Raw genomic sequence first — 128,793 nt, 5'->3', positions numbered from 1 at the left:
ATAAAAAAAAAATTCTTTTTTTTATTTTTTTTATTTTTTTTTATTTTTTTATTTTTTTTTTGTTTGTTTATTTAATTTTAAACCAAGGGTATTAGAGATATTTTACTCTTTAATGAATGTCATTTTTGTGACTTTCTCTTTCTAATGCTATTTTTAAGACATAAACTTCAAAAAATGCTATTATTGACAATTGCCCTATATATTATATGGTCATAGTGCGTAATTTTATTTATGGACATTTGATATCCCCAAATTTTGGTCGGTCCACGTCCCTCACATTACATTCAAAGAGTTTTATTGGGACTATTATTCCATGTGCACATGCTGCTTTGACGCTATTGACTTTGACAGCCCATATCGAAATTAGATGATCTAATGACCAAAAAGTCTATACATATTATAGATAAGTAGTAGATAACCGATGAAAATGGGATACCTATGCGAGTATAATTATTATGTAGATTCAAATAGCATAGACAAATATATTTGTTTGTATATAGATTGTACAATATAATGATTGATCTCAGACAACTCAAACACGAATATGATGGGCTTAGGTAACAGAACTCACCATACAAAAAGACATTTTTCTAGAGATACAAATGGTATGCTTTACGCGTTAGAGAATTCAAAAACACGTTCATAGTACTTGCCTTCATATCTTTAGGCAAAGCATAATTTTCTTGGAAATTTAATATTGCAATCTGGACATTATATATCAAATTTCTACGGTTATAGGAATCATACAAATTATAAAAAGCGCGTCACAATAAGAAGCTGTTCTTTAAGTTAATTTATTTCCTTTTTTGGTAATCTTTAAGTTAATTTATTCAGGATCTCATCTCAATCATTTTGGCAATTGCATACTTGAATAATATATGGACACCCTTGGATCATGTCCTATGAACACGTCAGGATCTGAATCATCGGGTGCGCAAGGCAAAACACTTGTGCATGTGACTTATTTAAAGAAGTCTATGATTCATAATCATGTTTAAGAACGTCTTGCTTCGCTTCAAAGATTCCTATTTTTTAATATAAGTTTAGTTTCTTTCAGTTTCAATTCATGTGATTAGGAACTCCAAACCAACAAACGACTTCGGTTCTCATTAGAAATAATCCAAAAAGGTAAGATACCCTTTGCGGTTGTTTTTTCATGTATTCCGTGATGAATCACCAATGGCATGCATGAGTGGTTATCACCGATCATGTTCCGACTCATTCACAATCCGAATATATTTTTCTTTCTTTCTTTCTTTCTACTTTACTTTGAAAAAGGAAACGGACTAAATTGGAGGATTATTAGAATAGAATAAAGCAAATCAGGTGCTAAAACGTGTTCTTGTGGGAAAATTGAGACGCCAAAGCATAACCTTGGAACAGTCTTGCGCCGGAAGTCCCTTCAACTTTGTATCGTCTTCCAAAACCACTTGCTTCACATATTTAATCGAATCCTATGCATAATAAAAAAAAATTAGTATAACAAAATGTTCATAAGCTATAATCAAAATAGTTGTTACTGTATACATACCGAGACAAATGAGAAATTAATTAAGTCATCCTATGTGTTTTATAGTCTAATGATTAATGGAGTCAATTGGTTTGAATTGCTTAGCTATAAAACAATTATATGACATGTGCTTATTTACCAACCCATGGACTTTCAAATTATCTTCAAGTTGTATTCATTATTTTCCTCAAGCAAATGTTATAGAAAATATGTTAAACAGACAAAATTACTTTGAAGCTCAAGTTAATTACCTGTTTGGTTCCTTCAACAGAAGAAGGACGACCCCATCTCTCAGGGTCCCAAAGTATGGAACTATTGAAAGCAAAGCTTGATATATGAACCGGAGGCTTTGTCTCTGTCTCGTTATTAATTTTTCTCAAATGCCACCCCAATACTTGTGAAGATTCACAAACCGGCCCCTCTACTATCACTCGTTTCCTATTAGCCGATAGCAACGCCATTGGCCACGTCCCGAATACCCTGCCATAGTGAATAGTTAAAAACAATTTATCATTTTTATCATTTGATAATTAAAACTAGTGTAGTTAGACGTAACACTTCATTTAATATACATACTCGATATCTCTAATCTCGTCGAAAAAATCAAGATCATAGATGTTGTTGAGCCCTGCGAAATGAACTATCCCGCTTAATTTGTGATGCTCAATGTGTCTCAACGCTAGGTTTCTCTGATGATCAAGCTCCGCTTCCAAGCTCGTGAAGTTCTCCTTGAAGACTATACGTCTATACATTAAACCAGTCTTTCTTAACATCGTAGATGAAGAGTTTACGTCAGCTTCCGAGTGTTTCTCCACGACTATCCACAATAAAGGAGGCGGGACTAGCCTCAACGTATTGGCCATTCTCCTTAGAAGAACGTTTTTGTAGCGATCTTTGGTCATTACTGGAGTTACAACAATCACTAGACCTCTTGGTGTAACTTCCTCTTCTGTCTCGGAGAGTAATCTGTTTTCTGGTTCAGCTTCTTGTGACTTCGAAGGACTAGGAGCTTGGACTTGGGAACTGACCAAGGCTTTATCAGCGAGGGAATTGGGTGTATAGGTAGAGTTTTCAGAAGGGTGGGGAGGAATCTGAGATTTGGAGGTAGTAGAGGGAGTGGTTTCAAAATTAGAGAAAAGAGAGGCCTTACCAGCAGGAGCAAAGCCAGTGAAGAAACCCATTACAAAACATAGAGAGAAATGGATCACAGCTTTCTTCCATACTTGAGTCTTCTTCTTTGATCTCTCCAGAGACCCCATCAGGACCCAACCTTCCGTCTAAGAAAGAGTGTTTCTTGAGTGATTTTTCCTTTCTTTTTTTTTTGGGAAGAACAATGTTTGAAGAGTATGATTTATAAGATTATTATGACAATTGTAGAGTTCTTGTCTTTATATTTTTGGTGTGTGATTGAAACCTGTGAGCTACGGTGATAGTATTTTGATGTTTATGATTGCTTGTGTTGGTTGTGTTCTGCAACAACCAGTTGTTGGGATTGGAACTCATTAGCTGAAACGTGTTTGGGAAATAAAAGAAAATCATTGCTAGTAGCAAATATATTAAAATATAAACTTTGCTTAGTAATGAATCTTAATGCTACTAACTCTTATTGTAGTGTTTGCGATGAGTATTGTTAATTATCAAAATAGGAACTTGTCATTTTGTAAGATAAATTTTGGCGGTTTGATATATGGAGCAGTTGAATAAGAAATGGGATTACACAAACTTATCAACCATTTTCGTTTACTTGAGAGACAACTTGTCTTTGACCTCACATATAGTGGTTCTTAACTAGATTACATCATTTTGTATGTGGTCTCTTGCATTATATTGTGTATAAGACCCGCATGCCTTGGGCCAATCTTGGTGTGCCTTAGTTTTAAAATGTTGTGATGGGCCAAGACGATAATACTTTATATTCTAAAGTAACAATCTTCTTTCATTTTGAATTTTGTTTTAGCATTATTTTATACTCTTTAAGGAGTGAGAAGTGATGAAATTCAAAAATTTGTAAGGAGCAGTCCAACGTCACAGAGTTTTTATAGTTCAGTTGCATAGCAGACCACTTTGATAATAAGCATGTCATAACACGTTCTTTAGCCAAAAAAAAATTAAAAATAATTTGGGGAGTTATATCATGACATTCAAATACTTAATGAAAATATGCCATTACTGGGTGAGCAAGTTGTCTGCAGTCATTGAAGGACAAATACATTCCCAGGTTTCTTCTCATTTTGAAATTTTCACAATCAGCAAATAATTGTGGTTATATATAATGTACCATGTTTTTATATGTGGTGTTGTCAGCGTAATTAAGAGTAACACAGTTACACAAAGAAGAGAAAAAAGAATGAACATAGAATTGAAAGCGAGAGTAAATGTTTACTCTACTCGAAACAAATGAGATCATTTACACTACTTTTAGTTGTATTCATCAGCTGAAAGTTAGCTGAAATATTTTTCAACCTGATTGGTAAATGACTATCCGTGCTCTTCATTACTTAAAAAGAGTGTCAGGACATTGATTTTGAACTAAAAGCAAGATGTCCCGAAAAGTGAATCCAACAAGAGATCTTAACAAGCAACTCGAGAGCATACAGACAAAAAGTACAACATCTTATTGTAAGAAAAGGGTTAACCGTGCAGAACCATCGATCTTGTATAGAAGATCTTGACCGTCAACTTTCCCGAACCAAACGTGTGAACATAAAAATATTATTAAAAAATATACGAGCTTCGATCTGAATCATATAGGGACCAGAGAAGAGAAAAACATAAAAAAGAGTGAGAGCTTAAAAAAAAAAACTAGTCAACAAGAAGATGAGTTTTTCTTCGAGACCCGTTTCGAGTCCGGGTCGAACCGAAAACCCGGCTCTACTTATGCGGTTTTTACGGACCAGCGCCGGAAGCAGAAGCAGACACCGCTCCCGTTCTCGTCCCCGTTCAAGAAGACCTATATTTTTCCGGCGAAAAAACGCGACGGAGACGCAAGAACCGTCTTCACCTAAAGTCACATGCATGGGCCAAGTAAGGATAAAACGCTCCAAGAAACCCAAACCCGGAACTAGCCGGGTCAACGGAGGTCACTTGCATGGCGGTGCAACGGAGAGCCGCCGGAGCCGTCGACGGTGTGGATGGGTCAAGAACGCGTTCTCCGGGAAACTGAAACCGACTTGCTTCAGCCCCGCTTGGCGCAAGTGGAAGTCGTTTACTAATGTTAGTTTCTCGAGAAAGTCAGAGAAGAGATCAAGCTCGTCGAGGAGCGAGCCTATCTTTAGCCGGTCAACGGTGGAGCCAGAAGAAACGGAGGAGAAACGAAAGAAAGAACGTAAACAAGAAGAGGATGAAGCAGATTCAGATAAGTCATTCCCAGCTACACCGCCGAGAAACGCTTTCTTACTAACTCGATGCAGATCTGCACCGTATAGATCTCCTTCATTAGGTGATAACTTCTTGGAAGAAGAGACAAAGGAATCTCACTTCCAACGACATGGTAATGACGTCATTGCATCGCCGGAAAATGTGTCGGATTCTAGTGTTACGGAAGAAGCGAAACGCTGCGTTTTGGGGACGCCACGACGACGGTGTATGGTACTCACGCGCTGTAAGTCGGAGCCTGCGAGGCTCGGAGAGAAACTCGTACCGGAGAACCGAAGGTTAGGCTATACGTAATAATGGGTTTTACATTTTTTTTTTATTTCTTGTATTTTCTTGAGAAAGTTAAATGGATACGAATACTATATTCTTTGTTGAGTTTTTTTTACTTTGGAAAAATTTCGCTGAAGTTCAGGGCATTAAAAGTTTTGTTTACCCTAGAGAATCTTGTGGTTCCCCTGCAGGCGATGTAATATTTTTCTAGTGTCCTATTTATGACATGTAACTAAACAAATAATTTCGTTCGTACAATTATATAGAATTATTTTTGTGTGATGATTATAGTTTTGTATTTTTATAGAATCCTAGATCTCTATGAGCATCTTTATATTTTTCCATACATGGTGTAATACATTAGTGAAATACAAAACCGGGATATTCCAAACCTCCAAAGACATGGCCCAAAACAGGAAAAGCTTAAAGACTAACTTAGAAACAAACCGATTTACTTCAGACTGGATAAAGAGTAGCAAATATTGAGTAACTCACAATAAAAGTCTAAAACAATAACGAAGACATAGACGCAATCCTTGCATAATCTATTAACAAAAAGAGAGATGGAAAACATCTTATTATATTGTTCTATATCTACGGTCTTCTAGAGAGAGTGAGCTACAAGAAAGTAAATTAATTCAATCCAATAACCAATATATGGATGTGTAACAACCAACAACTACATCAACGAGCCATCAAGAGGCGCAGACATAAAATGCAGCTGGACAGTGATACAAGCTCAGGACTATCACAAGTTTTGTAGGATCTCAAACGCAAAAGCAAGGGTGGCTAAAAGTTTGAGCTACTCAAACTAAATCAGCCCAGTGAATTTACCAAAAAAATAATCAGCCCAGTGATTTTTGGGATAATATGAGATGAAGAGTGGATCAATGTGTACCATACAAATTGTGTGATACTTGTAGTAAACACAAGCTTATTGAACTAATAAGGTATACATGTCCCAAACTAAGTAAAGAGAGGACACGTTTTATTTCATGGTGAATAAGAAGGTACATAGGGGGAGGGGATTTAATAGATTACAACTTCTTAAAACTTAGAAAGCATAAAACTCGGCTTAAGAGAAAATACAAAAGAGAGAAGATTTTGGAATTAGGGCTGGTACTTCGGATATTCGGTTCGGGTTCGGATAAGATCCGATCGGATCCGGGTTTTTCGGATAAATGAATTCTATATCCAATGGGTACTTAGTAAATTTCGATTCGGGTTTCGGATCGGGTACTACCGGTTTCGGATCGGTTCTGGGTACCCGTTTCTTATGTGAATTATATAAATATTTGCAAAATAAGAATTATATACGAGTTTTTATTTATTTATTTTATTTTTTAAGAAAAAGTAAATAGAAATTGTATATATATTAGTAATATGTATTAAATACAATGAAGTTGAACTAGTCTAGTGGTATTACAGTTGTCGCTTTGCCTATCCAACCCGGGTTCAACCCTCAGAAGATACAAATCTATGTTTTTAAGCATAGAATTCGGGTTACCCGAAACCGAACGGATACCCATGGATAATTAACACTAATACGCATCGGATAAATTGCTTAGGACCGAGACCGAACCGGTCCATTTCGGGTCGGTTCCGGTTCGGGTATTCGGTTATGGATAAAAATCCCAGGCTTATTTGGAATTAATCAAGATAGAGTTTATGATGAAAATAATTCAAATGACTCTACGTTTCTTACCTCAGGACTTTACTGGCTTGGTTCAAGAAAAGGAAAACGTGATTATCTCACCTTGACCAGAAGTGTGTGGAATTGGATTTGTCTTGATAAAAGGGACCAGAAGATTTGTTTCTTTGAGATTTGATCAGCAAGGTGGGTGGTTCCAGTTAATTCAATCACTGGGACAATATCATATTAGTTTTGAAAGGAAACCATGTGAACATCATATTAGTTTTGAAAGAAAATCCCTCAAATAATGAAGAGTAAGTGGCTGTTGAAGATGATCTTACACCCTTATTTTGGTCTTGAGCTGCATTTGGATAATCGACTTGTAGATTAAAGAACTTTAGCGGCTTTTAATTATATTTTAAATCGCTCCAAACTTGTGTGTCCCTCTTTCTTTCTTTTTTTTTCATTTTGTTATTTTAGAAGATGACCTTTGTATATTTAAGAAAAAGCCACATTGTATGAACCATTACAAAGTATAATTGCTTATAGAAATAGCGAATGGGAATGTCAACATAAAAAGTGTTCACTTTCATGTACATTAAACTAGCGTCATCCAACTGGAGATTGTTACGTTCAGTTCGTTTGATATGTCTTACTCCTTTTCATACCATAGAGGCTAACGGGAATCAAATGAAACCTATACGTTCATCAAGTGTTGAACCATTTGTTGATTTTATCTGAAATTGTATTACTTCTAACATTTTATTTTTAAAAATGTTGATGGTAGTAAAAAGTTAAACAAGGCAAAAACAATTTGATTTCATTGATTGTTTTTCCCGAGTACACGAACATTCACATATCCCACAATAAAGCCAGAAATTAGGAAAGACAAAAGGAATAAAACAGAGCATAGATTTTAAAACCAAAGTTGCCAAATTTGTACATACATAATAACAATCATTTTGTAATTGCTATTTTGTTTTGTGTGGCTACATTCAAACGTTAGCCGCACTTCTGAAGGACCCGAGGGACTTGGAACCAGAGGCCCTTAGGACGAATTGGTGATAAAATGCAGCTATGGCAGCTCCGATGAATGGTCCCACCCAGAAAATCCACTGTAATCAAATGAGACCAAAAATATTCAGTACTATTATCCCATTACAAAAAATATAACAATAGTTTGATTAGAACATACGTGGTCATCCCACGGCTTGGACTCGTTGTAGATAACCGCGGCTCCAAAACTCCTGGCCGGGTTAATACCGGTTCCAGTGATTGGAATAGTGGCCAAGTGTACCATGAACACGGCAAATCCAATTGGGAGTGGCGCCAACACCTTTTATTTCATAATTCATAACCACAAGTTAATTAGTTAAATGTTCACTTAACTATATCTTGTAACTGGAAGATGATTAATACTTACGGGAACGTGGGAGTCTCTTGCGTTTCTTTTAGGATCTGTGGCGGAGAAAACAGTGTAGACCAGGACGAATGTTCCAATGATCTCTGCAGCGAGTCCAGTCCCTGTGCTGTATCCATCGGCTAGAGAGTTCGCTCCTCCACCGTAACGTACGTAGTAAGCGCTTTGGAAGGCTTTGACGAAACCAACTCCACAAATCGCACCCAAACACTGAGCCACCATGTATAGCACTGCTCTAACCAGTGATACCTTCCTTGCCAAGAACAAGCCGAACGTCACCGCAGGGTTTATGTGACCACCTTCATAAAGTTTTGGGGTCAATATCAAATAAACAAGAAACCAAAGACTACTGTTATATTAAAAATCTGAACCGATATGAACCGGACCGGTTCATTATATTAATACCTGAGATACCGGCGGTGCAGTAGACAAGGATGAAGATCATGCCACCGAAGGCCCATGAGATGCCGAGGATTCCGACGCCTCCGCACTCATCACCACCGGCCTTAGTGTCGGATGAAATTTTGTAGCCGATGACAGTCAAAACAGTGACATACAAGAAGAGGAGAGTGGCTACGAACTCGGCTATGACGGCTCTGTACAACGACCACTTTGTCAGCTCCTCCGCATCGAAAAACGGAGTTGGCGGCGGATCTTCGTAGTCCCTCGTCGCGAATCCCTCTGCTCCTTCCACTTCTTTCGCCATTTAATTTTTTTAATATATCAAGAAAATGTGTTTTTGGTTATTGTTCCTGTTTTGTGATTGTGGAGGGATGAAGGAAAGTTGTTTATATAGAGTGAGTTCATAAATGCTCTTATTAATTTTGTATATACATGTTAATAATTGTAAGCTGTACGTAATATATTACAAATAATGTTTTCCTTGGTAGGTTAATGGTTATCCTTTTATTCGTTTCACTAAAATGAATATAGAAGTGTATGTGACGATTATGATTATTTTTTGTGGAAACTACCTTCTACTAATTAATCACCTTGCAAGCTGTCATGATATAACCAATCTAATCATTGCTTCGTAATTAACAATACAGTATTGCGTAATATATTCCATTGTATGCATTTGTTATCATAATTCCGATTTTCATCATATATTTAAGCATATTCATCTCCAATTCATATTTTACTTCAAAATAAAATGGTAAATGGAGTAATGAACAAAAAATAAAAGTATCACTCTTTTTTAAATTAAATTGTAGATCCATATGTTATCTTTTCGTCTAAATTAGAATTTGTCATATCAAAATGATTGTAGTTAAATATGTTTGTTAACCAAGTTATAACTGGAGTTTATTTTTGGCTTTAATTAGTGTTATAATCTTATAAACTTAATCTGAATTTACTTGAGATTTGGATAACGTAAAAGAATGGTTGTAAGAACAGGGACCTCTTAATTCTTAAATTTATGATAGATAATGGAGTTTTATGGTTAAATTAACTTAGCCTCGCCGCCCCACACCTAAACGTAGCTTTCATTTGGACCGACGCTAATATACTATATGCGGCTATATTTTCTTTCCTCTTGTCCATATGTCATGAGCCTTGTCCTCCTCCTAGAATAATATAGTCTGTCACTCTTTTGTGCATAAAAACAGTATATAAATCTTATCAAATTGCAGACTTTAACAAAGTTTTTGAACATTTGGTTTTAATTAGGGTGTCATAATGTTATAAGTTGAAAACTTTTAGATAGCTAGATAAGATTGATTAAGGGTGAGACTTGTTATATGTATATTCTAAGTTTCTAACATCTTTCAATTGCTACTTCAATCTTGTATCTACAATACTCTCTTGAAAAAAGCTAAATAGCCACAGATAAAGCATAATTTTTTTTTTTTAAAAGCATAAATTATTACATATATGTTTAACCTAGCCCTACCATTACAATAAATAATTATTACATGGACAGGATAGAAGGTACGGCGTCGTTTTAGTGGTTCTGTTTCCACTAAGGTCGAAATCTAATGGAACTGGGGTAGGTGACGTGGAAGGTGGGGTTCACTGAGCATGAGAAACCGTCCAAAAGCTCCGACAAATACATCGGCACCGTCCGATTAACTCCAACTTAGTCCAGCCGTCGGTTCCACTCAACCACTCTTGTCGTGCCACGTAGTGTGACCCACAAGCCGTCAATAATCATTTCCTATCACTCTCCCTCTATCCTCAATTCCAATTGCAATTTTCTTACGTCCATAATTATAGGCATATGTAATATATGTATTGCCGTAAGAAAATGAATTAGAGAAATATTTTAGGATATCACAATTTTTTGTTCAAAAAAAAAAAGGATAGCATAAGTTTTTTGTTTATCAGAAATATAATATACAGTGAGCAAAATGTTGAAAATAAGTTTCAGAAAAAAAGTAAAAGACACTTATAGAGTTAACTAATTTATATTTAAAATTTAGATTGGGAATGAGTTTATGATTAAAAAATATATAATCAAAATTTTAAATAATAATTTTATTAATATTTAAAAAAAAAACAAAAGTATTCTTTTGATCAGAAAACATTTTTTTGATTTTTTGAGAGATTCGCCCAAAAAATTATACAGTTCACAAATTATTTATTGAATATGAAATTAAAATACATAAACGTGAACACAGACAAAAGGAATGTGGCGTATTGTGGTGTTCGTGGCTGTTGTTTTGCCATGTTGCATAACCTTATCGTTTTAGCGACGTCCCTCTGCTTTTATTGGACGAAGTAATATACATTTGCTGACAATGAATCCACGATAACAAAAAATACACTGATTTACGCATATGTGAATGCATATAGTGAATGCATCATAGTCATAATTAACTGATGTAGTGTAACTAGTGTTCTATGACAAAATTTACACTAGTTCGTTTTATGTTTATATTCTGCAGCTTATTGCACAAATAGAGTTTAGGTTCAAAGTACATGTTTATGCTTTTATAACACAAAAATGATTCAAGATTAAGTCTCATTTCATTATAAAAGAAAATTTTCGCTTGTGATATATTTACCACGAGAAAGGTGCAAGAGTAGTCCAGAATGTGCTAGAAACTGTAGGAACACACACGAATATTGTGATGCGATGGAGACAAACACTCTATTTTTTTTTTAATATTCGACAAATACTTTTTCATGCTTAAAAATGATATTATGAATATTTGTCAACAACTTTATAGTAGCAATGCAATTATGAATGTTGGTACAGCTTACAGATCAGCTATATATACTATAATAATATGCATTTTTTAATTTATATATCGCTATTGTTTATGTTCACCACTCTTGTAAATTGCTCACGTTTTATTGGTTATTGCTTGGTTTGTCAACGGTCGCATTTTAACCATATGACGTGACTATGGGACGTTGATATATCAGTAGCAATAATGGAGCTATTTGGAAATGTTACCCTATGAGAAAGATATAATTTTTCGACCGAAAAAGAGAAAGATATAATTTATTTCCTGTTTTTAGTGTTGACTAAAGGTTAAACAAACTAATATGTTACATGCAAATATAGAATTAGCTAGTAGAAGTTTGTGCACTCTATGGGCTCAAATCACAATTCGTTTTATGTGAATACTGATGACTATATCTAGAAAGATTATTACTATTTTCTTCATTAAATAGTCAAGGTCAATTTTGCTACCAAAAATGCATCCAATAAAAAGAAATTACCAAATTTTATTTCCTTACAAAAAAATCATCTAAATAACATTTGAAATGTGTTGATAAAAAAGTGTCGGACATACGCACAGTAGCACAAACCAAGAGCTAACTCTATATAAAGAACCATTTGCTCTAGCTTATTCTCACAACCGGAAGCAAAAGTAAAAACAGTTCCTAAGAAGAAACATCCATTACATATAATAATATTACATGGCTAAAGACATGGAAGGAGCAGAGGGATTCGCGGCGAGGGACTACGAAGATCCGCCGCCAACACCGTTCTTCGATGCGGAGGAGCTGACCAAGTGGTCTTTGTACAGAGCCGTCATAGCCGAGTTCGTAGCCACTCTCCTCTTCTTGTATGTCACTGTTTTGACTGTCATCGGCTACAAGATTTCGTCCGACACTAAGGCCGGAGGCGACGAGTGCGGAGGCGTCGGAATCCTTGGCATCTCATGGGCCTTCGGCGGCATGATCTTCATCCTTGTCTACTGCACCGCCGGTATCTCAGGTATTAATATAACAAACCGGTCCGGTTAATATCGGTTCAGATCTGTTAAAAATAAACGTGCTCTTTGGCTTCTTGTTTATTTGAAATTGACCCCAAAACTTTGTGAAGGTGGTCACATAAACCCTGCGGTGACGTTCGGCTTGTTCTTGGCAAGGAAGGTATCGTTGGTTAGAGCGGTGCTATACATGGTGGCTCAGTGTTTGGGTGCGATTTGTGGAGTTGGTTTCGTCAAAGCCTTCCAAAGCTCTTACTACGTCCGTTACGGTGGAGGAGCAAACTCTCTAGCCGATGGATACAGCACAGGGACTGGACTCGCTGCAGAGATCATTGGAACATTCGTCCTGGTCTACACTGTTTTCTCCGCCACTGACCCCAAAAGAAACGCACGAGACTCCCACGTTCCCGTAAGTATTAATCATCAGTTACTTCCAGTTACAAGATATAGTTAAGTGAACATTTAACTAATTAATTTGTGGTTATGATTTATGAAATAAAAGGTGTTGGCGCCACTCCCAATTGGATTTGCCGTGTTCATGGTACACTTGGCCACTATTCCAATCACCGGAACCGGTATTAACCCGGCCAGGAGTTTCGGAGCTGCGGTGATCTACAACGAGTCCAAGCCGTGGGATGACCACGTATGTCTCTTAATATAAAAACTAATTAAACTTATTTAGTGGGAATATATAACTGAATATTTTTGGTCTGATTTAATTACAGTGGATATTCTGGGTGGGACCATTCATCGGAGCTGCCATAGCTGCATTTTATCACCAATTCGTTCTAAGGGCCTCTGGTTCCAAATCCCTCGGATCCTTCAGAAGTGCAGCCAACGTTTGAGTTTAGCCACACAAAACAAAATAAAAAAAGTGGTTACTGTTATGTATAAATTGGGCACGTGATTTTAAAATGTGTCCTCTTATGTCTTTTCTTTTCATCTGCTTCTATTTGTGTGAATTCCAATTATTGAAGTTTTAGTGTTTTGCGTGTTTTCATCATGGCAATGTCAGTGAGTTTGTTTATTGAGAAAAAGCCGACCACATTGTTTCGCTTATTTGATCTCATCCTCCTCTAAACAATGTCTAAATTGTAACGTTCAATCCTCATCTGATATCTCGACTAACCAGTAAGAAATGAATCTACAATTTAAAACCCGACAATTGTAACGAATATGATACGATAAGACAAGAAAAGAACAGAACCTAACCACTGTCTTAATTTAAGACCATTACTCGGGAGGCTAAATGAGCACAATTTGGGTAATGTAGATAAAGTTGCAGTGACACAAGAAAGGCACTGCCTTCGTTTTTTCTATTTTTTCTCATTTCTAATACTTGTTTATTCAAAACTACATCATAGTTTGCTCAAGGTTCATTAGACATGTACAAGACTCATCAAGAAATGGAGACGAATCAACACCCAATAACCTTATGCATAATCTTGAATAAAAAAGGTTAAATATCATTTGGTGAACATTTACTCAACTAAGGCAAATTGAGATTCCTAGGTAGCAAAGCATTGCATAAAGCTCCACCATTTCATTTTTAAAATGGTCATGAAAAAGTAGCGAAGCATTGCATAAGCCTGTGATTAAATAAACGCGGCAAAATAACAGAAACGTTTTTCAACTGAAACATAACTAAAATATCAAAAACCAAAAAAAAAAATGAAATCTTTAAATCCCCTTTTTAGTAATTCTCAGGAATCTCAACTCCACCTTCTTGAATTTCTTGGCGGTTTCTTTCGCGATCTTCTTGGGAGAGAACTCGCTGCTCCGGTTACGCGGAGGTACACGTCCACGATCTCGCTCGGGTCCAACTTCTCGAATTTCTTGGCGGTTTCTTGCGCGATGTCTTCTCCGATCTTCTTGGGAGCAAGAGAACTCGCTGCTCCGGTTACGCGGAGGTACACCTCCACGATCTGGCTCGGGTCAAGCTTTGGCGGCATTGCTGTTTTGCGGAGGTTAATGAGATTTCTTCTTCTCGATCGAGGATGCGCTTTGAAGATGTGTTTTTGAAGGAGGTTGAAGACGAAGTTAAGGTTTATGAAAATGAGGGAAAATGACGAATTCACCCTTGGATGCATTTGGGCCTGATAAGAGTGATCTATATGGGCTTTTAGTCAGAAGCTGTACAAATTATATCATCGGTTTTGTTTTGGTTTAGTTTGTTGTTTTACCGGTTTGATAGAACCGTTTTTAAATTGTTTGGGAGTTTGGGTATCTACGGATTGTGTTACGGTATGTATATGTTTGAATTGTTTTGGATAAGTTTATAACTTTATCTAAGATCTATTTTCATTCTAACTCATTTCAAATTTCGTTAATAATATCTGATGATATAATTTTAGTTTTTTTTATTTTTTTGTCGACAACATTACAGACTCATCAAAATAAGCATGAAAATAAATATTTGACTAGGTTTCAAATACATATTTCTAATACTAATTCAGATTTTCGAATCCAAATTTTATCGTTCGGTGGAAGAAGAGTTCATGCAAAACACTACTTTTCTCTATAGCGGTTGATTTTTGGGGCCTTTCTTGTACATATCAAAGAATTATCTGAAAATGGAAACACTGTTGCATTCAATCAAAAGCTAGAATCATTAAATAAGATGTCATTCCCTTACCAAGAATCCAAACAATCTTTACAAAAAGATTAAATGCTTTGGCTAACGATGTAGTTCTCTGGTATGCTAAGCTCGTATGGTTCTTTTTCTACGGTTGGGTGAAACACAGCTGAGATTGATTGCTATCAATTCATAGCTCCTCTTGGCGACTGATGGGTCCTTTGACATAGGCATTTCTCACGTCATGTGTTGGTCAATTTGGATTTGGGCTGCGGTTTTGATTCTTCAGGTATGAATAAGAATATATCTTTTGTTTTTGCTTACTTTTAATTGAAAGTCATCTTGGTTAAAAAAAATTGTTGTCTGCAGAGCTCACAAGATGCTTGTCTTGCTGGAGGAGCTTTGTATTTGTTGTCTCAATGTTAGTAAAATGATCACCCGATTGATTTTCTCACTGTCTTTACGCAGGTAAGTGACAATCAGTTGATCATGCATCTAATAATCTATATTATCTGAAATATCACAGATGCAATTGACTTAATTTTTTCTTGTGCATGACTTTGATGGCCAAACTTCTAATCATGATGGATGAAATTAAAGATCTTGTAGGACCATCTGTCTGGTATTGTATCATCTTCTACGTTTACTTTCAGAGAGGTTTGTTACTTATTAGTCATTGAACCTTAATGTGCTTGAAATGTAACTTAAAACTTAATGTGGTTGTTCAATTATTTTTCAGGAAATGAGGAATGTGAAAGAAGCTATGGAAGAAAATAATGCAAAAAGGAAGGAAGATCAAAACGAAGGAAGATGAAGAATAGATTAGAAATGCAAAGGAGGATGGAGGATCGAGCATTGGCGCTAAACTAAACTTTATCATTCTCTTGTGTAATCAGGTTTTATGTGTTACTGTCCCAAGTTTACTCTTATTTTGGCTTACAAGTTTGACATTAAAAGCTCCATCTAGAAAGTATCTTGTTTGTAACACATCAACTTTTGCGTTTGTGCAATTAAGTATTAACTGGATGGTTTGTTTCTGGGAAGTTTGATGTTACTATAGAGCTGCCTTTCTTGGACAAAAAAAATTCAGACATTTCTTATGGCTATTTTGATGTGTTATATATTCTTGTGGCTCATTAGTTTAAATGCTTGTGGCTCATTAGGTTTTTTGTCTCTTGGATTAGGAAAATACAACTCATTTCTTCTTCTTTTTCATCCTCTTTATTTTCTCTATTTCAAATCCCATTATTCTTTTCCTTTGATTTATTTTCTTCTGTAGCTTCTTTCGAGTTCCTCTTTTACTGAAAAATCATTGAACAATGAGTTTTGAGTTTTAGTCTCAAGCATATTAAACAATAAGGTTTAATGACAAATTAAATAACCTCTTCCATAGTAAATGTAGAAGATGATAAAAGAGCAGACGGATGGTCATACAACATCTCTAATTTCATCCATGATGATTAGCCGTTCAACCATCAGAATTCTGCATAAAAAAATATCAACTTGCATCTGTGATATTTCAGAGGATATCGCTTACTAGATGCATGACTAACTGACTGTCACTTACCTGCATACAGATTGTGGGAAAATCATTTTGGTGATCTTCCTTAGTACCGACGAGACAACAATTACAAATACCAAAGCTCCTTCAGCAAGCGAAGCATTTCCTGAGCCCCATAAACAATAATTTTGTTTAAACAATTGACTTTCAATTGAGGTTAAGCAAAAACTAAGATAATATTTCTATTAAATGAAAAAAAAAAGAATCAAAGCCGCAGCCAAAATCAAATTGGACCAAGACATAAAAAAGATATATGTCAATGTCACTGGAGTCATCATTCGCTGATAGGAGCTGTGTATTGATATCACACAATCCCAGCTGTATTCCAGTCAATTCCAAACACCAAATGCAGCTTGTGCTGCATGGTGATATATATGAGCTTTGCATACGAGAGAATTACATCAGCCGCCAAGTAAATTAAATGTAACTTACAAAAGTGTGGTTTCCATCATTAAATCCAACAGCTTCTGTAATAGCTTCAAACCAACCGAGTATATATGGAGAAATGACAACAGTTAGACCAATATGAGAAAGAAAAAAACTTGTAAAAAAAAAGGGTTAGAGATTAGATAATGAGAAACAATAAAAGAAACACAAATACATTTATCATGGATGAGTATATGAGCAATGCCGAATAACTCAATTCATTTGGTTGACGCTTCACTACCGCGTACATAAACAAATCAATTATCAAAGCAGATTTTAGCCAAAATGCTCACTTATAACAAGAAAAGATATATTAACGTGGTAGAGTACAAGCTAGTGATAATAACACCAAATACATAGCAACAGATGTAAAGAATAGTGAAAGGCAAAACCTGATCTTCTACTTTACACTTGCAGAGTGAATTGGTCATTGGATGAGTCATTTCGATATGTTTTATAACTTAATCTAACATTTGCTTTTCATCAAAATTCGGATTTGGTTAATAATAATTTATTTTTAAATAAGTATAAAACTGAACGTTTGAGATATTTATTTTAATTTCAATTACTTATTTCAGATATTAAATTAGATTTTCAAATAAAAAGTTTATGAGTTTTTGGGATTTTCGATATCCATTTGGACTTGGTCAGTTTCTGCATTCTATGAGTCCTTAGACCATCTCCAATGGCTTACTCTATTTTTTTACTCTAAAATAGAGTTTGAATTTACTCCAATAGTACTCTATTTTAGAGTAGAAAATAGAGTGATGAACAAAAAAAAAATTACTCTATATTTGGAGTAAACCTATTTTTCACTCTATTACAGAGTGAGAAATAGAGTACTATTGGAGCATTTTTTACTCTAAACTCTATTTTAGAGTGAAAAATAGAATGGGGTTGGAGATGCTCTTTAACTTGTTGGCTCTATGACTGTTAATAACGGTTGTACCTTTAGTTTCATGGAAAATTGCTACGGATTACGGAAGGTTTTAGTTCACCCGTTGATCACGAAGCATCAGTGCAAAACTTGCGGTTGATTTGTTTTTGAGCGTTGCTTGTTCTTGTACAGATCAAAGAGATTTGGGAATGGAAACATCTTTTCTCTCAATCAAAAGCTAGATTGACAATCCTTATGAAGATTAAATGCTGGTGGATCATTAGTTCTTTGTCTCTTGGGTTAGGACAATGCGGGCGTTGCTCATGCAGATAAAGACGTTAAAGCAAGAGCTAGAAGCTTCATGGTTCAAGACAGGTTCCTCTTTAGGTTAACTGTCGTGATAAACATCCTCCGACTGCTGTCAAGATATTTAAGAAAATCTTGATCTTTTTTCATTCTGATGTATTATAAATAACAACAGTTGTCTTATATCAAAAAGTTGGACCAATTACGCAATGCATGTTTCTTTAATACTATAATTTCCTCAATGTAATAATATATGCTTCAAAACATTGGCTGATTGAGATTCGTAGGATAGTTATACTCCACCCTTTATTTACATTATACTAGGAAAGATAGATCAATAGATTAGATTCCTCTGAACTTTATCTTTGTATGCTAATTAGAAGCTTGCCAAGGACCAGAAGTTGAGAATAAAGGAAGGAGACACCGCAAACCAGCTGATGAAGGCCATTGCTACGGCGGTCTCGAACCTTGTGCAATGGTTGACGTTACATTTATTAAGATCGTTGATGAGTACGGTTATGCCAGCAGACGCAGATGCAGCTGCAAATGTAAGTGTGGATGTGATCTGCAACAACAAAACAATGTTGAGATGAAAAAAGACAGTCAAGTCACTTTGCTGCCTCGTAGTAACTAACTTAAAAGAGACAAGCTCCAACAAGGTACTTACTCCATCTCCAACAGTGAAACATTGAACAATCAAGTGATTCCGAAGGCTTCTTTTGACAAGAAGAGCATAAGCATCGATGATAAAGAGAGACAAGCTCCACAGGCTTTGCAAGCTAACCGCAAGAACCAAGCAACTGTCACACATGAGAGTTGTTTTGGTCAGATTCTAATTCTCTTAAACCAAATTGCTTAAACATATTTGAGCAAAAACATTTCTAAACCCTAATTTATCAAAGGTTGATCAAGAGATCACTGAAGGTCCCTAACTTTTTTTCAGAATCTCAAATCAGACTTGGGGGAGGGAGGTTCTAGAGTATCGATACCAAAAAGCGGTGGCGGAGCGGTAGTCGGAGGTGGTGATCATGACGGAGACGGAGATGAGAGCGGGGACGAATTGAGAGAGGCGGAGGATGAGGCCGCCGGTGGTTCCGGGCATGCCCTGAACATCCTTCATCCTCGCTGGCGGTCTATCGTTAGCGGGAGGAGCTACCGGAACCGAATCCACCGGGTGAACCGCCGGTCGGCTCACGTTCATCATACGCTGAGGCAAAATTTTCGGACCCTATAAAGGCAAGACACTGATACTTGACTAGTTCTGTCTGAAACTGGAATAAATTTGGTGGACTTATCAAAGTTAAATACATTCACTCTTTTTTGGTCAAAAGAAAATACATTTATGTGGTATATAAATGTATTTCATATAGTAAAACTTTAATAAATACATTTTTATACTACTTCTTTATATATAAAGAAGGGTTTGAATCCCTCCTAGGATGTCCACATGGGATGACAGGTCAGAAAATCGCTTCATGTGGTGTTGACACCTGTCCCTCTCACCAAAACGCACCATATCATTTTCTCTTGTGTCTGATGGGCTTCGATTGTGGGCTTTCAATGCAATGCGTGAAAGTGTATGTGCGGGACAAAAGGATCCCGTCTTCTTCCCGATGAAATGGCTATTACTAAATCTAGGTTTGATCTTCATCATCTCAGCTTCTTCAATCTCAGACGAGCCGGCAATGGAGTTTCAGGACGTTGTGGGAGACGAATATTCTGGAGGAATCTCTTGCTCGAGATTTCTTCGTGTCGGTTCTTCTCCTCCGAAACGTTACGAGATGCAATGATTCGTCGCCGTCAACAACCATCTTTATTTCTTCCACTCACAATCATGATGATTTAACCATTTAATGCTTCTTATCTCTCTTCCAGATTGCGGATCTCAACCTATAAAAAGGTTAGTCTTCAACCCTTTAGTATCATCCTCACAATTCTTAATATTTCTAGAAATTTATTTTCCAGTATAATGGCTAACCCATCAATCATTCTCTCTGATTTCCAGGCTTGCTGCTGTTCTTCAACTGTCAAGGTCTCTGATTTTGGGAAGCTAGCGCGGTGGAGAGCTGACGGTGTGGACGTGCTCCTGCTAAGGTGATTCTGTTCTTAAACTTCATGCTCATCTTAGTTTAAAATTAACGCAGGCGTTTATACTCATAACAGACAGACTTTTGTTTCCACATCTTTAACGAGCCTATTAGAGATATAATTACGAATCCGTTTGTCGATTACGTTTCTTTTCTTATATGTGTTTGATCATCTTAGTTTAAAACTAAAGTTGTCGTCTAGGAGGAGCATGATCTTCGTGGTTTAAAAACAGCGTTCAATCTCAGAATTTTTTATCGAAATTTTATTTTCACTCTTTGGGAGATAATTTAGTCCCATATATGTTCAGACTTCTCTCTCAAATTGCTTGAACTTATGATCATGAGAGCTTAGGTTTGTTGTTCGCTGCCATTCATGTGGTACAGTTGGTTGTTCAGTCATGGAGAGTTAATAGCAACTGTTTATGGCAGAGAATCTCACACAGATGGAGATACATAACGGCGCATCCACCTCTTTCTGGTTTGATGTATGGGATGTATGGTACCCATTAGGAAAATTAATCAACTTAACGGGATTAAGAGGATGTATCGATCTTGGGCTACACATACAAGTGACTGGAATATGCAGTGCAGTCTTATCGCTGCAGAAGAAACAAAGGAGAGCATCTAATTATGATTGAAAAGGAGCTAATGACACTGAGACAGAGAGCGCTCTCTCTGCAACCGGATGTGAGACTATGGAAAGGTGCAGATTTCAACACAAAATAGACTTCGCTGCAGATTAGATCGCAGGGTCACGTCTAGACTGGACAAGGTGTATGCTAGATGGTTCAAGGAACAAGACTGTCCTTTTCCTCATTACCAAATCTTTTTCGGTCTCACTTGCTCTTCTTCTTCTCCTACGATTAGCTGTGCTTCCGTTTCAACTTCCTCTCTTTAGATTCTCTCCATACGTATGCTGATTGAGCTTTCTAATCTTCACAGCATTTTTTTAACTGCGTATGTGAAATCCTTGCGGTTTTTAAGTCAATGAAAAGATCATCTTGATGCTCTGTTATACTTTAATGTTTATATTTAATTTTTGCTGCATTATATGAAACATATTACACGATAAATCCCTTAGATAGATCTATCGAAGAGACTTTATACAGCAGCTCTAAAATAGTTTACTTAAACCAAACTTTGTATATAAATCCTAATATTTTATTCGTATACCAAATATTAAAACATATATTGGTATCTTTTATCTAACATAATGTCAAGAAGGTGCCACATCAATGATATGGACAATCAATAAGCAAGCTATTACTATAAACATATGAAGAAATTTATAAACTTCATCTGATAGGAGATGATATTGTCAAAATAACTCAGGCATTGCTTTGCTTTAGTTTTTTGTCTAAAGAAACAATAACATCAAAAAAAAAAACAGTAAGAATGAATCTAGATGGAAATCAAGAAAGCAAATGAGACAACTGCTTCAGTTTTTACCTCAACTATAGCTTCTGTTTTAACCTTCAACTATAGCGAGAAACAATAAAGAAATATAAAAGCTAGAAGACATCATTATAAGGTCTAAGCCAACCGAGTGCGAGGATAAGTTACAAACGTTATTTATACCAATTTTTTTATTTTTTGACAACGCAACTATACCAATATTTTAATTGTAACTTGCATGAGACTTTAGAAACTCACAAATAACTACGTACCATAAAACGTATATATAAATAAGTTTGAGCGTTTGGGTATTCATTAGTGTTCGGTCTGGTCTGGATCTCGGGTCCGGTTCGGATATATATATTTGTGTTTCAGAGAAAATTTTCAATCCTATTCAGATATTTATAAATTTCGGTTCAGATTTACTTCAGTACGGTTTTCAGATAATCCGTTTAAATAATTTTAAAAGTTTTAAAATTCAAATATACTTAAAATTTCTCAAAATTCAACTGTACTTAAAACAAATATTTTGTATCATTTTTTAATAAGTGTCTCAAACTGATATCATTTGTTTTTTCTTATCCTATTTAATGATGTAGAATGATCGTTTTGTAGTATATCATATATATCTCTTGCAAATACAAATCTAAAACAAAAACTACAAAATTTTACAAAAAATAATAACCTAAATCAAAAATAAAGTATAATCAAAAAATTATATGTGCATAAAAAGTAACAATAGTTTCATAATATGTATTTATATATCTTAAAATATTTTAAGTTAGAATGAATAAGTTATTTCTTTTACATCGTGAAATCATTAGTTTTTAAAAATGTATAAATAAAGAATTTTTTTTAAAAAACTTTATAAAAATTAGATAAGTATATAATTTCTAAAATAAGTTGTTGTAAAAGTTATGACCCTTAATACTATTTTTAGTTAAAAATAAATTCACACTTCAAAGAAAAATTATACTTTTACTTGCCCGCCCGTAGGGCGGGTTTCCCCTAGTTTATAATAAACTATTGGAATTATTAGCTTAAGATTCATTATAAATTTTCACTAATTTACATAATTATTAATAAAATTACATTTTGGGAATCAAATCTCAAATTTTCGGATGTAAACATATTAATACACTTTTAACTAAATCATCAGACTGAAAAAATTCCACTAGTAAACTCGTTAAGTTTGAAATAAAATCATATTTTGTTTTTTTTCTGTACTGTTTTCCTCTGTTTATGTGTGCCTTTCTCGTAGTATTTACTATTTAGAACTGAGTATACAAAATAAAATATCTGAGACGAAAGTGGGAGACTATTTTTTGTTTGGTTACAGAAGAGAGTTGGTGGTTGTCCAAAAAAAAAAAAAACAGAAGAGAGTTGGTGATCATACAGAATCAAAAGACATTTAGTTTGGAGTTAAAAAGACAACAACTAATAATAATTTACACAAAATAATTCCTCCGTAGTGGAAATATTTTTTTACTTTGCCCCAACTAATCAGAATCTATTCCTTCCCTTTTTAGTAAGATTGAAATCTTGAAAATCTCCCACATTTTCATTATCTATATATAAAATATTTAAAATAGTTATATAGATATATTAGATCTTGATCTTGGTCATTCTTCAATCCGTTATGTCTCCCAACAAAGCTTAGACGCAACACTTTCATGGCAAGGTGCGTATTCCTGCAACAAAAACAATAATGTGTATGAGATTATGCAAAATTTGAGGATTCATCTTTATTTTTATAATTTACCTCTAGCTTTTTCACAAGCTCTTTAGCAGTAGGAGCAGAGACTATGATCTCACGAGCAGTCGTGCTGATGAATCCTTCTTCAACGGCTTTATCGATGAATGATAGCAGAGAGTTGTAGTATCCATCAACATTGAGCAAACCCACCTACAGAACATTTTGTTTCTTTTAATAACGATTTTGGGTTCTTGAATTTTCATTTTAAAATTTGAATATTTATTTAAAAATCTAAGAGGGTTACCGGCTTTTCGTGTATTCCAAGCTGAGCCCAAGTTATGACCTCAAGCAACTCTTCAAGGGTTCCATAGCCACCTGCAATTTTCACACAAAACCTTAGCTTTGTTTTTTAAAAGAGCTGATTAATCCGTTACTATGATATGGTCAAGTCAATAAATGTGTCATGTACAAGAGAAAGCCAAATAATAGACTCTTCTCCATCTCTGTTACAGTGTGTACAATGGTATGAATATGATTGCAAAAGCAGGATCTTGAAACAACTTGACTTTCCATTAATGATTTCAGATTCAGTGTGGTAAAAAATAAGCTATTTGTGGGACTGTCTCAGGTTTTTGTCTCTTAACTTGAAATAGGTGAGAAGAAAACTTTGCTCACGGTAAGATTACACAAGCTATACAGAGCGTACCCCCTAAGTTTAAAAAGCAGAGCAATAAACAGAGTAAAGAAACGAGAAAACAAAAAGGTCTAATTTTAAGTGCCAGATGTTGATGGGTCAAGGCCTTTATCTTAGACTCTGGTGACTTATTATTTTACATTTTTCCATACAAAAATAAAGGAACTTTTCGCAGTAGCTTTCACACTGCAGCTTGACCAAGAAATCATGTTTTTACCAAATTCTTTACTTCTCTCTTTTGCAAAATCAGTCCAAAGACAAAACGAAAAACATTTTCATGAACAAATATGTCCCTTCTTTTAAACTTCGATTTCCCCCTTCATTAAGATGCAACAGGCCTAAAATGGTGTTGCTAAGGTTCCTTGTGTCACTAGAGTTTGACTAGTTTTTCCTTATCATTATTACTTTGTTTGAAAGAAAAGCAAAATTCTAAAGTTATAATTATATAAAAATGAAAAAATTGATGATAAATTTGGGTGGATGGGGTTTAAAACAAAACCTGGCAAGGCAATAAAAGCATCAGAGTGCTTAGCCATCTCAGCTTTCCTTTGGTGCATATCTGCAACTGCTCTTACTTCTCCTACTGTTTCACCAGTCAACTGCAAAGAGCATCCACCAATTTTTTAAATAAAAGGAAGTAATAATTAAAAGCAGTTAAAGGGAGAAAGCAACTTTGGACTCTTCTACAGGCAAAAGCAATGATGGCAATGCAAGTAGTCGTAATATTTGGATGTTTTTGAAATCTCCTACATTTTTTCACATAACCCTAATCTAGGTAACCACCTCTTTTAATCATTTTCTTCACATATCTTTTAGTTAAATTAAGGTAGAAAATGAAGATATTTGTATTTTAGGATAGTTAAAGGAAAAGAAGATGAGGCAGAAAAGAGAAACTACAAATAATCATGAGACTGGAGAAAAAGTAATTATAAGTAGGGAGAAGAGTAAAACATAAGCAAAGACTGGATAAGTGGAGATTAAAATGGGGTTGAATTGGGATTTGGAGAAAAGAAAACAGAACTTAAACATAAATTAATAAACAAATATCAATGTTTATTCAAAAAAAAAAAACTCGAAAAGTTACCTCTCTAGGCATGAGGGTCTTGGGAATAATTCTGTAGAGTGACAACAAGATGACAAAAAGAGGTTGAATTAGAAGTAATTAACAAGATTACCCAACAGTTTCGTTCCAACCGAAACTTATTAAAAACAGTTTTTTTGAAAGATCTTTAGGCCAAAGATCACAAAGTAGTTAACTGGAGATTAACAGAGTCAATAGTTTTAAGTGATTTGACTAGAGAAAAATAGTTACCCAATAACATGACGACCACCATCATGAACAGCTTGTGAAACCAAACCCATCAATCCTATGCTCCCACCTCCATAGACTAGATCAATATTCCTTGAAACCTGCAGAACAAAAAGAACAGAGTTACACATGAAGCCTAGATTTGGTAGCAAATAACTAGACGAAAAAAAAATCTAAGTTTTGAGATTCAGACCCATTTAACAAAACTCCAACCAGAATATCCTAAAGTTAAATATCATTTGGCACGTTTCAAAGAAGAAAGCAAAAGTTACAGAAACACACATTCAAAAACATCTTGTGACTATGTTTTACCAAAGCTCAAAAAGAATATAGTTTTGCAGAACATAGTGAAAGCAAAGAAGTGCACCATCTTATCTCATATCTACCAGCAGAAAAAATAAAATAAAATAAGTTGAAGTTCATGTAATACCAGTTCGTTGCCAAGCTCAACAGCAGCATCTTGGTAACTACTTTTCTTGCCTTGGCTGCTTCCACAGAAGACACATATTCTTTTGAACCTTGATATTTGCATCTTTTCAGCTGTGATCTCCATTGATTCTGATCAAAAGCCTCTTGAAAAAATCTAAACTTTGTATGGAAAGAGAAAAGGTAAACAGTTTTAAGATATCTTTGAGCACAAGAATCTAAGACAGATATGAGTGTCAAAGAAACCTAATTGAAATTTTAACTCTTTTTTTTTTGGGTGTTGTAGTGTGTATCTTTACCACTAATGCGTCCTGGCTCAAGGCTTCATTGTTATTATATAGTGCGTCTTCTCCTCATGCTGGTCACCGATTTAATTTATTTTTTCATTTAATTAATATTTTAATTAGGTATTTCCGCAAGTACGACATTTAAACTACAATTATTTTTTTTAAAAAAAATTTCTTTGAATACCAAAATATTTCAAAATCATTTACCTAGAATAGAAAAATACATGTAACAAAAATAATTACGAAGATATACCATATTTATGTGAAAAAAGAAGAGCATATAATATTTTTATTTTTCAAAAATACCCCTTTAATTTATATCAATATAAAAATTTGATTTGTTAAATGTTAAGGTCTTCATACGTGAGAGATTAAAGCACGCGCGTCTTTCACAACCCGCACATACAGCTCATGTTGGCACGCCTGACCAAAATCTTTCCTTGTGTTAATTTTCAACAAACTGGTTTTCCTTTCCAAAATATAGACTCGTCAAACAATATAAGATTATAGTACCAAAAACCTTCGTTATGGTCGTAAAACGAAGTTTATCTCCACTCTATTAGATAAGAGGTTGTGTAAATGGTGGTACGAACTCTAGTCCCATTATATATTGAATGACGCAGAACTGACAAAGTTCGATTGTGATTGGTTAAGGTATTTTGACATCAATCTCCTTTGAGTTGTATGCACACATTGCAGTTTGGTAAATGTAACTCAATTTCAGATGAACAGTATTTGAGATGCAATATAAATATACTTTATTGAGTCTAATGGAAGGTTTGTAAAATGCTTTATTAGTTGGATATTTGAACTCTTGTACGTGACTTATGAGATCTTATTCTTCATTCTAATTTATATTTGAGGGTTGATTTTGATTTGGTCATAAGTTAAAAGAGACATATTCACACTATTGGAAGATATAATCATATATGTTGTATTTAGTTGTTTTCTTATTTTATATTTTGGTGATTCATCTTATTGTATAGACTTTTCATTAGGTTTACGTTTGTAGATAGGCAAAGTGACAAGCTTTGAATCAATGGGAAACCACTTAGTAATTCTTAAGTTTTTAAATAATGTTTTGTAACTATATCTGGAAGTGTAATAAGATTATTAGAATTGATTCAGTGATAAAGGTTCCTTGCTTTTTTCCCTTTCTCAAGAATAGGACAAATAGTTAATTTTCTGTATAAAAAATAGGACCAGAAAATGGACAGCTTATATCTGGACAGTGTAAGATGGGTACAAACGTTATTTACTGATACTCATGCACAAAAATATGAAAAATGACCAAAAATAACAAAGACAAGAAAAACCCACTAACATAATTTAATGGGAACCATGTAAATGTTATGGGTACACCAATACATATTTACACACAATATTTTTGAGGATATATAGAATAAAGAAGTTAGTGGATGATGATGTCTGGGATATGGAGCAATGTGCCATTGATGATTGAAATAAGAAACACAATGTGAGTTATGGCTTTTATTACCAATGTATCCCAATTCACCCTCCCTATGTAGACAACCTTCTTCTTGTTCTTTGCATAGGAAACATTTATTCTATTTTCTATTCCTCTCTATTCATTTTAACCTTTCTATATTTTTATGAAAATATAGTTCTTAGCTTTTCCCCATCTTCTTGTGTAACTAAGTTGTCGTTCTGATTCCACTTGGTATTATCGATCCATATAATAATACGCCTTAGATGGATATCCATTTGTTTTTAATAATTATTTAAGTCTTGTTTCATTTTGAAATAAAGAGCTCATTCAGTTCATCAGTTCAATTTCTAAAGTTTTGTGTTTTCTTAGAAAGAAATAAATTTTTAAACAAAAAGAAATACAGTTTTTGTTATATTTTTATTTTCATTAGGATACTAGGTTTGAAATGTAATTTTCGTTTAAAGAAACAACAATAAAACACTTAAAGGCGATTGCATAAACTAATGAAAAAGACTAGCTTCATACAAAGCTTATATCATAACTCCATTAAATTGTTAGCTTGGAATGCCAGTAACACCCACACTCTTTATACAGTTATACTTAATTGCTAGCAGACACTTTACAATATAATTAAGATCATATTTACTTGTTTATAATATGTGTATAAGCGTGTGAGTATTTAACTAAGAAAAATAAAATGTTAATTGCAATCCCAAGATCTGAGTAGATGCTGCCCATTCCTTTTATGTAGGGTTTTTGAGATTATAAACAAATAAGTAAGTTTGTAAATTAATGTGTACTACTATCTGCATGCTTGCATGCGCATTTATCTCCTTCTCTAGTTTCCCTCCACACTCTTCTTGACTTCTGACCCAATTCTATCTACTCTATTAAAATAGAATCCTAAATTTATCTACCATTGAAGCTGTCATTTAAGTTTTGGACTGTTTCAAGTTTGTTAGTGTGTTACATAATTTATGGACCATATCGTGTTAGTTACAATTAATTATAAAATAAAATTAAAACCGGACAACTTAAATTAAATCAACAATCTACTATATTATAAGTAAATCAAACGCATTATATTATATTGAATCATGTTCTATCTACTCTATTAAAGTATACCGATTGTATATATACAATTATATTAGCAATTCAATAACTCTCACTTGGATCTCTTTTACTATAGATTAAACTTTGTTGTACATTGATTTATATTATTTTCTTATCAACATCATATAACCAGACACTGAACATGTATATGTTTGGTTCCTCTTTGCTTCTATAATATATTAGATATGATAACTCTTTTTACACCTCATTTTGTATATATGTTACTTGGCTCTAAGTTGATTAATTCTGTATTAGACTTAGAGGTACATCCCATTATGAACGCAATATGTCATTATATAAACTTCAATCATATAATTTCAAAAGTGCCAAAATATAATATCTATTTATAAAAATCTAATTTTTTTTGAAGTAGGGTAGAAGTTAGGAATTACATGTATTATTTATTTAAATAATATTTGTAGCTACTAATTTCGAAAATACAATCCTTATCTACAAGAAAATTACAAAGATATTATTCAGAAAATATTTCAAAAATCAAAAATATAATCCTTATCTACAAGATTCTTAACAAGATATTATTCATACTAACTTGACTTGGACACCAAATAATCAATAACAACTTAATATAATTTATTTATTACGAGATTCTCTCAGATTTGAAAGTTTATATTTTAAAATAAATTAAACAATAAAATTAACCATGTAATAAAAATATTAGATTTATTTCTTATATGTTATATTTTGAATTTTTTAAAATGTCTATAAATTACTAAATCTCGATCGATACAACGGAGATTTATTTAAAAGCTATTGAAATCACCTAGCGAGAATATGGATCACACAACAAATTTTCTTTCGTAATCCTAACCCCCTTTCTCTTCGTCACTACCGACAATGAATAATTTGGAAGTGTCAACTAGAAATCTGAAATGGTAACGTTTTTTTTAGTTCAGTCCATTGTTTTCCTTAACTAAATGGACCACATACATAGAATAATATTTTGGTCTAAAAAAGATTGCATACCCAAAATCAATACAAATCATCATCAATTTTGTTTAAAATTTTGTTACAATAAAAAAAATATAGGTCTGGGCAAAAAATCTGAATCCAAAACATCGAACCAAATATAATCTGAAAAGGTAGTAATGAACTTTAGCCAAAATTGGTTAGATATCCGAACAGGTTCGAAATTTTGTTATCTAGAGAACCAGAATGGAACCGGATCCGAAACAAATTATTTCGGATATCCAAATATATTCGAACCATATTTATATACTTAAATATATTAATTATTTTTAAATTTAATATTTAAATAATATACAATATATATAAGATGTTTTTAAGTTGTCCAAAATACTTGAAAATATATACAAATAGTTAAAAGTACATGTTTAAAATAGTTAAGCGATACTCAAAATACCAAAATTACTTAAAATATCTATTGATTTCTTATCCAAATATTTAAAGTAAACCAATTTCTATGTTAAATTTAAGTATTTTGGCATATATTATTCAAATTTATATGTTATATGTTATATATTATTTTTATTTTTTGATTTTGAGAAATTTAAAGTATATAGGAACTTTATTTTATTTTTAAATTGAATGGGTTATCTGAATCCAAACTCAAACCAAAACCGCAAAGATTCAAACTAAATCAAACTCATAAAGATCGGAACAAACCAAACTGAGCAAATCGAACCGAACTATATAATACCCAAATGCCCACTCCTAAGATTCAAATGTAAAAAAAAATTATTGATAGCAAAATATACTATTTATAATATTTAAATACAATATATATTTAAGAAATCACTCCACGCAGGGCGCAGGTTATCATCTAGTTCTATATTAATTCGATGGTAGTGATATCACAATTTCAGTAGATAATACTTGCAGTCTAATTATTATATTGAAAGGTTATATATGAAAATTGGTAAATACATATACAGTACATGATGTTTCATACTCGATTTTTTAAATAAATATGTACAGAAAAAATAACTTTTAAAAGTGGATATTTGAAATACAAAGTATCTTTTTGAACAAAAAAGGTTAATATTTGTCTTCAATCGATTTTTACATGATGATGTCAAAGACTTATATAGTAACATAGCATTAACGAACACCTATAACGGAATTCAAATCACTAAGTGTTCTGATTATTTTTGTAAAGAGATTATTAGTTGTCATAGAAGTAGTTCATAAATAGTGTTTTGAGTGTTCACCTTTTGTAAGTAGAAAAGGTAAACATTTTTGAATTTCTTTTGAGTATAAGTTTCAGTTGTAAACATATAATCTATATATAGAAAAAAATATAATTTATAAAAGTTCCGAAAGCTGAAGCTTTGATCAATTCGGCGACATATTATTTTTGTTTGTTGGTGAAACATTGACCGTTTTATGATTACTTTCTGTTAACGTAATTCCTTCATATTTCTTGTAACTTCGTTATAAAGCGAGTAAATTATTTTACCGACAAAGTGGCGCGAATGTATTAGTATAATACAAGCTCATCAATTTCTACATATATGAAGGAAAGGTTTCACACTTTCTATCTGACAGAATATTCTTGTCTTGGTTAGAATATTCATCCCTGATTACAAAAATAAGTGCTTAATTAATTTGATTTTAGTTGATCTAATATCAATGGAAAATGAAAATATATATTAGTATCATTTCCCATCTTAAGCTCCGATTAAGAAAAGGCTGAAGATTTGTTTACCATATTAAGTTTTGGGAAATACATCTGAAAAAGAAGACAATATACTTCAGCTATTGCTAGAATAGTTTTTATGGACCTTTTTAATGAATTTTATTTAGGGCTGGGCAAAAAAACATGTATCCGAAGAACCGAACCGAACCGAATCCGATCCAATCCGAAAAAGTAGTACCGAATCCTAAGTGAAATTGATTATATATCCGAACGGGTTCAAAATTTTGGTATTTAAAAAAACAAAACCAATTCCGACCCGAACCGAAGTATTTTAGATACCTGGATATATCTGAAATAGATTTGTATGCCTAAATATATTAATTATTTTTAGAGTCAATGTATATTTAAAAACATCCAAAATATATAATATGTTTGTAAGCTGTCTAAAATACTTGAAAATATATATATATATATAATAAAAAGTAAATGTATAAAATAGTTAAAATATATGCAAAACACCAAAAATACTTGAAATATCTATTGATTCTCTATCCAAATACTCAAACCATACCAATTTATATGTTAAGTTTAGATGACATATGTTATTCAAATTTATACATAATATATTATTTTTTTATAGATTTTGAGAAATTTAAAGTATATAATAAATTTTAAAATTTTAAAATAATTTAAATGGTTATCTGAACCCGCAAAGATATAAACCGAACCCAAACCGAAATTTAGAAATATCCGAATGAGGTTGAAATCTTTGACCCCAAAAACCCGAAACCCAAATAGATCCGAACCGAATCCAAATGGATACCTGAACGCTCACCCCTAATTTTATCTTGTTTTATCATGGGTTAATAAATATTTTTAGTTGGTTTGTATTATTGTATATTCGATGCAAACGGCATATGTTAATTCGGAGGCACGTGAAAATTCTTGTTGTTGAATGTCTATCGAGTTATTTATCAAAACATGTTTTTTGAATTTGTTCGGAAAACAAAGAGAGAATAACTGAGAGTTCCAAAAGTGGATTGATTTAGTCATTTAGATGAAATACGTTCACTTACTTGAATGTCCATCGAATTATTTACAGTAAAAACATGTTTGAACCGTCTTGGATAAAGCATAATGAAAATGATGTTGTACGTTTATATCTATTGAGGATAGTGTTTGATACGTTAAAAGTAAAAAGTAGACATGAACGGATGATAGTGTCTACGCTCTACAATCTACATGCATGTGCATTGGAGTTTATGACCTATCGTTATACGGTTTGTTGGTCGACTAAAAACTATAACGTTTTAGAGACTCAAAAACCTACATATATATGTAGTTTTTTTTTTGTTTGTAACTTAAGTGTAGTTTATTCTTTAAATGATCATTTTTAAAGAAAAGGACACACCACGTAGGAGACTATGATTGCCCGGGTAAAAATCTTGAATGCATAAGACGTCAAACTTTTAAAGCATAACCATCAGCAAAGGTTGATATGATTCCGACAATATTTTTTAATTATGGCTTTTACGTGAAATTATTTACCGCTTTAAGTGAAAACAGAACCCCCAAACTTGTTATTTCCCCCCTACGAACCGACGCTAAATCCACAAATTAAGGAATTGAAGAAAAAGGAGACAACAAAACAAGAAGAAAAGGAAAGAACATGGATTTGAACATGGTCAAAAGGGGGCCAGTCAATGGTCACAAAGTGACAAATCCGTTGTGTGGTAGTTATCATAAAGTGTCGGACAGTTAATACCGTTGTCAAATGTCTATGTCGTTATCACGCATCACTAATTAGCAATTAGTAACAAATTAAGTTACCATCCCATCAGTAACTCTATATTTTGGAAAAAAAAAATAGTGGTAATTTGAAAAGTAATATACAGTAATGTTTTTAGTTATTGCCTTTGGTAACCAATTAAGTTACCTTCCCATCAATCAATCTATGTTTTGGAAAAGTAGTGGTAATTTGAAAAGAGATGTACAATATGCTATTTACAGTAAACATTACAGGCTGACATTCTGTTTTTCAAATAAAAATGTGACATGTTCAAGAATTCAGTGGTAATTACTAAAACTAGGTGTTTGTCTGCAATTTGCGGATAATTATATTATACAAAAAATATATATTAAGTTTAATTACGGATAATTAATTCATCTATATTTAAGATGTTTAATTGTATGTTTGGAAACATATTCTCAATTAATATATAGAGAGATTAAAATGTTTATGTACACTTTCTAACAAGGGTCATTTCCTTTAAGTACCAAAAACCAAACGACCATTTGCAATTTTTTTTGGAAAAAACTTGTCACCCAATTAAACTTTGAATTTTCGTGATTTTAGGTTACAACCATTTTTTTGCGTTGGTGTTTTGCATATTATAATTCTTGAGTCACTAATTGGTATGAACAGGTATGGGTTTAATAATAGACGGTGCATAAACGGATTTATCAAAACAATAGCGACCATACGAGACAAAAAGACATAGTCGATGAACATATATGTCTGTAAACGTAATAGATTAATAGGTATGAGCAAAATATGTATACACGTACGTAAGGAGTTGATGAAGACAATATGAGGAAAATAGCTAATTTGCAGGCAAGAAGAGTGGTGAAATTATGATGAAGCCAAGAAGCAAAGAAACATTCATTTGTGTTTTTTTTAATCTTTTGGGAATTAATTTTTTATGTCCTTAGTTTTTGGGACATTATCTAACATTCATTTCAATTCCCTCAAACTTTCGGCCGTCTCTATACCCCATTTGTTTTACTTTAAGAAAAAAAATGTTTATGAAGCTCATATTGTGCGCCTACTATTCCAAGTATTTAGTTCGACCTGTTTACACCATGTGAATCACATAGTATAAGTTATAAATATTTTCATGAGATTTTGGATTTATCTTTCTATTTAGAAATGAAATTGAATTGACAAGACTTCGAAAGTATTGGCGTCGACATTAGTTTACTATATATAATGTTAAAATATGGTTACTAAGAGGGTAATGGAATTAATATGATTTTAGCGAAGGAGAAAACAATGAACATGCTCATGTCCAATGTATTGAGGTTTCATAAGTCAAAGTGGGTCTACTTACGCTGACCAAATACAAATCTATGGCCCACCATCACATTACCCTGGTTCAAAGTCCTCCTTCTTGTTATCACAAGATCTAGGCCTGGGACTTTTTAACCGGAACCGAATACCGAACCGGATCCGACCCGAAATGGACCGGTTCGGATCGGTTTCGGATAAGGCATATTTAACCGATGGGTAATGTTTATGAATATCCACGGGTATCGGGTCGGTTCGGGTTTTTATCCGGATCCGATCGGGTACCCGTTTAAACCGAAATAATGTTTAAAAAACATGGATTTGCGCCTCATGGGTTTCGAACCCGGGTGGGAAAGTTGAAAGTACATCAACTTTTACCACTGCACCACTTCTATTTCGTTGTAGTTACTTTCAAACTATACATATATATCCGATTTGGATTAAACTATTTTAAAAAAAAATAAAAATAAAAATAGAAAATATAAAATACATAAAAATATTAGTTTTGGTTTAATAATTTAATATCCGGAACCGACCCGGAACCGACCGAAAACCGATCCGAAACCGAACCGAACTGTTCCAAGTACTCATTGGATACAATTTGTAAATAACCGAATATCCGGACCCGAACGGATCTTACCCGGAACCGATCCGAATACCCGAAATCCCAGGCCTAACAAGATCATTGTTCAGAGTTGGTTAAAAGCTTAAATATACAAGAAAAAATGGATTAAGCAGTATATTAGTAACTTTAGCTCATACATGTGAAGCAACTTTTCTGGAGAATCTCCTCACTGTACAGACTGAATAACAATTGTTCTGTAGTTATTCTTACAACAACCTAGTTACAATAAGGCCATCCGTTGTGAGATAATGATATCCTTAATTACACTTAAATGCAGTTTCAAAATTATATATGCTTTATCACAATCTATACTATTATTTGACAAGTGAGTTTGTTGATTTGTCATGTTCTCCATAATTTTTAAGTAATTTTGCTTATTTGTCATGTTTTATTAGGTTCTAGCTAAATCATCAATTTATTATTAGGTTTTAGCTAAGTTACAATTTATTAATTAAAAAAAATATCCTTACTGAATCCTATATATAATTAAAATGAATTTAATTTTAATAATATTAAACTTATATGTTATATCAAGTATTCAATTAGTTTTTCTTATTTGTCATATTTTATTAGGTTTTGGACTTTTAATTAGCTTATTGATTTATTATTAGTTTCTAACTGGTTCACTAATTTATTAACTTAAACAATACACTTAATGAATTTTATATACAATTGAAAAAGAATATTATTTTAATAGTATTAAATTTCTATGTTATATTAAATATTAAATAATTGATTATAAAATAATATAATAAAATTATCAAAAAACATACTTAAAAACAATATTTTATCATATTTTTTAAAAATTAAGATACAAAACAATTTATAATTAAATATTAGTCAAGCAATAACATTTACATAAAAATATTTTCTGAATTATTTCTAAGTTATGAGTGTTTTAAAAATTTTAACACAATAATAAGTATATATTTGATATATATAAATACTTTGATAATTGATGTAACTATTTGAAAACATAAATAATAATTTATTATGTTGGTTTTAGATTAATAATACATAAACTAATAAGTATTCATAAGAAGATTATGTTCGCCCGTATATACGGACAAAAAACCTAGTATTCAATATATTTTTCTCTTTTCCATAACAATTTTGTATCAGAAACTCATTTCTTACTATATACTTCTTTTTTCCAATTTTTTTAATTCAATCATATGTAACAAAAATGTAGTTTGCTGTAAGAGATTGTACTTACGGAACAACATTTGGAAGATACTAACGTTTCGTGGATAGCATCATTACCAAGAGAAGTACGTCAATTGGCATTGGTAACAAGTGATGCCTTTCATCATCATAAACTACTTCCAAAGTGTTATCTTTCACGTTTCTGCATAAAATATTATTACACCTATATGCTTAGGTTAGGTATATATGTTAAATTTGAGTTCATCATCAATTTTCAACTTATAAATAATAGGCAATAAGTGAATTAGTCCAAATCCATTACATACTATCTATGTCTCGTGAAAATTCATAGTGTGAGAACACCCCTCAAGATGATAATTTTGTAACCACTTTTTTTTTAACACAAATTTTGTAACCTCTAATCGTGAGAACATTCCACTGCAGTATTAGGGTCAGACCGGCCAGACTCATTTTTGGGTCATACCAGTTCAAGATCAACTGTTTGACCGGCCCTCTTTTGGAGCCACATCTTTGGAGCCTCATCGACTTCGGTTCCAGTTGGACAATGTTTGTTTGGATTTTAATACAATGTTAAATTTGAATTTACTTTAAATTAAACTAATTGACGGTAAGTGAATTAGTCCAAATCTCTTGTATATTATTTTTTTCCGGAAATTTTCGCAGTGGAAATTTATCCACTTTCTAAAGCCAGATTGAATGGCATATACCGCGAGTATTTGGTTATGCTTGAAACTGAAGCAGTAAAACGGTCTTAAGCATTCACTTATCTGGTTAATCTCTTTGACGTTGAGAGCTTTGTATTCAACGTCTAGCAGTTGAACTAACATTTTGTGTAAGACCACTAGAGCTAATTGGACCAAATGCTTTTAAGATTGGGTCCATAACATTCAAACAGTTGGGCTTTGTAAGAACCCATCTCAAGGAATTAACACCGGCTGGGCAGCTTTGCATCGAATCTATTGATCAACTTGGCTTGTACGTCTCAAAGCAAGGAATCTATTGGTCAGATTGCCTGATTTTATTGTTTCAGCGGTTTTTTTTCTTCAAATGTGTTCATATTCATAAACGCAAAAGATAGAACAAACTAGACTGTTAAATAGAGAAGCAATATGAATAGAGATAAAACTTGAATCAAACCAAAGCGAAGCAGTCAATGGCAGCATTCAGACATGTTCTTCACTTATATAATCTTAATTATATGTTTCTCAAATAAAAAGACCATCCCCGTGCATCCAAGGCACAACAAAACATAAGTGAAGAAGAGCTTAGTACGGGTCCGAAACTGCCATCCTGTCTCACAAAACTCTATATGCTTCGAAGAATATGCGTTTTAGAGAATAGGAAGCCATCGGTTGGGGTGCTCAAAACTGGCGCCTTGGAGGCCTAGCCTCAGCTTCCGACACTCTAATTTGTCTCCCGTCCAAATCCTATAACAAACACCACCGTAAAAAGCATATCAAGAGTTGTTTTTTTTTAATAGCATTGTAAAATGCATATATATTAGCACGAGCCAGAAGGGGAAAGATACTTACAGCACCATTCAAGGTTTGGATAGCGTTTTGAACCTCTTGAGCAGAGTTGTAAGTGACAAATCCAAAACCCTTGGACCGACCACTGTCCCTGTCGTAGATAACTCTAGCCTCAACAACCTTTCCTTGCTCCCCAAACAAACTCTCTAGAGCCATGTCATCGACCCCCCACGAGAGATTACCAACGTAAACACGGTGTCCTGAGCCACCACCACCACCGCTGCCACCTCCAAAGCTGCTTCTTGGTCCTCTGGAGAAGGAGTCTTCCCTCTTTGGTGGTGGAGGACCCGCGTTAACTCTCAATTGTCTACCATCCAACTCCTGCAATTAAAAAAAAAAAAACAACACAAAGGTTTCAACATTCATATCAAGAAACAGAATCACATACAAGTTTGAAGATTTTTCATTCATCTAAAATTTTTTTTTTTTTTTTTTACTTCCCAAGACATAATATGCAAGCTTATTACTATCATACTGTATAACATAACACACTAAGTACCCACCTAATGACTTCGAAATGAATACAAACGCATACTAATAAGAAATGATTAATCAACTCCTCAGACAAAACATATATTTCATACCAACAATGGAAGCAAAGAGTAAGGTAGCGAGAGATATATATATATTCTTACATAGCCATTGAACTGCTGAGCAGCTGCCTCAACTTCAGACACAGAAGACATAGTCACGAACCCAAAACCTCTGCTTCTTCCTGTCACCTTGTCATAGATTACCTAACAAAGACAAAAGAACTAATCTCAACTCAACTAAACTCAACAACAACAAAAACATTATCTTTTTGTCTCTTGTCCGAATCGCTACAAAGCATAAAAGATAGTTCTTTCGTACCTCAACCATCTCAACGTTCCCTGAGCTCTCGAACAGCTGAGCGAGCTGAGCACTGTCGACGTTAAACGGAAGGTTACCGACGAAGAGTTTGAGGTCAGCGGAGAAGGACTGCTCCTGCGGCGGCGGCGGCGCTACGTCATCGGCGAAACTGCCGTCTTCTTCTTCGACAGAGAAGTCTTCCGTGACGGCGACGTTACGGAGGAAGCGAGAGGCGGGAGAGGTGCATTTGGCGGAGGAGGAGGAAGAGAAGACGGAGTTGAGTTTGAAGGAGACGGAAGGAGGTAAGAGGGAGGAGGGTCTGGAGACGGAGAAAGGAAGGGAGTTGGGGTTGAAGGTGGAGAGAGCGAGAGAGGAAGCTGAAGCTGCCATGGTGAATGAGAGGAGAAGAGATAAGGTTTTTGGCTTTGGGGATGGATGCAGAGTGTTTGATATTTATGGCGAAATGAAATCTTTTTCGCTTGCACAAAATATCTTATATGATTTTTCTTTACAAATTTAACCTGTAACTGTTTTTCTGCTAATTTATGACCAGCTTTGTGAATTATTTTTAATTTCTTAAAGAGAAAAAGACTAGGATAGCACCAAAGCAAGTTTTTGTTACCAAAGTAACACTCAAGACTCAAAGTCACAAAAATAAGTTTCATTAAAGAGGTAAATATACACTTATACCCCTTGGGTTAATTAATCCAAACCTTAAGGTTTAGATTTAAGGGGTGGGGTTTTGGAATTAGGGTTTAAAATTTTATAAAAAAAAATACTAAAATAAAAAATAAAAATTTTAAAAACAGTTTCAAAAAGTATTTTTAAATTATAAAAAGAAAATTTGAAAAAAAAATAAAAAAAAATTTCAAAAAAAAATTTCAAAAAAAAAATTATAAAAATTTCGAATCTGAAAACATATAATCTGAATCTATAAAAAAAATTTCTTTTTTTTATTTATTTTTATTTTATTTATTTTTATTTTTATTTTATTTATTTTTGTTTGTTTATTTAATTTAAAACTAAGGGTATTAGAGATATTTTATCCTTTAATGAATGTCATTTTTGTGACTTTCTCTTTCTAGTGCTATTTTTGAGACATAAACTTCAAAATGTGCTATTATTGACAATTGCCCTTTCTTAAATCTCAACTTAGGGAAATAATATTCCGAAATGACATTCTTTTAAAAAGTATAATTAAAAACTAAATATGTGAAAACTCTCTTAATCCACCAATTTAACTAAAAGTTTATTAGTACTTTACATTTATGAAATTTGAGTTTCTAATTCCTAAAAAAATGATTTGTTAATCATAACCAAAAAATTAGAAAATCATAATTTCATTCAGGGTGTAGCAAATAGAATTAGGATTGACCATAAAACATATCTGGTTGTAAAATCATTTATGAAATATTTTCTAATTTGTAACAAAATAATAAATTAGTGTCGAAAGTGTTTATTATGAAGAATTATGTTGGTCTTATTTAATTTGCTTTTCTAATTTAGTTTTTTTTTCTTCATAATTTCCAAATATTTTGTGATTATGTGCTTTTAGTTGGTTGTGTTTGGTTATGGTTTCATTGGACGGTCCCTACTAACTACTTGTCATAATATGAAGTAAAGTGATGGGCGAGAAGAGATCTGAGGCGTCGAACTTTTGAATGGACAGTGGAGATGGCACGTCTCGTACCAAGGCAAAAACAAAAATCTATAGAGAAGATAAGATCTTCCCCTCAACTTGCTCCAGCAAAAAAAAGTGAAAATCCTCATCAAATCATCTTTTAACTACTACAGGAATTTTTTTTTTATGGTGGTCAAAAAGACGATCAGATAACGATACAGAGATTCACCTCTTTAAGTTTTCTATAGAGAGACAGTGTTCTGTTTCTTCTGTTTCTTGCTTCCTTGTCCCGTTTTGACCATTCTATAAAACAACCTTCTTTGGGTAAAGCTCTTGATCAACGACAAGGATATATATATACAGTACACCATCTGCATTGGGTTTATGTCTTACAAATACCAAATGAACACGTTTTATTGAACGAAGCATATCAAGTTTATGTCCCCTATGAATGAATGGATTGGAGTTTTGATTCATTGTGTAGGAGAGGAGAGTCTGACTCTACTATTAAGAACAATGATGTCTTTTAAGCTTTGCTTGTGATTCCATTTAAGCGCAACACGCTTTTAGGATCTCTTCAACAGGCGGGTCATCTCCAGCTTCTTTGTCCTGAAATGGTTCCCAACAAACAAATTGTTGAATACAAAGTTGTGATTCTTTACTACCTCTCTGATCACATGAGTATAACACGAAGAAGAGAGACAAGAGTACCTTGCGGATGTAAGAGATGTTATCTTTCCCAGGACCAGCAACTACGATTCCACCTTGTTGCCTGCACCGAGGTCCAAGACCAATGTTTCAAACACATTATTAGTAAGGAAACATGAAGGAATGATTCAAACACTCTTTATAACTTACCAGCCGCCTCTTTCCACAGTATCTTTCATAAACGAGAGTTTCCAATCTTGGCGGTATCCTTCCATGTAAGACTCTATTATCTTCATAGCAGCCTATAATAACAACAATAACACCACATTAAGTCACTGATACCACAAAGACACGTAACGTTTTGGTAAAACCTAGTTAAGTAGAGAAGAAGTCACTCTACTTTGGGTGTAAATGTCACCGAAACCCCTGAAGCAAACTTAAGCGCCTCGTATGATGCATGGTTAGGATCAGCATACACCTCTGAGAGAAAGAAAAAACTTGTTTATAGAGAATGAGGATCGCAAAGAAAAAAATTACACCGCATACCTCCTTCAAATTTCGTCTGTTCCACAAAAGTTTTGGCCTGCATAGATGAGTTTACATCATGACAAATCTGTAATATCTAAATAAATGGTTACAATAAGTGTGTGTGTGTGTGACGTTACCTGATCGATACTTCCAGGTCCGATGAGAACAAGAGTAACACCAGATGCATCCATCACATCCTAACCAAAAAAAAAAAAAGAGTAAAATATATCACTCAGTGACCAATGGATGACACGGTGTAAACATTACCTTCTTTTCCGCAAGATAAGCTGCTCGTTTCCGACAAAGCACGCATCTGAAAAACATGACAAAAGCTTTTTGATACTTCTTCTTACACATAGTAACCAGACTCATTCGAAGCTTGTCTGAAAAGATATTAATCACCCGAAATGACGAGCGAATGCAACAACGGCTTTTCTATCCTTCCATAAATCAGAGATCGGAATCTCGTTTCCGTTCAAGTCCGAGACTTTCACCGTCTCTAGCAAATCGGCAGTTTCAGTTCCTGTCGGAGAATTCGATACAATCTTGTCAAACATCTGGAATCTCCAAAACGGAACAGAAGAGAAGGTGTTTAAGCTTTACCTGAAGCGCCGGTAATGGCAGACGCGACGACGGCGCTACGCCGGAGAGAGATACCGTGAGAATTGAACGAATAACCGAAGTTTACTGTCCCTATGGCATGAATCGGTTTCAGCCTCGGCTGGAGCGTTATGGGAGTGATCGTCGACGACGAGGAGAGAGAAACCGCCATTGTTGGTTGCTACTGCTCCGGGGGAAGCTGAATAAAAAATCCTAATGTAACTCAAACCGTTGGTGAATCTCGTGGAGGTTGTTTATTACACGTGGTAGATGATGTAAGCATGACCTGAAAGAGCAAATAAACGCCACGTCAGCTCAGTTTGGTAACACCTAGGGGTGGGCACTTTACCCGAAATCCGAAGTAGCACCCGAACCCGATCCGAAAAACCCGAACCGAAATCCGAACCGAAGTAGCAAAATATCCGAACGGGTATTAAATTAGGAGAGATTGGATATCCGAACCCGAATGGGTAATATCCGAACCCGAATGGATATCCGAAGATAACCGAACATATGTATAATTAACCTTATATTTTTAATTTACATCTTTCATTTTATATAAAATATTTATATTGATACTACACATACTTTAAATTCATATGATATACATACAATTACGTAGAAGATGATTTGCTATGCACTTAAAATACATGTCAAACTTTTTATTTCAACAATTAACAAAAAGTTACATCCAAAATTTAAAAACAATAACCAAATTAATGTCTTTTTAGTTTGAAAATGTTATGTCCAAATCTATTAACCATTCAATCTATTAAAAATACAAAAAATAGTTAAGTGAAAGTTATATATTTAAATACAAGAAATTTGAAAAATGAAAATTTTAATTTTTTTTTAAATCTAAATATCCGAACCCGATCCGAAATAACCGAAACCGAACTAAAAATACCCGAACCCGACCCGAAGTACAGAAATACCCGAACGGGTTCTACACCTCTATACCGAAATACCCGAAAATCCGAAATACCCGACCCGAACCCGAACGGGTACCCGAACGCCCACCCCTAGTAACACCATTAGGCATTAGCTTAATTTAATTAGTCGAAAAGTGCCACGTAGATGTCGGAGAAGATAAATACTACTCCCTCCATTTTTTTATATATGACGTTTTAGAATTGTGCACATAGATTAAAAAATATTTAATTTTTAAACAAAAACATCATTAATTGTTTACCTAACCACAATTTAACCAATAATAAAATAAAAACTATAATATCATTGGTTATCTAGCATTAATTAGTAATAAATTTTACATAGAAAATTAAAAACGTCAAATAATTTAGAACAAAAAGTTTCTTCTAAAACGTCATATATAAAAAAACAAAGAGAGTATGTAATTAGCCATTTGATAAATTAAAATTTGAGACCGACCCAAATTAAAAAAAATACCAACCTAACCCAATGAAATACAACTATATTCCAATCCAGTTACTTCCTTCCTCATTCTCTTTACTGAAGAAAACCAGAGAACGAAATCAAAAGATATTGAAGTGAAGGGACACCATTCGATAGAGATAAACATGTAAGATTCATTAAACCCAGTAGAAAGATGTTTTGGTTTTCTCCGATTGTGAGTGATTGACTGGTTCTTCGATAGATGGATCTAAAATCGGGATCATCAAGAAACAGTAGGAACAGAAGTTATGATGGTCGGAAATTATGTGTTTGTCGGTTGCCAATAAAGGTTTTCACGGCTTGGACATACAAGAGTCACGGTCGAAGGTTCTTTGGGTGTGAATTGTACAAGGTGTAGATCGAACAAATGATATTTGGATGTTGTTGGTAATGGGATGGGTTTGTAACATGTTTTGTTGTGTCATTAGGAAGGATGATCGAAACTAACCGGTTTTTTTTCCTTATACTAAGCGAGAGTGAGAGAGGTGAAATCGAAACTAACCGGTTTTATTTTCGGTACGATCATTTTTGGTTCAGTTCTGCGCGTGTCAACAAACCACTAGTCCCTTTTATGTTGCTGGCTGGCGCTTAAAATAAGGAAACGACGCCGTTCCGTTGGCCGTGTTTTTCCAACTAACATTCAAAGAGCTTCCTCTAAACTCAGCTAACGTTCAACGAAACAATTGGTCTCCTCTCCTCTCTTTCCTTTTCATCGCCTTCTTCATCACTACAGACAAGCTCATCTTAAGCACGGACCTTGATCCATCCAACGTACCCTACTTTGACACGTGTCTCTTTTAGTGTCAACGAGTCTCAGCGAACTGATCTGATACGACGGATACACCAACGAGCCACAACCATAAACCGGATTCGGACAATCACCGGATCTTCTTAACTCATTAGAAAGGGTACCTTCCTAAAATCATTTTCAGAACTTCAGGTTTTGCTTGAACTCTCTCACCGTGAGTACTACTTTACCATCTTCTTTGTCTCTCTTTTGTCTTATCACAAGTGTATGTCACATTGGTATCATAAAGTTTCGATCAATATCGTTATTATATCAAGATCATCATGTATGATGGAATTGATGTTGAATACTTATTATTATTTTTAATCCGCAGAGTTTTCTTTCAGGTTGATTACTTTTTTTATTGAGAATAATGGATGTGAAAGAGAGTGAAAGAAATGTAGTAGCAAAACCAGTGGCTTCAAGGCCTTCATGCTCTAGCGTCAGGACATTCACTGACCTTCTGGCTGATTCAGTTACTGTCTCTCCACAATCGAACTGTCACGAGACTGTAGACGCTTCTATAATACCAAAGACTGAGAGGTTTAAACAGCCAGCTTCAGCTTCTGTCTCATCTCCACGGGTGATTCATCTAACTGGACGTGTTATCTTCTTTCTGAATCTTCCGCATTGGGTCCTTGACACTTTTCAGTCTATATGATAATCTTAGGTGGAAGGAAGTGGCGATGTAAAGTCTTGTGATGATTCAGAGAGCAAAAGTTACGTCATTTATAAACCTAAAGCAAAGCTTGTCTCCCAAGCAACCGTCTCTGCGTTGGCTAATATGGTAAGTTGCTTTCTCAAGCCTACAACGACAGTTTTTCGAACCTCATCCTCTTTGTTTGTTAGCTTCCGGGAAATTGTCAACAGACTTGGATAAAAAGAGAAGCAGTAGCGTACGGGAAGCGTGTGAGCCAAGGCACGCATCTAGCGGTTCCTAACCTAGTCCCGAGAGTTCCAACCTTTAAAGAATCAGAGACATCCATTGGGGATAGATCTTACGTGGACGGATACAACTGGAGGAAATACGGACAGAAGCAAGTCAAAGGAAGTGACTCTCCAAGGGGTTACTACAAATGCACACACCCCAAATGTCCTGTTAAGAAGAGAGTAGAGAGATCATCAATGGGAGGTCATGTTTCAGAGATTGTGTATCAAGGTGAGCATAATCACTCTAAACCCTCTTGTCCTCTTCCACGGCGGGCTTCATCTTCATCCTCTTCAGGGTTTCAGACACCATCTGAAGAATCAATGGGGCAAGAACCTAACCCTCTTTGGAGTGATCAAGAGAAGATGAATGAAGGGTGTGTTATAACACCATTCGAGTTCGCTGTTCCAAGAACAGCAAACTCAACTGGTGGAACTTCAGACTCCGGTTGTAGAAGTAGCCAGTGTGATGAAAGAGAGCTTGATGATCCAAGCAGAAGCAAGACAAGGTAAAAAATTATTATTAGGGTTTTGGATTGTTTTCAAACACCAGTTTCTGCATCTACAGTTAAACATTTGAGTTTGTTGATAATAGCATGAAGAACGAGACGCAATCAAGTGAAGCTGGAGTATCGCAAAGCTCAGGGGAATCAGACAGTCTCGAAGATGGATTCAAGTGGAGAAAGTACGGACAGAAAGCAGTTGGAGGGAATGCGTATCCGAGAAGTTATTACAGGTGCACGAGCGTGAATTGTAGAGCAAGGAAACGCGTGGAGAGAGCGAATGATGATCCAAAAGCTTTCATTACAACCTACGAAGGTAAACACAATCATCACCATTTGCAACTGAGGCCTCCAACTTCTTCTACTCTTCCTTTTAGCTCCCCACAACATTCTAATCAAGCCATTTAATGATCTCCACTTGTCTTCTTCAATCTTCATTGCAAGTTTACTTACATTATCTTTCTTGTTAACCATTGTGGATTTGTTTATTTACATCAATGTTTCAATGACAACAAGACATTAATGACATTTGTCATGTAACAAACAAAAGAAAAGCAAATCGAAAGAGTGATGAAAGTCAAACTTAATTTGTTTATTGCTTCCATTTACTATAATTGATTTTGGTTAATATGCAAACAAGAATACCTCAAGATAGAAGCCATATTGCCATTGTAATTTGTAACCAACCAACTTTTACATTAGTAATACTAGGGTCGGCCCGCCCTACGGGCGGGATATTAGTTAATTTGATATTCACTAAATGCTCGAGTTGAAATTTGTTTTAAGATTCAAGAATTTGGTTATCTGTTATGTCTTACTTATTAGTATGCGGTGGTATAGTTGTTTTTCGATTATTCTTGCTTTGGTATTGTATCAAATTAACTAATTGTCCAACTCATAATTATAGATGTACAAATGTGGATTTGTGATAAAGTTTGATGACAATACTGTTTTTTTTTAATTATTATTCATAGTGGAGTGTGCATGTGTCAGAAAGAGGCCTATAACAATTTTTATATTTTTGTGTATGGATTTTAAATATATATTATTTTGTATAATGCATACTTGCTCTACAACATTTGCTTGTAGACTAAAAAAATTGTTTTCTATATTTTTAAAAGAGAAAATATTTAGTTTAAAATATAACATGGACATATGTATTGACTATATATAGAAGTTGAGTGTTATTTTAAAATGACATATGTATAGAGATTTTTCAACCATTACTTCACTGACACAAAACATTTATAACTGTAAATACCTTCTTTTAAAAGCAAAACTAATAAAAGCGTGTACAACAAATGTATTTTGATATATATTATATGCATCGAGTTATAAAGGTTGGAAACATTGCAAAACTGTTTGGAGCAAAGTTTTTAATTTCACGATCTTCATCTTGACGTCATTTCAGTGTCGGCCCTGGCCACAAGCAGAAAAAGCTTGGACTTCCAGCTGACACGATAATAAGTATTTTCGCGGTCACATATTTATAAAAATTGACTTTAGCCTACTGGTTCTAAGAGAAATTACCAGTGCTAGAGGTGCTGGGTTCAATTACCCTTAACTGCATTCATTTATTTTGGCCCTAAATATAAAATGAGACACGTGTCACTCCCAGAACGCACAAATTGATGACGTGGCTTCACGGGAGAGAGGCGAACATTTCTTTATATATATAGATACTCCATTTCCTTCTGTTTCATAATACAAGTAGTTTTACAAGTTTTTTTTTTTTGTTTCAAAATGTAAATAGTTTTAGTATTTATTGAATATTATATAACCAATTAAATTATGTAGACTTCTTTGAAATTGATTAAAGTATTTATTAAATGTTACATTTTTAATATCATTGGTGCTTTTCACAAAAAATACTTTCAAGTTGAAAGAGGAGTAGTATAAATGAAAAGACTATTAAATATGAAACTGTTTGATCAAAGATCCCAAGGTCGATTAAAGCGTCAAAACTTTCATTAAAAGATGAGAGAAATCTTCTGATACATAACCAAAGCTAAACGAAAACAGCACAAAGCTCTTTGAAATATAATGCAAAAAGAACCCTTAACGGTTGGCCTTAGCAACTCTCTCAATCTCATCTTTCTTCTTGATTGCATAGCTGCAGAGAGAAGACAAGATACAATTATTAGCTAACACAAATGCGAAGAGACAACAAGACAATGTAGAGAGTTTTGTTTTTAATACCTGTTGGAAGATCCTTTAGCAGCATTGATGAGCTCATCAGCAAGGCACTCAGCGATAGTCTTGATGTTTCTGAACGCAGCTTCACGCGCACCAGTGGTGAGCAAGAAGATGGCTTGGTTCACACGTCTCAGAGGAGAGATATCAACTGCCTGCCTCCTAACCACACCAGCAGATCCGATCCTGGTCGCATCTTCACGTGGACCACTGACTCACCCAATAAAACAAAGACGATCAGAATACTTTTCAAACTAGTAATCAAGAAAGTAGTACCAAGATTCGCTCACCTGTTAACAATGGCATCGATGATGACCTGAATAGGATTAGCGTCAGTCAAGAGGTGGATAATCTCCATGGCGTGCTTGATGATCCTGACAGCCATCAGCTTCTTACCGTTGTTCCTCCCGTGCATCATAAGAGAGTTGGTGAGCCTCTCGACGATAGGGCATTGAGCCTTCCTGAACCTCTTCACAGAGTATCTTCCAGCAGTGTGGGGAACAAAGGTTGCGTGTTTCGCAGGCTGAACACCAATGTAGTCAACAAGACTAATGTCTGTGACCTACATTACACAAAATACAAAAAAAAAAAACAAATGTTACCGTAATCATTAGAAACATTTGAGAAAAATGTAACTATTGTAACGTAATTATTCATCTCTAGGATTTACATGTAATTCACACAATGGAGTTAATGTAACAATTGTATAATATTAGACCAATAAGTAAATTGAGAAAAAATAAAGGACTAGATTGCAAATAAGCAGAACCGGCGGAACATAAAGTAGAAACTGAAGAGTGGAAGACAATTACAAAAACTAACAAGAAGAACAAAAAGGTAACACCTTTTGAAACAGTAGACTATATATTATTCATCTCTAGGATTTACATGTAATTCACACAATGGAGTTAATGTAACAATTGTATAATATTAGACCAATAAGTAAATTTGAGAAAAAATAAAGGGCTAGATTGCAAATGAGCAGAACCGATGGAACAAAACACAAGTAGAAAGAAACTGAAGAGTGTAAGACAATTACAAGACACGAATCACACTCTTATTAGTGAAATTAGTAAACGAAGCAATGAGGGGATTACCGAAACGTCGTCGAAGCTCCAACGGTTGAAGAGCTTGACCTCGTTGGTGAGCTGCTGCTGAATCTCAGCGTCGATTTCTACGGCGGCGGCCATGGCTGAGAGGCGAACAGAGGATTAGCTAAAGACAAGCGAGGGAAAAGAGAGAATCTAAGAAGAAAGTAATACCTCAAACTCTTAAGCGTCGTGTGGAGAATGAGAAGTAAGGTTATCTTAGCCGCGGCTAAAATGAAGAAATCAAAACCCTAAAAATTCTATGCTGTTTAGAGTGTTTTATTGGGCCCATATGTGGTGCAATAATGGGCTTTTGAAATGTATTCTTTCATTTGTTAATGGGTTTGGTTTTTCTTTCTTTTGTTTCTCTCCGACTTGGAAATAGGTTGACTAGAGGCGTAAAACGGGTAAAAAATAACCCCATTATCTATTTATAGTCAATACGGTAAATAAGGCAACGACCGACTTAAAATTATTTACAGTCAACGGTCCAAGACGTTCTGCCATAAAACATGTATGAATGGAGCTTAAAACTTTAGACCCACTTTTCTTTTTATTTGTTGGAGAAAGTTCATACCGAAATCCCTGCTAATCTTCAAAAAGTCATATATATTCGAGGTTCTTTATTGGGTTATCAATAACAACATTTACTTAATACATTAATAGAAAAATTCTGCTTTATGATAAGATATTGAGAAAAAGATTAAGATAGCACCAAACCAAGTTTTTGTTTCTAAAGTAGCACTCAAGGCTCAAAGTCACAAAAATAGATTTCATTAAAGAGGTAAATATATACTTATACCTCTTGGGTTAATTAATCTAAACTTTAGAGTTTAGAGTTAAGAGGTGGAGTTTTGGAATTAGGGTTTAAAATTTTATAAAAAATAAATACTAAAATAAAAAATAAAAATTTTAAAAACAGTTTCAAAAAGTATTTTTAAATTATAAAAAAAAATTTCAAAAAAATTCAAAAAAAAATTTCAAAAAAAAAATTATAAAAATTTCGAATCTGAAAACACATAATCTGAAACTATAAATTTTTTTTTATTTTTTTTATTTTTTTTTATTTTTATTTTTATTTTATTTTTATTTTATTTATTTTTGTTTGTTTATTTAATTTTAAACCAAGGGTATTAGGGATATTTTACCCTTTAATGAATGTCATTTTTGTGACTTTCTCTTTCTAATGCTACTTTTGAGACATAAATTTCAAAATGTGCTATTATTGACAATTGCCCTAAGATATTTAGTGTTTGATCAAACTGTATTTTATTGGGTTAGGAAACCCGAGAGTAGGTTAGGTTTATAGGCATTAAGTTAAAGAGCTCTTTTCGACTTCTCGTGCACGTTTTTTATCTCTTCTATGTAAATATATCATCATACTTTGCGTTGAATTTGTTCTCAAATTTGCCCACCAACTTCTTTCTTACAATCTTACGTGACAATTATATCATTCTTAAAACGCGAGCAATACATTTTCTTTGAAATATGACTACACACTCATCAATCATCATACAACTTTTGTCACTCAACCATCATACTTTTTTTAATATACTAACTACTAGGTTAAGACCCGCGCCTTGCGCGGGATAAACATTATATATAAAAATATATTTTATATATTATATGTTTATAACATATTATAAAATAATAAATAGATATTGAATAATTAAAAAGTTATTATCTACTACTTATATAATTAAATTGGTGCGAACATATAAATAAATTTTATAAATCGAAAAATATTTTTTCTATTTGATATGATATATAACTAAATTTAAATGATAGTAACATATATATGGTATATTTTAATAATAATATTTATTAGATGATGTTTTTTGCTCATATTTTTTTTTTATCATTTGTATCTGTTATAGCAAAAAATCTAAATTAGTGATAACAAAATTTTCACTGTGAGATTAATGGTATAAATAATTTATAATATTTTTAAAAATTAAGTTCTCAATATTTTTTCAAATTTTTTATCAAAAAAATTTTCAAAGTAAATTTCAAAATTAAGATATTTATGTATTTTTATATGGCATATAGTTTAATTTAAAATGATACATATATTTATATATCTTTTATTTTTGATACTTATTAAATGAGACTTTCAACTTATATTATTTTTAATTATTTGTATCATGTCATAACAAATGTTTTAAATGATAGATCACAAAATTTGAATGTGAATTTATACTCGTTTTTAAAAATTCAAAATATAATATATAAATAATTTTTTTAATTTTTATTATATGGTTATTATGATTGTTTAATTTATTTTAATAGCTTAAAATTAAACAAATATAATTATAACACACACTTATTCTTATCAAATCTTTATTATTCAAAATCATTAATTGTCATATATACTTTAGCCACATTAGGCAATTCCGTAATCTTATTTAAGGAAATAATGAAGCACATTAATAATGTATTTATTGTTGTTTAATAAAAAACTTATTATATATTTAGATGGACCAACCTATTTTTCTAAGGATTCTAAAAATCATTCTAGTGATGACATGTGGCTACAAAAAAATGTTGCAATGCTTCTCAAATAATATATAAGGGATTTCTATATTACTACCGACACAACAACGCATTAATTGGGCCCGTTAACTAATGCTTTTGATCGCTCTAAACTATATGACTTGCGTTTTGGTGACTTGTAATTAATAATAATACAAGGAAGGAGCGTATCATCGAGAAGCTAACACATCATTAGGTTTACGATACACGTTACATTAGAGTAAATATAGCACAAACACTCTAAAGACTTTTGATACAAATCCGTGGTCCCATACAATAGAAAACTGCTACAAGAAGACTATCAAACCATCTCCAATGGTTAGAACCCATCATGGTTCCTATGATTAATTTAAAAAATCCTTAATTTAATTGTAAATTTTGTAATTTGTGAAGTTCAGAATTTTTTATAATTTGTCATATCCAATAGTATAACATTTTGAAGTTTTTAAGAAAAAAAAAGACAATAAAGCAAAAAAAAAAAAACAAGGGAGAGAGAGACACACAAAAGGAGCCGATAAAAAAATAATACTTTACAGGTTCTAAACAATTCTAAAAACTCTATTTTAAGAATTTGTCCTTAACCTTTTGTTTCTTTTTTATTTATTTTTTGAAGTTTTTTCTAAAGAACATCTCCTTAAAAATCTCTATTAGAAGTGTTCTTATATTGGACTAATAAGACATATTATCGTATTTTTTTTTTCAAATGTGAATAGACGCAGGAAAAGGCTAAAAAAAGTGATCAAAAGAAAGACAATAAACATCGATCATCTAGCTTTAGTTTGATGCAATGGTAACATATAATAAAACTTCTAATATCTGAAATAATCTTTGCTCAAACTATCAACTATTAACATTCGCCGTAAAATACACAACCCCTGAGGAGAGCTTACCACCTGAGCATAAAACCAGCAGTGGAGTCTTCACGACGTTAACCATAACTCAATAATCTTATATACAGACTGATTATTGCATCAATCAAACAAAGACTATTTCTTAATACAGTACTTTAGAACATTAACCATCTCAATATTTTCTATCCATTCCCGATCGATAGTTTGTTCATCCATCACTCTTTCCTTTGCTACACTAGAATATATATAGAATATGTATATGGACAATCGATATAATTGTACACATGCGTAATAGAAGTACTAGCTCGAAATAAAATAAAATGATCACTTTTTCAACAAAGTGATCATTCAATTTACTATTTCATTTTCAAAAAGTTTAGGTAATATTTCACACTTTGTTGACCACACAAAAATGCAGTCTAATAATAATTTAAATTGATTTGCTTTCCGACAGTTCGAATTAATTTGCTGGTTTAAAAACAAAATTGAATAAACGACGAAAATAACCTAAAAGAGAACAAACATAATGATGTGAAGAATTTTAGATAGATTTACGTAACAATACTTTTAGGAAGAGTTAGATGTATAAACTCTACCACTCATCACCTAACTATTTGTAAATGTGAAAAGCACAATTACATATATTTTATTTTATTTTTGGTCAAAACATATATTTTATTTTAATATTATTATAGACGTTACATTATAAGTAGACGATAAATGCCATATCTCATAATTGAGCTCATTTCATTAAGAGAAGACGCCAAGAAACTTACTGAGGCATGGATGGAGAAGAGTTGAGAATGGAGCTTTCAGACATTAAAAAGAGTACGGGAACTAGTTTCAGGAGCAGCTCTTCTTCAAGTAATGAGCATGAGGCTGAGGCTGAGCATGCTCTGCAATGGGCTGAGATCCAGAGGTTACCCACTTTCAAACGGCTGAGATCATCTCTGGTCGATGAAGATGGTGAGGCTGTGAAGAAAGGGAAAAAGGTGGCTGATGTCACCAAGCTTGGAGCCATGGAACGTCATCTAATGATTGAGAATCTGATCAAACACATTGAGAATGATAATCTCAAGCTGCTCAAGAAGATTAGAAAAAGAATGGACAGGTGAAAGATGAGATCAGGAAACAAACCTTGTGAATTTTGAACTTGTGGCTTTAACTGAAGTTTCTTCCATGCAGGGTTGGTGTAGAGTTTCCGAGCATAGAGGTGAGGTATGAGCATTTAAGTGTTGAAGCAGAGTGTGAGGTCGTTGAAGGGAAGGCTCTTCCAACTCTATGGAACTCCTTAAAGCGTGTTTTCTTGGTGAGTATACTCCAGAACATGATGCATATTTATTGCGAACAAACGCGTATTAAACAAAAATAAATTCAAGAACACAGAGAGAAAACACGATTGAAGTAAATATCTATTTTACAGTTTGTATATTGATTATATGAATGAATAATTTACAATATTTTAGACAGTATTTACAGCCTCAAAATCCGATATTTCTTTCTTTTTTAAAGAAAAATTTCATAACTAGTCCAATCGATATAATTATGTGTGTGTTTTTTACTGGTGCACAGAGATTTTATTCAGAATCAACAAAATTGCAATATGGCAGTAGCTAGTGTAGATAACTCTACTCTTTTTCATCTTCAGGAACTGGTGAAGCTGAGTGGTGTAAGAACACGCGAAGCAAAAATAAGAATACTCAATGATGTTAACGGCATCATTAACCCGGGAAGGTTAGTTGCAAGAGGATCTCTCCTTTGATCCACGCTTTGGATTGTGTGTAATGCATCTTCTTGTTGCTCAAGGCTAACTCTGCTGCTTGGTCCTCCTGGATGTGGGAAAACTACTCTGCTTAAGGCTTTGTCTGGAAACTTGGACAAAAATCTTAAGGTTTCAGATTCTGTTTCTCAAGTCCCTTTGTTATGCTTTTATTGCATATGTGTGTAACAATGTCTCTTTCTTTTCTCCTATATCTTCCACAGTGTTCTGGTGAAATCTCCTACAATGGACATCAACTGAACGAATTTGTCCCTCAGAAGACATCAGCATACATAAGTCAACAAGATCTGCACATTGCAGAGATGACAGTGAGGGAGACAATTGACTTCTCAGCTCGTTGTCAAGGTGTCGCTAGCCGAACAGGTACATGTCTTTATAGAACAACTCTCTTTATAAAGCACTCTCTAAATGGATCTTATCTCTCTGCTGAAACAGATATTATGATGGAGGTCAGTAAAAGAGAAAAGGATGGTGGAATCATGCCTGACCCAGAAGTAGATGCTTACATGAAGGTCCAGCCCTGAAGCTAATGCTGAAACTGATATTTTAACTCAGTCGGTTTATTACAAAACCTTTCTTTTATAATGTCATTGTGCAGGCAATATCGGTTAAAGGACTTAAAAAAAGTCTGCAAACAGATTATATCTTGAAGGTAGCTTCTATGACACTCCTCAGATTTGTAGTCCTGGACCTTGATTAGCTTCTTGATTATGTCTTGTATTACATTTTCAGGTCCTAGGGCTTGACCTTTGTGCAGAAACACTGGTTGGTAATGCAATGAAAAGAGGCATATCCGGTGGTCAAAAGAAGCGTCTTACCACAGGTTTGTTTCATTAGAAGCTTGCAAAATGGTCATAGTTTTGGTGGCATGGCATGTTTTCTAATGATTTGTAATTACAGCCGAGATGATCGTTGGTCCAACAAAAGCTTTATTCATGGATGAGATTACAAACGGCTTAGACAGTTCCACTGCGTTTCAGATAGTCAAGTCTCTGCAGCAGCTAGCTCACATTACTGATGCAACCGTGCTTGTTTCCCTTCTTCAACCTGCTCCAGAATCATATGACCTCTTTGACGATATTGTGCTGATGGATAAAGGAAAAATAGTGTACCACGGTCCACGCCACGAGGTCTTAAGCTTTTTCGAGGAATGTGGATTTAGATGCCCGGAAAGGAAAGGTGTTGCAGACTTTCTACAAGAGGTAAGAAGCCAACCTTAAGGCGGATACTAAACATATGCAAGTGAAGATTGTCCTAAGGCTCCAACTTTGTTAAAAAAATTATATATATAGGACTCCAAATTTTATTTTTTTAATACATAAACCTTTATTACATCGTCTGTAGCCCCCAAAATCTGAGGGTTCGACTCCTGACACTGACCTTGCAGGTTATATCTAGAAAGGACCAAAGACAGTACTGGATGCACCAGGACTTACCTTATAGGTTTGTCTCAGTAGATACATTTTCAAAGAGATTCAAGGACTTAGAGATTGGGAGGAAGCTTGAGGAAGCTCTGTCTAAGCCATATGATAAATCAAAACCACACAAGGATGCTCTTTCTTCCAATGCATATTCACTTCCAAAATGGGAGCTGTTTAGAGCATGCATCTCAAGAGAGTTTCTTCTCATGAAGAGAAACTACTTTGTCTATCTCTTCAAGACGTTTCAGGTTACATTCTTTGTTTCTCCAGACATATCTCTTACCTTAATTCTAAAGAACCCCTTCTTCTTCTTGTGCAGCTTGTTCTGTCTGCAATCATCACTATGACTGTGTTTATACGAACAAGGATGGGCATAGACATTGTTCATGGGAATTCTTACATGAGCTGTCTCTTTTTTGGAATAACTGTACTTTTGATTGATGGTATTCCAGAGATTTCTATGACTGTTCAACGCCTTGCCGTGTTTTACAAGCAAAAGCAACTGTGTTTTTATCCAGCTTGGGCTTATGCAATCCCAGCAACTGTATTGAAGGTCCCTCTCTCCTTCATTGAATCTCTTGTTTGGACTTGCCTTACTTACTATGTCATCGGATACACCCCTGAAGTCTCCAGGTGAGAGCTTTTTAAACCATCTCTTGCTTGCTCCTTACTCACATAACATGTCAGAAGAAAGTAATGTTTGACTGATGTTTTAGGTTCCTCCGGCAATTCATTATGCTCTTTGCTGTTCACTTCACATCAATATCGATGTTTCGGTGTATAGCTTCAATCTTTCAGACAGGAGTTGCTTCAATGGCAGCTGGTAGTTTTGCCATATTAGCCACCTTTGTCTTTGCTGGTTTTGCCATCCCATACAGTAAGACATTTGAGGCTGTGCTCTTCATTTCAATCTTGTTCCAAAGTTCTATTTATTAAGTTACATAACCTAAAACCAACTGGTTATAATTCATCTCTTTTATATATTTATATATTCCTTCCAATTTCCGATGTGGGAGACTGCCTCTGATACTATCAACATGACACTGGTTTGGTGCAGCTGATATGCCAGGGTGGCTGAAGTGGGGTTTTTGGGTGAATCCTGTTAGCTACGCAGAGATTGGACTCTCTGTAAACGAGTTTCTTGCTCCAAGATGGCAGCAAGTGAGTCTTTCTTCACCTACTTATCCTTCGCTTCATCCTCCAAAGACTAATCAGTTGTCCGGTTATGTTTGTAGATGCAACCTACAAATGTTACATTAGGGAGAACCATACTTGAAAGCCGAGGGCTGAACTATGATGATTACATGTATTGGGTCTCATTAGGTGCCTTGCTGGGTCAGACCATTATCTTCAACATCATTTTCACTCTAGCTTTGAGTTTCTTGAAATGTAAGTTTCCAAAATACCTAAAAATGCCAAGGACATGAGCACATACTGAAGAGGTTAATCTTAACACATGACAGCTCCAACAACATCTCGTGCCATGATCTCCCAAGAGAAGCTACTTGAGCTGCAAGGAACAAAAGATTCACCAGTCAAGCAGAACAAGTCAACAGAGACTAACGAGGATTCAGGTGGGACATATTTGTCTTTCTTGTGAAACAAGCAAACTATTTTTTTCTCAGGTTTCATAAACTCTAATTCGTTCAACAGGGAAGATGGTGTTACCTTTTAAGCCCCTTACCATAACATTTCAAGACTTGAACTATTATGTGGATGTTCCTGCGATGAGAGGTCAAGGGTACGCTGAGAAGAAACTGCAGCTTCTCTCGAACATCACCGGAGCTTTCAGGCCTGGAGTTCTAACGGCGTTGATGGGAATCAGTGGAGCAGGGAAAACCACTCTACTGGACGTTCTCGCCGGGAGAAAAACAAGCGGATACATAGAAGGAGACATCAAGATAAGTGGATACCGTAAAGTCCAAGAAACGTTTGCAAGAGTCTCAGGCTACTGCGAGCAAACGGATATACACTCACCGAACATCACCGTCGAAGAGTCTCTCATTTACTCCGCTTGGCTCCGTCTAGTTCCAGAGATAGAGCCTGAAACCAAAATAGTAAGCCCTAATGATTCTAACAATCAACAATGACCTAGAAATTAAATCGACTGAAAAAAACCGTTGCAGAGATTTGTAAAGCAAGTTCTGGAGACGATCGAGCTGGAGGAGATCAAGGACGCGATGGTGGGAGTCGCCGGCCAGAGCGGACTGTCGACGGAGCAGAGGAAGCGTTTGACGGTGGCGGTGGAGTTGGTGGCGAACCCCTCCATCATTTTCATGGACGAACCAACGACGGGGCTAGACGCAAGAGCAGCTGCCATAGTGATGAGAGCTGTCAAGAACGTAGCAGAGACTGGAAGAACCATTGTCTGCACTATTCATCAGCCTAGCATTGACATCTTTGAAGCTTTTGACGAGGTATAAATACAAGTTGCAAAGTTTTTTACCAAAATAAAAAAAGGTTGCAGAGTTTATTTATAAGTGGCTTTCTTTGCTCATTTTCTAATAAAATGTTTGGCAAAGTTATAAGTAACATTTTTAGTTTTTGTTATAAAGTAGCATTTTAAAAGAAAAATCTCCGCAATAATATTTATTAATCAATAAAAACATTAAATATTTTACATTGTAAACTCTAAACTTCAAATTTTAATTCCTGAAATCTAAAGCCAGTTGATTTTTTAATGTGCTATTTTAGGGATTTTACCTGCTATCTTTTGGACAAGAATTTGATTTAATGATATTTGAGGGTATTTTAAAAAAAAATATATTTGTTTTTATGATGTATAGTTGGTGCTTCTTAAGAGAGGCGGTCGCATGATTTACACTGGACCACTTGGACAGCATTCTTCTCATGTCATTAAGTACTTTGAGGTTAGCGTGCTACACAAGACACAACATGTCAGTTTAGTTTCTATAATTTTTTAAATCTTTGTGCTAAAAAAACAGAGTATCCCTGGAGTTACTAAGATTAAAGACAACTACAATCCCGCAACATGGATGCTTGAGGTCACCTCACAGTCCATAGAGACTGAGCTCAACATTGATTTCGCAAAAATCTACAACGAATCAGATCTTTACAAGTAAGTTAAAAAGCTAAAGACTGACTCATTCATTCATGGTTATTGATCTCATGTGCTCTTTCCTTAGGAGCAACTCCGAGCTCGCTGCAGAGCTGAGCAAACCGGATACCGGTTCAACCGATTTGCATTTCGACAGAACTTTTGCTCAGAGCTGGTGGGGACAGTTCAAGTCTTGTCTCTGGAAGATGAGCTTGTCTTACTGGAGAAGCCCTTCTTACAACTTGATGCGTATAGGCCACACTTTAATCTCTTCTTTGATCTTCGGTGTACTCTTCTGGAAGCAAGGACAAAAGATGTAAGTTTCATTTGTTTTAAAAATGAGTTTAATTACTTTATTTGTGTTTATTTTTATTTTTTTTGTATGTTTTTTTTTGGCAGAGATACTCAACAGAACTTGTTCACAGTCCTTGGTGCAATCTATGGACTTGTCCTCTTCTTAGGGGTTAACAACTGCACTTCAGCGTTACAGTATTTTGAGACAGAACGTAACGTTATGTACCGTGAAAGATTCGCGGGAATGTACTCTGCGTTTGCGTATGCGTTGGCTCAAGTTGTGACCGAGGTTCCTTACATTTTCATCCAAAGCGCAGAGTTTGTGATCGTGATATATCCTATGATGGGTTTATACGCATCTGCTTACAAAGTCTTTTGGAGTCTATACTCAATGTTCTGTAACCTACTATGCCTCAACTACCTTGCAATGTTCCTCATCTCCGTGACACCAAACTTCATGGTCGCAGCTATTCTCCAGTCTCTTTTCTTCGTTGCTTTCAACCTTTTTGCTGGTTTCTTGATTCCACTTCCGGTAAGATCTTTAAAACCAGTCATGACCATCTTTATCTTTTTTTTTTTGAAATATTATATTATTAATATTTAAATGAGTTTATTAATATTAATACCTTACCATTTTGACCTATGGTTAATAGTGTTTTCTTGATGTTGAAACAATGCAGCAAATACCAAAGTGGTGGGTATGGCTTTACTATCTAGCTCCAACCTCTTGGACGCTCAACGTGTTTTTCTCGTCTCAGTACGGTGACATACATGAAACGATCGATGCATTTGGAGAGTCCACGACCGTTGCAAGATTCTTAGAGGACTACTTTGGATTCCATCATGATCGTTTGATCTTTTCAGCCATTATTCTCATCGCATTTCCCATTGCACTAGCTTCTATGTTTGCTTTCTTTGTCGCCAAGCTTAACTTTCAAAAACGATAGATGCATCATCAAAACAACTCAAGCTTTTCTTTATGTATTTTTTTATGTTAGAATACTTATCAACTAGTCAAAAATATATTGATGAGAATATATGTATAACCAAGGACACATGCTGCCAACATAAGGCCAAACCAATAATAACCTATTAGTAGTGGCTTTTTTTATACAAGAAGCGTATCAACGACAAGCCAAAGCAATAATAACCGTTCGTACAAGTTTTGATAATTTTTGTCATACCCGTGGACCCACACGATCGAAAACTGCTAAAGAAAGAACATTCTCTGTAGATGGGCCGGCCCATTGGCTCCCCACCTAAGCACTGGAAAGTGGGAGGAAACTACAAAAGAAGAATAAAATTCCAACCACATGAAAGCAACATCAGGCATCCACCTTTAGATAGAGGCAAACACACCATGTCATATATCACCTACTGAGATTGCTAGGATTTGAAGTTATCCATAAAATATGATGAAACTATCAACTAATAGTAGTTCATTTTTGAAATATGAAACTTACATTAATTTACTTTTAGTGGCTTATAGATTACCAGTATAACTGAATCAAAGTGTTTGCTAATCTCACTTTCAGTAAATAAAAGGAACTTCAATACAAGCTGGTTGTGTCTTATAATATATTTTTCATTAGAACTTTTTAACACCTTTATATCTTCCACCACCTCACTATTCTAAGTCTGAAAAGTACAATTACATATGTATTATTAATAGAATAAAAAGGTATACCTCATATTTGATCAGAAAACTTGGGACTCTTTGAGGCTTGACTCAGATGGGTGGAGAAGAAATGAGAGTGGAGCTTTCAGAGATTGGAAGAAATATGGGAACTAGTTTCAGGAGAAGCTCTTCAAGAAGTGAGCCTGAGGATGAGGCAGAGTATGCTCTCCAATGGGCTGAGATCCAGAGATTGCCAACTTTTGAGCGGCTGAGATCATCTCTGGTCGATGAAGAAGGTGAGTCTGAGGAGAATGGGAAGAGGGTGGCTGATGTCACCAAGCTAGGAGCCATGGAACGTCATCTGATGATTGAGAAGCTGATCAAACACATTGAGAATGATAATCTCAAGCTGCTCAAGAAGATCAGAAAAAGAATAGACAGGTGAAAATTACTAGATAAGGAAACAAACCTTGTGAATCTTGAACTTGAGCTTGAAACTGAATTGCTTACTTGCAGGGTTGGGGTGGAGTTTCCGAGCATAGAAGTGAGGTATGAGAATTTAAGTGTTGAAGCTGAGTGCGAGGTCGTTGAAGGGAAGGCGCTTCCAACTTTATGGAACTCCTTGAAGCACGTTTTCATAGTGAGTATACTATAATGCATATTGCAACATGGAAGTAAGCTCGTGTTGAGTTATATACTCTTTTTCTCTTTCAGGAACTGGTGAAGCTGAGTGGTGTAAGAACACAAGAAGCCAAGATAAGCATACTTAATGATGTTAGCGGCATCATTAACCCGGGGAGGTAGTATCTCTCTTTTGATCCAACCCTTGAGATTTGTGTAATGAAACATAACTAATGCTTCTTCTTGTTGCTCAAGGCTAACACTGCTGCTAGGTCCTCCTGGATGTGGGAAAACTACTTTGCTTAAGGCTTTGTCTGGAAACTTAGACAAAAATCTTAAGGTTTCTGGTGAAATATCCTACAATGGACAAGGGCTGAACAAGTTTGTTCCTCAGAAAACATCAGCATACATAAGTCAAAACGATCTGCACATTGCAGAGATGACAGTGAGGGAGACAATTGACTTCTCAGCTCGTTGTCAAGGTGTTGCTAGCCGAACAGGTAGATTTTGTCATAAAGAAAGCATTCTCTAAACGGTTTTGGTGACAAACATAACTCTAGGATTAAACAGATATTATGATGGAGGTCATTAAAAGAGAAAAGGATGGTGGAATCATTCCTGACCCTGAAGTAGATGCTTACATGAAGGTTCACTTCTGAAACTGATCTTTTAACTCAGCCAGTTTATTATAAACGTCTTGTAAATCCAACTGTGCAGGCAATATCGGTTGAAGGACTTAAAAGAAGTCTACAAACAGATTACATCTTGAAGGTAGCTTCTCTAATACAGTTTGTCCTTCTTGATTAGCTTCTTAATTAGGTCTTGTATTGCATGTTTCAGATCCTAGGGCTTGACATTTGTGCAGAAACATTGTTTGGTAATGCAATGAGAAGAGGCATATCCGGAGGGCAAAAGAAACGTCTTACAACAGGTTTGGTTCATAGCTAAGAAACATGCGAAAACCGTCAGCTGTTTACTGTCTGAGAAGTTCCAAACTGTTTTCAGCTGAGATGATCGTTGGTCCAACAAAAGCTCTCTTCATGGATGAAATAACAAATGGCTTAGACAGCTCCACCGCTCTTCAGATTGTTAAGTCTCTTCAGCAGCTAGCTCACATTACCAATGCAACAGTGCTTGTTTCACTTCTTCAACCTGCTCCAGAATCATATGACCTCTTTGATGATATTGTGCTGATGGATCAAGGAATAATAGTGTACCACGGTCCAAGAGACCAGGTCTTAAGCTTTTTTGAGGAATGTGGATTTAGATGCCCGGAAAGGAAAGGTGTTGCAGACTTTCTACAAGAGGTAAGAAACAAAAACTTCTGTTTCCTTGAACACTGACATGGTCATGAGTTGTTTTGCCTTGCCAGGTTATATCTAGAAAGGACCAAGGACAGTACTGGCTGCACCAGGCCTTGCCTTATAGCTTTGTCTCTGTCGAAACGTTTTCAAAGAGATTCAAGGACTTAGAGATTGGGAGAAAGCTTGAGGAAGCTCTCTCTAAGCCATATGATAGATCAAAACACCAGAATGATTCTCTTTCTTTCAATGCATACTCTCTTCCAAACTGGGAGCTGTTCAGAGCATGCCTCTCAAGAGAGTTTCTTCTCATGAAGAGAAACTACTTTGTCTACCTCTTTGACACGTTTCTGGTTATTATTACACATCTCTTTCCTTTTTTTATAAAAGATTATAGTGTTAATCCTGAAGAATCTTTATATTGGACAGCTTCTTCTGTCTGCAATCCTCACTATGACTGTGTTTATTCGAACACGGATGGGCGTAGACATCGTTCATGGAAACTCTTACATGAGCTGCCTCTTTTTCGCAACCGTTGTGCTTCTGGTTAATGGTGCTCCAGAGCTTAATATGACTGTTGAACGCCTTGCCGTGTTTTACAAGCAAAAGCAACTTTGTTTCTATCCAGCTTGGGCTTATGCAATCCCAGCAACAGTGTTGAAGGTCCCCCTCTCTTTCTTTCAGTCTCTAGTTTGGACTTGTCTCACTTACTATGTCATCGGATACACTCCTAAAGCCTCCAGGTGAGTCCTTGAAACCTTCTTTTCACATCTATTGGCATTATGTAGAGATTAATGGGTCATAAACTTAATCTCTAAAGAGTATGTGACTATATAAGGAGTTTGGACCATTTCAGTTACCGCCAGTTGGTTTTAAATTGGAAACGAAAGAAACTTAACAACGATCAAGTGTGAAGTAATGATCTGTGATGTTTCAGGTTCTTAAGGCAGTTCATTATGCTATTTGCTGTTCACTTCACAACGATATCTATGTTCCGGTGTATAGCTGGAATCTTTCAGACAGGAGTTGCTTCAATGGCAGCTGGTGGTTTTGCTGTGTTAATCACCTTTGTATTTGCCGGTTTCGCCATCCCATATAGTAAGACTTTTTGTGCTTCATTCATTTCATTACAATCTTGTTCCAAAGCTTGAAACATGACCTTGGTCTGTTGCAGCTGATATGCCAGGGTGGTTGAAGTGGGGTTTCTGGGTGAATCCTATAAGTTATGCTGAGATTGGACTCTCTGTGAACGAGTTTCATGCTCCAAGATGGCAGCAAGTAACTTCTCTCTTCCCTTACTTGTTTAGAATGTCATTTAATTTTCCAAAGACTAATTAGTATTCTGGTTATGTTTGGAGATGCTACCTACAAATGTTACACTGGGGAGAACCATACTCGAAAGCCGAGGACTGAACTATGATGATTACATGTATTGGGTCTGCTTATCTGCATTGTTTGGTCTAGCCCTTATCTATAACACCATTTTCACTCTTGCTTTGAGTTTCTTGAAATGTAAGTTTCAACCTATTAGGGCAAATAAATGCCACATACCAAATACTAATTAAAGAGCTTATGTTAACACAATGACAGCTCCAACGTCATCTCGTGCCATGATTTCCCATGACAAGCTCTCTGAGCTGCAAGGAACAAAAGATTCATCAGACAAGAAGCAAAACAAGTCAACAGAGAGAAAAGAGGATTCAGGTGAAACATATTTGTCTTTCTTGTCAGACAAGCAAACTATTTCTTTCTAAATTTTCCCTCAAACCCTAATTAATTCAACAGGGAAGATGGTGTTACCTTTTAAGCCACTCACCATAACATTTCAAGACTTGAACTATTACGTCGACGTTCCTATGGTAATAGTTTCATTCATATAACTTAGCATTACCACTGAATGACCATCAAAGGTTATAAAAATCCATGGATCTTTGCCAATATCAGGAGATGAGAGGTCAAGGGTACACTGAGAAGAAACTTCAGCTTCTCTCAAACATCACCGGAGCTTTCAGGCCCGGCGTTCTAACGGCATTGATGGGAATCAGTGGAGCCGGAAAAACAACTCTACTGGACGTTCTCGCCGGAAGAAAAACAAGCGGATACATCGAAGGAGACATCAAGATCAGTGGATACCGTAAGGTCCAAGAAACGTTTGCAAGAGTTTCAGGCTACTGCGAGCAAACGGATATACACTCACCGAACATCACAGTCGAAGAGTCTCTCATTTACTCAGCTTGGCTCCGTCTAGTTCCAGAAATAGAACCTGAAACCAAAATAGTAAGCCCTAATAGTGATTCTAAGAATCAAACACTGTGACCTAGAAATGACCTAAAAATTCGCTGCAGAGATTCGTGAAGCAAGTTCTGGAGACGATCGAGCTGGAGGAGATCAAGGACGCGATGGTGGGAGTTGAAGGAGAGAGCGGGCTGTCGACGGAGCAGAGGAAGCGTTTGACGGTGGCGGTGGAGTTGGTGGCGAACCCCTCCATCATATTCATGGACGAACCAACGACGGGGCTAGACGCAAGAGCAGCCGCCATAGTGATGAGAGCTGTGAAGAACGTAGCTGACACTGGACGAACCATCGTCTGCACTATTCATCAGCCCAGCATTGACATCTTCGAAGCTTTCGATGAGGTTTAAAGTGTTCCAAACTTTATTTATAATGTTTTCTTTTATGTAATTTCTTTTATCAAATTTTTTTTTTCTTACAATATCGTTTTCATGTTCAGTTGGTGCTTCTGAAGACAGGAGGTCGTATGATTTATACTGGACCTCTTGGACAACATTCTTCTCATGTTATTAAATATTTTGAGGTTAGCGTGTTACACAAGAAACAACAATATAGTTACGCTACAGACATTTTAGTTTCTATATTTGTGTTCTTTGGTGGGGTTAAATAAGCAGAGTATCCATGGAGTTGCTAAGATTAAAGACAACTACAATCCCGCAACATGGATGCTAGAAGTTACTTCACAGTCCATAGAGACTGAACTCAACATTGATTTCGCTAAAATCTACAACGACTCAGATCTCTACACGTGAGTAGAACTAGTACAATCTCTCTTACACGGTCATAAACTGTATAAGGCTGATGAGATCATGTCTTGTTTCCGCAGAACCAACTCCGAACTTGTTAAAGAGCTGAGCAAACCGGATCCCGGGTCAACCGACTTGCATTTCAACAGAACCTTTGCGCAGAGCTGGTGGGAACAGTTCAAATCTTGTCTATGGAAGATGAGCTTGTCTTACTGGAGAAGCCCTTCTTACAACCTGATGCGAATCTTTCACACTTTATTCTCCTCTTTGATATTTGGTCTACTCTTCTGGAAGCAAGGCCACAAGATGTAATGTAACTAACTTACCAAAAGTTCCCTACAAACCCTAACTTTCATCATACTATTTTTAGTATTTAACTTTCCTTTTTTGGCAGAGATACTCAACAGAACTTGTTCACAGTCCTCGGAGCTATCTACGGTCTTGTCCTCTTCTTGGGAGTAAACAACTGCGCCACAGCGTTACAGTATTTTGAGACAGAACGTAATGTTATGTACCGCGAAAGATTCGCGGGAATGTACTCTGCCTTTGCCTACGCATTGGCTCAGCTTGTGACCGAGGTTCCTTACATATTCATCCAAAGCGCAGAGTTTGTGATCATAATATATCCAATGATCGGTTTCTACGCTTCTTACTCTAAAGTCCTTTGGTGTCTCTACTCAATGTTCTGCAACTTGCTATGCTTCAACTACGTCGCCTTGTTCCTCATCTCCGTGACTCCGAACTTCATGGTCGCAGCTATTCTCCAGTCTCTTTTCTTCGTTGCTTTCAACCTTTTTGCTGGTTTCTTGATTCCAAAACCGGTAAAGATCTTTTAAATCAAGTCAGCATCAACATTTTCTTTTGATATTTGATTAGTTGATTGTGTTTTCTTGATGTTGGAAACAATGCAGCAAATACCAAAGTGGTGGGTGTGGCTTTACTATCTAACCCCAACCTCTTGGACTCTCAACGTGTTCTTCACGTCTCAGTACGGTGATATTCATGAAACGATCGATGCCTTTGGAGAATCCACGACCGTTGAGAGATTCTTGGAGGAGTATTTTGGGTTTCATCATGACCGTTTGGTGATTACAGCCATTGTTCTTATTGCGTTTCCAGTTGCACTGGCTTCTATGTTTGCCTTTTTTGTTGCCAAACTCAACTTTCAAAAACGTTGACGGAATCACACACCAAAGACCACAAGGATATATGTCAACAATGAACTATACTATTATGCCAACAAGAAGATATTTTAGCAGGTTCTTGTTTTTCTATATGAATTCTATCAAATAATTGTAAAATGTACTTAAAGTGAACTGCTCTTTTGTGCAGAGTGTTAAACTATTCTAGTCAAAATTAATAAAGAAACATTGAGCAAAAGTTTGCAGGTAAGCTCTTGAAGTTGAAAGCCTTGAAAAAAAAGCTTAAGAGTGTGACTTCATCAGAAAAATGATTTTCCGGCAAATCATGAGCCCTCTTCAACGACCTGTGTAGACAGAATCTGCAAGAAGATTTTATAGCAGGTTCAGGATCTTCAGAACACCAATGTGTTTAGGACTCCACAGACACCACAATCTCATCTCTTACTGTAACTAACGGCTAAGCAGAATAGAAGTTAAATATGGGCAGAGAACTCACAGGAAGGTGCATGTGATGCTAGGAGAGATTTGAAAAATTACATAAATGTTATAGCAGTAAAGAATCTTTGTAGGTTAGCGTTTTATCTCCGGATTTAAAAGATCTTCTGATTTGCTTTCTTCAGGTGATTTGGCTTCAGATGTTGCACTACTAGTGCTATCACCATTTGTTTCTTCAGGCTCTTTTGCCTAATATTTAAAACATTGTATTAGTAAGTACCCAGAGGTCATAATATTATAAAACAGATGGATGCAGAAACGAAAAAAATGATATATCTTAAGCTGAATATTTCATCAGCTAGAGGGTGTTAAGTACACTTCACCTTGTTCCTCTCGCGCCAGCCAAGCCCAAATGATAGGAAGCCTGTCTTCTTTTTAAGAGTCTCCTGTGGAGCAAACCTATACAGCATAGAAGAAAATAATTTTCATCAATCATATGGACCTAGATACTTATGAAGGTACACAACATACTAAGCATGTTATAAAGAAAAAGAGAAAAGGTAAGAGCTGAGTTACGATGTACCTTGGAGATGATAGTGCTTTATTTTGGCCTGACTCATATTGCAAAGTAGCTTCTAGAGTTGTTTCTGCTGTAACTACTCTCTTCTCCATTTGAGCTAGTTGAGCTGCAAGCTTCTCATTCTTTTCCTGTATAATGAAGACATTGTGCATATAAGACTTGTCATTTTTTGAGGTAACAGCCGCAAAATAGTCATGTAATGTAATGAGTTTGAAGTAACCAAATCACCTGAAGGACGTGTACTGCATATTTTTGTGCAGCTGCATCCTGCTCTGCACTCACCCGAGCATCTTCTGTGAGCTTTTGGTCTTGTTCAACTTTCATCAGAACCTAAAGTATGCATCAGAAGGTAGATAAAATAGCTGTACCTTACAAACAAGGATAATACTAGTGGGACAACAACTAGTATATGGAACAGACCTGAAGCATGGCTGTTTCTTGTTCTTTTTTATCAGAAAGTGCTTGCTTTAGATCTCTAACTTCCTTCTCCAGTTCTTCAATCTGTTATATGTAAAGGTTTTAGTTTTATATGACTTCCTCTGCCACCTGATAACAACTTCTGGAGGTGGTCTATAAAAGATTTACCCGTGCACTTAGTTCAAGTCTGTTATCTTCTTTGACCATCTCCATCAAAGCAATCTCTAGCTCCTCAGCTCTGTACAGAAGGAATAACACATAAGATTAGTACCGTCTTGTTGCAACAAATGAAGTAACAGTAAGTCAATAACCTTAATACAGCTGATCTTTTCTCCTCCAATAGTCTGCATAGTTCAACCTTCAACCATACCGCCTGCACAATAACTGTTATGGATGAAATTTAATAGGAGTTGCATCTTATAAAATAGATTTCTCATACTAATCAGCTACACAAGATCTTCCTTGATGAAACTCAACCATGTTATCAAAACAAAAAAGTCACCTGCTCTTGAAGATCTGGTAAAGAGTCTAATTCTAAATCAACATTTGACCCATCTTCTAGATTCTCACCCTCTTGCTTTAGAGTCTGTTCATCTACTAAGATAGAGCCTTCATGTTTAAAGCTATATAACTTAGAAGCCAACCCCTTCTTGTCTTTCCAGACACGACCTTTCTGCATTCTTTCCTCAACAATCTCTAACACCGCCGGTCTATGTATTACTCTAAGCTCCTCTAGTCTAGCCTCATTCGTCGATAAGTACCCCATGCATGCGGTCAGAACAAGCTGACTGCTATCAAATGTTGAACTCGCAAGTGCTTGTAGTGAAGTAATAGCATCTCCTGCATCTTGTGTGGCAATAATTGCAGGACCTAAGGAGATAAAAGATAAATGAAAATCATCACAACACTTATAGAGTGTCACATTTGATATATACAGAAAGTGTTAGTAATATACCATATAGTTCCATTAATGCAAATGCTGTTCTGAACAAGACTACACGGTTGCCTTCAAAGAGAAGAACATCCCACATCCTCAAAACTAGGACCAGAAGAAACATACAAGATGAAAACACAACTTTAGTTAAAGAAAGGATGAGAAAGGAAACTTTCTGAGTTCTCACCACATTCCCAAGGAAGTATATTTACAAAAATAGATAGAAACCATGGCCCAGAGATCCATGCTACCTGCACTCCCAAGTAATCCAGATGATTAACTGCACCAGGAGCATTATTGGAATCACATTGCTCTGTATAAAGAGGGAAAATGAAATTTAGATGAAGAGATCAAGAAGAAAAAAACTAACCGAGTTTTGGGAATCTTTCTCTCATCAACTCTTCAAAAACTAGTTGATCAACCTAAGAGTAAAAGTGGTTACAATACATATTCTTACACAAAAGGTTGTTAAAAGCAAACAATCAAAGTCCATTTCCATGAACTGGCACCTGAGATTCTATCATCTCCTCTGTATAGTAGCCATCAAAATACTCATCAATGACTCCAACCAAAGTCCTGAAATTTTTTCAGTAACACATAAGTCAGCTCATTGTAACATACCAATGCATGCCATAATGTTTGTATCAACCTACCAAAATGCATTTTCCTCTGGCATCAACAGAAGCAACAGGCCAGCAAAGAAGTTCATAGCCTGCATATTTCCACAGGGTCATTGTTGGCTTAGACAGGAACAATTGTAACAATTAACTGCTAACTGTAATGATATTAGAGAACCATTACAGTTAAAACATATATTTTCAGATTATGTAAGATAAATAAATCCACTGCAAAAGAAAAGAAAAAAGTGCATTTGGAGCCTAAGTCACCTGGCAGTATCCAACAGATGGGTTGTGACAAGCATAAGCTAGAAGTATCCGTCTTAAAGAATCTCTACCATTCTCATTCAAAGCAGGGTGACCTGGGAAGGTCCTAGGTATATCCTGAATCATCCAAAAAAAAAAATAAGCAAGAAGAGTGATCATGATGGTACTTTCATAACCAAAATAATAAGCAACAAGCAAAACCTTTTCAATTTGTTTCTTCCACTTTCTTTGAACATCATGTTCCTTGCTTTCATCAAAGTTAGTTATGTGAGCCAACAAATCATGATAGTAATTATCCACTCGTCTTGCCTTCACACCTACAAAGGCTTGCCATACCTCTCCTCTGAGATCCTTTGGCACTCCTAAACGAACAAGCACTTCAAGCTCTTCAAACCAAGGGAAGAATGGCTTTGGAGTAACACTACTTTGAGCATAGTTTTCTTCTTTTATTGAATCACTGTCATCATGGTCAGTTTCTTCTCCGACTGATTCTCCAATGGAAGACAGTGCTTTGTTTATCCGTGAAGCACGGTGGCTCCGACTGTTTTTCATATTCATTATGTTCTTAACATGAGTGCACATCATATCCTCTATGGAGGAAAGACAAGGTCTAATGTCAGCCCATTCTATTACTGAACGGGACTTCTTGTGTTGTTCTTTTTCATGACATTTATCTGCTTCTGCCACAGGCTTTTCTGTTGCATTTTCTTGTTGAATGTGTGCATCATCTTCGGTTTGTTCGACTGATTGAGATTGTTTCTCTTCATCAGCTTCACTTTTGTCTGAATGCTCCTTCTTCTCCTTGTCCTTTTCAAATTCAGATTGTTCCTTATCATCCTCCACATGTTTGCTGTCTTTTTCAAGACTCTTTACTCTCAAATATTGGTTCTCTTCAAGAACATGCACCTCCTTGTCTGAGTCCCTCTCTTTTGAAATCTCAGCAACTGTTTCAGGATCCTGTACTTCTTTACCAGCATGTTCAGATTCATGCTTCCCGTTTCTTGAACCCTCCCCTGAAGCAGTACTCTCCTCTTCAGATTCAGTTTGCTCCTTATCATCCTCCACAGGTTTTCTGTCTTTTTCAAGAACCTGTGCCTCCTTGTCTGGTTCAAGTTGCTCATTATCATCCTCCACAGGTTTGCTGGTTTTTTCAAGAACCTGTGCATCCTTGTCTAATTCACTCTCTTTTGAAAGCTCATCAACTGTTTCTGAGGTACATTGTTCAAACTGCTGCACTTCTTCATCACCAAGTTCAGATTCATGTTTCTCCTTTCTTGAACCTTCCCCTGAAGAAGTAATCTCCTCTCCAGATTCTGAACCATCCTCAGCAGGGAATGTATCCTGGAACTCTTCTTCAGAGGAACAAGGTTCAGGGGACTGGTCAAGCCGGTCAAGAAAGTTTTTCCATTTCTCTCCCCTTTCTGTCTCTTCCTCCTATTCCAGTAAGTAGAGTATTTCAATTAGCTTAGCTCATATATTATGAGTAGCAGGGAAGATTGTACAGAGCTTACTAGTGAGAGAAATCAAGAACCATTCACCAGCTTCCTAAACTATTTAAAAAAAAAACTGATTACTAATAGCAACTCACTACATTTCCTGCTCTCTCTTACATTCTTGCATGTTGCTATAAGTTAACAGTTTTATTACATGAAACCATTATGCAACAACTTAAACATGACATTCATAACACTAGTAATGATACCACAGAGATTCATTTACTATATTTATCTGAGACAACAGCCAATGAAACATGAGAAGAAATCACTCACCGTATAGATGCTAAGGTACTCGTGATATCTTTGAACGTGTTGAGGTCTCAAGGCAAATCCATAGGCGTCCCTGCAAACAATATCAATCCATCTTCATTTCTTTGTAATATTAATCACAAATTACAAAATTAATCAAGAAACAACAAAGCTTACCTGGAATCTACCTCCAGTGAGCGCTTGCTCACCAAAGATAACAACATATTTCACAAACAATACTATTTCTAATTCCCATAGCTTTCTTTTACTTTAACATTTCACCAATCTCACAAATTTCAAACCAATTTTCTTTAATTAATCTACACAAAGCTTTAATCATGTAACATATAACCACCGATATCAACAACAAACCATTTTGGAAAATACGACGATAAGATCAAAAGAAGAAAATAAAGTTTAGAATCATTGATTTGGTGCTTTGAGAAAATTTGAGAACAACCCTCAACCCGCAAATGGCAGATCAAGAAATGGTCAATGTTAGATTATCGAGGGATAATTAAATATTGATTTAAAAACAAAAACAAAACAAAAAATGTTGAGTCACCTGTCTTTGAGATAGTTGTGGACGACAATCAAGTGTTTCTCCGCCATGATCGGTCACGATCACAATTATTTTTTATTTTATTATTATCTTCCATCAAACATTAATTAAAAACAGACGATCTTCTCATTTTCAAATTCAGCAAATAAAGAAATGTTTATGGAAAGAAATCTCCGTAATTTCATAACATCTATATATTAATTTTGAAGATTTGTTTTTTTTAATAAAAAAACTGAAATTGAACTAAGCAAATAAATTGAGATAGGTTTCATCATTATAGTAATCAGTAATCTCTCAAAATTCTGGAAATGGGCGCCTTAACTATACTACTATTCGTATCTCGTTACATCTAATTGAGACTTAACTGTGATCTGTGATATCATATATGACATGCAAATGGGTTTAAGCCCGCTCTATTGCGATATATAATACTTGTAACACCCCAAAACTCAAACCCAAAAAAAATTTGGGTAAAGGCCTGCTCTGCGGCCCATTAGGATTAAAACCCCTAGGGTTTCCTTGCCTCCTTTATAAAAGCAAGCTCTCACCCTTCTAGTCTCTCATCAGAAACTTAGAAGCGAAGCCCTGCAGAGAACTTCCGGAGATCAGAAGCCCTAGCCGTCGTCTCTCTCTTCCGCGCCGCCTCTTCTCTTTCTCTCTTCGCTGCGGCTCTTCTCTCTCTCTCTCCTCGCCGCGCCTCTTTCTCTCTCTCTCGGACGACTCTCTCTCTCCTCGCTGTGAGCAACCGCGAGTGGTGGTGGTGGTCGTGTGGTGTCCGTGTTCTCAACTCTCACTTCTCTCGCCTCTCATCTCAGATCCAGAACCAGATCTAGGCTAAGGTGAGGTGTTCTACCCAGATCTCTTTCATGTTCTTCTATATTGTTGAATGTGGATCTAGGATTGAGTAGATCCTGGTTGTTGTTAGGTTGTTACACCATATTGCATTAGAACTCTCGTACTGATTTAAGATTCTAAATAAACTGGTGTGTTGATGATTGATTGATTGTTTGAATTGTTGAAGATCTGTGGTTGTGTTTAAGAGCTAGGATGGTTATAAAGAAATGAACATAGGATAATAAGAGAATTGTTAACCGGTCTGTTAGATGAATGGTAGGATAACTATGAATGATTGTTAAATGGATTGAGTGTGACACCAAGAACGGGTGGCGTCTAAAAAGGAAAGTAATAAAGAGTCTAAGGGTTTAAGGAAAAGGAAATGATAAGGGAAAAGGAAATAAAAGAAAAAGGAAAAGTTAAGTGATTGAAATACGAACCACCGAGGAACTGGTGGTGAGTATGGAAACGAATAGAAATGATATACGAACCACCGAGGGACTGGTGGGGAGTATGGGAAAACGCGGCGGCCGTAACGTTCAAAAACGGCAGGTTAAGAATAGAGGCGCCGGTAAGATTGAGTCACGCCGAGTCTTGGCGGGAAGGGGCCGTAATACACTGCAAAGGGTATAGACTACATCCAAGGGAACCGGATGCCGAGTGTACCAGGGCAGGCGGCTCCACAGGAACGCAGCAAGAAAAGGGGAGGGTTGGTCCGCTTGAGCTGTGTAGGTCCTAGAGTTATAGGATGAATGGAGTCTTAAATAATAAACCGAATTGTGTGAATTGAGCGATGACTGAGTTCATTGCACTGTTTGTTTTGTGAAATAAAACTTTAATAGTTAGTTAAGAAATGGGTGTAGTGACTAGTCGGTTCTCGTTTCGCATTGAGCGGTATAAAAGCTCATGGGGGAGACTGGTCTAGAATCGCTTCACTGAGTATTCATACTCACCCCTCTTTTCCTCTCTCTTTTTTTTGCAGAACTATAGGTGGAAATGTCGACGGTAAGAAAGGAAACGCACCTGAAACTCATGGGACCAGAAACGGGACACACGGAGATGTCGGGAAAGTAGACATGTGTGTCCTAAACCCCGTACCCAGGAACCCCGGTTGGAAATGGGGAAGGGGCGGGTGTTTCAATTTGTATCAGAGCCAGGTTAAGGTCCCTTAATACTAACTTAAGGGATCAGCGTTTCCGAAATTGCCCATTTCCCCTTATGGTTCTGATTGACCGTCTTAGCTAATGTTGAAGGAGAATTCGAACAACTCAGAGTTTCCGGCCGAGATCGGGTTAACAAAAAGTCTTCGTACTGCGGTGTAGTGGAGTTTCAGAGGTTCAGATATGGGTAACAAGGTGTTGTAAGGCAAGTATACAGAGGGATTAGTCGCCTAGCACGTCAAGTCAAAGGAGTAATGGAAAGCCGGACATTCGAGCTGGAGGAAAACGTCTCGCGGACGACACCGCCCCACACCGGGCCGGGGAGGCCGGGGAAGGAGAGACGGACGCAAGGCCGAGGCGTGCGCAGCTTCACGAAGGGATTAAACCCTGCAAAGAAATGGACTTCTGGCATTCATATATTACAGTGAAGCTTGTTCCCAGTAACAAAAAAAAAAAAAAAAAGTATTGGCGCGGGTTCCACCACCAGAGCGTGGGCCCGCCGACGAGGAAGGAGCAAACCGGGGCGGGCAAGGGACGGACGGACGAGACAGTGAGAGAAAACCGATTTCAGATTGTGGGGACTAGGCTGAGGATCATCTTGGGGTAAAAAGGATGATGGAGGATCATCTTGGGGTAAAAAGGATGATGGAGGGTCATCATGGAGCAAAATGCGAAATACTGATAAGGAAATTGGATCTTCATGGGGTAAAAAGGCTGACAGTAATAAGGATCATCTTGGGGCAAAAAGGGATGATAAGAACCACTACGGGGATATTATTCATGGAATGTTAAAGCTGCACTAGTTTGAGAATTGATTGAAAACTACCATCTATGCATGACTACTATTATGTTCTGATCAGATCTTGTTGTTACGCTGCAGGATGTCTTCACCAGTGCATCACGAGCTCGGAGAAAGACGCATGCGCTATGGACCAAAAGGGACAAGGGCGTACGCCCGCAAGCCCTACCACCTGCACTCTTCCCAGACGAAGAGGAAATGGTGTTCGCGGAGCCGCCGAACGCCCCCATTCAGGAGACGACCGTGAGGCGTCGGATTTTGATGCCCCATTTCCAGCGGGCAGCCGAGTACAGGCGACTGTACCAGGGTCAGGGGACTTTCCAGTTTTCACCTGAAGTTGACATGACACCGCCCACAAGGGGCCGAGGGCGACCAAGGAAGACGGGACCGACCACGGAAGGTCCGAGACCGATCAGGATGGAAGACAGTGTACCAACGAGGAAACGTGGACGCCCAAGGAAAATTCCGAGCATTGATGCAACGAGTCTGAGGAGCATAACCGGAATATGTCGGTGTGGAACATTGACGCAGGCCAGGCAAGGACCGCGCTCAGTCCGGGAGTACACAGAGGAATTCCTGGAGTCAGCCAAAAGATGCAAGCCCAAGACAGCGGAGGATTGGTGCCGGTGGTATAAGGCAGGACTCCGCGAGGAGATTCGGGGCAAGCTGATTGGTGTGTTGGAACCATGGGAATTCGCCTTGGTGAACCGGATGGCCGGTCAGGCAATGGAGGCAGAATGGACACTTACTCGTCGGGTCGTCGCTATCTCGAGCTCTGAGGAGGACGTAGAGGTGGAAGAGGATCCATCGGAGGACTCAGAGTGGGAAGAGGAGCCGGCGTCGTCGACAGGGAGTGGCCGTGTGGCTGGTCCTAAGCCGGAAGGGGAGCAGAAGTCTCCAGTTCGAAGTGGCTAGCTGTGATTCCAGAGTCAGCTAGTAGGAGTAGGACATGGTTTTTCTTCTTGGTTTTAGCATCTCATTTCTTGTTATAAGGGTATTCGCGGATTTTGGCGATACCTTGAGACCTATCTATTTATTGTAGTCCTACTCCATTTCATTTATTCAATTCATTGTTGGTTTTAAATGATCTTGAGCAAGTAGGATATCTTTTGTGTGCTTCCCTTGTTTGTGTTTGAAAAATTCCCTTTGGATTTTGGAATGTTAAGGTTTAAAGCCTGAAGATTGGAATTCGGGGCGAATTCCGATTAACAGGGGGAGAATTGTAACACCCAAAACCCAAACCCAAAAAAAATTTGGGTAAAGGCCCGCTCTGCGGCCCATTAGGATTAAAACCCCTAGGGTTTTCTTGCCTCCCTTATAAAAGCAAGCTCCCACCCTTCTAGTCTCTCATCAGAAACTTAGAAGCGAAGCCCTGCAGAGAACTCCCAGAGATCAGAAGCCATAGCCGTCGTCTCTCTCTTCCGCGCCGCCTCTTCTCTTTCTCTCTTCGCCGCGGCTCTTCTCTCTCTCTCTCCTCGCCGCGACTCTTTCTCTCTCTCTCGGACGACTCTCTCTCTCTCCTCGCCGTGAGCAACCGCGAGTGGTGGTGGTGGTCGTGTGGTGTCCGTGTTCTCAACTCTCACTTCTCTCGCCTCTCATCTCAGATCCAGAACCAGATCTAAGCTAAGGTGAGGTGTTCTACCCAGATCTCTTTCATGTTCTTCTATATTGTTGAATATGGATCTAGGATTGAGTAGATCCTGGTTGTTGTTAGGTTGTTAGACCATATTGCATTATAACTCTCGTACTGATTTAAGATTCTAAATAAACTGGTGTGTTGATGATTGATTGATTGTTTGATTGGTTGAAGATCTGTGGTTGTGTTTAAGAGCTAGGATGGTTATAAAGAAATGAACATAGGATAATAAGAGAACTGTTAACCGGTCTGTTAGATGAATGGTAGGATAACTATGAATGATTGTTAAATGGATTGAGTGTGACACCAAGAACGGGTGGCGTCTAAAAAGGAAAGTAATAAAGAGTCTAAGGGTTTAATGAAAAGGAAATGATAAGGGAAAAGGAAATAAAAGAAAAAGGAAAAGTTAAGTGATTGAAATACGAACCACCGAGGAACTGGTGGTGAGTATGGAAACGAATAGAAATGGTATACGAACCACCGAGGGACTGGTGGGGAGTATGGGAAAACGCGGCGGCCGTAACGTTCAAAAACGGCAGGTTAAGAATAGAGGCGCCGGTAAGATTGAGTCACGCCGAGTCTTGGCGGGAAGGGGCCGTAATACACTGCAAAGGGTATAGACTACATCCAAGGGAACCGGATGCCGAGTGTACCAGGGCAGGCGGCTCCACAGGAACGCAGCAAGAAAAGGGGAGGGTTGGTCCGCTTGAGCTGTGTAGGTCATAGAGTTATAGGATGAATGGAGTCTTAAATAATAAACCGAATTGTGTGAATTGAGCGATGACTGAGTTCATTGCACTGTTTGTTTTGTGAAATGAAACTTTAATAGTTAGTTAAGAAATGGGTGTAGTGACTAGTCGGTTCTCGTTTCGCATTGAGCGGTATAAAAGCTCATGGGAGAGACTGGTCTAGAATCGTTTCACTGAGTATTCATACTCACTCCTCTTTTCCTCTCTCTTTTTTTTGCAGAACTATAAGTGGAAATATCGACGGTAAGAAAGGAAACGCACCTGAAACTCATGGGACCAGAAACGGGACACACGGAAATGTCGGGAAAGTAGACATGTGTGTCCTAAACCCCGCACCCAGGAACCCCGGTTGGAAATGGGGAAGGGGCGGGTGTTTCAATACTTATCGACAATGCTTGGATTTACAAATTTCTGTACTGACATGCTATACGTACTTTTGTCACACTATTTGTAACCTGATTTAGTGTTATAAGAAAGCTAGATATATACTTCATTCGTTGTCGTCCATTAAACACATTTGTTATGTTTCAAAAAATTATTTCATAAAACTCGTAAGTTAGATATACTAATGCTTAGTATCGCAAGTCACAACCAATAGGTTTACAGCTGATAATGTCACCGCTGACTCATAATAATTAGGATAACTACCACTTGTACTGAAATGAAACACAACATATAACATGCTACTAGCTTCGGTCCTGAACTTCTTGGTTTTAAAGATATGGAACTATCTTAAGATGTATCTGAGCCCTTAGAAAAATCATTACCAGCCTGTGATTCTCCTTCCTGACTTGACGCTGAAGCAATAACACTTACTTCACCAGAAGAAACAACTATGACATTTGAATTTAACTCTTTTACCCTGGAGACAACATTTTCAGTTGCTTGATATACTTTTCCTTCCTCCAAAAATCCATTTCCATGAGTTTCTTTCTTGTTCTTCTACTTCTTCTTCATTGGATGCTGAAGTGGAAACCGATGACAAACAAGAAGCTTCAGATGAACTTGATTGCTCTGAACTCTCAGAACTGTTTGACCCTTTTATGAACTCAAGCTTTTTAATCAGAAATTTTAGTCTCTTCTCTGCTTTTTCTCTTAATCTGATCTCTTCTTTCAGATGTTTCTCCAGCTCTTCCATCTGTTTCCAAGAGATTAGTATTTGAAAACAAAAATCATGTTTGACCAAAAAGAAATCATGCTTTTAACCAAACTCAAAACGAAAGTAAATACTGAAAACAGCTCCTCTTATTAAGTCTAATGTTATATCACACTAATGAAGAAGAGAGAGAGAGAGAGAGAGAGAGAGAGAGAGAGAGAGAGAGAGAGAGAGAGAGAGAGAGAGAGAGAGAGAGAGAGAGAGAGAGAGAGAGAGAGAGAGAGAGAGAGCAAGTGAATCTTTCTTTGTACTTGAGTAACAAGAGTGAATATTTCATGGTTCTTGATCATACAGATCTAGAAAAGGTGGGAAAAAGATATTTTCCTAAACAAGAAGTTTACCCTTCTGGTAATGAGCTCTGCTTCTTCTTTAGCAGACCTTGAAACTTGCCTCTCTGCAAGTAGTCTCCCTCTTAGACACTCCACAGTTCTCAGATCAATCGTCATATGGTTCTTTATTTATTCAACAACGAGAACCTAATTGGTTAAAGCTTATAAAGCTCAACTCACAACCAACTGCAAAAAGGCAAACTAACAATAATAAGATTCGTTCACTTCAGAGAGAGGACTGAAATGAACCTAAAACCCTCCTGTGATGTAGGGACAGTAAATAACTCTGATTGTTAGCAAAACGACAGTGTGTGTGTGTGTAAGCAAAACGACAATGTGGGATTGGACTTTTTGTTACCTTAGTTGTTTTGGATAACTAAAAGAGACAGAAATCTGCAGTTCTCGTGCGTGGTAATCACTCACATCAAGAAGACCTTTTCAAGAAAAAAGGTATAAAATCAACTTTTTACTGCAAGGTTTTGTCTATATTATATGATTTGACAAATATTCATGTGAGTGAACAAGAGGAATCATCCTATTTGTTAAATTAATGACATAAACATATCCCTAATCTTCTTTGACGTTAATTCCAAAGGAAAATTAATTACTATACCATATTGATTTTGATCGGTGACTTTGCGGAATAGCGGAATCACATTTCAAATGCAATTCTGCAAATATTTTACCAATCAAAAAAAGTTGCGGAATGAAAAAAAATGCAAAAACGCAAGTTTGTATTTTTGCTGACAAAAATATAAAAAGAATTTTCATTAGGTGGAAAAGTGAATTTTAGTATATTATTATGGAAAATTTTACAAAATCAACATTTTCATATTATTAAATTATACGCTTATAGTATTTTAAAATTTTAAATAAATAGCAATAATTTTTTGTAGTGGTAAATAGTTATGTTGTAAATAAAGTTATATTATAAATTGTTTTGTGGTATTATAAAATGTCAATCTATTATTAAAACGTATTAAAAGATAAGATAAATATTTATAATAAGAACTAAAGTATTTTAAATAAATTTAATTATTTTCACATTTTGTTTTTCTTTATAACAAAGTGAATACCATATAAATATTTTGATCAGTTTAACATGTATTCCATCATTCCGCGAATTTTATTTTTTTCGCAGTCCAATTAATTTTTTCGCAGTTTAACTATTCTTTCAGCGATGCACGCCATTACGATATGGTTACTGATCGGAGCCATTGTTATACGATTACAGCTTCACCAAGTGTCACAGAAGTCATTTTGTCATAGACATCACAACAAGAGATAATTTAGTGGGCTTTTAAATTGGGCTTACGGCCCATATGTAATAGTATCTATTTATCCAAAGTGAAGTGAAGTGTCGGAATCGACAAGACTCGTTGAGTTTAATGTCTTGTCTGAGAAAATATCATTCTCGAGTTCGTTCACTGAATCGTGTCATATCGAACGACGCAAGTGAAGTCGAGAGACGAGCTCGCGCTCTCAGAGTTCTAGACATCATATCTTCGAAACCAGATGAAGCTTCGAGTCGCCAGAACAATCTTGGACTCGTTAAGGACTTTCTGCGAACAGATTCGAAGCATCTCAGAGATGATCTTGGCCTCGCAAGAACCAAACATGGAGTCTCAAGCGTGCTGGAAGAAGTTCTGCTCGAGGATTCTTCAGTTCTCAAGTGTAGCTTCGATGCTTATGGTTTGTCTTCCGCCCTGAGCTCTTGCGGGTCGGATCGTGACTTTCGAACGGGTTATGGGTTTCACTGCTTAGCGTTAAAAAGTGGGTTTACCTCAGATGTGTACGTAGGAAGCTCTTTAGTCGTTTTGTATAGAGATTCTGGCGAGTTAGATAATGCACGTAAAGTGTTCGTTGAAATGCCTGAGAAGAATGTGGTTTCGTGGACGGCTATGATCTCAGGGTTTGCGCAGGAGTGGCGTGTGGATATCTGCTTGAATCTTTATTCAAAGATGAGAAACTCAACCTCTGAACAACCGAATGATTACACCTTCACGGCTCTCTTGAACGCTTGCACTGGAAGCGGAGCGTTAGGGCAAGGAAGAAGCGTTCATTGCCAGACGCTTAAGACAGGTTTCAAGTCTTGTCTCCATATCTCAAACGCTCTCATCTCGATGTACTGTAAATGCGGAGACTTGAAGGATGCTTTCCGTGTCTTTGACCAGTTTTTAGACAAAGATGTCGTCTCTTGGAACTCTATGATTGCTGGTTACGCGCAGCACGGACTTGCGACGCAAGCTATCGAGCTTTTCGAAGTAGTGATGCCCAAAAGTGGGACAAAGCCTGATGCTATCACGTATCTAGGAGTCTTGTCATCGTGCAGACACGCTGGTATGGTAAAAGAAGGAAGAGAGTTCTTCAATTCGATGTCTGAACGCGGCTTGAAACCACAACTCAACCATTACTCTTGTCTAATCGATCTTCTCGGGAGGTTTGGTCTGCTGCAAGAAGCATTAGAGCTGATCGAAACCATGACGATGGAACCAAACGCAGTGATATGGGGATCTCTGCTGTTCTCTTGCCGTGTCCACGGAGATGTCTGGATGGGAATCAGAGCTGCTGAGGAACGGCTGATGCTTGAACCTGAATGTGCAGCCACGCATGTCCAGCTGGCTAATCTTTACGCTAGTGTTAGGTACTATAAAGAGGCGGCGATGGTGAGGAAAGCGATGAAAGATAAAGGGCTAAAGACGAGTCCAGGGTGTAGTTGGATTGAGATTGATAACGATGTTTACATGTTTAAAGCTGAAGATGGTAGTAACTGTAGAATGGTAGAGATTGTTTATGTTCTTCATTGTCTTGTAGATCACATGGAGTTCCTCTAATACAACGCCTAACAGATAAGTCGATAATTATACAATAGATTTTTTCTTTTGCACACATCGGCAACTTTTTTACTTTTGACGTTTTCAACTGTACCTCTATAACTATACGAAAAGACTTTGAATTAATTTAGAGCAGACTTGATGGAAAGCGAAGAGATATTGATGGAAAGCGAAGAGATATTGAGGTGTACCTCTATAACTATACGATAGTGTAGAGCAGACTTGATGGAAAGCGAAGAGATATTGAGGTGTCTTCAGACCTACGGCAGCGCTTCTGGTCAGGTTATTAATACTTCGAAGTCATCGATTATATTTGGATCAAAAATACCTGAACCAAGAAAAGAAGAGATCAAAAATACGCTTGGGATTCACAAGGAAGGTGGTGAAGGCACCTATCTGGGTCTGCCTGAGGTTTTCAAAGGTTCCAAACGTGATCTGCTAAACTTCATAAAAGAAAAACTCGAAGGCAGACTGCAAGGATGGTACTCTAAAACATTATCGATGGGAGCCAAAGAAGTTTTGATCAAATCAGTGGCTATGGCTCTTCCCATCTATGCCATGTCTGTTTTCTTGCTTCCCAAGGAGTTATGTGCCAGAATTACAAGCGCAGTTGCGGAATTTTGGTGGAGTAGTGGTGACAAGAAACGTAGGATTCCTTGGGTTGCTTGGGAAAAATTGTGCAAACCGAAAAATATAGGAGGTATGGGATTTCACGACATTGGGAGATTCAATCAGGCTCTACTCGGTAAACAGGCTTGGAGGATATGGAGCCAACCTGACTCTCTTGTGGCTAAAGTTTTGCAAGGAAGGTACTTCTCTCGTAGCTCTTTCCTTGAGTGTGGCACTGGTACACGCCCCTCTTTTGCTTGGCGTAGCATTCTCCAGGGGAGAGAACTGTTGAAACAGGGTCTTTGTCGCTACATAGGGAATGGAGAGCAAACAAATGTGTGGGTTGAAAACTGGATCATTGACACTGTGCCTCGCCCACCGATGTACAGAGCAGATAGTGTTATTGATCTCACTTTAAAGGTGGCCGACTTACTCATTTCTGGCTCAGACAGGTGGAATAGGAATCTGGTGCTTCAGACATTTACTGATGAGGATGCAGCTCGAGTACTCGTTCTAAAGCCAAAGATCTCACAAGAAGATGATTACCGGTGGGGATTCACCGAGCATGGAGCTTATTCTACGCAAAGTGGCTATAGATTGACTGAAGCAATCTTGGAACTAAATGCACAAGGAGGCCGGACTATACCACCAATTGAAAAGAAGCTTTGGAGTGACTTATGGAAGGTCAAGGCTCCTCCTAAACTTAAGCACTTCTTATGGAGGGCCATGTCTGGAGCTTTAGCAGTAAAAGAGCGTCTGCAGACCCGAGGAATCCCAATCAACAACACTTGTCAGAGATGCGGTCAAGCCAGTGAAACCATCTGCCATGCTTTGTTCACATGCAATATGTCCCATCAGGCTTGGGAGTTGGCCAACATACCATTGCCTCAAGTAGGCTTCTCGCGGAACTCGGTATTCCTCAACTTGATCCATCTCATCACTCTGTCAAAAAACCATAACTCTGACGATCGCATACGACAAGTCTTTCCATGGATTATGTGGCAAGTTTGGAAGGCAAGGAACTCTCTGGTCTTCAAAAACATCCATGTTAATCCACATAATATAGTGGCACAGGCTTACGAGGAGGCAGAGCTATGGCGACAAGCTCAAAACATAGTACCCGATTCAGAGGAGGTGATGGTTAACAACAAATGGCGCAAACCCCCACAAGGCTCTTTCAAATGTAACATAGGCTCTTCTTGGAGTAACTCTTTCAACCCAAGCGGGGTCTCGTGGATATTGAGGGATTACAAGGGTTTTACCACTCTCCATAGCAGAAGAGCCTACTCTGGTCTACGGTCCAAAGAGGAAGCTGATCTTTATTCTACGCTGTGGGCAGTTGAAAGCATGCGGGATCTTCGTCAACATCACGTCGCCTTTGAGTCCTCCTCTACTGAGTTGAGACAAATCCTGCTGAATCCGCACCACTTCAATCACTTCCACCACCTTGTATCTGCTATTATGTATAATTTGCAGGCCATCGAGGGGTGGAGTATTCATCACACAAGCCTTGAGTGCAATTCGGCTGCAGGTGCAATAGCTGCTTCAGTGACAACGGGCCGACGGTACCAATCGTATGTTGCTTCCAACGGTCCTGCGTGGCTTCACACTCTTTTAACAGCTGAAGCGGCCTCGTGATTTCCTTCTCTCCAATCTGCCCTCTACCTAATGGTTCGCTTAGGGCCTTTTCTTTTTCTTTACGGCAAGATGCCTACTGGTATCATCTTTGGTTTTTTTCCTTGTTCATGGGGTTTGTATTACCCTACCTTGTACTAAGGGATACTCGTTTGAGTCCCTCAAACTCTTTATTTGAATCACAAACCAGCGTTAAAAAAAAATCAAGACGAAATCAAATGAATATAGCTGTATAGTGTGGTAAAATGCACCCACGAGTTGTAAAATAAAATAAAATAATGGAAAGTGGAGTCACTCTTACAATAACTTTTTTGGTTTATAATTTAACTTCGAAGTATGAGTGTGCACAATTGATATTTTATTTAATTCATGTTTGGATCACAGTCGTTTTTAAAAGTCATCTTCTCTGCAATGCAAAAGCTGTTTGACCAATCCATCACTAGTTCTTGCTTAACACGTAATCAGTTAACTTTTTTAAATAGAGAAACATATCAACTGTATTATTTATTGTAGGCAGCAATTGAACTTGTTCTATTTTATATTCTATTCGTTTTTGTTACATTATTTTCTTCATATTTTAGCTATTTACTGTTAACTGCTCACTGGAATTTTCAGTGTTTGAAAATCGTTCTAGACGGTCTAGTTCACATGGTCGGCAAATTGAACTTAAACGAAATAACTTTGAAAAAAATCTGTTTAGATGTACAAAAAACGATCAAAACTCTAGTTAAGTCTAGCGGTTTCTTAAATATTGAGAAGCATTGAATAAACATCGAATTTTAAATTATTTATCTGATAATGCAGAAGCAAAGATATCTTCAACTAAAGTGACCGAATCCAACACATGACTACATGAGTCGATGTATTAAAAGATGAGTGGAAAGTGTCTGCTTTTTCCACTCCTTTGTAACTTGTTGTCCACTATTATTCCCACCTCTCCACCACTACCAAAACGACAAAAGAAGAAGAAAAGAGCGAGAGAGAGAGACATGGATCTAGACTGGGTAGCAACTTTCCTCAAGGACTACGAATGGCTGATCGAGTATCTCAAAAACATGGTGAAGCCCGCGGCAGCACTCGCCGTGGTGCTTCTAGCCGTGGCTCTCTCCTACTCACAGAACCTCTCTTTGGAAGGAGAAATGATTTACTCTGTTTTCAGAGCGTTTCTTCAGCTCTCCGTTATCGGGTTCGTTCTTCAGTTCATCTTTAACCAAGAAAACGCAGGCTGGATCATCCTCGCTTATCTCTTCATGGTCTTTGTCGCTGGTTACACCGCCGGACAGCGTGCCAAGCACGTTCCACGTGGAAAGTACGTGGCCGGGGTTTCTATCCTCGCCGGAACAGGTATAACGATGTTCCTGCTCGTTGTCCTCAACGTCTTTCCTTTCACTCCGAGGTATATGATCCCTGTGGCGGGGATGATGGTTGGGAACGCCATGACGGTCATCGGAATTACAATGAAACAGCTACGAGATGACATCAAGATGCAACTTAACCTGGTAACATGTTTTACTTTTACGTTTTACCAAATTAACCAACCAAGTTCAAAAAATTTTAGACTGTTATTAGGAGCTTTGTAGAGGATTATCAACTATGCTGATTGTTCGAGGTCTAGGCAGAGTCTAATTAGTCTAATTGTTAACAAATTATTAAATTATTTTATATATTTTACATTTATATTATATATTTTAATTTTTTAAGTTACACTATTTTGACCAAAAAAATTATATTATAAAATAGTTTTGACGAATCATAAAAATTAGATATATAAAAAATAGACAATTTTGGGGATTTAACGAACATTATTGCTTGATTTAAGAGTTTTAGACTAATTTGGTTTGATTTAGACAGATTAGATTGTTTTTGGTCGATTTATAATACTTTAAATCGATTTGAATTGCATAAATCAGATTCTAAGAAAATTGTTTCTGCTATGACCAATTTTTAGAACGTTGCTTTTACCAAACTTAATCTAACCAAGTTTCTGGCTTAATTGATGTGTCAAAAACCCATAGGTGGAGACGGCTTTGGCACTAGGAGCAACACCACGACAAGCGACGCTGCAGCAGGTGAAGAGAGCTTTGGTTACATCTCTATCACCTGTTTTGGATAGTTGCAAAACCGTTGGTTTGATCTCTCTACCAGGAGCAATGACCGGTATGATAATGGGCGGAGCGTCGCCTCTTGAAGCTATTCAGCTACAGATAGTTGTCATGAACATGATTGTTGGAGCAGCCACGGTTAGTAGCATTATGTGTACGTATCTTTGTTGGCCATCTTTCTTCACTAAAGCTTACCAGTTACAAACTCATGTCTTCTCAAGTTGAAGTTTTAATCATCCTTATACTTTCAACAACATTTGCCAATTGTCTGAAATTGAAAACCAAACCATGATGTCTTATAAACATATGTTTAACATGAACTAAAAAGATCCAAAACAATCAAATATTACAACATGCTGGAGTGCCTGCAACCTGAGGCGGTGAGCTATTAGAGTCAAGGTGACTTACTTCCTCTAGGGGAAGCACGGTTAGGCTGGTAATCATCATCAATGGGGCTTCGGTCCTCTCTCGGGTTGTCACCATTGCGTCCCACAACTGGACTAATAACATTGTCTCTGTCATTTCTATTGTCTTGAGGGCTACCGCCATCATGGTCTGATCCGCCTCGCAGTTATTGGAATAAAGTATCCGGGAATTCAAGAGGACATTAACCCTCTCGACTGGGTATACTCTGAGTACGTGTAAGGATCATGAAAAGACATAGATATTAGTAGGGTTTAGAGTAAAATAGGATGTATCATAATCAATGCTCAGAAGTTGAAATCATAATTCTGAAAAAGAAAAACATGTAGCAAACATTTTATAACCGGCTCACATTGACTGCTTGCAACATGCCATTTTAAGCATGTGTTAGTATGCCTAGTCTTGAAAACTATGCCTAGTCTTGAAAATTGATATGTCGTCATTTTCAATCCCTATCAAATTAAAACATATATTTATTGATTTTCTTTTGTATAAAATTATAACATGTTGCTCTGATTGAAACATTCAACAGATTTTAGAAGTGTGCTAAGGTTAACGCAGAAGAAGAGCATATTTTATAAATAGTCATGCAGGTCTTCTTTGATTTAGGTAGACTTTTTTATGATTAAGAGAAGTTCCCACTTAAAGACGCTATGATTACGTCAGGTTAACATCAACCTATAGGAAATTACCAAAGATACGCGATAGCAAATACTTAGCCTTGGCAAAAAGACTTAGCTATTGCTAATTCGTCATGGATGAAACCACTGATTTGCTGTAGAGATGGCTACGGAATGAATTATATATACAAGCTAGCTACTAAATACACGAACGCATAGTTACATGACATTAATTTATCCTAATTAAAATTTAGGATAAATACAGGAAATTATAATCCCCACTAGATTCCTAATTAAAAAAAAGATTTATGAAAATAAGTCTATCTACATTGTTAGTGTTTTATCTTGATTATATCTATACGATTTCGACTGAGAAGTTGGTTCGCGTTGTATCTCTACTTCAGTTTGATCGAGAAAAGTAAAACGCAATCAACACGAGAATTGTTTACCCAGACTTCGTTGCCTACTGTCTGGGGAGAGATCAAAACTCTCAAGCAATCACTAGCTCAGAATCAATACAAAGACTCGGTTTCTTTCTACACAAGTAAACGGATCTCACCGAGTGACAAGTGCAAAGATAACCTCTGAAATACACCACCGGTAATCAGATACTCCTTTGGCTAGATCGCGAGCAGCTCTCCACCGTCTCCGTCGCGATCGTCGCCGAGATAAGTCTCTTTCTTTCTCTGATTCTGTTTCTCTAGTTCGTTAGCCTCTGTAACAAACTCTCCTCTGCTCGATGATGATGATGACGATAACATATCCTCATTAAAGGAAACTGTGTCGTTTCTGCTAATGGGCTCTGAACCTTTTCCTTGCAGGTGTAGCTGATGGGCCTCGACACAGGCCCAAGTTCTAAAACCAGCTTGGATGAGACGACAAACACTCACAAACTCCACCTTTGTCGGTTCTCCTGTCTGAAGCTCCACCTCTCTCCTGCGATACGAAACCCTAGCCCCTTTCACCTTTGCTGAAAAGCTCCACCGAAACCAATCAGTTTCCTGATGATCCATCTCCAGTCCTCTTCTCTTTGACTTAAACCAGTCAAACGCCTCAACTTTTACCGCCGAGACTTAGAAACATGTAGACCTAAATCCCGCTCTACCTTCTTCTTCCTTTTCCACATAAACCCGTGAAAACCTTATCCTCCATCTTAACCCTTTCAGATTATTGACAGAAAATTTCAAGGAACCAAGCTCCGACTCTCCATACACCCCTCACACGAAGAACTTGAATCTCCATCAGATCTTCTGTATGCATGTGTAAGACGCCTTCTTTGCTTCCCCCTTTTTTTTTTTTCTACTCGTACTTCACCACACGAGTTGAAGTCGATTCGTTTTTAGCTGACCCCTGTTTCTTCTTTATCTTCGAGGTAACTCAACCGACAAAGCTACCCCGAGCTCCACCTCAACCTATCAGGCGAGGACTTTGGCCAACTCCAGACACTTCTGAAAAGCCGGACCAGGTAAACACTTAGTCAAGAAATCAGCTGCATTTAGGGTAGTATGCACCTTGATTAGGTTAACAGAACCCTCGTGGACCTTGTCTCGAATGAAATGGTACTTAGTATCCATATGCTTCGTTCTGCCATGATGAACTGCATTTTTAGCTAGACATATAGCACTCTGTGCATCACAGTATAGCTTGTAACTCTTAAAATTGAACCCCAATTCACCGCAAATCATCATCAACCATTTACCTTCCTTAGCTGCTTCAGTGAGAGCCATATACTCAGCTTCTGTGGTTGATAACGCAACTACAGACTGCAGTGTGGCTCGCCAACTGATAGTATTCCCCCCAACTTGAAAAAAATAGGCTGAAACTGATCTTCTGCATCCAAGTCTGAATTGTAATCTGAATCGCTGTAGCCAACAATTTCAAACACTTCTTGCTTAGTGAATGTTAGACACATATTCAACGCTCCTGTTAAGTACTTGAAAACCCATCTGACTGCATCCCAGTGAGCTCTTCCTGGTTGAGACATGTATCTGCTGATCAGACAAATAGCAAATCCTAAATCAGGTCGAGAACCAATCATTGCATACATTAGGCTTCCAACAGCACTAGCATACGGAATCTTGTCCATGTAGTTAGCTTCTTCCTTGATCTCTGCATCAGTTAACTTTCTCAATTTATGCTGGGAACTTACTGGTGTAACAACTGGTTTTGCTCCCTGCATATTGAAACTTTTCAGTACTTGTTTCAAATATTTTTCTTGCGAAAGCTTTAGAACCCCATTCTTTCTGTCACGTATGATGTCCATCCCCAAGATACGAGTAGCTCTTCCCAAATCTTTCATTTCAAATTCAGATTTTAAGCTTTCCTTCAACTTCTGAATCTTCTTCATATCTTTTGATGCCACTAGCATATCATCCACGTAGAGCAGTAAGAACACTTTCTCTTCTAAGGTCTTTCCTTTGAAATAGACACACGGATCATGAATACTCTGAGTGTATCCTTGTCTCTTCATAAACTCATCAAACCTTTGATTCCACTGTCTAGGAGACTGTTTCAAACCATACAAAGATTTCTTGAGCAAACACACTTTCGACTCATCTCCTTTCCTGATGAATCCTTCAGGCTGACTCATGTAGATTTCCTCATCTAGAGTTCCATGTAAAAAAGCTGTCTTTACATCTAGCTGTTCTAGTTCCATGTCATAGTTAACAACCACTGACAACAACAGCCGTATTGACACATGCTTTACCACTGGAGAGAAAATTTCGTTGTAATCAATACCCTCTATCTGAGTAAAGCCTTTAGCCACTAAACGAGCTTTGAACCTGGGTGGTTCCACTCCCGGAATCCCCTCCTTGTACTTGAATATCCACTTACAACCAACAATTTTCTTCCTTCCTGGTTTATCAACAACCAACCATGTATTGTTCTTAGCCAAAGAATCAATTTCCTCTTGCATAGCTTTCTTCCAATGTATCCAGTGCTTACCTCTTATTGCTTCCGCCACAGTCTTGGGTTCTTGTATGTCAACGTCTTTTGCACACATCAACGCATAAGCAACAACATAATCTCCCCCCTCTTCGTACATTGACGATTCTTTATGGTTCTCTTAGCTCTATCTCGAGCCAAAACATAATCACTCAAGTTCTCTGTAGAAGTTTCCCCTGGCGTATCCTCTGTTTCATTCTGTTCCTCTGTTTCAGATTCTGAATTTTCTTCTTCTGACTCTGAACTGGGAGCTTCATTTACTTCTGACAGAGCTCCACCTGAACTAGAATCCTCAAAGGTTTTGTCAAAGCTAAAGGAAACTTTCTTTCCCTTCCTTTCTCTTGTAGACTTCTCAAGGCTCTTTTCAACAGAATCTTTAAACACCTTATCTTCATGGAAGATAACATTTCTGCTAATTGTACACTTACCATCCTCTGGTAACCACACTCTGTAGCCTTTTACGCCTTGGGGATATCCTACGAAGTAACCCTTTAAAGCTCTTGGACTCACTTTATCTTGAACCACATGAACATACGCTTCACAACCAAACCTTTTAAGATGATCAAAAACCACTTTCTTTCCTGACCAAACTTCTTCTGGAATCTTGAAACTCAATGACGATGTTGGAGATCGATTAATAAGATATACTGCCGTCGATGCCGTTTCTGCCCAAAACTGTTTTCCAAACCCTGTCTCAGCTAACATGCTTCGAACCTTGTTCATAATCGTTCTGTTCATTCTCTCTGCTACTCCGTTTTGCTGAGGAGTATAGGAACAAGTGTTATGACGTTTAATCCCTGAGCTCTTGCACAATCCATCAAAAGCCTTGTTGCAGAATTCCAAACCATTGTCTGTCCTTAAACATTTTACACGCTTACCGGTTTGATTCTCAACAAGTTGCTTCCACTCTTTGAAACTTTGAAATGCTTCATCCTTAGATCTTAGGAAATTAATCCAAACCTTTCTTGAATAGTCATCAATGAATGTTATGAAGTATTTACAGCCCGCAAGACTCTCTTCAACACTTGGTGAACCCCACAAGTCTGAATGGATGTACTCTAATGGCCCTTTAGACGTGTGCTTTCCTTCCTGAAAACTCTGCTTCTGTGCTTTTCCGAGAACACATTCTTCACAAAAATCAAGCGTATGCACTTCTTTTCCATCAAGATAGCCACCTTTGACTAATTCATTCATGCATTTTAACCCCATGTGACCTAGCCTCGAATGCCATCTCTTTGTCGTATCAACATCTGGTCTAGCAACTGCAGCAATTCCCTTTTGCACACTTCCATTTAGAAAGTACAAACCATCCTTGTATGTCCCTGTGATCACCTTCTTCCCATCTTTAGAGAAAGTAACGTTGAATCCAGCTCCTTCATAACTGCACCCGCTCTTTTCTAACTGTCCAAAAGATATCAGATTTCTACCCATCGTGGGCATATATCGCACATTAGTCAGAATCACTTCTGTCCCGTCTGGATTCACTATCTTCAACTTTCCAATTCCAGCCACTTCACTATGAGTATTGTTCCCCATTAGGACTTTCCCACCATTAACTTCTTTAAAGTCAAACAGAGCTTCTTTATCTGGTGTGATATGAAATGTGCAACCGGAATCCAGGACCCACTGATCACGCGTATCATGTATATTTGCAGTTAAGATCATAGGTTCCTGTCTCTGAGCAACATTTGCATTCTGCTGTTTGTTCCCTTTCTTTCTCTCCGGGCAGTCCCTCTTGAAATGACCTTCTCTGCCACAGACCCAACACTCTCTTGGTTTAGCTGGTGTCTGTGACCTAGAGCCCTTTCTTGAACCGTTATCTCTGCTCTTACTTCTTCCTCTCCCTTGTTTCTTTCCTTGGTGCTTATCACCTTTTCCTTGAGATGCCATGAGTCCCTCACTAGCTGAACTTGACTTTCCAACTAGTCCCTTTTCTCTTAACTCAGCTTCCTTTGAGTAAGCGGAAGTAGTAACTTCCTTTAAAGTCAGTGTCTCTTTGCTGTTCCCATACTTCAAGGTGTGAACCAGGGAGTCGTATTGAGACGGTAAGCTTGATAGCACTTGTATGGCTTGATCTTCATCAGATATAATGATGTTAAGACTTGCCAAGTCATCCACCAACTTTAGAAATCCATCTAAATTTTCTTCAATCGATTTCTGCTCTGACATCTTGAAGCTTGCAAAGCTTTGCTTCAGGTAGATCCTATTTGGCAGAGTCTTGGTTTGATAATCAGCCTCCAGTGCTTTCCAAACCCCCATAGCCGTCTGTTCTTTCATCACTTTTCTCAACACAATATTAGTAAGGCTAGAGCATATTAGATTTCTCACTCTAGTATCCTTTTCTTTAGCTTTGGGATCAGGTTCCTCTTTGGCTTCCAGCTTCAAGTCCTCATCATCTTTCTCCGATGATTCTTCACTTGATTCAGCTTGCAGCACCTTACCGAGTCCCTGTAACTCAAGCTGCATAAGCATCTTGAACTTCCACATCCCAAAATCACCTTTACCATCAAACTTCTCCATCTTGAACTTCGTAACAGACTCCATTATCAAGATCCGAGCTCGTAACACACAGATCCACAGAAAACACTTAGGATCGACTGACGCCCTAGATCACGATCACTCGCAATCACCTCCTGCACAATAACCTTGCGCTCTGATACCACTTGTTAGTGTTTTATCTTGATTATATCTATACGATTTCGACTGAGAAGTTGGTTCGCGTTGTATCTCTACTTCAGTTTGATCGAGAAAAGTAAAACGCAATCAACACGAGAATTGTTTACCCAGACTTCGTTGCCTACTGTCTGGGGAGAGATCAAAACTCTCAAGCAATCACTAGCTCAGAATCAATACAAAGACTCGGTTTCTTTCTACACAAGTAAACGGATCTCACCGAGTGACAAGTGCAAAGATAACCTCTGAAATACACCACCGGTAATCAGATACTCCTTTGGCTAGATCGCGAGCAGCTCTCCACCGTCTCCGTCGCGATCGTCGCCGAGATAAGTCTCTTTCTCTCTCTGATTCTGTTTCTCTAGTTTGTTAGCCTCTGTAACAAACTCTCCTCTGCTCGATGATAATGATGACGATAACATATCCTCATTAAAGGAAACTGTGTCGTTTCTGCTAATGGGCTCTGAACCTTTTCCTTGCAGGTGTAGCTGATGGGCCTCGACACAGGTCCAAGTTCTAAAACCAGCTTGGATGAGACGACAAACACTCACATACATAAATCTATAATCCCTAAATTTAGATTTATCCACACATAAAAACGATTTTACAAGTTTTAAAGTTTTAATGAAGATAGATCCTAAATTCAGGAATCAGGACTGTTTAATTTTTTTTTTCTTATCAGTAACAGATTATAATTTTGAAATTATACCAAAAAAGGATATTTCATAAAAACTACATTTTCACTATTTTTAATCAGTGGGGATTTGTGCAACAAAAATCAGATTACGTCATAAAATTAGAGATAAATGTTGGAAAAAAAACCTATTTGGCCTTGAAAAAATCTTGTAATTGCATAAACTAATGAGTTTCTAAACTAATAATAAAATAAAGACCATAATCACCCGGGAAAAAATATTGAAGGAGAAAGCACGGCACGTACGTACACGGTGCGTCTGACTTGTTCTCTCCTCTCTCTCTCTCGAATCGCACTCCGTTTAATTTTCTCTTCATTGCCAATCTTATTTTCAATTTTATTTACTTTTTCTAAATTTCAAAATTTCGAAAATCCAGCTTTGTGATTTTTTTTGTTTGTTGTAAAGGAGAATCAATAATAACATGTCGTGGTTGAGATCGGCGGTGCACAAAGCAGTCGAAGTCGGCGGGCAGAACCCCATCACCCGCACCGTTCGCGGTTACGCCGGTTCCGTCGTCCTCACCGCCGGCAATGCCGTCTCCGGAGGCGCCAAACTGATCCAGGATCGCATCGTAATATATAATCCTCTTCCTTCCCTCTCGAAAATTCAAATTAGTTTCTAACCGCTCCCGATGTGTTTGGTTCTCAGGGATCGAGGAACGTGAAGAGCTTTACTCTCGCGGTGAAGAGATTAGAGGAGGTCTCGGTCTCTTCCCGAGGCGGCGAGAGAGTGCAGTTGCTGAGAAGGTGGCTTGTCGCTCTTAGAGAGATCGAGAGGATGACGTCGTCAGAGAATGTAGAAGATCAGAACCAACCTAGTTCCGAAGAAGCCAAGGATTCTCCCAAAACGTTAACCACCGTGAGTGATTCAATCCCACATTGTCTTTGGTTCATCGTGGCTTTCACTTATGACCGGTGTTTGTGAAATTTGAATAGGTTTACTACGTTGATCCTGGTCTTCCCGGTGAGCCAATGACTTTTAGAGATGTGTTTCTTCACAGTGAGGCTCTTGAAGGAATGGTTTTATCTATGGTAAGTTAGACTCTTCGTGTTGCTTCTGCTGTGGTTTGGTTCTGAAACATTGCTATAGGAACTACCAAATGTGGTAGACTAGTCGTGCCATGCTTTGGTATTAGAGCATGATTATTAAGAACCGGTTCTTAGCTTTTTTAGTTAAAAGTTTAGAGACGGTTATATTAATCATGCTCTTAGGGTCCAACAGTCAAATTCTTCTTTATTTACATTTTAAAAAAAACTTGCAACAGAAGAAACACCAAGCTGAGTTTTTATTGGTGAGATACACTGAGTTTAACCTTAGTTTTTTAAACATTGCTATAGGAACTACCAAATGTGGTAGACTAGTTGTGCCATGCTTTTGTATTAGAGCATGATTATTAAGAACCGGTTCCTAACTTTTTTAGCTAAAAGTTTAGAGACGGTTATATTACGCTAAGAACCTCCACCCTAAGAACTCCCCATTAATCATGCTCTTAGGGTCCAACGCTCAAATTCTTCTTTATTTACATTTAAAAATAAAACTTGCAACAGAAGAAACACCAAGCTGAGTTTTAATTGGTGAGATACACTGAGTTTAACCGTAGTTTTTTTTTAACTCTTTTTTCTTTAAATCAGATTCTGGAAGCACCAAACGAAGAAGAAGTCCAGCTGCTTCTGGAACTGTTTGGGTGATGCTTTATTTCCCACTGAAACTATTACTTTAGTTATTTTTCGAGTATTGACATTGGTTGATACATACAGGCTCTGTTTGTCAGGAGAGAAGGAAGTTCACGAAGCAGTAATTCAAAATGTGCAGGAGTTAGCTACTGTGTTTTCGAAATACAAGGATGAAGTTTTGGTAAGGATGTGTTTTGTCACCTAGGCTATCTTCCTTTCCAGTCTTGATAAATCTCATAGGACACGTGTTTTGTCTAGCAAATTGAACAAGCTCACTGGATTTAAATGTTATTGAACAAACCATTAGAAATCTTGCACTCTGTAATGCCTCTTTCTGGAATTATTTTTTGTTTCTAGGCAAAGCGTGAGGAACTTCTTCAATATGTCCAAAGTGCAATCGGAGGGCTAAAAATCAGTGCTGATCTTGCAAGGTATTATTGGATCATAACCCTTTTTTACACACACTCTAAATATTCATGTGTGTCTATGTCTTATTTACTAATCTCGTTTCAAATTCTCATTTGTGACTGGCTCAGAATAGATATCGAATCCCATGCTCTGATGGAGAAACTTGATAAGACGAAGGTCAAGGTTCTTGAGCAGGCTTCGAATGACGATAGTTCAAAAACCGTTGGAACCAATGCTGCATCAACCGAGGTGAGATTATCTCTCCTACTTTACACTGCCTCGTTGTTCGCTCTAAGTCTCACATTAGATCTGGTCTCAGTGTTGCTTTTACCTATCTTGTTTAGAACGGTTTGGGAGAATCTTTATTGCACTATTTTATTTTCTAAGTATTTTAATATATTTCTGGATCAATCTCTGTGGGATGCACTAAAACCTTGGGGTTGCTGCTGCAGGCTCTCCGAGAAATTCTTGAGCAAGTTCGCACTTTTTCTAAGCTAGAAGCACTCTTGCTAAAGAAAAAATCACTAAGAAATGGTGACACCCTTCAACTCCACAGTGAGAAGGTGAAAACTGCACACAACTCAGAACCGAACTCCGTTTTTTTTACTATTATTGCACTGACCTCATGTACCTAATTTCGCATTTAAATGTGTAACTTATAGGTTGATAAACTAAAAGTTCTGTCAGAATCTTTACTCAGTTCTACCTCTAAAGCTGAAGACAGAATCGTGGATCATAGGTGAGAGAGCAAATGTAACCTGGTAGTCTAAACTGCTACCTGCTTCCTATACTATCATAGTACATTCACATCTATCTTTATTTCCATATCTAAAAGCAGAAGTCAGAAAGAAGAAGCTCTTAGTTTCCGACTTTCCAAAACTACTGAAGTCAGCCAGCAGGAGAAGGTTTGCAACCCATAATCTCTTTTAACCTTTTTAATCAAATATTGGCACAGTGCTTTGGATGTTCTGTTTTCATGTTATTATACATTCTTTTTCAGGATGTAGAGGCAGAATTAAAAAAACTTGAGATCTTGAAGGATGATCTTGAAACTGAGCTGCAAAGGGTAACTTCCATAAGAACTCATACACTAGCAATTTACTGAACTGGTAGAGTTTTAGATTTGTAGGTCATAATTTGTTTTTTTTTAAGGTCAACACCTCAATAACATCTGTTCGGGCTCGCCTTCGCAATGCGAGAGAAGAAAGAGAGCAGTTTGATAATGCAAGTAATGAAATTCTTTTGCACTTGAAGTCGAAGGTAACTTAACTACTTACTTGTTCTAATCAGCTTAGATGGAACATAAGCAATATGATAACATATTAAGTAGCCAATAAGAATAGTTCTTGATGTTTGGCTGGCTAACCTTTTAGGAAGACGAGCTAACTCGTTCGATATGTTCATGCCGGGTAGAGGCAGATGTTGTAAATAAGTGGATCAAATTTTTGGAAGATACCTGGATTATACAGTCTAGATTTGATCAACAAAAGGAAATACAAGTGAGGTATGTCTTATCTTCACTATGCAAAGAACCCTGCTTCCTTGATTACTTTGAATGTGATCTGTATTTTTGCCATGGATTGATACTCAAGTGGGGAGATGGAGAGATATGGTGACCATTTCATCGACCTGATTGTTCAACTCCTCTCTTTCTACAAGGTATCTCTAAATGTTTAACCCAAAATTAGTGCCAACTTTATCATGATACAGTACATAGTTCTATGCCGTTTAATTAAAATATTTGATTCCACTTCCCATCATATCAGACCTTTAGACTGTATATCAAAAATTAATCTCACATTAATATTTTTAATATCAACTCAGGAACAGTTGGATCCTTCTATACCCAAGATCCGAAGAGTTATTGAAAATTTGGAACCAAATAAAGGGTAAACATATCACTTACCTGTTCCTATAGATTGTATTTGACCAGCTTTAGAACTGATAACTTTGTTTGGTCTGTTTATGGGAAAATATCAGGTTAGAGGCAGAAAAAAAGATAGACGATAAGGATGCAAAGCCAATTGATTCTAGAAAACAGCTTGAGAAGGAGTATCTGGACCTAGAAGCTAAGGTAAGTGGCTTTGTAAAAAAAACAATAAAAACAGAACATTGCTAAGCTTGATTCTAACTGTAGATACAAGAAAGTGTCGTACAAGTTCATGTTTTTTTTTTTTTCATGTTCTCGGTGTCCTTTTTTCATAACCTATCTTATGATTCTTTTTTTATTAACTTTACCAGTTTGTAACAACATTAAGTGTGGTGGATGCAATGAAAAAGCCATTCTATTCACAGACGGAAGGTATCTCCAGGTAAAGTAACAAAAACATATCCATTCATTTCTAGACATTAAAGTCATATTCAACTATGGATGTAGAATCTAACAACTGCAACTTTGTGTTGGAGGATACAAAAGTATGGGTTCAAAAATACTTGACTCTCTTCTGGTTTGGTGTTGTGTGATCCAGGAAAGACGATAAAAGAGTGAAAGAACTATTTGAGGCATTGGACAAAACAAAACAAGAGTTCGAGTCTATCGAACGCCCGCTTCTAGATATTGAATCTCCTGCGAGAACATCTTCTTCTTCACGCTCACCTTCCCTGAAAACGACGCTCGACACTCCACTTTCCGACACAGTCCCGAAAAAACTTGCTGATGTTGACTCTCCAGACAGTAAAAAGGGGTCGTCAGAGAAAGAAGACTTGGCGAAGAATCAGCTGGAGTTGGAACTGGACGATGGAGAAGAGTTATTGGCAGATGAAATCAATGACTGGGAGTTCGATGCTCTTGATGACACTCATTTCAAAAACCAATAGCTGTTTCATAACTTTTTTCAAAGGTAAGCGACTTGAACTCGTGCTTAGACACAAGAAGATTTCAAAGGCAATATACATTATTGAATATATCACTCGTTAAAAATAATGTTAATTAACAGTTGATATTAGGGTATAATGTCAACTTAATGTTAGTAAAGAGTTATTTGATATTACATTTCGTTATGTTGTTGTTTATGCCGCAGATGATAGAGGAAGATGGAGGGAGTACATAGTAATCTGACTTTTCGGAGTTTTATATAAAACATATAAAGGAATGATTTTGTAAGGTTTTTTCTTCTTTTTGAATTTCTAATTCTGAAATATGATCAAATGTAGATAATATATTATAGCTTCCCAATAAGTTTAAAGTGAATTTGTCTTTCTTCGCCGGAGTTAAGATTTTTTTTCTTTATCTGGATTTTTTCTTTCACTTTCGTCCCTATGTGATGTATATATTTTTGATGTCGTTGTCGTAAAAGTATACTCCTGGAAAACTATGAGGGCAAATGTGCTTGCCTTGTTGGTAAATTTGTTCCAAATTAAAAGTTTGAATTGAGAAATGCATTCATTGTGGTTGTTACGTTCTAACGAACTAAATGCACTTTGTTACCTTCACACAGAACAACGTGTTTATTGCACACTGAACCCACCAAAGGAGTTTGAACCTTTTTTGGTCTTGTTGCCAGTGCCATCGCCAGGCCACGACTTGAGAATATATATGGAGTATTTGTAAACAATATAATCTGAAGTTTAACTTGAATCCAATTGTTTCAGACGTAAATGTTTATGTTCGTTTTATAAGAAAAAAAATGTACACAGTTTACATTTTACAAAGAAACATAAGATTTTGCCCTTACATTAAACATGTAAAAAATGCTGTAGCTACAACTGAAAGAAAGCAAACAAATAAATACTACAACAATTTACAAAATAAATATCAATGGAGAGCAAACAAAACAAGCGATCAAACCATTATCCTCTATTGTAATTTTATGATCCAGTATTATAACCCTTTTTCTTTTGTATGCATTGATACATGGGTTGTTTGCTTCCACTGGATCACAAAACAAAGCTATAGAAAATTATTAAAAGAAAAGTTAGACAACTCATGAGATCCAATTTGATTTGATTGACATGTATTTGGTAGAAACTGCAAAAGCAGTCGAATGGTTTTTGTTGTTATCATTCAGTGTCTTGGCGTAGTCCTACCTGAACAGTTCGATTTCCATATTACATTTTTTACAATATGTTCAAATTCGAATTACGTGGTAGCTAAAGATACGGCTGCTCATTCACAATTTCAAATCGACTTATTTTTTATTCCAAGTAACAAAAGAAAAAAAAAAAGTTAGGTCCACTTTTATATGAAGTGTGGTTGTTTTATGGTGTGCATTTGGATTGACTGCGAGGCTTGAAAAGGCTTCCCACTACTCTCACTCCATTAACTCAACAGTGGGATATAAACTAATTAATGATTTGTTTATAATATGTGTGTCGTTGGCATTATCATTTCCTTATTTTCTAAAACATTTTGGGATATTTGCTCTTCCAATATAAAACTCTATTTTTTTTTCCAAAATAGAGTAAAAATGATTATAGAGTGAAAATGCTCCAACTCTACTGCATTTTTTACTCCATAATGGAGTGATGAACAAAAAAATAGATTACTCCATTTATGAAGTAAACTTCATTATGGTGTGAGAAATGGAATGGGGTTGAAACATTTTCTACTTCATATTCACTTTTACTTTATTTTGAATAAAAATGAAATTGGATTGGAGATGTCCTAAGAACAAATCCCCATAGGATTTCTCAACATGAGATTGTAAAATACATATATATATATATATATATATATATAAATCTTAATATTTAATTGTGAGTATCTACATTTTACGAAAAATCTAATAGAAAGTTTATAAACGAATATACTTTTGGTTGGATTTCCCTAAAAAATTAGATACTCATAATTAAATATTTATATATATATATATATATACATGTATTTTTAGAATTTTATCCTCAAAATTTCCCATTGGAGTTGCTAAAGACATTATGTTCTTCCTGGAAAATGAGAGAAAATATTTAACAAAAAAAAAAGATCGGAAGTGGTGAGCATTTACTTTGTGAGTTGTTTCAATGATTGAAACAGAGAAGAAGTCACCCTGCTTTTTAAGTACTTCGCTGTGTACGACAGAGTTCCCACTCCACTTCTCTCCAACACACACTAAGACGTAATTTGCACGGAATTATCAACTATATGGTACAATTAACTAAACCTTCCTTTCTATTAAAATTTATAAATACATTTTCTTTTCATGGTTATTTGGTGAAAGAAATTGTAGCCGGTTTGACAAAAATTACAAGTTACAACTGCAACGAAATATAAATACGAAGTACAAAGTGAATACATCCATTTATCTTATTTCGAAGTTCCTGCACTCCGTAAAAAGGAACAGTACTAATGTTACATGTGATTATTTTATAAAATAAAGAAAGTAGAAAGCGAAAAGACTTGAAAAAAATATTATAGGAGTGTGGGGATGAAAGGAGGTATCCACTTTCTCACAAGTCCTGCAACAATTATTACACTTCGTAGCTTAAAAAGATAACTTTTTGATATCTGGAAACAAGAGCTATGCATTTTGTAAAACAGAAATATATTGTGATCTTCTTCTTTCTTTATAAAAGATTACGACTTCTGTCAGCTACCGTTAGTGCTTTTTTACCATTCACGTGACATTGTTACTGTGGCCAATGAGACACGAAGGAAATGATATAATAAATATATTTTGCTTGTTCCAGGCATGGCTATGACCGTGAGCTGTGTGGTGCGGACTGCGGAGTTATAGCCGTTTTGTATCTCTCTGTCTCTCTTTGACTGTCGTCTGCAGCTTGGTATGGTTGGTTAGTCATAATTGTGTTATTTTTAGCTGGTATTGCATGCTATGCTACAATGTATATTCAGTTCATGAACATTTTCTGTGTAATCAACTTGTGCTAATAGTTTGGTGTTGATAAGTTTTTTCAGTTCATGAACTAATGTTACATGTGATTATTTTATAAGTATTGCTTCAGCAATTTTCAAAGATTTAATAATATAATTTAGATCTACATAGTTGGAATATTAGGTTTAGTAATCGTGTGGATCAAGGTGGATAGTTTAGTCTTCAAGTTGAAATCCAAACTTTGGTTTTAGTGAAGTTACTAGCAAAATGTGTTACTAGCAAAATGTGTATATATCGGATTTAGAGAGAACACAAATTTAAGGTTATAAAGGAGGAAATAAAGTGCTAGGAATGGGAACATAATCTGTGGAGAACATCAAAATAGATCAACAAACTCATTAGTCTTTTTGTCACCAGTCGATTTAATTATTTATTTCATAATTTTATTGCAGCATTAAATCCAGTTTATGTGTACTGGAGTTTGTATCATAATTTCATAATGGTTAAATTCGTGTAGCATATTTAACTATGATAGTGTGCTTAGATAAAAAAAAAAAACCAAATTCATGTGATTCTAACATAATACTAACTGAGCGTCCTACCATATACTATTATTCAACAAATTTAACGTGAAATTATTCATCACTGTCCAGTACTGGTTTCATCACCAGATTCATATGATTCTTAAATAATATTATTCTCGCATAGTTTCATCACCATTCTGCTTTTCTACTGATATTACTCTGTTACACGCCACTAATCATACATGTAATAATAACTTAATATCCAAAATGCAAATTCCCACGCTGCATAACACAAATGGTTGGTCTGATTAATTAAAAATGCAGGCAACGGTAAAGTTTGAGATCGTGATATCAAAACAAGGAACCACTAAAGAAACTGGTGGCCATATAGACACAAATCTTTTCGAAAAGATGAAAGAATTACGTAGTTTGGATGTATTAACAAATTATTTGCAACAAAAACTCAAATGTTATAAATCAGGGGAAAAAAAAGTAATACAAAATTTAAAATGTATTACAACTTTACATGGCGTTTTATTTATATTTACCTAAATAAAATAAATAAAAAGGAAGGAAAAAAAACAATAAATTAAAGAAAGACCACTTTAAAAAGATGCTCTTTCCCTCCTCCCAACCTCCCATGAGCTCTTTCTCAGTCTCTCTTGAAGTAAGTAAACCACACAAAGACAGAGAGAGAGAGAGAGAGAGAGTCTTTCAGACACACATACACAGTTACATACACAGTTACATACACACACTATGGATTTGCATGGAACCGAATCAAGAACACAAGCTATGTCCAGCGACTGCGACGACGATTACATAGACATGGAGCTCAACCTCTCCTCCTCCTCTTCTTCCCGCTTCATCAGCTTCGCCGTCACATCCTCTCCGCCGCACAGCAGAGAGTTCGAGTTCCAAATGTGCTCCTCCGCCGCAGCTTCCGGCGAGTCCACCACCTCTCCGGCCGACGAGCTCTTCTACAAAGGCCAGCTCCTCCCTCTCCACCTCCCTCCTCGTCTCCAAATGGTCCAAAAGCTCCTCGCCTCCTCCTCCGTGGCAATATCCACTCCCATCTCCCCACGCGCCGCCGCATCCGCATCCTCGCCGCGGAGATTCAGCAGCAGCGAGATCGAGCACTGTTACATCGAGATTTCAACGGAGCTGAAGAGCAAGAAGATGAAACAGTCGTCGATCACTCAAAAGCTCAAAGCTTCACGCGCTTACTTAAGATCTCTCTTCTCGAGACCAGGATGCTCAGATTCGTCGGAGATCCACACAAACCTCAAATCGTCGAAAAAGAAGAACCCTCTCGTCAAAACAGAGTCTTTAAACACAAAGAGTCCTCCACTGATTCATAGAAGATCGTTCTCCGGTGTGATGATACAGAGACACTCTCAGCCAAAGTGCTCTGTTTCTTCTTCTTCTTCCTCTTCTTCCTCTTCTGCGTCTTCGCTTTCGTCTTCGTTTAGTTTCGGATCAAACGGGTCTTTGGATCTGCAGACGCTGATGAGAAGCAGCAACGCGGGGTCGGAGATAGATAACTCCATCGAAGGAGCGATTGAGCATTGTAAGCAGTCGTTTACGACGAGGAAGAGCAATGTGGGCGACTCTGAGAACTCTTCTTCGAGAACATCTGTTTCTACTTGCGGCGAGATTGAAAAAGGTTGAGACTTTACAAGAAACGTGACGTTCTTTGGCTCTGATTCTCGTTCCAAAATGAAAAAGGACATAGAAAGTTCAAAAAGGGAACTTTTTTGTTATACTGTTTTTTTTTCTTTTTGTATTTTTAGATTCTTTTGTGTGTGTTTTTGTTTGTAGAAGTTTGCTGAAAACTGAGACTTCTTTCTGTGTTAATGTTATAAAAATTACTAATTTTAATGTTCTTGGATTTAAATTTGGCTTGTGAACAGATTCTTCTTCAGTTTAGACGTTAATTCGTTACCTTTTAGTTTAGAATTAGTAACAACGACATACCTGGTTAATGATAATTCATAATTGTCTCGTTTTTTGTAACCTTGTTCTTAATAAAAACTATTTAGAGGGTGTTATTGGTTTGTATATTTTAATGGATTTTTAAATCCAAACCAAATCTAGTGTTATTGGTTTTATGATTTTAAAATTCTTATTCAAATCTAGTGTTATTGGTTTTATGATTTTAAAGTCTATATTCAAATCTAGTGTTATTGGTTTTGTGATTTTAAAATAAATTTTGAAATCAAGTGTTATTCAATTATAAAAATTTGTTTAAATATTTGATTTAGAATTGTATTTCAATGGATTTGTGAGCGATTTAAGATCAAAATACAAAGGAACAAATATCTAGGTGAACCCTGTTATTTTGATTGGATTTGTATTATTGGTTTATTATCTTCAAATTTCATAAAATAACAGATTATACATGTGCACGAGAACAAACCCGAACCACATCACCTAGAGCTGCAACCTCATCCAGATTTACCGTAACATTACAGATAGAAATGCCCCATCACGGAACTTCCTTTCCACAAAAATAAAAACAAAAAAAACTCAAGTTCTCCTTTGTTTTCAGAGAGATCAGATTTTAATGGCGCCCGCGGCTCTCCGCTCACCGAGACTAGCTTCTCTGGTTCCTCCTCTGTTCAATGACTCTTCAAGATTCGATGACGACGAACACTGGACCAAAGGTAAAAGATCCAAACGTTGAAGATCCGATTTCCACCACCATAACCTCACTGAAGAAGAGTATCTCGCTTTCTGCCTTATGCTCCTATGTCGCTACGGCAATCGTCAGCTTTTTCCTCTTCCTCCGTGACAGTAGTAGCTGAGAAGTCGTCATTGAGCTGCAAGTGCAGCGTCTGCGACAAGCCTTTGTCAAATATTATTAAAACTGAAATTTGCATCTCTCTCTGAGTTAATTCTCAATGGAATTCATACAACAACGTGTTGACTTAACGTAAGCGTTAGCTTTTTCTTAGCGATGCCTCAGCGGCAAATTTTTAGTTAATTGGAGGATACTCAAGCGTGACGTACTTGTCTTCATACTTGACAAATCTATCGAAAACATGCTTCGACTCCAACCAATAAATCTCTTCACATAGACGAAACTATTTTTCTGGATTACTAACCCAGCTCTGTTTATAAAGATGATGATAGATTGGTTGCTAATTCTTGAATATATATTTGCCTGAGAATCATATTGTAAAAGATGTTAGAAACTGTGAGGCGAGGAGTACACGTTGATGTCATCTCAAACAATAGCAGCGTCTTGAAAACTAGGGAGGTTATTGAATATGTTGTTAGTCCACGAGATGTTTCGGTTTCAGATCCTTTTCAAATGTATCATGCAGCGAGAACATTGGAAAAGTCAGATTTTATGCGGCAGTTGATAGAAATGAAGCAAAATGGTTTCTTTAGAGTCCTTTGGGCGGTACTCTTGTTGAAGTACATGTATCAAAGTATTTAAGAAGAAAAATATTTCACGAGCCTATCACAACTCTTTTAAATTCATATGGCTGATTTATAATAATCTACTTATTTGATTTTGACATCCATCTGAATTCTTGTGAAATCCAGTTATTTTGATTTTAAAATCAATGAATTTATCAAAGATTCTCAAATCTAGAAAAAAATCTAAATCCAAGCAAATACCACAACCAATAACCCCCACTTAATCATTTAGTATGATATTTCAAAAGATAATGGGGGTGATTGGTTGGGTTGTAGGAAGTGACTTTAGCTTTAATTTCCATCTACAATCTTAAATACTACCAATCATGCTTTATCTTAGTTTTTAAAGCTACAACCAAAAACCTAAAGCTACAGCAAAAACATACAAAAAATAGTTGTAAAAATCTTATTTTCTAAAGCCCCATCCTTTTAGCTGTAGGAAATTTTAAAGCTACAACCCTTAAAGCTAAATAAAAAATTCTACAGACTAAATTCTAAAGTAAATTTTCTATAGTTAAAGTCCAACCAATCACCCCCAATGACAGTTACCAAAAACATTCTGTGAAGAAATTTTTTTGACTTAAGATGGACTTGTTTTGACTGTTAAAAAAGACTATTTTACGTTTGGATTAGATTGTAGAAAATCTCCAATATAAAAATATGCTAAAAGATATTTACAACTAAAATATTACTATTTACAAAATATTTTATTTAATCATCAATTTTAATTTTAAAAAGAATTATAATTTGATACATTGAAAAGAGTTTTTAGTATCTCATGGATTTTCATTTGAAATAATCTTCCTTTTTCTGCTTTGATATTGGAAAAACTCTTTGATATGTTTGTTTCCTTAGAGTTGCTTTTATGTTCCGTTAATGCATTTATGACATAGTGGAAGATTTTAGGTAAACATCATTGCATCAACGTGTAATTGAACAAATTTCAATTCCCTGGATGGATTCAATTTCAATTATTTCGGATTTATTAGCAATAGTAATTTCGTGTTGCTTTGACCAAAAAAAAAAGTAATTTCGTGTTGTTGATCTATGGTGCTAAACTCTACGACCTTCTGCATTTATGTAACTCATCAGCTAGAGCGTAGTGATCACATGTCACTAGTTTTCCTTTGGCATTTATTATGCTACTAGTATGATCCCCCCGTGTTACACACGGGCCAGCGTTTGCTTGCATTTAAATTATTCTATTATCAAATTCGTAATGTTTCTGTTTTATTAAAACTAAACACTCTTAGAAGCAATTTTGGTGTTCGTGTTTGATTGCAAAACTTCTAATTTTTAGGGAAAAGAAATACATATTTGATCTATAAAGTTTATATATAAATACCAACACATAAAATTGTTAAAATACTAAATTTGGTCCATTCAGATTTATCTGTATTTGTTATTTTTGTAAATAGTAATATCTTTATTTAATATAATGAAGAAAGTGAAACTAAAATAAATTACGAATAAATAATTAATGAAAATAATTGTTCAAAGGTCTTTATATACAAAGACCAGTAATAACGATAGATGGCCAATTAAATATAAAATAACATATTTTTAGATTTTTCTCAATCATCTTCTTCTGCAGTCACCATTTACCTGGAATTTCAAGGATTAAAGAAGAAAAAAAAAAGACAGATATAAAATAGTCAATTTGAACATAATAGACTCATAAGGTGACAAAAGACTCATAAACAGATTTCTAATCTGCTATATGAAAACGTATTTGTAAATAGTTAAACCATAACAAATATATTTGTAAAATCTACCTACTTGTATATAGTAGATTCATATATTCTTATTGTTACCTCGATCCATGACGAAGCTCTGATTTTTTCTATGTTGAAGAACTAAGCATTGAAATATGATCATGTTGAGTAGTATATAGATAGATCATGCAAAAAGAATTAGAAATTTTTTTTTTCGTAAACTAATTAGAAAGTATTAAATTGAAAGAAAAAATGAATATGAAAAAGATCAGCAAAGTACAAACTTGTATAGATTTTTTGCTACAGTCAAACAAAAAAAAAATGAAGAAGAAGAAGAAATGATTGAAAGTAAAAGACATGTGAAGTTATATATAAAAATTTAAACCGAAAGAATCATAGAGACGTGGCATGGTTGGAAGTTACTGATGACATATTTCATCTTTAAAACTTGAACGTGGTACAGAAAATTTAGGGATTTAAAATTTGGTTTCAAAAATAAAATCGATTCACAATTTTCTCTTATTGATATTAGATAAATTTTTTTAAAAGATGATTATGTGTCAAAATTTTATTGGTGAGATGACTTGTGCTTTAGTATATAAGGGATTATTATCTACTATCTTATAAACCATTACAAATGCATTAAATTCTTATCGAATTATACAATTGCGTATAATCTAATGGTTTGACTCAGTAATTAGTTAATTATACCACCAATCGAGTTTAGATTTAGTAGTATAAAAACGTCTTTGACAAACAAACAAATACCATCACAAAAATAATATTCTCTCAGTTTTACAAAAATAGATTTTTTTTGTGTTTTCACACATATTAAAAAAACACATAAAATCACTATAATAAATGCATTATTTTTTGTAATTTTCAATTTTCAAAAATTTTTAACTAATAGTAACTCAATAAAATCAATTATTTTTTTTGAAAATCACGATTTGTTTATAGAAAATACAAAAAAATTATATTTGTGAAACAATTTTTTTTTAAACATTTAACTTAATGAAATGGAGAGAATAGTATGTACTACTGAATATTTACAAACCAAAAAATAATAATTTATATGTACGTCACTCAGTGCTCAAATGTTTCAAACGAGTTATAGTTGTCATCCCAAATCCTACACTATCAAATACTCCTCATCCCAAAATCATGAATGGGACCATATCTCTTGTAGTGATAAACTTCAAGAAGCTCACAATCATTGAAATCTTTATACATATTTGTTCTGTTAAAGAAATATTTATATTTTTGACCCCCAAAAAAGAAGAAATATTTATATTTGAAATTTTATTTTTAATAAAAGATACTTTTAAGTTTGTGTGTGGGGTTAGATTTAAGATTTATATGAATGTAAAGCTGGACCCTAAAAAAATGGGCCTGTTTTCGCTTTTCTCCTTCTATCTGTACTCACAAGACCATTTAAATAACGATTTATTAAAATAATTATAGTATATGGCCTATATTTTTAAAAATATTTTCAGAGAGAAATCGAGATATCTCACTATTGCTGTAAAGTGACTTCTATTCAGTTTGTTTCCTCCTTTTTCTTTTGAGTCCACTCATTTATAACTTATACCCCAAAAACAAACTCCACTTCAGTGTCAAAATTTTCATGGAATTTGTTAATGGAGTTATAAGTTTGAATAAAGTCTGAAATAAAGGATAATCTTAAGTTTGAATACCATAAACCATAAAACCTTATATGATGTTTTTTTTGTCATTCAAAGCTTTCTAGCTATGCTGTTAAATAGTAAAAAGGTGATAATATAATTATATATCGTGAAACTTAAACTGATATATGAAGGTAGTCAATGATTTATTATGAAACCTCACTATTGTTTATTCAGTTCATTGAATTCATAACGTAAAATTGTATTCCATCTCTTTCAAATTTTTATGTGTTTTGGATTTTTTTGTTTTGTTTCACAACGTTATACTTTCCTGTTTTCTATCTATAAGTTAACATATTCTCAACATATCTCTATAGTGATTTTTAAAACTCAAAACTTCAATAAAATTAATATATATGAGATTCTTTAAAATGAGTGGAGGAATTGCATCTATAATTAGAAACTTGAAGAGAATAAATGTGATTAAACAGAACAAGTGTTACCAGAATTTCCAATTTCCAGAAAGAAAAAAATGCTAGGTACCACATAAATAGATTGCAAAAGTTGCTCTAAGTCTAAAGTTTACCCAACGCTATAAAAACTTGAATTTTCTAATATACTTCGATTTCACTATCATTGGAGACATTCCGGTCTGCTGATCTATTATTTGTTCATTTGTTTCCATAACTGGTATCTGCTTTCCATATTTTAAGTTTTGGTATTAAGCCCGAAAGCTCGTCGAACTAAAGTAATATCGGGGATTTAATATTAAACCCTAATTTCTCAAACCTAGCATTCCACTTATATTCAAAATTTAATATATCCAAGTTGTATCCTCTGATGTCGCCTTTTGTAATTCGCTCGACTAGTTTAGAGATAGCCAGAATTATTAGCTATAAGGATACCATATTAAAGGTGCGGTCCTTGCATCCTTGGTCCAGAGCCAGTTGGCCTTGCTACCATATTTGAGTTTTATAGGATGGCTTTGGGAAAATGCATGGGTCTTCGTTATTCAATCCCAACTTCACCAAGTAATATACAACATTTATGTGTTAATTTAAATTGCAAAAAGAGAATAAAATACACACCACTCTTACTTACTCTCGTAGCAACAAAAACGAAGCTTCGCAGCAAAGAGATCATAGTGTACTGTATTTTCGATTAATCAAATAGATTAACAAAACTCCGCGTGGTGAAAAAATCTCGTTGAAAATCTTAAGTCCATGGAAAGCATGATGAGTGTCAGGTCCCTGAAAGTGAGTATTTTTCGTTTTCCATGCATCAAAATATCACTGAAACGATTAAAGTAGCTTGTAATTATCAAAAAGTAAACACATGACTTTAATTGCTACTAACGTGCGACTAATTATTAACAACAAAATCAAAAACACTAATACTTTAACCAAAAAACAGCACAAAGAGTATTATAAACTTCCAGCTCAAGATCGATGACTATGAGTCCATAGAATTTAAACTGTAAAACAAAACATACACTATATTATACCATAAAATTCATTAAACCAAAAAAACATATAAACACTACACATGTTCGAAATCATTGTCTAATATAATTTGAAGTTTTAGAAGTATGTTAAACAAAACAATCATTTACAACGTAAAATAAAATACAATTTCATGATAATATTAATAATAAAGTACCATTCGTATCCCTGCATATCAGTAAACTGTTCCCCTCGTAGTAAAGTCCAAAATCCACATGATATGATCTACAACAGGAGTCAGAAGGTGAAGTGAGCCTTTCCACAGTTTGAGCTTTGACCCATTCTAAAGTTTCAGTTGACGACTAAATCTTGTCAGTCTATTCGTACGATTAATATAAATAAAATAAAATTACAAGATTCAGAACATGTGACAAAGAACTGTAGAAACTACGATAATAAAATCTTTTTTTTTTCCAACTGAATTATATTAGAAAACAGGTCCGCAGCCCAAATAGAATTACAAAGACCAAAAGGCCCAACCACAAAGCCCAACTAAAACAAAACAACCCGGTTAGGCCCAAGCAAACCCTCGAACCCAAACACCCGACGCGCGGTTCGCCCTACCTCGAGAAGCAAACCCGCAAACGTCGCCACCACCGTAAGCACTTACGCCGGAGAACGGACGCTTCTTACCGGCCACTATAGGAACATGCCTCACCGTGACAAACCGGATCCCATGACCTACCAACACTCTTCATCACCGCCGTCTTGTACTCTAGATAAGTCTTTACCGGCGAGATCAATCGCCGGAGCGAGATCATCACCACCACCGTTCGAGCACACACCAGAGTAACAACCACGGCTCACCGAACATCACCAACTTGATACGGTCGCTTCTCTCTACCTCCAACGAGAGAAACACCCACGGAACTCAAACATCACCAAAGCCCAAAAGACCAACACTAAGGCCCTATAAACTAATATTAAAAATTAAGCAGAAGAAGAAAAACCAGAGCCGACGAGGCAAGGAACAGGACGCCTTCACCCCTCGGAGCAAGATCCGACGACGCAGAGCTGTGAGAGCCTCTACCTCCCGGAAGCTTTGCCGGCGACGCAGAGCTAAAAAGAGCCTCCACCCCCCGGAAACTTGAACGGCGACGGCGGAACTAAACGAAGCCTCCGCCTCCCGGAATGAAACCTAATTTCAACCCAAAAAACTAACAAGCTGTCGCGACGAGCCGCGTCCTACCTCACCACGAATCCAGAGAAAGGGAGCTTACCGCCGTTTGAAACCCTCCGTAGACGGTTCTCTCCCGGCGATAAAACCCTAATCCAGATCCGAAAATATATCGGTTAGGACAGCAGATCGACGCACACAGAGGGTAACCTAGCGAGGATCGACAACTAAGGGAACCACCGGCGCCGGCACGCGCGCAAACGCGCCGCCGGACGTCGGTGCTTTCCTCCCACGCGTTTCTCTCTTTTCTCTCTCTCTCTCTCAAAGTTCGTCTACGATAATAAAATCTAATAATTAAATTTATTTTGGGGACAATTCAGAAAAGCTATAAGATTCAAAGAGTTATCCCGTGTCTCCAACTAAAATGGAAATAAAGCAACAACATCAATTATATATGTACATGGAACCCACTTCGCTTATCACATAACTGGTTTCAACTGTTTATACACTTCTCAACTCTCTGAATAGTAAACGCTAACTACTAAAATCCATCTCATTTTGTACAATAACTCTTTGTGTACTCCTCATCAATCAAGAATTCATCTAACAAGCATGAACCTAACTCTTTAGATCAATTACAAGCCACATTCAACTAAATGAGACACAAGTGAGATGGAAGCAAATGGACAGATAGACAGTGACAAAAAGAAAGTCTTTTCGTAATCACAAGCAAGCATGAATCTTCGGACCACTTAACTTGTCTGTGGATAGCTTGTCTTCTTCCCTAACTCGGAAAGCTTTTCAGAGATTACTCCGTTTGATACTGTTTACATGTAGCTTTTGTCAAGAGCCCCGACCCAACACATACCTAACTAAAGAAAGAAAGAGCATTGAACATGGATTGCAATCATAAAGTTTCCATTTAATCTTGTTATCCTCAAAGCTGTATTGTGAAAGCAACCATTTGAATATCACTAAGGTATAATGTTTCAATAATGAATTGACAAAATTAATTGTCTGTAGGCAAACATTCCTCAACAAGCGATGTATTGGGGGCAAAGAAGAGATATAAAAGATTCAAAGTAACACGATGCTTAAACGTCACATCATTTCTTTTTCTTTTTTTGCCAAAAATATGCATCAATAAGCTATCCAAAAAGAACAAACATACTACGTGAATGTAGGTGTTGATTGAATATTTGCCTAACATTTTCTGTTGCAATCACAAGTACAAGCAAACCTGGTGCTTTGTGAGCTGTTTGAATGTAGATCAAAGAGAACATACTTTTGCTTCAGCTGAAACATTACAGTTATTATCAGTGGTTAGATTGTTCAAAAACCACAAAATCATTATGCAAAACCAATAAGATCAACTTGCATGGCTTGAAAGAGAGATCATCACTTTTTCACAAAAAAAAAAAAAAGAGAGAGAGAGATCATCTCCATGATACCAAGTTCAGCTCTCAAATCAAAGTTTATAATGAGCATTCAAAATCAAACGTAACTATGTAATGAAACGCTTTAACAAAAATTCAAAAACTATACAAATGATGGAGCTATATGGAATCAAAAACGCAAACTCCACCACGTAAATGCATTAAATCCACAGAGAGAAAACAACTTATTTCAAGAAACCAAGAGGCAGCTATAATTGGAAACATCACTCCTGGTCTGGAGTCCTACCACAACTGTTGTCATTGGCTCCGGCGCCAACGAGGTCTCTTTTCTCTTGGCGGCTCTCTCCGGCTGAAACCTTAGAACGGTTATGGGGGCTAAGCGGGAAAGTCACAAGTAGTTTAATGGGCTTATCTCGAAGGCCCTAACTGTGAATAACCATTGTGTCCAACAAATAAAGCTCATATTTATAAAGCCCATATGTATAAAGCCTGGTAGGATTCTGTAGAAAGAAATACTTGAAACTCAAAATAAATGTCTGCATTCCTTCATAAAAAGGAAACAAGTGACAGTTAAGATATCATTACCATGTCAGGTTTAACAATGATAGTTTGGTAACCAATACATTTAGTATGGAAGAACCGTTGTCTAGTGGTCAAGGTTTAAAGGCTTCTACACCCAGGTCTGGGGTTCAAACCTCAAAAACACAATTTCTATAGGAAGAGGTCTGGATTTCAATTCCCAAAAAAGACGAATTATGCAGAAAATTAGAGAAAATGCTTATAAGAGATCTTTAATATGGCGCAAGGAATACCATCAAGAATGGATCTCATTGGACTATTCAGAGTGATGTAATCAGGTGTGAATCTATACTATACTAAAAGGGGGATATAAGCCATGGAGAGGGTATCCACATAGGATAAAAAAATCAACCAATCAGAGAACCCGAAATTGCCATGTCATCTCATTTATTTTTCGTAAAAAACAAAAAAACAATGCGAAGGTGAGAATCGAACCCGGGTTAGTATGATATATATATAGGACAGTTACCACTAAGCCATTGAAACTTTCTTGGATACATATACAAGAACCACTAAGTATATAATCACAAACTCTTATGTACATTTACAATAATATGAATTCAACTTTCAAGACTCCGATAGTTTGTTTTGTAAAAAAAAATAAGTAAGTGACTAAGCTAATATATTCTTAGAAAGTGTGAGAACGTTGACAAATATGAAAAAGCATAGATTTTTGTTTTCGTGACAAAGTTAAGAATTTTGTAAAAGTAAGTTTAACATATAAATTTTCGTGACAAATATGAAAAAGCATAGATTTTTGTAAAATTTTGACAAAACAACTCATAACATACTTCTCTAATGTCTTAATAAAATATTATTTAAGGGTGTAATAATTAAATATATTAATTCAATAAATTTTATAATTTATAGACAAAACAATAACACAACAAATTTTGAAACATTTGTTTAACCTATCGATTTTTTTTCATGAGAATCCAACTAAACAAGATAAAAAAAATAATTAGATTTACAAATATTTAATTACCATTTTATTCAATTTTGATTAATTTCAAATTATCATAATGTATCTTTTTGAAGTTACAAATATGAAAAAGCATAGATTTTTGTACAATTAGACAAAACAACTCAAAACATATTTTTCTAATGTCTTAATAAAATATTATTTAAGGATGAAATAATTAAATATATTAATTCAATAAATTTTATAATTTATAGACAAAACAATACCACAAAATTTTTTGAAACATTTGTTTAACCAATCGATTTTTTTTTTCATGAGAATCCAACTAAACAATTAGATTTACAAATATTTAATTACCATTTTATTCAATTTTGATTCATTTTAAATTGTAATAATGTATCTTTTTGAAGTTACAAAAAAATAATGTTCTTTCTTTATTACACTAGCATTATATATAGATTCTATATACACAAAATAAATATAATATAACAACATAAGCTTGCTTTCCCCGATTCATATGAAACTTTTTAAGTTATCCACCAAAGCAAATTAATTAAATCAATGAAATTGTTAAAATACAGTAAATTAATATATAATTTTATTTTAAATAAAATTATTTAAAAAGTGTATTTTCGTTAAAACAAAATAATAAATAAGTAAAACTGATTTGATGGTAATTTTTATGATATAAATCTTAATATGGAAAAAAATCTTAAATACAAAAACCTCTAAAAATTAACAAAAAATCTAATAAATTAAACTATGATATCACTTAAAAGCTTCTTAGACCATATTAATAAAATATTTAAGCGATAATTTGACAAATTTGATTTTTTTTCCAGCAAAAAGTTTATTATTAATTAGCATCAGTTATTTCAAAATGTTTAAGAAATGGTGGACAAAAAATAGGATGGACATTAATGATATATGAACTATGAATAGTACTTTGTGAAGCAGACTTAGATAACATATCTGCACATCCATTTTCAGTCCTTTTTGATGCCTAAATTTAATTTCTTCAGAGTAGTTATTCCACAAATAGATCGTATGAGATATTGTTTTGATATGTAGATTTGTTTTTTCAATGTTAAGAAGATTGACAATTGTAAAAATGTCTCCTTCGTATATGATATGTCTATAACCGAGTCTCCAACATGAGACAAATTTGTTTAAAAAGTAAATAATTTTATTTTTCTTATATTATATAATCAATATATATTATTTACTGATAATAAAAATATACTTATTCATCTATCACAAATATCTATGCAAATATGTGAATCAAGTACAACAATCAAACAACATAATGATTTCCACAAAGAAAATTTAAAAAATATATTTATGTTATGTAGTCATATTTTATATTTTTTAAATAATGTAATACAATATTATACATTATTTTTTATAGAATTTAGAAATACATATATCAGTTAGACAAATTAAGCGATAATTAGACAAATTTGATTTTTATTTTGTGAGCAAAAAGTTTATTATTAATCAGCATTACTTATTTCAAGATGTTTAAGAAATGATGGACAAAAAAAAATAGGATGGACATAAATGATATATGAACTATAAATAGTTTTTTGTAAAGCTTACTTAGATAACACATATGCACATCCATTTCCAGTCCTTTTTGATGCATAAATTCAATTTCTTCAGAGCAGTTATTCCACAAAGAGATCGTATGAGATATTGTTATGATATTCAGATTTGTTTCTTGATTGTTAAGAAGATTGATAAGTGTAAAAATGTTTCATTCGAATATGATATGTCTATAACCGAGTCCCCAACATTAGACAAGTTTGTTAAAAAGTAAATAATTCCATTTTTCTTATATTATATAATAAATATATATTATTTACTGATAATAAAAATATAGTTATTCATCTATCATAAATATCTATGTAAATATGTGAATTAAGTACAACAATCAAACAACATAATGATTTCCACAAAGAAAATATAAAAAATATATTTATGTTATGTAGTCTTATTTTCTATTATTTAAATAATATAATACAATATTATACATTATTTTTTAGAATTGAGAAATACATATAATATCTTATCCGCGCGTAGCGCGGTTAAAAAATCTAGTACTCATAAGACAGATATAATTGTCGACTGTAATATCGCCTATGTAATATTTTTCATAATTTGTAATAGCATAATTAACAGACAAAAAAAAAAAACACAATACATTTAATGGTTGACAGGGATAATTGAGAAAAGAAAAAAATTATTTTATTTGCAATCATATGATAATACAGTTTTATTAGGTAACACAATACACTTCAATTTTGATCCAACCTAATCTAAATTACATAAGATGATAGATGTCGAAAGATTGATCTAAAGTTCTTCCGATTAACATATTTATCCTAAGAGTATCATGTTAAACTTGATTTTAGCTAAGGATTAAGAGCAAGATGATAAGAGTTTTATTCAGTGAAAAATCAAAGGTTAAAACCGGATATACCCTACATCCCAGTGATCCAAACGTAGAATATTCCTTGTGATCCTAATTGTTACAAATCTCAATAAAAGATCAATATAATTTTAGTTTATCAGTGAAAAGCGGAACGAAAGTTAGATGAATTGTTGTAATGATACAAAAGCTCTGTCCGGCGCTAACATTCAAGCATCACGTTGTCCATCTACAAGGAAAGAGCTCTATTACTACTCTTTTCTCAAGATTTTATTTTCTTATTTGTTTTTCTCGACCGTTGGCCATATGTCTCGTCTCTTTCTGACACAGATTCAGTGTTTCATTTATCATATAAATAAACAAAACAGACAAACAAACAAAAATGAAATAAATAAGATTGAAGTATAGGATTTGGAAAATGTCTCGTGAAGAGGATGTCCCACGGTCCACGCCCGGCATTATCATCCAGTGACAGTGAGCATGCAATAAATTAACAAATAATAATTGTGCTTAACTGTTGCCTTCAGAGAATATGTGTTTATTGTGTTAATGTATAAAATTTGTCTAGATACTAGTTTTTTCTCATAAAATTCAGCAGCGATATATACTAACATAAGTTGTTGGAATGCAAATAGTTTGAGGGTCAACCAAGAAAACAAACGTACACTCTCTTAACTCCCACGTGAAAAGTAGCTTATTATAAGTTACTAAAAGTAATTTATTATCCAAAGTTGTGCTTCGGGCTACGATCATATCATCATGCCATGAAGTGAAACAAGCCATTGAGTATTATATAGCTTGTTAATATATTATACTTAGCAAAGTATTACCCTTGTTCATTTTGAATTTTGAAAAATGCATTAATATCCCAATTGTTATCAGGAATCCAAACGTGTAAGTTTAAAGTGAAATAGAATCTAAAATAAGACAAACAAGAACCATTCTGCTAATTGTTAATTGAATTTGTGCTGGAAATTCATAAAATTGACAATTGTGAAAGATAATAAAAACCAGAATATAGGACATTCCATTTAACTTTGAAATAAGGGCTTATTTGCCAAATAACCAAAAAAATGAAAAATTAGATTTTGGGAGAGAGAGTAGAGAGAGATAGGAAGAGAAAGTAAGAGAGATGGGAGAATTTTGGTTAGTTAGTGTATTTAAGTTTTTTTTCATGTATATAGGGTGCAATTTCCTTTGAAATAAAAGACGCTTGGTAAGTTTTTTTTTGTTCAGTTTAGATTATACTGTGTTTTTTGTTTAGATTATATATAATGTAGTATTCCAAGACATATTTGTAGTTTTGATATGAAAGGTTCCATCCAAATATAAATAGCTAGTCTTTTGTTTTTATCCAGATATGTAACAATTAGTGTCTTGTCTCTAACAAGTTTAGTCACGTAGTTATCATAATTAGTGAACTAAGTATTGGCTGCGGCTGGATCCGAATACTAGAACACACATAATTTTAGGGCTCAACCATCGAAATTATAATACAACAACTCTAGTATTGCTGATGTAACCATGTATAAACATTTGAGTAGTATTGCTTTTTTATTTTTTTAGTTATAATGATCGGTGAATGCAACGCAGTATATATTTTCAAAAGATAAAATGTAAGATATATAGGGAAATGAAAAAATAGAACATGAGTTGTATATAACTAATGTCTCAACAACTATAGATTATACATATACATGGACAAATAACTCATATATATGAACGTTATACTCCTTATAACTTCTTTTGTCTCTATTCCAATCCAATCCTCTCTCTACATGAATAAAGATATCCTCATATGATATGATGCACATATACACATTCTAGCTTCAACGTTTCCTTCAAGTTCTTACAACATTTCGGTACTTTTTATTTCTTTAAAAACAAAATGAAGGGACCTATGTTCTGCGCTTCTCAAGCATCAACAGCCATATGTTCAAGCATGGACCACATTCACAAACCAACCACCGTCACCGTCGCCGACAAAGATGACAAAAGCAGCGGCCGAGCTATCGACCGTCACAACCCCATCATTAAAGATGGCCGGAGATCCACTGCGGACGACTACATCAGAATACCTGCTTCTCCCGCAGACGGAGAGATCAGTAACAAAGCACTAGAAAACTCCAAGGGAAGGAGGAGCTTCACTGGCCGTAAAAGCACCGGCGGTGGAGGTGGAGCGGCGGCGTTGTTGAAGCTCATAACAAGTGACATGAGCTTGGCGAGGAAGAGTTTCAGCTGTGTTGCGAGACCCGCATGTGATCTTACCAAAACCCCTCCCGGTTCTACAAGGTATCTTTTGGGATCCGACCCGGTTGCTCTTAACGGGTCTGCGGGTCAGGATCCGGTTAAGGCAGTAGCTTCTAGTCCTAAACCTCCTGCTACTGAAGAGATAGAGCCAGTGTCGTCAATAACGGAAGAGAAGACTTGTAGTGGTGGTGGTGGTTCAGACCAGGTAAATTGTTTTGTTTGTTGGCATGACAAATGGCATAGATGTAATAAATGGTGATATGAGGGTAATGATTAGAGTTGCATTATCAGGAGGAGAAGCAGGTTGTTGTTCTCAAAGTGTCTCTCCATTGCAGAGGTTGTGAAGCAAAAGTTAGGAAACATCTGTCCAGAATGCAAGGTATTAGATTATTCATTTATTTACGTGAATGCCACATTCTTCTTCCTTATATGGTTAGAGACCGGTTTATTTACAAATAGTTCCGGTTTTATAAATCGAATTTGGTTCACATTTTGTTTAGGAAAAACCATATAAGAGGAGCTTAGATGAGATGATCTTTCAGTGCTCATACATAGATATAAATAGTTATAAAATAATCAAATCATAATAATTAATGTTATTTTGCGTTTACTTGATTTGGTTGTTTTTTCTGGTATACCTGAGCATGTCTCTAGTTCATCACTAAAACCGGTTTTGGTCTAAAGCTGGTTAATCAGTACTATTGAAATTGATTCATTTGTAGGTGTGACATCATTCAACATAGATTTTGCTGCAAAGAAAGTGACAGTGACTGGAGACATCACTCCCTTGGAAATATTGGATAGCATCTCAAAGGTTAAAAATGCTCAGTTTTGGACTACTCCAACAGTACTCCCATTGCCAAATCTGCAAACTCCAAAGCCTTAATTTACCCCCCTTTTTTACTGTCTTACCTCTCTCTCTGTTGTTGTCAAAATCAGTCGGTAAAGTTTCAGAATTTACCGCACCTAGAGTCCACTTTAAACTTATGATATAATATAACTCTCATCTCAGCTGAAACTCTATATCCAACAGCATCTTATGAATTATGATAAGTTGAACTTGTTAGAAACGTTTGCATTTTCTCATAAATGTTTTAGTATAACCGATAGATATTAGATACAATGTAACTTTTCAAAAAAAGAATTACACTAGCTCTGCAATGAGTTCATCTGTCAACATTTCTTCAATCTCCTTACCTATCACTTCAATGCCATCTTCCAAGCTTGGCAACTGCAACTCCTTCTCCTTTGTATCTCTACTTTGTTTCATGTATTTTCTAGTGACAACCTCTCGCAGAGTTTCATGCATCATGCTTATATCCCATTTTGGGCTGACCTTTGTGGGTTTAAGATCAGTGAACTGCTCAAAGAACTCGAGAATCTCACTGTTTATCCAATCAAACACAAACTTCCTTTCTAACCGGGTTGAGGTTTTCAGACCGGAGTACTTCTTCTCAAGGTCCTTAACCAAGGATGGATCTAGAGGTGATTCAGAAGAGTGCCATGACGCCATGAAGCTTGTCGGGTTCAAGTCACTGAACCTGGAGTTTGCTAAGATATCAGCCAAGTAGAGAGACTTCCACTCATGGATGATCATCGTCTCATCTGTTACTATGGATGATTCCTCTTCTTCTTCTTCACTTGAAACGACCATGTCGCCTTCGTTGTAAGTATCTGACTCACGTTTTAGTAGCTGAAGTTTCATTCTGAGCCCTGGAAATAAAGAAAACCCCTTAAACACATTTCACTTAACTAAAACTGTGAAAGAATCAAGAAGATATGATTGGGATTACCTTGGAGATCAGCGCTAAGACTCTCAAAGCACTCAGAGTTAGATGAAAACTCATCGTGTAAAGAAGCTTGTGGACTTGGTTGATCTCCTTCCTCTGCACTCTCCTGAGCCTGTGGTTGGAGGACAGAAGAGTAGAACATCTGTCAGTACAACAGCCTATAGAGTGGGATCTAGAACACAAACCAATGACGTTTTAGCATTACTTCACAGTATACACTTACATGGTGAGTTAACGAGGTAACTGCTGACAAATCGATTTGTTCCAAGGATGGATTACTCTTGGCATCTTCATAGTCTGATGAACAACTTTCAGTGTCTGAATCTGCATGAACTGATACGCTTCTCTGTGTTTTAAGAGCAGGAAGCTTCTCTTTGGATAACTCACCATACAGTTTAAGACTTTCACTTGAACTTGGCCTGTTGTGAAAAGAACACCCCTTCACTAATCCATCTCGAGTGTTTAGCTTCTTAGGAAGCACAATGGTGTGACTACAAGCTCTCTCCTTATGCATGGTTGTTCTACTTCTACCAGTACCTTTCCAACCATCTCTACTACTAATCCCAAGCGGATCTGCCAACTCAGACTCTCCAACATTGCTCTCAAACCTTTTACTCCTCCCATTAAAACTTGCTAGCCTCGCTTCTCTATCTGAGGTTGCAAGCATATCAGCCAATGTGTTTCTTCTTCTAATCTCTATCTCTCTCTCAGAGTTGTGTGCCAGCTTCCACCTCTCTGACATTCTCCTCATGGCCTCCTTACTCGCAGACTCCGGTGACGTGGAAGACAGATACCGAGTGTGATTCTTGCGGCTAAAGTCGTCAGTTCTTGGTCTTGAAGAATCACTCCCGGATGAGCTTTCATCTCCTGCGTAACCTCTGAACCTTGACATATCAAAGTTTGTGAAACTCTCATTGCCACAACTTGCCTTTAACTGTCTAGATACTATTCTAGCAATCTCTCTGGAATCTCTCAAAGGAAAGACATCTTCATTACCTAACGAACTGCCAAATGGTTTAGACAGTTTGAGATCTTCCCTGGCCTCATCACAAGAAGAGCTCTGTGGCTTACCAAGATTAGGTTTCAGAACAACAATCTCGGTCGGTTTCAAACCACTTCTCTTTTTCCACTGCTTCTTTGATAGGTCAACACCATCACCATACCATTGAGGTGATCTATGACTGCACTGTGGCTTTGTAGCTATGCTTTGAAGATCAGAGAAATGTTTTGTGAATAATGAATCCGGATGATGAAGAAACTTGAACAAGAGGTCCTTGTTGGAGTCTAGAGCCTCAAGAGTCTCATTAAACTCTTTAGAGTAACGGAGTTCCTCATCCGTGGACAGACGCTTAGCCTCCATGAACTTGTGGCGTATAAAAGCCATCTCTGCCTCAGTTAAGTTAGCATTCACACTCCTCCTCTTCTGAAACAAACTAGTACTGCTCTTCCCTTCATCTGCGTCCATAACTTCAAAGACGTCTTCGAATCTATGCTCATCCATTGACCTCTTCCTAAGAGATTCATGATCACCATACGTTTGCTTCCCACGAGCTTTAGTCATGCGCTGTTGATTCTCCAAAGGCTTGGGTTCTCTGTGTGGAGGAGGGAGACCATCAAGACCCATCAATCTTGCTATGATGCTAGGTGAACTCCTTTTAGATCCATTTTGCATTGACATTTTCTTGCGTTATTTACTACAAACACCAAAGAAGGCAAAGCCAAATCAAGACACTACCAAACTAATAAAGACATGAGCTTTCTCAACAGAAACAAATTTTCTAACAACTGGGTTTGTCTCTGAGTTTAACACACAATGAACAAGACAAGAGAGGTTATGTTTGTGTCTGTTCTTCAGAATCAAAGCTTATAATAAAAAAAAGTTTTAACTTTGAGTAGTCGTTGGAAAAATAAAAGATCAATGAAAGCAATTAGATTAGATGATGAGCCTGCATTACTCAGAAAAGATTAAAAAAAAATGCACATGAGTTCAAAGTTATAACCTTTGACAAGAAGTGGCTTGCTGCTACTGTGTGGAAACGAATCGGTCCTGAATTAGATTTGCCAAGAGACGAAAAGACTTCATCTTTCACTCAGGATAAGATATTACGAAAGAGGGTCAACTAGATCGGAAGCAGATACGTTTCCCAGAAACCATTAAGGAAGAGAGAGAGAAGCAGACGAGACGACGACTCCTGCGTGAGAGAGAGAGAGACTGAAGAGAAGAGTGGGTTGGTTGATTTACTCTTTTCCATTTTGAAATTTCAAACTAATAAATAAATAATACTAATATTAATTTTTTTTTCTTTCTTTCTTTATATGCCTTCCCCCATAGCTTACTGAACCGGCCGGTTTGATTTTGAAATTATAGTACCATTGGAACCCCTGCACTCCCTATATTAACGACATTATTACTAGTATACTAGATTTCCTGGCAGATACGTAATAGAGACGCAGACAACCTGTTACTATTACAGTCCCAAAGCAATCAAAAGATATCCGAATTACTATTGCCATTAAATTTCAACCTGTTAATAACACTCAAAACCAGAGGAAGAGGCAATTGTGAAGGAGTGGAGGTTTTTTTTGTCAACTAGTTGTATTTCATTTCATTGAAATGAAAAGGCCCAAATGTTCTTTTTTTTTTACCTAAATTATATTTTTAATTGGTTTTACCTAAAATTTTTTTATTACAGTTTGTTTTTATTTTAAAAATGTATCGACTCCATTAAAAAATACTCCCTCCGTTTTTTAATGTAAGTCGTTTTAGAGAAACATTTTTATTCCAAATTATATGTCGTTTTCGGTTTTCTATGTAAAATTTATTAATAATTAATAATGTCTGACCAATGATAATATATCTTCTATTTTTCTATTGGTTGAATTGTGGTTATGTAAATAATTAATGATGTTTTTGTTTAGAAAATACAAAGTTAATAATTTTCTTAATCTATATGCATAGTTGTAAAACGACTTATATTAAAAAACGGAGGGAGTAAACATTTATCTCCACTAAAATTGTTTCTGACTCCTGCTCACAACAAAGAATACATCATGTTCCCTATTTATTTCATGCAAAGTACTATAAACTAATATCATGATTTCACCTCGTTTTCACCTACAAAAACCAAAGAGGATTGAAAGAAAGAAAAAAAAAAGCTTTGGCAAATCACTGTGCTTTTGTGCCTTTGTCTAGCAGCCTCCAAGTAAAATCTTGTTCTTACAGTGTTTGATGAGGTTTCCTAGAGCTTAACAGTATCAACTACATGAGTGACAGTGTTTTGAGTTGTTGGGTAAAGAAAACCCTTAAAGAGTGACTATAAGAAGAGACAGAGAGTGCTCCAAATGAATTCATTTTCATTACAAACATTCCCACCATGAAAATCTAATACTACTACATTATTCAAAAACCCAACAATAAATAGTTGCGTGAATGGTTTCACAGTAGTAAGCACAAATAACTTTATAAAAAAAACATAAAACTTTAAGCCAAAGAAGAGAGACTCATTCTTCCAAGAACAAGTATATAATTCTGCTGAAAACAAATGAGGATAGATCGACTACCACAAAACAGAACAGACTGCTAAACACCAGTAGGCAACGATTGGAAAGGTTCCGATCCACACAAGCTTCACTTGTACTCAAATGATGGCACCGGAGGCGCATCAAAACTCTCCAACACCTTCGTTTCACTTCCACTACTCGTCTGCCCCTGCGCCTCATCATTCTTCTTACCAAATAGCCCTCCCAACCATGACGACGACGACGATGAAGAAGTATCCTCCGGCATCCCCTGCGCCTGAACCTGACTCGGCATCTGCATCCCAGGCACCTGCCCCATCTGCATCCCCGGCATTCCAGGCATCATCCCCTCCTCCATCTGCATATGCTGAGGCTGAGCCAACATCTTATTCAACGCAATCCCGGCTCCTTCAATCAACGCAAGCAAAACCCCACCGAAAAGCGCAGACCTCACCGCCGAGCTAGGCCCCTGCCTCATAGCCAGAAACCCACCAGTCGCAGCGCCTGCAAATATCGAGTTCCAAGGATCCTCCTTCTGCCTAAGGTACACCATGGAGCAATCAAACGTCGAGAATAAACCTCCCCAAACAGCGAAGCTACCTCCCAAGCGAGGAGCGTTCATCGTCACCGCTTGTCTCCCTCCCATAAAGCGACTTCCTTTGGGGGAGTTGTAAGTTCCTTTGATGAAATGAAAGGCTCCTCCTCCGACAGCTCCCATTCCGAAGGCCCCACCGATGTCGTCGAGGATACGGTCGGGGCAGGGCTCTCGGGAAGATTCTGGAGTTCCCATCAGACCTGATTAAGAGGAAGATTGACTGATTCAGTTCAGATTGGATCTATAGAGTTGTAAAGGTTAAAGCTTTTTATACGATAAGGGTTTATCGAAACTTAGGGAAAAGTTGAGAACTTTGTGGATTGGAAATGAATCTACGAGAAGGGTTTAACAAGAGGAGCGTCGAAAAGCTTACCTGGGGAATTGAAAGGATGGGCGAGTTTGAGAGAGAGAGAGTGAAGGAACCGTGACGGAGGCGCGAGCGAGGAAGCAGAAGAGGAAGAGGAGGAGACGGCGTGCAAGGGTTTTTATTAGGGTTGTGCGGAAATTAGAAAAATAAAATAGAAACTTTTAAAGTTTTTTTATTTTCCAGACATAGTTAAAACGTTTCACCGGTTAGACCCGGTCGGCCGATGATCGGGAATTATTTAGATTTAATACTATCATTTAAAATATATTTTGAATTTAAAATTAGAAGTTAATAATATCTCTAATTCTAAAATGAAATTTAGTCTTTGAAATAATTAGTAAGTTTAAAATTAAATACTATATTAAAAACATGTAATTAAATATTTGAAATAAGTATTTTACATTTTAAATATTTATTTCATTTACTAATTTGGATTATTGAACTTTGATGAATTATTCTTTTTTTTTTTGTTTTTACAATACCTGTTTGGATTTTATTAATAATGTTTCAGATTTATATACATTTTACCAAATTTCATTCATGTATTTTTGCAATTCAAATTGGGTATGGGTTTAAGTTTTTCGGTTTGGATCTTGGTTTTCTGATTTTATTTTGAGTTTTTTTTTTATTTGTGGCGTTGCGTTTTAAACGTTTTTTATTTTGCCTCGACCCGGTTGACCCGTGATCCGAAAGGGCCAAAACACAGACCTTTACAGAGAGTTCAGACAAGAAACAAAAGAAGCCGAAGCATCGATGGAGATAGCCGCCACGAACACTGTCACTCTTGCTTCGCCGCAATCACGCCAATTCTCACATACCTTCTCTAGATCGTTACCTTCTCTTCGTTTCAACCTCTCCGGTAGAAACCTTTCCTTCAAAAGCACTAACCTTCGCGTCTCAGCGACCTCCATGAGCGCCTTCGCCGCCGAGAAACTCTCGCCGGAAACCTTCCTCGATAAAAAGGAAAGCGGGATCCTCCACTTCGTCAAGTACCACGGCCTTGGAAACGATTTCATTCTGGTAGACAATAGGGACTCGTCAGAGCCTAAGATTACTCAGGAGCAAGCTGTGAAGCTCTGTGATCGAAACTTCGGCGTTGGTGCGGACGGAGTCATCTTTGCGATGCCTGGCGTTAATGGTGCTGATTACACTATGAGGATATTCAACTCAGATGGTAGTGAACCAGAGGTACGAAGTGTTTTGATTAATCCTCTGTTTTTGGTATTAAAGACTCTGTTTTTGTTAGAAAATACTCTGTTTTTGTTATTAAAGACTCTGTTTTTGTTATAAAAGACTCTGTTTTTTTGGATTAGAAAGCTATAAAGACTCTGTTTTTTTGTTAGATGTGTGGAAATGGAGTTAGATGCTTTGCAAGATTCATTGCTGAGATTGAGAATCTACAAGGAAAGCATAGGTATTGTAATAAAAAAATTAATGATTAAAAAGGGTCACACTTGCTCATGCTTGTTTCGTTTCAGTTTTACAATACATACTGGTGCTGGTCTGATCATTCCAGAGATTCAAGATGATGGGCAGGTAAAAAGTTATATTCCTGATAAATTTTGTTTTTTTTTCTCTCTGTTTTAACTGGATTGGTGTTGATACAGGTAAAGGTTGATATGGGGGAACCGATACTTAGAGCAGAGGATGTGCCTACGAAGTTGCAAGGTAACAGAGGTGAGTCTGTTGTTGCGGCGGAGCTGGTAGTTGATGGAGTGAGCTGGAATGTGACGTGTGTAAGCATGGGGAACCCTCACTGTATCACATTTGGCACTAAGGACGGACAGGTACATTCTTAGAAAGAAGGAGATTCTGTATGTAAGCAAATTGAGTTTGTGATTTTCTGTTTTGCATCGACCAGGATTTGAGAGTTGATGAGCTGAAGTTGTCAGAGATTGGTCCTAAGTTCGAGCACCATGAGATGTTCCCTGCTAGAACCAACACAGGTTGGTGGAGATTCATTCATAACATTATACATAGAAGTGTCACTGGCACAATTGTATGTTCTCATATTACTTTAAACTTTGTCTACAGAGTTCGTGGAGGTCTTGTCACGTTCACATTTAAAAATGCGTGTCTGGGAGCGTGGGGCAGGTTAGCCAAGTCCAAAATCTATTTTTTTAGTTATATATATCTTTATCATATAGTACTAAAATGTATTCAAACTGCAGGAGCAACTTTGGCTTGTGGAACAGGAGCTTGTGCTTTAGTTGTTGCAGCGGTCCTTGAAGGTCGAACAGACAGGGTAAGTTTGAATAACTTTTTTCATTTTAAAGTATGATGATGAATCCCATAGTTATTAATTACAATTTTGGTTCAGTAGCAATATCTCATACATGTTTGTATTTATGGTGGAACAGAAATGCACGGTGGATCTACCTGGTGGACCGTTGGAGATAGAGTGGAAAGAGGAAGACAACCATATTTACATGACTGGTCCTGCGGATTTGGTGTTCTACGGTTCAGCTCTTCTTTAATGGAAGAGGTAGCTACTGTGTTGTTGTGATCTTGAGTCTTAATATGCCCATCTTGGTCTCTGTTGTCTTCTGCATTGTGTATCATGAAACATTTGATGCACTTCTCTTATTGTTTCTGCTAATTGTGTTTTCCTTTTGTTAAAACAGATTACTCTATATATGATTTGGTATAAACTTACCACAAAGGTTATTTTGTGTATTATGTATTTCTTTAAACGAAACCACTTTTCATTTCATGTTAAATCTTTAACTACTGGAGAATTATAACAGCTCGATTATTGGACATTTCTTCAATAATATGAATATATAATTTGGGAAAATCGCATAAAAAATCTTGAAAGTGTCACATACTAGCATTTTAAACCTTGAAGTTTTTTCACTAACACTTTTAACCTTCAAAGTGACATTTTTATCATAAAAAACCTTCAAAGAAGAAAAATGACCGGCTGAACAGGTTAAAAACAATTTTTTTTCAAAAAATAATTATTTTATTAATAATATAAACAAAAAAATTAATCAAAATCGAAAAAATTTAACAAAAAAACTCATAAATTAAAAAAATGAGAAAAATAAATAAAGATTTAAAAAAAATAAATAAAAAATAACAAAAAATCAAAAAATAAATAAGATCAAATTAAAATGGAGAAAATAAAAAAATCACAAATTTAAAAAAAAAGTGAAAATTGAAAAAAAAAAATTCATTTTCAAAAAAAAATTTTGATCAACCCTCATTTTCAAATATAATGTCAGAAATTATCTTTGAAGATATGCCAAAACCGTATCATTGGAGATATGCCAAAAACCGTCATTTCCGACATATCTCCAATGACGGTTTTTGGCATATCTCCAATGATAATTTCGGACATTATATTTGAAAATGAAAAAAAAACTTTTTTGAATTTTCAATTTTTTGAAATTTATTATTATTTTTTCTGTATTTTAATTTGATCTTATTTATTTTTGAATTTTTAGTTATTTTTTATTTAATTTTCTAAATCTTTATTTATTTCTATCACTTTTTTTTTAATTTATGAGTTTTTTTTGTTAAATTTTTCGATTTTTATTAATTTTTTTGTTTATTTATTAATTAAATATTTATTTTTTTTAAAAAAAACTGTTTTTAACCTGTTCAACCGGTCATTTTTCTTCTTTGGAGGTTTTTTATGATAAAAATGTCAATTTGAAGGTTAAAAGTGTTAGTGAAAAAACTTCAAAGTTTAAAGTGCTAGTAAATGACACTTTCAAGGTTTTTTATGCGATTTTCCCAATTTAATAGTAAAGCTTTTCAATACAGCATGGAGAAAAGATCAACTAAATGACAAGAATCTAACAACAGAACAGCATTCTTGGAAGTAAACATGTGATTGGTTAGACCCAAAAAAAATTAGCTTCACGCTTTGGCAGTTAAGTTGATTAACTAGAGATTAGCCTAGAAGATTAAGAGTGTGAAGGTTATGTGCCGTACGCAACCTTATGTTGCCATGGATTAGTTGGTTACCTATATTCTTGCATAAGACCGATCAACCAAATATGAAAAGGAAAAGTAAAGATAGAGCCAGAACGAAAACACCC

General features: G+C 35.9%; 22 protein-coding genes and 1 long non-coding RNA gene across 30 annotated transcripts; 12 read left to right on the top strand and 11 right to left on the bottom strand.

Annotated features, from left to right (window-relative positions):
- Positions 1 to 1,072: 1,072 nt before the first annotated feature.
- On the bottom strand, positions 1,073 to 2,836 carry LOC106398725 (beta-1,4-xylosyltransferase IRX9). The gene is made up of 3 exons (XM_013839238.3): positions 2,087 to 2,836; positions 1,762 to 1,990; positions 1,073 to 1,454 (listed from the first exon to the last, which is right to left on the bottom strand). The coding sequence occupies exons 1-3, from the start codon at positions 2,767 to 2,769 to the stop codon at positions 1,323 to 1,325; spliced, it is 1,044 nt and encodes a 347-aa protein (XP_013694692.2). The 5' UTR covers positions 2,770 to 2,836; the 3' UTR covers positions 1,073 to 1,322.
- A 1,261-nt stretch (positions 2,837 to 4,097) lies between these two features.
- LOC106398734 lies at positions 4,098 to 5,437 on the top strand. The gene has a single exon (XM_013839246.3). It carries the CDS (start codon positions 4,328 to 4,330, stop codon positions 5,177 to 5,179), a length of 852 nt encoding a protein of 283 aa, XP_013694700.2. The 5' UTR covers positions 4,098 to 4,327; the 3' UTR covers positions 5,180 to 5,437.
- A 2,145-nt stretch (positions 5,438 to 7,582) lies between these two features.
- LOC106398753 (aquaporin PIP2-2) lies at positions 7,583 to 9,107 on the bottom strand. The gene is made up of 4 exons (XM_013839261.3): positions 8,614 to 9,107; positions 8,212 to 8,507; positions 7,984 to 8,124; positions 7,583 to 7,903 (listed from the first exon to the last, which is right to left on the bottom strand). The coding sequence occupies exons 1-4, from the start codon at positions 8,912 to 8,914 to the stop codon at positions 7,784 to 7,786; spliced, it is 858 nt and encodes a 285-aa protein (XP_013694715.2). The 5' UTR covers positions 8,915 to 9,107; the 3' UTR covers positions 7,583 to 7,783.
- Positions 9,108 to 11,873: 2,766 nt separating this feature from the next.
- On the top strand, positions 11,874 to 13,436 carry LOC106398710 (aquaporin PIP2-2-like). The gene is made up of 4 exons (XM_013839222.3): positions 11,874 to 12,382; positions 12,491 to 12,786; positions 12,880 to 13,020; positions 13,103 to 13,436. The coding sequence occupies exons 1-4, from the start codon at positions 12,082 to 12,084 to the stop codon at positions 13,220 to 13,222; spliced, it is 858 nt and encodes a 285-aa protein (XP_013694676.2). The 5' UTR covers positions 11,874 to 12,081; the 3' UTR covers positions 13,223 to 13,436.
- A 4,888-nt stretch (positions 13,437 to 18,324) lies between these two features.
- Positions 18,325 to 19,443, bottom strand: LOC106423085 (CASP-like protein 5A1). The gene is made up of 3 exons (XM_013863876.3): positions 19,112 to 19,443; positions 18,790 to 18,922; positions 18,325 to 18,687 (listed from the first exon to the last, which is right to left on the bottom strand). The coding sequence occupies exons 1-3, from the start codon at positions 19,324 to 19,326 to the stop codon at positions 18,499 to 18,501; spliced, it is 537 nt and encodes a 178-aa protein (XP_013719330.2). The 5' UTR covers positions 19,327 to 19,443; the 3' UTR covers positions 18,325 to 18,498.
- A 65-nt stretch (positions 19,444 to 19,508) lies between these two features.
- Positions 19,509 to 21,315, top strand: LOC106451728. Of its 3 annotated transcripts, none has more exons than XR_002664637.2 (3): positions 19,679 to 20,022; positions 20,128 to 20,216; positions 20,594 to 21,315. It is a non-coding gene; the product is annotated as an uncharacterized LOC106451728 (long non-coding RNA). The 3 variants fall into 3 exon arrangements; XR_007339678.1 differs by having other exon boundaries at positions 19,694 to 20,022; positions 20,639 to 21,315; XR_002664636.2 differs by having other exon boundaries at positions 19,509 to 20,022; positions 20,128 to 21,315.
- Positions 21,316 to 22,677: 1,362 nt separating this feature from the next.
- LOC106412696 (cytokinin riboside 5'-monophosphate phosphoribohydrolase LOG3-like) lies at positions 22,678 to 26,100 on the bottom strand. Its single transcript, XM_048780564.1, has 7 exons — positions 25,734 to 26,100; positions 25,307 to 25,404; positions 25,079 to 25,109; positions 24,494 to 24,593; positions 23,605 to 23,675; positions 23,367 to 23,510; positions 22,678 to 23,295 (listed from the first exon to the last, which is right to left on the bottom strand). Exons 1-7 carry the CDS (start codon positions 25,854 to 25,856, stop codon positions 23,242 to 23,244), a joined length of 621 nt encoding a protein of 206 aa, XP_048636521.1. The 5' UTR covers positions 25,857 to 26,100; the 3' UTR covers positions 22,678 to 23,241.
- Positions 26,101 to 37,152: 11,052 nt separating this feature from the next.
- LOC106398703 (RNA-binding protein CP29B, chloroplastic) lies at positions 37,153 to 38,903 on the bottom strand. The gene is made up of 4 exons (XM_013839215.3): positions 38,437 to 38,903; positions 38,220 to 38,321; positions 37,588 to 37,905; positions 37,153 to 37,482 (listed from the first exon to the last, which is right to left on the bottom strand). The coding sequence occupies exons 1-4, from the start codon at positions 38,803 to 38,805 to the stop codon at positions 37,417 to 37,419; spliced, it is 855 nt and encodes a 284-aa protein (XP_013694669.2). The 5' UTR covers positions 38,806 to 38,903; the 3' UTR covers positions 37,153 to 37,416.
- Positions 38,904 to 40,369: 1,466 nt separating this feature from the next.
- Positions 40,370 to 42,076, bottom strand: LOC106398694 (thioredoxin-like protein AAED1, chloroplastic). The gene is made up of 9 exons (XM_013839210.3): positions 41,816 to 42,076; positions 41,615 to 41,735; positions 41,480 to 41,525; positions 41,350 to 41,409; positions 41,231 to 41,267; positions 41,085 to 41,164; positions 40,895 to 40,986; positions 40,748 to 40,808; positions 40,370 to 40,645 (listed from the first exon to the last, which is right to left on the bottom strand). The coding sequence occupies exons 1-9, from the start codon at positions 41,982 to 41,984 to the stop codon at positions 40,586 to 40,588; spliced, it is 726 nt and encodes a 241-aa protein (XP_013694664.2). The 5' UTR covers positions 41,985 to 42,076; the 3' UTR covers positions 40,370 to 40,585.
- An 813-nt stretch (positions 42,077 to 42,889) lies between these two features.
- Positions 42,890 to 45,970, top strand: LOC106423067 (WRKY transcription factor 44). 4 transcript variants are annotated; one of them, XM_022719193.2, is made up of 6 exons: positions 42,892 to 44,187; positions 44,360 to 44,595; positions 44,683 to 44,799; positions 44,862 to 45,171; positions 45,238 to 45,448; positions 45,535 to 45,970. In XM_022719193.2, the coding sequence occupies exons 2-6, from the start codon at positions 44,386 to 44,388 to the stop codon at positions 45,848 to 45,850; spliced, it is 1,164 nt and encodes a 387-aa protein (XP_022574914.2). In that variant the 5' UTR covers positions 42,892 to 44,187; positions 44,360 to 44,385; the 3' UTR covers positions 45,851 to 45,970. The 4 variants fall into 4 exon arrangements, with proteins under 4 accessions (XP_022574913.2, XP_048636520.1, XP_022574914.2 ...); XM_022719192.2 differs by having other exon boundaries at positions 42,890 to 44,187; positions 44,883 to 45,448; XM_048780563.1 differs by having other exon boundaries at positions 42,891 to 44,133; positions 44,862 to 45,448.
- A 1,422-nt stretch (positions 45,971 to 47,392) lies between these two features.
- Positions 47,393 to 49,036, bottom strand: LOC106398690 (40S ribosomal protein S5-1). The gene is made up of 5 exons (XM_048780562.1): positions 48,898 to 49,036; positions 48,733 to 48,827; positions 47,926 to 48,197; positions 47,642 to 47,845; positions 47,393 to 47,555 (listed from the first exon to the last, which is right to left on the bottom strand). Exons 2-5 carry the CDS (start codon positions 48,823 to 48,825, stop codon positions 47,501 to 47,503), a joined length of 624 nt encoding a protein of 207 aa, XP_048636519.1. The 5' UTR covers positions 48,826 to 48,827; positions 48,898 to 49,036; the 3' UTR covers positions 47,393 to 47,500.
- A 3,837-nt stretch (positions 49,037 to 52,873) lies between these two features.
- On the top strand, positions 52,874 to 59,696 carry LOC106412688 (ABC transporter G family member 33). Its single transcript, XM_048780559.1, has 22 exons — positions 52,874 to 53,217; positions 53,292 to 53,415; positions 53,755 to 53,840; positions 53,913 to 53,997; positions 54,090 to 54,249; positions 54,322 to 54,398; positions 54,485 to 54,538; positions 54,619 to 54,709; positions 54,787 to 55,088; positions 55,274 to 55,555; positions 55,627 to 55,940; positions 56,024 to 56,184; positions 56,365 to 56,468; positions 56,543 to 56,696; positions 56,771 to 56,881; positions 56,961 to 57,364; positions 57,434 to 57,724; positions 58,094 to 58,177; positions 58,253 to 58,386; positions 58,454 to 58,681; positions 58,765 to 59,191; positions 59,340 to 59,696. Exons 1-22 carry the CDS (start codon positions 52,889 to 52,891, stop codon positions 59,604 to 59,606), a joined length of 4,269 nt encoding a protein of 1,422 aa, XP_048636516.1. The 5' UTR covers positions 52,874 to 52,888; the 3' UTR covers positions 59,607 to 59,696.
- Positions 59,697 to 60,008: 312 nt separating this feature from the next.
- Positions 60,009 to 66,581, top strand: LOC106398650 (ABC transporter G family member 33-like). The gene is made up of 22 exons (XM_048780558.1): positions 60,009 to 60,718; positions 60,794 to 60,917; positions 60,992 to 61,077; positions 61,154 to 61,398; positions 61,469 to 61,545; positions 61,616 to 61,669; positions 61,739 to 61,829; positions 61,904 to 62,205; positions 62,271 to 62,552; positions 62,629 to 62,942; positions 63,137 to 63,297; positions 63,374 to 63,477; positions 63,558 to 63,711; positions 63,790 to 63,903; positions 63,985 to 64,058; positions 64,144 to 64,476; positions 64,545 to 64,835; positions 64,931 to 65,014; positions 65,106 to 65,239; positions 65,318 to 65,545; positions 65,632 to 66,058; positions 66,149 to 66,581. The coding sequence occupies exons 1-22, from the start codon at positions 60,393 to 60,395 to the stop codon at positions 66,413 to 66,415; spliced, it is 4,272 nt and encodes a 1,423-aa protein (XP_048636515.1). The 5' UTR covers positions 60,009 to 60,392; the 3' UTR covers positions 66,416 to 66,581.
- Positions 66,486 to 72,020, bottom strand: LOC106398660 (EVI5-like protein). Of its 2 annotated transcripts, none has more exons than XM_048780561.1 (17): positions 71,940 to 72,020; positions 71,399 to 71,468; positions 69,831 to 71,063; positions 69,633 to 69,746; positions 69,399 to 69,457; positions 69,255 to 69,321; positions 69,116 to 69,167; positions 68,933 to 69,025; positions 68,767 to 68,850; positions 68,314 to 68,681; positions 68,123 to 68,184; positions 67,980 to 68,049; positions 67,815 to 67,895; positions 67,623 to 67,724; positions 67,398 to 67,522; positions 67,198 to 67,273; positions 66,486 to 67,063 (listed from the first exon to the last, which is right to left on the bottom strand). In XM_048780561.1, the coding sequence occupies exons 1-17, from the start codon at positions 71,984 to 71,986 to the stop codon at positions 66,950 to 66,952; spliced, it is 2,817 nt and encodes a 938-aa protein (XP_048636518.1). In that variant the 5' UTR covers positions 71,987 to 72,020; the 3' UTR covers positions 66,486 to 66,949. The 2 variants fall into 2 exon arrangements, with proteins under 2 accessions (XP_048636518.1, XP_048636517.1); XM_048780560.1 differs by lacking the exon at positions 71,940 to 72,020 and adding an exon at positions 71,552 to 71,917.
- A 4,229-nt stretch (positions 72,021 to 76,249) lies between these two features.
- Positions 76,250 to 78,942, bottom strand: LOC106423060. Its single transcript, XM_048780557.1, is given in 3 exon segments — positions 76,250 to 78,059; positions 78,061 to 78,252; positions 78,612 to 78,942. Coding segments are annotated over 3 exon segments (510 nt in total). The 5' UTR covers positions 78,717 to 78,942; the 3' UTR covers positions 76,250 to 77,846.
- Positions 78,943 to 79,410: 468 nt separating this feature from the next.
- LOC106423050 (pentatricopeptide repeat-containing protein At2g37320-like) lies at positions 79,411 to 81,488 on the top strand. Its single transcript, XM_013863830.3, has one exon. It carries the CDS (start codon positions 79,988 to 79,990, stop codon positions 81,431 to 81,433), a length of 1,446 nt encoding a protein of 481 aa, XP_013719284.2. The 5' UTR covers positions 79,411 to 79,987; the 3' UTR covers positions 81,434 to 81,488.
- Positions 81,489 to 83,884: 2,396 nt separating this feature from the next.
- On the top strand, positions 83,885 to 86,065 carry LOC106423038 (protein ALUMINUM SENSITIVE 3-like). Its single transcript, XM_013863820.3, has 2 exons — positions 83,885 to 85,176; positions 85,693 to 86,065. Exons 1-2 carry the CDS (start codon positions 84,550 to 84,552, stop codon positions 86,002 to 86,004), a joined length of 939 nt encoding a protein of 312 aa, XP_013719274.2. The 5' UTR covers positions 83,885 to 84,549; the 3' UTR covers positions 86,005 to 86,065.
- Positions 86,066 to 93,476: 7,411 nt separating this feature from the next.
- On the top strand, positions 93,477 to 98,275 carry LOC106454679 (polyamine-modulated factor 1-binding protein 1). Its single transcript, XM_013896787.3, is given in 20 exon segments — positions 93,477 to 93,707; positions 93,785 to 93,994; positions 94,072 to 94,167; positions 94,768 to 94,820; positions 94,894 to 94,990; positions 95,167 to 95,240; positions 95,346 to 95,466; positions 95,670 to 95,780; positions 95,880 to 95,956; positions 96,056 to 96,122; positions 96,218 to 96,283; positions 96,370 to 96,477; positions 96,591 to 96,721; positions 96,810 to 96,876; positions 97,042 to 97,106; positions 97,198 to 97,291; positions 97,459 to 97,529; positions 97,686 to 98,009; positions 98,011 to 98,057; positions 98,238 to 98,275. Coding segments are annotated over 20 exon segments (2,067 nt in total). The 5' UTR covers positions 93,477 to 93,557.
- Positions 98,276 to 101,961: 3,686 nt separating this feature from the next.
- On the top strand, positions 101,962 to 103,426 carry LOC106454680 (probable membrane-associated kinase regulator 3). The gene has a single exon (XM_013896789.3). The coding sequence runs from the start codon at positions 102,266 to 102,268 to the stop codon at positions 103,175 to 103,177; it is 912 nt and encodes a 303-aa protein (XP_013752243.2). The 5' UTR covers positions 101,962 to 102,265; the 3' UTR covers positions 103,178 to 103,426.
- A 14,508-nt stretch (positions 103,427 to 117,934) lies between these two features.
- LOC106451028 (protein SODIUM POTASSIUM ROOT DEFECTIVE 2-like) lies at positions 117,935 to 119,547 on the top strand. Its single transcript, XM_013892882.3, has 3 exons — positions 117,935 to 118,678; positions 118,765 to 118,852; positions 119,196 to 119,547. The coding sequence occupies exons 1-3, from the start codon at positions 118,112 to 118,114 to the stop codon at positions 119,357 to 119,359; spliced, it is 819 nt and encodes a 272-aa protein (XP_013748336.2). The 5' UTR covers positions 117,935 to 118,111; the 3' UTR covers positions 119,360 to 119,547.
- On the bottom strand, positions 119,526 to 122,518 carry LOC106451027. The gene is made up of 4 exons (XM_013892881.3): positions 122,264 to 122,518; positions 120,487 to 121,957; positions 120,267 to 120,375; positions 119,526 to 120,186 (listed from the first exon to the last, which is right to left on the bottom strand). Exons 2-4 carry the CDS (start codon positions 121,939 to 121,941, stop codon positions 119,618 to 119,620), a joined length of 2,133 nt encoding a protein of 710 aa, XP_013748335.2. The 5' UTR covers positions 121,942 to 121,957; positions 122,264 to 122,518; the 3' UTR covers positions 119,526 to 119,617.
- A 1,079-nt stretch (positions 122,519 to 123,597) lies between these two features.
- LOC106451029 (mitochondrial import inner membrane translocase subunit TIM17-2-like) lies at positions 123,598 to 124,927 on the bottom strand. Of its 2 annotated transcripts, none has more exons than XM_013892883.3 (2): positions 124,751 to 124,927; positions 123,598 to 124,577 (listed from the first exon to the last, which is right to left on the bottom strand). In XM_013892883.3, the coding sequence occupies exon 2, from the start codon at positions 124,570 to 124,572 to the stop codon at positions 123,892 to 123,894; it is 681 nt and encodes a 226-aa protein (XP_013748337.2). In that variant the 5' UTR covers positions 124,573 to 124,577; positions 124,751 to 124,927; the 3' UTR covers positions 123,598 to 123,891. The 2 variants fall into 2 exon arrangements, with proteins under 2 accessions (XP_013748337.2, XP_022574955.2); XM_022719234.2 differs by having other exon boundaries at positions 123,598 to 124,597; positions 124,751 to 124,906.
- Positions 124,928 to 125,411: 484 nt separating this feature from the next.
- LOC106451032 (diaminopimelate epimerase, chloroplastic-like) lies at positions 125,412 to 127,420 on the top strand. Its single transcript, XM_013892885.3, has 8 exons — positions 125,412 to 125,932; positions 126,088 to 126,158; positions 126,223 to 126,280; positions 126,352 to 126,531; positions 126,606 to 126,690; positions 126,779 to 126,838; positions 126,916 to 126,989; positions 127,105 to 127,420. The coding sequence occupies exons 1-8, from the start codon at positions 125,498 to 125,500 to the stop codon at positions 127,219 to 127,221; spliced, it is 1,080 nt and encodes a 359-aa protein (XP_013748339.2). The 5' UTR covers positions 125,412 to 125,497; the 3' UTR covers positions 127,222 to 127,420.
- The last annotated feature ends 1,373 nt before the right edge of the window (positions 127,421 to 128,793 follow it).

The sequence above is a fragment of the Brassica napus genome, chromosome A5, assembly GCF_020379485.1.
Source record: "Brassica napus cultivar Da-Ae chromosome A5, Da-Ae, whole genome shotgun sequence".
Taxonomy (NCBI): domain Eukaryota; kingdom Viridiplantae; phylum Streptophyta; class Magnoliopsida; order Brassicales; family Brassicaceae; genus Brassica; species Brassica napus.
This window is presented reverse-complemented; position numbering and strand designations above follow the sequence as displayed.

Bases quoted from the DNA above. Each gene is read 5' to 3' on its own strand.
- LOC106398725 (XM_013839238.3), bottom strand. From the start codon at position 2,769: ATGGGGTCTCTGGAGAGATCAAAGAAGAAGACTCAAGTATGGAAGAAA. The intron at 1,991-2,086 runs GTATGTATATTA...TCACTATGGCAG, and splicing joins GACGAGATTAGAGATATCGA to GGTATTCGGGACGTGGCCAA. The intron at 1,455-1,761 runs GTAATTAACTTG...TATTATGCATAG, and splicing joins CTGTTGAAGGAACCAAACAG to GATTCGATTAAATATGTGAA.
- LOC106398734 (XM_013839246.3), top strand. From the start codon at position 4,328: ATGAGTTTTTCTTCGAGACCCGTTTCGAGTCCGGGTCGAACCGAAAAC.
- LOC106398753 (XM_013839261.3), bottom strand. From the start codon at position 8,914: ATGGCGAAAGAAGTGGAAGGAGCAGAGGGATTCGCGACGAGGGACTAC. The intron at 8,508-8,613 runs GTATTAATATAA...AACTTTATGAAG, and splicing joins CTGCACCGCCGGTATCTCAG to GTGGTCACATAAACCCTGCG. The intron at 8,125-8,211 runs GTAAGTATTAAT...ATGAAATAAAAG, and splicing joins CAAGAGACTCCCACGTTCCC to GTGTTGGCGCCACTCCCAAT.
- LOC106398710 (XM_013839222.3), top strand. From the start codon at position 12,082: ATGGCTAAAGACATGGAAGGAGCAGAGGGATTCGCGGCGAGGGACTAC. The intron at 12,787-12,879 runs GTAAGTATTAAT...ATGAAATAAAAG, and splicing joins CACGAGACTCCCACGTTCCC to GTGTTGGCGCCACTCCCAAT. The intron at 13,021-13,102 runs GTATGTCTCTTA...ATTTAATTACAG, and splicing joins CCAAGCCGTGGGATGACCAC to TGGATATTCTGGGTGGGACC.
- LOC106423085 (XM_013863876.3), bottom strand. From the start codon at position 19,326: ATGATGAACGTGAGCCGACCGGCGGTTCACCCGGTGGATTCGGTTCCG. The intron at 18,923-19,111 runs GTATCGATACTC...CATGTGTGACAG, and splicing joins CGCTCCGCCACCGCTTTTTG to TTGCTTGGTTCTTGCGGTTA. The intron at 18,688-18,789 runs GTAAGTACCTTG...TTGTTGTTGCAG, and splicing joins GTTTCACTGTTGGAGATGGA to ATCACATCCACACTTACATT.
- LOC106412696 (XM_048780564.1), bottom strand. From the start codon at position 25,856: ATGGAGATCACAGCTGAAAAGATGCAAATATCAAGGTTCAAAAGAATA. The intron at 25,405-25,733 runs GTATTACATGAA...TTTGTTCTGCAG, and splicing joins TTGAGCTTGGCAACGAACTG to GTTTCAAGGAATATTGATCT. The intron at 25,110-25,306 runs GTAACTATTTTT...GTCACTCTACAG, and splicing joins GGTGGTCGTCATGTTATTGG to AATTATTCCCAAGACCCTCA.
- LOC106398703 (XM_013839215.3), bottom strand. From the start codon at position 38,805: ATGGCAGCTTCAGCTTCCTCTCTCGCTCTCTCCACCTTCAACCCCAAC. The intron at 38,322-38,436 runs GTACGAAAGAAC...TGTCTTTGTTAG, and splicing joins GGAACGTTGAGATGGTTGAG to GTAATCTATGACAAGGTGAC. The intron at 37,483-37,587 runs GTAAGTATCTTT...TGTTTGTTATAG, and splicing joins TCCAAACCTTGAATGGTGCT to GATTTGGACGGGAGACAAAT.
- LOC106398694 (XM_013839210.3), bottom strand. From the start codon at position 41,984: ATGGCGGTTTCTCTCTCCTCGTCGTCGACGATCACTCCCATAACGCTC. The intron at 41,526-41,614 runs GTGATTAATATC...CATGTTTTTCAG, and splicing joins GCATTCGCTCGTCATTTCGG to ATGCGTGCTTTGTCGGAAAC. The intron at 41,268-41,349 runs GTAACGTCACAC...TCATCTATGCAG, and splicing joins GACCTGGAAGTATCGATCAG to GCCAAAACTTTTGTGGAACA.
- LOC106423067 (XM_048780563.1), top strand. From the start codon at position 44,386: ATGGATGTGAAAGAGAGTGAAAGAAATGTAGTAGCAAAACCAGTGGCT. The intron at 44,800-44,861 runs GTAAGTTGCTTT...TTTGTTTGTTAG, and splicing joins TCTCTGCGTTGGCTAATATG to CTTCCGGGAAATTGTCAACA. The intron at 45,449-45,534 runs GTAAAAAATTAT...TGTTGATAATAG, and splicing joins CCAAGCAGAAGCAAGACAAG to CATGAAGAACGAGACGCAAT.
- LOC106398690 (XM_048780562.1), bottom strand. From the start codon at position 48,825: ATGGCCGCCGCCGTAGAAATCGACGCTGAGATTCAGCAGCAGCTCACC. The intron at 48,198-48,732 runs GTAATCCCCTCA...TGTGTAATGTAG, and splicing joins GGAGCTTCGACGACGTTTCG to GTCACAGACATTAGTCTTGT. The intron at 47,846-47,925 runs GTGAGCGAATCT...TGGGTGAGTCAG, and splicing joins ATCGATGCCATTGTTAACAG to TGGTCCACGTGAAGATGCGA.
- LOC106412688 (XM_048780559.1), top strand. From the start codon at position 52,889: ATGGATGGAGAAGAGTTGAGAATGGAGCTTTCAGACATTAAAAAGAGT. The intron at 56,185-56,364 runs GTAAGACATTTG...GGTTTGGTGCAG, and splicing joins TGGTTTTGCCATCCCATACA to CTGATATGCCAGGGTGGCTG. The intron at 58,682-58,764 runs GTAAGTTTCATT...TTTTTTTGGCAG, and splicing joins TGGAAGCAAGGACAAAAGAT to AGATACTCAACAGAACTTGT.
- LOC106398650 (XM_048780558.1), top strand. From the start codon at position 60,393: ATGGGTGGAGAAGAAATGAGAGTGGAGCTTTCAGAGATTGGAAGAAAT. The intron at 63,904-63,984 runs GTGAAACATATT...TTAATTCAACAG, and splicing joins AGAGAGAAAAGAGGATTCAG to GGAAGATGGTGTTACCTTTT. The intron at 65,546-65,631 runs GTAATGTAACTA...CTTTTTTGGCAG, and splicing joins TGGAAGCAAGGCCACAAGAT to AGATACTCAACAGAACTTGT.
- LOC106398660 (XM_048780561.1), bottom strand. From the start codon at position 71,986: ATGGCGGAGAAACACTTGATTGTCGTCCACAACTATCTCAAAGACAG. The intron at 67,725-67,814 runs GTCTGTTCCATA...TGCATACTTTAG, and splicing joins AAGAAACAGCCATGCTTCAG to GTTCTGATGAAAGTTGAACA. The intron at 67,523-67,622 runs GTGATTTGGTTA...TTCATTATACAG, and splicing joins ATGCAGTACACGTCCTTCAG to GAAAAGAATGAGAAGCTTGC.
- LOC106423050 (XM_013863830.3), top strand. From the start codon at position 79,988: ATGTCTTGTCTGAGAAAATATCATTCTCGAGTTCGTTCACTGAATCGT.
- LOC106423038 (XM_013863820.3), top strand. From the start codon at position 84,550: ATGAGTGGAAAGTGTCTGCTTTTTCCACTCCTTTGTAACTTGTTGTCC. The intron at 85,177-85,692 runs GTAACATGTTTT...AAAAACCCATAG, and splicing joins TCAAGATGCAACTTAACCTG to GTGGAGACGGCTTTGGCACT.
- LOC106454680 (XM_013896789.3), top strand. From the start codon at position 102,266: ATGGATTTGCATGGAACCGAATCAAGAACACAAGCTATGTCCAGCGAC.
- LOC106451028 (XM_013892882.3), top strand. From the start codon at position 118,112: ATGAAGGGACCTATGTTCTGCGCTTCTCAAGCATCAACAGCCATATGT. The intron at 118,679-118,764 runs GTAAATTGTTTT...TTGCATTATCAG, and splicing joins GTGGTGGTGGTTCAGACCAG to GAGGAGAAGCAGGTTGTTGT. The intron at 118,853-119,195 runs GTATTAGATTAT...ATTCATTTGTAG, and splicing joins ACATCTGTCCAGAATGCAAG to GTGTGACATCATTCAACATA.
- LOC106451027 (XM_013892881.3), bottom strand. From the start codon at position 121,941: ATGTCAATGCAAAATGGATCTAAAAGGAGTTCACCTAGCATCATAGCA. The intron at 120,376-120,486 runs GTAAGTGTATAC...CTCCAACCACAG, and splicing joins TTACCTCGTTAACTCACCAT to GCTCAGGAGAGTGCAGAGGA. The intron at 120,187-120,266 runs GTAATCCCAATC...CTTTATTTCCAG, and splicing joins TCTTAGCGCTGATCTCCAAG to GGCTCAGAATGAAACTTCAG.
- LOC106451029 (XM_013892883.3), bottom strand. From the start codon at position 124,572: ATGGGAACTCCAGAATCTTCCCGAGAGCCCTGCCCCGACCGTATCCTC.
- LOC106451032 (XM_013892885.3), top strand. From the start codon at position 125,498: ATGGAGATAGCCGCCACGAACACTGTCACTCTTGCTTCGCCGCAATCA. The intron at 126,159-126,222 runs GTATTGTAATAA...GTTTCGTTTCAG, and splicing joins AATCTACAAGGAAAGCATAG to TTTTACAATACATACTGGTG. The intron at 126,532-126,605 runs GTACATTCTTAG...TGCATCGACCAG, and splicing joins TTGGCACTAAGGACGGACAG to GATTTGAGAGTTGATGAGCT.